The 144,179-nt window shown below is 43.0% G+C and overlaps 1 long non-coding RNA gene across 1 annotated transcript; it reads left to right on the top strand.

The window, feature by feature from the left end:
- The first annotated feature begins 112,921 nt into the window (after window positions 1-112,921).
- Window positions 112,922-115,244, top strand: LOC114593698 (uncharacterized). Its single transcript, XR_013392375.1, has 3 exons — window positions 112,922-112,944; window positions 113,281-114,060; window positions 115,187-115,244. It is a non-coding gene; the product is annotated as an uncharacterized LOC114593698 (long non-coding RNA).
- The last annotated feature ends 28,935 nt before the right edge of the window (window positions 115,245-144,179 follow it).

The following is a 144,179-nucleotide window of genomic DNA, read 5'->3' as shown; positions in this document are numbered from 1 at the left end:
GGGAGTGAAAGGCGGGATATCAAATTCAAACTCTTCTTCTTCTTCTTCTTCTTCTGGCTAGTTTAAAGAAACATTCTTTAGTGTTGCGTTATATTCTAGGAGTGCCAAGGAAATTTTTAAATAAGAAAATCCAGGCTGGGAAATCCATAGTCGAAGAGAAAATATCCAATATTCTTAAGAAATAATGATCTAATTTTGGATACATTTTTTTCCAGGATATGCCAACAAAGCTACTGAAAGAAATCTATAGTTCTGTGGGGCTAAAATGTCCCTTAATGGCCAAGGGTACAAACAAGACTGGAGCAACATACACTGAATGAGAAACTTTTAAAATATGTATTCCCTAACCCATTTTAAATGCAGACCATCTTTTAAAAATTAAATCTTAATTTCTATTTATATATATTCTAAAATAAATGCAATTGTAGCAAGTATAAATATGTAAGGGTGACCTGAAATCATGGAAGTATAGTTTATAGTGAGGCAAGGCTCAAGTTCACATATTTTCCTGGTTATACCTGGAGAATGTCAGCAGCTCACTGTAGCTTATCTTTAAAGGCAAATTCATGCAAATAATAAAAAGTAAAAGTGAGATTAAGACGCAGTGATTTCTCCCTCAAGAAAACATTTAGGATTACAGGCCAGCATGCCGTTATCATCCATGAGACTGGAAACAAAACCCTGATATAAACACAGTATCCAAACCACAGAACATGACTTGTTTAAAAAATTAATGTCTGTGAAGTAAGGCAGGAAACGAGATTTATCCTTCTGGGAATTTTTTGGCATGGATATAGAACTAGGCATGCTCAGAACCTGTCATATCCTTCATCTCTCACGGTGCTCTGAAGTAAATCAAATTTTACTCAAGTTAAGGCTAGGGGAGCACATTCACCATCTGAAATGTGTAGAAATCCTTCTGTTTGACATGGCATTAAACAGAAGAAGGCAAATTATACTGTGTTGCCTTAAGGATTATTGTTGCACATTTTGTGCCTCCTGCCCCTGACAGTTTGTTCCTCCCCGCGAAATGAGCTGGGCACAAGCCATTGCAAGAAATGTAAATGGTAGTTTATAGTAACTTAATACTCAACATTACACTTGGAGCAAGGTGCAAAGCCTTTCAAGCGCTTTCAGTTGAAGTGGCAACTGAGGCGCAAGGCCGGCTGTTTCTGTTGTATATCCATCGATGAGTTTCATAGAAGCTCGCGCATGTCTAAGCCTGGAAGGGAAAGGGAGGCTGTGGGTTTGTGGTAGAGAGATTGCTTGCTCTCTCTTCAAAAGGTAGAATTGGGGTTTCCTCTTAGGATTGCCACCTGTCCTGTATAATACCGAATTGTCCCATATTTCAATGTAAAATTCCACATCCTGTATTGATACAGTTTTGTCCTGTATTTCAGGTCTTCTTTCTCTCTCTTTCTCTCTCTCTGCCAAGTTAGGGATCCTCTCCAAATGCATGTGTTTGAAAGGGTGTATGAAAGGTCATGTATTTAAGGTCTGGGTAGCAAAGCACAGACTGATTTTTTAAAAACATGAGAGACAGAGAGAGGGGGGAGGGAGAGAGAGAGAAATGTCAGAGGGGTCTTCCTGTTAGGCTGCAATAGACTGATATTTCAGGGCATTGCATAAGGTCTTATAGCAGTTTTGCTCAAAACCTGGTTGCATATTTGCCATTAGATTCCCCCCCCCCCGGTAGATTTCATATAAATGTAATTGTATGAAAATTATCATAATCTTCATTATAACTAAAATAACTATCAGAGTCCAAACATATTATGAAAGTATACTTCAATAGTGTCATTTTTACTTTTCCGGGGCCAATTATAGTATCAAAAACATCATCATTACTTTTACATTTAATTTATTAATCACTTTCTAAACCACTGCCTCAATGTGATTTCCACATAAAATAATTGAAAACAGTAACCCCCGCCCCACAAAAAGAACATTTTTTAAAAAAAACAAGACCAAAACCCTAAGACATGAAGACTCATGATAAAGGTAAAGGTAAAGGTACTCCTGCCCGTACGGGCCAGTCTTGCCAGACTCTAGGGTTGTGCGCTCATCTCACTCTATAGGCTGGGAGCCAGCGCTGTCCGCAGACACTTCCAGGTCACGTGGCCAGCGTGACAAGCTGCATCTGGCGAGCCAGCGCAGCACATGGAACGCCGTTTACCTTCCCGCTGGTAAGCGGTCCCTATTTATCTACTTGCACCCGGGGGTGCTTTCGAACTGCTAGGTTGGCAGGCGCTGGGACCGAACGACAGGAGCACACCCCGCCGCGGGGATTCGAACTGCCGACCATGCGATCGGCAAGTCCTAGGCGCTGAGGTTTTACCCACAGCGCCACCCATGATAAAGACCTATTAATTCAGCTGCGGAAGCCTGTTGAAACAAAAACTGTCTTCAGCTGTTTCTGGAAAGGGCAGATAGTGGGTACCTGTCATGTCTTGACAGGAAAGCTACTCCACAGAATGGGGGCAGCCACACTAAAAGCCCTGGAGTGGGCTTCTGAGATCTTTGGGAACTTGCAGGAGAGCCTCTCTAGCAGACTGCGTGTATAACGGATAGGTGGTCTCTCAAATAATCTGGTCTTGACCTGCATAGGAACTTCTGTATTAATACCAACACCTTGAAGTTGGTGCAGTAGCAAATTAGCAGCCAGTACCCTGCTCCTGCCAACCTAGCAGTTCAAAAGCACGTCAAAGTACAAGTAGATAAATAGGTACCACTCTGGCAGGAAGGTAAATGGCGTTTCTGTGCGGTGCTCCGGTTCGCCAGAAGCGGCTTAGTCATGCTGGCCACATGACCCAGAAGCTGTACGCTGGCTCCCTCGACAAATAAAGTGAGATGAGTGCTGCAACCCCAGAGTCATCCGCGACTGGACCTAATGGTCAGGGGTCCCTTTACCTTTACCCTCTGAATACCAATTGCTGGGAATCACAAATAGGAAAAGCCATGTTTTTCTGCTTGTGTGCTTCCCACAGACATCTGATTTGCCATCATGAGAACAGGATGCTGGACTAGACAATTGATTAAAAAAGCTCGACTCCTGGGCTCGAGGAGTCCTGGGTTTTACTTTTTGAAATATGGCAACCCTACACTAGGTAGAACTTTGGCCTGAACTAGCAAGGCCCCTCTTTTGATATTGTGTATTCTTAAGCCTGTCACCTTGCCAACAAAGGTCTGTATAGTTAAAGCTATGGTTTTCCCAGTAGCGATGTATGAAAGTGAGAGCAGGACCATAAAGAAGGCTGATCGCCGAAGAACTGATGCTTTTGAATTATGGTGCTGGAGGTGACTCTTGAGAGTCCCATGGACTGCAAGAAGATCAAACCTCTCCAGCCCTGAGTGCTCACTGGAAGGACAGATCGTGAAGCTGAGGCTCCAATACTTTGGCCACCTCATGAGAAGAGAAGACTCCCTGGAAAAGACCCTGGTGTTGGGAAAGATGGAGGGCACAAGGAGAAAGGGATGACAGAGGATGAGATGGTTGGACAGTGTTCTCAAAGCTACTAGCATGAGTTTGACCAAACTGCGGGAGGCAGTGGAAGACAGGAGTGCCTGGCGTGCTCTGGTCCATGGGGTCACAAAGAGTCGGACACGACTAAACGACTAAACAACAACAACATTCTTAAGCCAAGGTCTCATAATGATGTAAATTTGTCCTGTCACCAGTGTTGAAGTAAGACTGCTCACCTTTTACGGTGGGCAGCGTTGCGGCCAGGGAGGCGGGGCCATGGGTATTTTAAAGCGCGGCACGGCCAGGGTCTTCCCTCTCTCACCTTTGTCTAAGGGAGGGGAGGATAGCAGGATTGAATTCTAACTGTTGGCACTGTAAACAAGTCAAGGGATGGTTTTCCCATACGTACTGGGAATGCCCAGAGGTAAAGGAATTCTGGAAAAAAAATCCTAAAGGTTATTAATGAAATATTTAAAGTGAAGCTTTCAATATATTTTGATTTCATGACAATCAGTATACTTGGAAACATGGCTATAGAGAAAGGTGACCAGTTTACCTTCAAAGCTATGACATTAGCGGGAAAGGCAACGATAGCTTTAGGGTGGAAAGATAGAGAAAAATGGACAGTAGAGGCATGGAATAGTTATTTGTTTGAACTTATTCAGTCGGACATTGTCACAGTCATGTCACAGGAAACAATGTGGAAGGTCAAGTCCACCATGATAAAGAACAGATGGAACCCCTATCTTCAGTGGATAAAAACTACTAGAAAAAAAGACATTCGGTGGAAACTAAAGACGCTATGCCCGTGGCTGAGGATAATTGTTTGAACCCTTCCAATGGGAATGGGGGGGGGGGGAGGGAAAGGAAAAAATTGTATGGGAAATTTAAAAATTGGAAGGAGATAATATATGTATGTAAAAATCCCAAACTCGAATAATTTTTGTGTGTGTTGTGGCTTGTTTTAGCCCATAATTCCAAATACTCGTGTCAGTGTGTTTATTTATCAATGGGGAACAGCAGGGCATGGGCCTTGGCACACAAGGTTCGACTGCCTTCCCAATCAGCTTCCATACAAGGAATGAGCAGTGTCATTGGCCTTTGCTTCAGGCGGCAAAATGACTTGGGTGGCTACATCTGCCACACTCACATTCAGCCCCAAAAGCATAGGGGAGATTTTATTGGGCAGGCAATAAGTGTGTCATCTGAGCAGCTCTGAATGAAAAGCATGGACAGGAGAGGCTTGTTTTAGATCAGGTATAGGCAAACTCGGCCCTCCAGATGTTTTGGGATGACAACTCCCATAATCTCTAGCTAACAGGACCAGTGGTCAGGGATGATGGGAATTGTAGTCCCAAAACATCTGGAGGGCTGAGTTCGCCTCTGCCTGTTTTAGATGCTATGAGGTATGTGAAAAAACAAGCATATGCGAAGGAGCTGTAGAGACAAATTGCCCTACCCTACCTTTGGGTGGGATCCTCATCAATAATAAACAATTTACTTGATTTAAAAAAACAAAACAAAAAACCTGCAGCGTGATTTGTACATAATCAAGAAAGTGCCCCAAGAAAGATATTTGTGGTGATGTTGGAGCTACTAAAAAATAAAAAAAAAATGAAAGCTTGTGAAAAACCCCATATTTAATAACACTGCTAATAAAAGCACAGATAAATTTGAATAATTTTTCAAAATGACAGCTGTTTTGCTAATGAATCAGTGAAATATTTTTCATTGAGTCAAACAATATTGTAGAAATTGTGGTGTATGGAAAGGATATCCCTTGCTGTGCAGCGTAACATAATATGTGCTCCATGGAGCAGGAAACCTTAATGATATATGCAGTTTTGTTATTAAAAGTGAGTTATATATTTTGCTGTACAGTGGAAAATTGTGACCCAGTATAACATATCTTCACATTGTTTATAACTTGAGGAAAACCAACATTCAGGGTTCCCAGTTCACACAGTAGGAATTACATTTATGTTGGCCAAAAGTAATTTATATAACTGGAAGGAACAATAAAACATGAACTTTATAGCATTTTTTTAAAATGTAAAAATAATACAGAGCTTGTAAAATTGAAGAGATTATTATTGTAAAAGGAAGGACAGTAACTTCAATTTGAAGCTCGTTTTACAGACATGATAAAAAAAAACTTTAAAAGTGAATCTTTACCTTCCAGCCTCTCCCCCAACCTCCATGTTTGCCTTTTAATGTGGAAAACCTTGGTAATAAACCTTTACATCAGGAACAAGAAGCAAGGCTCTCACCACAGGTGAACCTTGTTTTATATTAGCCCATTTACTTCAATCCAGCAAATAATGAATTTACCTCAGAATGTTGAAACTGGTCAGATTACTTCCTTCCTTAAGAATGCTTGACTCTCATAAAATAAAATAAAAACCTACCCCCTTCCGATAATAGTAACATGAAGAAAGTTATGGAGATTAGTAAACGAGAAATACAGTGAATGGTAGCTTTGATCTCAAAAGTATTAAACTGACCTGAGGCAGCTATAAAACACATTTTAAGAATCCTGGGCACCGGAGTTTGTTAAGGGTTGCTGGGAATTTTAGTTGTGTGAGGGCTGAGGGGTAAACTACATTACTCACAATTCTTTGAGGAAAATAATGTACTTCAAATGTGCTTGAAAGGTATAGGTGTGTACGCAGCCTAGGATAACTATTCCTGTTATTGTTCTTGCGTGCTTAAAGCAAATACATCTAGGAAGAGAGTAGCTATGTCAGTTCACTTGTCTGCAGACAGCCTGCATCTGAGCATCTGAGTAGAAGTAATTATGGATGAGCCCCTCCAAAATCAGGAAATAATTGGGCTTAGTTCGAAGTCAATTGGAATTTGGCTACTGGCCACTTACATGCCTCCAGAAATGTGGAAATGCATCACCGAAAAATAGGGCACAGATTTGCACATGTTAACATATATATGTGCAGATTTCTGCTATGAAGGGAGGATACAGTACAACATTTCCCCCACCTTGTTCTTCTTCTGTAATGTCTGCTTCTGAATGAGGAGATGATGATGATGATATGTTTATTTATATCCTGCTTTCCCCCCTTACCAGGACTCAAGCTGGCTTACAGATAAAATAAGAACTACATGGGCAGGGGGGAGAGAGAAACAACGGTTAAAATACAATTAACCAGTAATAGAATTAAAAGTAAGTAATCATCTAAAAAAAGAACAAATGAAAACATACAGACAATCACAAATCAACAGGGCAGCATCCCTTTCATTAAAAACTGCCACTTCCCAAAAGCCTGTTGGAATGAGAAGGTCTTCATCTGCTGGTAGAAGGACAACAAGGAGGGAGCCTGTCAAACTTCTCTAGGGAGGGAGTTCCAATTCCTGGGAGCAACCACCGAGAAGGCCCTCTCCTGCATCCCCTCACAGTATGTCTGTGAGGGTGGTGGGACCAAGAGAAGTGCCTTCCCTGAAGATCCCAGAACCTGGGTGGGCTCATAGGAGGGAATATGGTCTTTTGGATAGCTTGCACCTAAACCATACAGTGGTACCTTGGATTACAGATGCTTCAGGTTACAGACTCCGCTAACCCAGAAGTAGTACCTCGGGTTAAGAACTTTGCGTCAGGATGAGAACAGAAATTGTGTGGCAGTGGCATGGCAGCAGTGGGAGGCCCCATTAGCTAGAAGAAAAGAAGAAGAAGAAGAGTTTGGATTTGATATCCCGCTTTATCACTACCCAAAGGAGTCTCAAAGCGTCTAACATTCTCCTTTCCCTTCCTCCCCCACAACAAACACTCTGTGAGGTGAGTGAGGCTGAGAGACTTCAAAGAAGTGTGACTAGCCCAAGGTCACCCAGCAGCTGCATGGGAAAGAGCGGGGACGCGAACCTGGTTCCCCAGATTACGAGTTTACCACTCTTAACCACTACACCACACTGGCTCTCAGTGCTACCTCAGGTTAAGAACAGTTTCAGGTTAAGAACAGACCTCCAGAACAAATTAAGTTCTTAACCCGAGGTACCACTGTATATGATTCTGAATAGTCTTCCAGAGATAAATATTCCCGCTTCCTATGGAATGCTGAAACTGTACGTCCTCTCAGTGGTCCTTGCAAGACCCTCATTATGTAGTCCAATATTATCGCTAACCTTCAAACCCCACACCCCCACAATTGTTCGTGGGAAGTTGGAGAAATCATGGTTGTCGCTGAAGTGCGATTTCAGGCTCCATGTGCTGTCAGTTATCTTCCTCCTTTCAGGCAGCGTTCGCTTTTCTTGACAGAGTCCCCCTAACACATTCACAAAGTCATGATCAGAGCCAGAGCTGGTCAACAGAAGGAGTTCACAACAGGGCAATCTCTTGCTCTCTCTCTCTTGCTTTGCTCGCCAGCAGAGTGGATGCTGTTCCCGGTTCCCAGGAGGGAAATGGTTCACAGAGGAATCCCATGGCTTTGGCGACATCCATGGAGGGTTTGTTCTTTTATCTTAAATACTTTTCTCTGGCTCTGCTGGGTCCCCCCCCCTTTCCCCTGACAGCCAGAGTGTTATGGAAAGTACAGTAAACATGCAAGAATGCATAGTTATGCTTTCCATATGAACTTAATAAAAACACTGAGATCTCTTATTGAAATCCTGCGATAGCCTTCAAACACTGTATATAAAACAGAGGTTGGACGGGGAGGGCCAGAGCGCAAAATAATACTTACCCAGGAGTGTTGGGAGAAGACAAGACACCATCGTGGCTCTGCCCCCTTAAGTGCAGTGTGAATTTTGTGCAAACGCAGCACAAGCGTTCACACTTATCTTTATCTATACATCTTGTCCCCCCACCCTGCACCCTCACATCTTAAATTATGCAGGAAATGCTCTGTCAAGCAATCAGGCTGCAATCCTACACATATTTTAGGCATCTGTGTAACATTATACACATGAGTTAATGTGAGTAAAGATTATGCAGAGGCACAGCCACAGTGCAAGACTTGGACAGAGCGCAGAGAGGAGGGGAGGGGAGAACGATTTTCCGCCATGCAATGTTTGGAACCTGACAACGGTGCGGTTGTGTGGATATGGCATGCATAACAAGTTGGGCACTGTGCCATCTGAATTTCCTTAGCATGAACACTGAAACATGGGGGGAACAGCTTTTATTGTGATGCAAAGATCTGGAAGGCAAAGCAGGGGAGGGAGCAAAAAAGATTTATTTCCTGGTATAGAGGATGGAACAGGAGGGTGAACCCTCCAACCCGACAGTGAGGGATGCCTGACCTTGTTGCTAAACTACAATGTCCATAATCTTTAACCATGGACCATTCTGGCTGGGGCTAATGGAAGTCTAGGTAGGTAATACTAAGTGAACACACACACACACACACACACACACACACACACACACATCTTCATTTCAGGGTTTATGCTAGACTATAAAGAAAAAGGGTTTTCTGGCCTATCCTTTATTTTTCAGCAGTCACGCTCAGCAGCAGCCAGCCAGCTTCTTAGTCTTCTCAAGGGAACCATTTTTTTAAAAAAATTAAAAAATGTCTCCTACCTTGTGGAATTCCCTTCTGAAAGGTATATGGCGTGCTCCATCAATCCAGGAATGCTGGGACTCATTTACAGGAAGCCTGTTGGGAAGAGGCTCAATGGCTGGTTCTCATTGGTTGGGAGAAGTGACTGGTATCAGTCAAAGGTGTGTGGAATGTATAGTTCTTTATCTCCTTGACATCCACAGGGCAGGTGCCACTACCGAGAAGGCCCTCTGCCTGGTTGCAGTGAGGAAACCACCAGAACGCCCTTGGAGCTGGACCTCAGTGTCTGGGCTGAAGGATGGGGGTGGAGACACTCCTTCAGGTATACTGGGCCAAGGCTGTTTAAGGCTTTAAGGTCAGCACCAACACTTTGAATTGGGCACGGAAACATACTGGGAGCCAATGTAGGTATTTCAGGACTGGTGTTATATGGTCTCAGTGGCCACTCCCAGTCCCCAGTCTAGCTGCCACATTCTGGATTAGTTGTAGTTTCCATGCCACCTTCAAAGGTAGCCCCACGTAGAGCTCATTGCAGTAGTCCAAGCGGGAGATAACCCGGGCATGCACCACTCTGGTGGGACAGTAGATGTAAGAGAATCTAAGGAGGGGTTGTTGGCTGTCTGTAGCTGAGTAAAGCCTCTAAGCTATTCCGCGCCAAATTCTAATTTCTATCGCTATGAGAGCACAGGATAAACATGGGTGGCATGAAGACTGATCCAAAATAATCTCCCAAGGGTTCAGTAGCAGAACACAAGCTTTGAAGGCAGAACTTTAGCTAGCACCTCCAGTGATAGGATTAGGTAGCAGCCAACATGAAAGGCCTTTGCCCGAGACTGTGGAAAGCCGCAGCCAGAGTAGACTATCCCAGTTTCCCAGGCTAGCTCATAAAACTGAAGTGATGATTGGCCTGACCAGTTCCCACATACTTTTACAATCCGCTGCACACCTTTGTTCGTGGAGGAAGGCAGCGTACATGATTTTCCCATATATGCTTCCATATTCCCATCTTGCTCAAGTAGCCAAGTATCTGGTATAGATCACCAGAACAATGTGATGCAGTGAATTCATGTGAAAAATATTCGCACATATTGAGAACATTTGGAGTGATTTGGCGAAGGAGGAGTAAGACCAGTTTGCAGAATTTTATTACCCTAACTACTTCCTGGCCGTCATTATGAACAACAGAGTCAACAGAGTTTGGGCTGCACAGCACACCAGCAGCCATGAAAAAGGCTGGCTTTCAAAGAGTTAGCAAATATCTAAATCAATTAGTCATTTTTTTTTTACGAAGCAATTACAAGGTAAAGGAATTTATGTGAAAATAAATGTGGTTAAAATGAGAGCAGCGTTAGACATTTACTAGAGTGGATGATACGATAAGAGCTATTGCACCATCCTGGATTAGTCCCTAGCTTATCTTTATTGCTATATTTTTGCAACATGCTCTAAGCAGTAGACTGATCTCATAAATATTCTTTGCATTTCATGTTGCTGCAGAACATTCTCACACTACCATACAATGTTTGTTTTGTGTGTGCGGTTTTTTTAAAAAAAGAAACTCAATATCGGGCATTCCCAAGGCCCGAGTTGACTCTTGTCTATGAGGCTTTAGAGTACAGTCTTTATCTATGCTACTGACTTGAAGAGCCGGCTGCATCTTAGGCTTTTCTTAATCAACAGTAGTGAATGGCGGTGCTCCCCTGACCTCCAGTTGCCTGCCCCGCTGTTGTATGTCAGGAGGGAGGGGGACGAGACAGTGGAGCGAGATATGCTGGTCTTGCCTAGCCCCTCCCTGTCTCCATCCCAGTATACAGTGGTGCAGGTGACCAGATATCAGGTGAATGCTACTGCCCCAGCCCATCATCCATTTCTCTTTCTCATACATCTCTTGATTTTGGGAGCTGTCCCCATATCTGCCAAGTCCTCCAGTGTTTGTGGGAGCCCCATCTCAAGGTCCCATTGGCAGCAGTGCCTGCTTTAAAGCCCTATGCGGTCTAGGACCCACGTACCTACGGGACCGCCTCTCCTGGTATGCCCCGTGGAGGACCTTAAGGTCCACAAATGACAACATTTTGGAGGTCCCAGGTCGCAAGGTGGTTAGATTGGTCTCAACTAGGGCCAGGGCCTTTTCAGTACTGGCCCCCACTTGGTGGAACGCTCTGTCACTAGAGACTAGGGCCCTGCGGGACTTGACATCTTTCCGCAGGGCCTGCAAGACAGAGTTGTTCCGCCTGGCCTTTGGTCTGGACTCCGTCTGACCCTTATGTTTCCCTCCCCTTATGGTTTTGATCTATGGGCTATTATTAAAATGAGGCTGCATTTTAAATTATATTTTTAACCTGTATTTTAAATTGTTTTTTCCTCCTCCCCTAATATGTTTTTATTGTAATTTTACTGGTGTCAGCCGCCCTGAGCCTGGCTCTGGCCAGGGAGGGTGGTGTATAAATAAAATTATTTGTTATTATTATTAATGGAGTAATCTGCCCCACATCAGCATCTAATACTATAGCCATCATGGCACACTGCCTCAATTGACAACATATACATCTTAAATCTTGATTCTGAAACTTTTTGCATTAGTGCTTAGTACGGCACATGCCTATCAGCATCAATGCCAGTTGAACCCCAGCTCAGCACTGCAATGACTTTTTTTTGGGTGGTGGTGTCCTAGGGAGTGAAGTGCAACTGTAGTGCAAAGATGTAGTTTTGCATGATTCAAATGTCTGCCCACATTCCTTTCATTTTCTTCTAGGAAAAAAAGTTTTTACAATTGTTCTTCTTTATTTATGTTCCATGCGAGCCTTTCCTCTATAATCTTTAGCTGTAACGGTGGCGGTGGCAGTGGTGGGAGTCCTGTTCAGAAGTGATCAGCATGAAGTGCTCTCCTTTGAAACATGATGTTTTGCTTTGAGTGGCTCTGCTGGACCTTGCACAGCTTGCAAACACTGCCCGCTGTCTCCAAGACTCCAGTTTCAACATTGTCTTCAAGAGGACCGTGTGGAATCTAACGGGCAAATGTATGATATTAAGAAAAGGGAATGTGCTGTTTAAAGAACACACACACACACATACACACAGAGCGTAAAGGCAAGGACTAATTTAATGATGGTGCTTAACTCTTTCCAGGAGAACATTCTTCACGTTCTATTATAGATGGCCACATTAGCTCCTGTGAATTTTATGGCACATCCAGTGGCAGAGATCCCGGTTACTGTTCAAGGAATCACACATTATAAGTGCCGTAGTTATGGGATTGTGCCTATGGAAATGTAACACATTTCAAGAAGACCAGTAGGACTGACCTAGAAGAAGTTTGGATGTTAAATGTTCAGAGCAGCATATGGGTGTCTGCTGGCTTCTTTCTTCACACGTCCTGCTAGAACTGTAATCCTCGTGTGTGACAGGACTAAGGAACATTCTTTATTGCTGTGATGGCCTGGGAATCCGATTCAGAGGATGAACCGGAGGAATCCCAGCCTGCACAGGAGTCCCCGCCTCCAGGGCCGGCTGAACTGGGGCAGGGCCTTGATTCGGAGGTGCCTGCACCTGTGCCGGATCCTCAGGAGCAGGCACCAGGTGAATCCATTCTGGCTCCAGAAGTAGTTGAGGACTCAGTGCCTACAGGTGAGTCTCCCCCTGGGCCCAGTAACCCTTCAGCCTCTCCTGAACTTCAGAGGCTCAGGGCAGAGAGGCGAAGGGAACTTGTTTCTCCTAGGAGGAGTGCCTTAAGGCCAGGAGAGGCGGGTCTCCTGGGGGCCGGGACCGCCCCTGGCCTCAGGGAAGATAAAGGCCAGTCAGCCCGGTCCCAGGTTGCGGGAGCAACGTCGTCGTTGAGTACCTGCTCCTGTCCGGACCCAGACCTGAGCCTCCAGTGTTCCTGTCCCCGCTCGGCTTCCTGCTTCGGACCTCGCCCCGCTCCTTGCGAACTGTTTCCAGGCTAGTGACCCAGGACTGGACTTCGACTACGTCAATGGTAACCTTCCCCCCGGGACCAGCACAATTGCCTTTCAGGGCTATGTTGTTGTTGTTGTTGTTGTTGTTGTTGTTGTTGTTGTTGTTGTTGTTGTTACCCTGCCCTTCTGGCTGGATTGCCCCAGCCACTCTGAGCGGCCTCCAACCAGTGCTATTTTTCTAGAAAAAGAGGTTCCAGAGCTCACCATTAATACCTCCATAGTTCTCTTAGAAAGCAATGGCGACCACCTGAGAGGTGAATTGGGTTCCGACAAGTTTCCGCTGAAAAAAAGCCCTGCCTTCAACAAATATAAAAACATAATGAAACATCAAACTTTAAAAACTTCCTGATACAGGGATTCAGGAGTCTTCTAAAAGTTGTGTAGTTCTTTATCTCACTGGCATCTGATGGGAGGACACCACTGTCAAAAGGCCCTCTGCCACCATCTACCGTATTTTTTGCTCTATATGACTCACTTTTCCCTCCTAAAAAGTAAGGGGAAATGTGTGTGCATCTTATGGAGCGAATGCAGGCTGCGCAGCTATCCCAGAAGCCAGAACAGCAAGAGGGATTGCTGCTTTCGCTGCGCAGCGATCCCTCTTGTTGTTCTGGCTTCTGAGATTCAGAATATTTTTTTTCTTGCTTTCCTCCTCCAAAAACTAGGTGCGTCTTATGGTCTGGTGCGTCTTATAGAGCGAAAAATACGGGTACCTTAGAAATGGGCACCAGGGGTTTGTTCCTGAAGTTACAAAAAAAAAAAAAATCTTTTTGGAGGAGGGTATGAGACTCGATGGCACTCGTGAAAGACTTTTGTTGCATTCAGTTGGAGAGACATGCTAGAACATGTCTTCTTCATTCCTGGAGGCATGGATTCTACAGAGCTGGAGCAATCCACCCCATGGGCCCTGACTCAGCATGAAAATGAGATTAGGGATCTAAAGAATTGAATCCAAAGAATTCAGTGTCTGGTCCATACACCAAAGGGATTCATGTTTCTCAAACAGTAGGGCAATATCACATGGCAAACCTCTTCTGAAATGGAGGGGGATTTTCAAAGCCGTTTGGGATACCTAATATGAGTCTGCCATTTTAAAAGAAAATGTCAAAACTTCCACTGGGACCATCAACACAAATGTACGGAACAACCTTACATTTACAGAGCAAAATATCCTCTTGAATTATATACCCAGCACATGAAACCTTACAAGGCAGAAGACTGATATACTGATGAATTGGAAAAATAAAAATGCATCTCTCTTCTACGATTGGATTGAAGATTTATACAAACTCGCAACATATGAACAACTTGCATATAAACGAAGACTTGCCATGGACAAATTCAATGATATTTGGAACCCATTCTTACAAATACTGTAACAGGTTAAGATCTGGTGAAGTACAATAACAACCTTGTAAAGTATACAGTTTTGGGTTTCCCCCATCACCCCTCATTTTCCCTTCAACACAGGTTCTCTTTCTCTTTTTCTTTATCTCTCTTTTATTTACATCTCACCATGTCTAGTGCACATATAATTATGTACTTTTTGAACTTTCAATAAAGATGCTAAAACAAACAAACAAACTTCCACTGGGAATGCACAAATCTTTGGGTACATCCCCAAAAAGCTCTTTGGTTACCACTCCATAATGTATCTGTTGACTGATTATAAACTAAATCCTGAATGACAGAAAGCTTGCACTGTGTAATGTGTTTCATTTTTTAGTGTGTGTGTGTGTGTGTGTGTGTGTGTGTGTGTGTGTATATATATATATATATACACACTAAAATTTAAACAGAAATACAAACACATTTCACTATAGCAGGTAAGCAAAGGGTGCACATTTTGGCAAACTCTGACTTAAGATTCATTTAAGCTGATGTGCATCCCTTGTCTATTTTCTTTTCTTTTCCATTGCCTCTTGGTTTCTTTTGAAAACAGTCGCCCTTGGGTTCCTTTGATTAGAGTGATCACTTAAGCAACGCCAAAACAGAGGACCCAACAGGACACCAATTTACATACCATTTGCTCCTTTTCTTACCAATTCATCTGTAGAGATGCATGTTTAGAATTAATAAAGGTGATTTAAACAGAGCATCTGGAGTGGAGACGATGGTGGTTGGGTCACATGTGCGCCTCCTCAGTCCAGGTACTCACTGTTGATAGGCATCATCTAAGGGTCTTGCTTTTCCTTTTTAGGGTTCTTTAGTCTTAAACCTGGAACCAGACAGGCCGGAGGAATGTAGTCTGTAAAATTGGACCCTGTGCCACAATGACTTACCTTGCAGGATTGGAGCAAGGACAAAACTAGATAATGCATGCAAAGCACTGTGAAGTCTTGAAAGTTTATTATTAAAAAATAATAAACAAAAGCCTTCATAAACTGCTTAATATTTCAAAAATAGCTAAGCAGTGTACAGACTGAAAAACAAACAAAAACTCATTAAAACAAAACATGGCCTAAAATGAATAAAACAGCAATATAGAAACACATAAAACCATATAAATGCAAATAAAACAGAAAATCTGAGTATTCAAATGTGCCTAAGGAAAAAGGTAAGTTTTCACAAGAATTTCCAGAGGAACTGATGATTGCTGCTTTAGGCGTGGCAGAGGGAAGGCACAGTATGGGGGCACAGAAACAAAACGCCTTTTTTAGGTTGCCACTCTATGATAGTCTGTAGGCTGCAGTGTCATGAGTAGAATTCCCCCAAATGATCTTACAGGTCTGCAGGGGCAGACAGACTTTCAGCTAAGGTAGTGCCAAGTTGTTCAGGGCTTTAGATGCAAACCAGAATTTGAACATGGCCTGGTAGCTGATGGGCTGCCATTGCAGTTCTCTCAGCACAAGTGTAGAATGTGTTCCAGTCAGCAACCTGGCTGAAGCATTCTGCATGATCTGTAGCCTCCAGAACAATCCCAAGGTAAAGAACATTGCAGTAATCCAACTGTGAGATTACCAACGCATGAATATTGGCTAAACTATCGATGGCAAGGCAAAGGCGTGGTTGACATGCCAACCAGTAGAAATACCATACAAAAGGGCAGTGGTGGAGCTTCATGCTCCGGTACTGGGGGGCGGAGAGCAGGCAGGGGTGGGGCTGGTGCGTGTCCCGGTGGTGTGGTGTGGCGCACCACCTGTGGGGCTGTGGTGCCCAGTGTGGGCAGGGGGGCAGCCACGATGGCACCCCACTGGGATCGCACTGCTGGGGGTGGTGTGCTCTCCCCGCACCCCTCTTCCTGCACCAGCACAAAAGGGAAGTGAAAATGGGTTTCTACAAAGCGAGACACAATGATAACAGCAGTAGAATTTATTGAGCTAACAGAACTGAACAGCAGGGGCAAAGTGACTGCTTATATGTATTTCTGAAGGCCTGGGCTCCTCCCAACGTGATTGGCTGTCTAAACCCCCAAGCTGTGGATCATAACTCAGAGTTTATGAGCCATTGCCAGTAGCTCCAGACCTATGTGATTGGATATCATGTATCAAATCAGAACACAGGGTTAAGAATCCTTAGTCCAGACTCAAGCTCAGGCAAATACAGACAACTGAATACATAACAAAAAGTATTATTATTAGATAAAGGTAAAGGGACCCCTGACCATCAGGTCCAGTCGTGGCCGACTCTGGGGTTGCGGCGCTCATCTCGCTTTATTGGCCGAGGGAGCCGGCGTACAGCTTCCGGGTGATGTGGTCAGCATGACTAAGCCGCTTCTGGCAAACCAGAGCAGCGCATGGGAACACCGTTTACCTTCCCGCCGTAAGCAATAACAAAACCAATAAAGGAAGAAGGAAAAATCAGAATGTAACAAAAATAATTTATTATAGAATGGAAAGATAGAAAGGAAAAAAGGTAGAAAGTAATATAAAGAAATTGAATTGCTGTTGAGGGAAGTAGAGGGTGGTTGGTGGGTTTTATAATTAAGTGTATAATTAAGTAGCTGTGGTAATTTAGATATCATATTTTATATGAGGGAATCATTGGGAATTTTGGTTATTATGTATATATGTTAAGCCCCCACACTCCTCTTCCTCCACCAGTGCAGAAAAGTCCTGTGAGGGTTCTTTCTTGTACTTTGCCACAATACTTCACCAAAGTCTATTAGAACCCAAATACCTCAGTCCTAAGCACATCTGATTTTCAATCAGAAGTGGACACTTCCTCCTCAATTCAGGTGCGAATCTAAAAGGAGGATTGCCATGAAGAAAGGCAGACATAAGCAAGGCTCTTCACTCCTCGTCTGCTGAGCTCATGATCCATTTTTAAGTCTATTCAGCTCTACTAAACTTTTATCCGATGAAGTCAGTGGCTCACAGTATGCATTAAACATGCAGCTCCTCTTCAAAGCTGTGGTCATTTGGCATGTTAACCTGATCACTGCAGGACAGCCTTATTCCGACATCAAAGAAAGAATAATTTCAGAGGATCCCTCTGCTCTCCCACATAAATAATAATGGCCTAAGCATGCACTTTTACATTCAGAAGAGAATGGGGAAAACAGGGCTCTCTGAAAGCTTATATAACCCACATAACACAGCTGGTTTCTCATATTTTAAAGGGGATGCGAGCACATCCTGTTACGCACATCGATAATTCATTTGCGACTACTTGCAGCCGAAGGGCCTGTCTAGATAACAGCGAGCTGCGCTCTTGCTTGGGTGCTTTAGTGCACACCTGGGAGCATGGGAAGTACTTTAAGAAAAGGCTAAAGTTACCTTTCCCTTGATGCTTGCCTTGTCTCACAGCAAGGAGCCAGCTTGGTGCACCCTGGCCATGCAATATTCCAAGTTATCCCCATGGGTTGATGTGGAACCAGTCTAGTTTGAAGCCTTGGAAACATAGAAAGGTGCCTTATACTGAGACAGATCATTGGTCCATATACAGTGGTACCTCGGGTCACATAGGCTTCAGGTTACACACTCCACTAACCCAGAAATAGTGTTTCAGGTTAAGAACTTTGCTTCAGGATAAGAACAGAAATCGGGCTCCGGCGGAGCGGCAGCAGCAGGAGGCCCCGTTAGCTAAAGTGGTGCTTCAGGTTAAGAACAGTTTCAGCTTAAGAACGGACCTCCGGAACAAATTAAGTACTTAACCTGAGGTACCACTGTACCTCAGTTTTGCCTACAATGACTGACATCATTTCTCCAAAGCAGTGGCGTATGGGGGGCAGGCAGGGGCGGTTGCCCCAAACACAAAATTGTTAGGGGCACAAAATCTCAACAGCCGGTGCTGCCCAGTACACTTCCATTGCTGAGTTCCATTGAAAACAGCTTCTCCATGTGAACCAGGAAGTGACATCTCCAGACAACAGAATGTCTCTTCTTTTCTTATCTCTGCTGCTGCAAGCTTCTGGGTGATGCAGACGCCATTGGGCAATGGAATGCACATGCGTAGTCCTTCTGTTTCCCTCCCTCTGTGCAGCCCCAGGAGCTGGCAACCCACGCTAGGCCACTGCTCTAGAGTTTCAGGTTTATTGCCAGCCTGCCTGGAGAAGCCAGGCTTTCTGCTGATCAAAGTGTGTGTTTTATCACAGACCCTTGGCCCATCTCACAATCCATTTTGTGCACGACACTTGAAGCACCAAAACAGTATAACTGGGGCAGAACTGACCCTGGCATTTTGGCTACTGCAGGTGAAAAGGATAACAACTCCTGCCAGCCTCTTCCTCCTTCTCTCACAACAGAACGATGTCATTCCAAGCTTCCTGGAAATTGTTATGATTCACGCAATCTGAGCATGTGAAGTAATGGGTAGCTTGCAAACAAATCAGAAGCTGCAATTGCCTGTTAGCCCATGTGTCTCCCTCCAATCTTGGTATTTTGAGCTCAATGCATATAACTTGCAAATAAAATCAATTCTGGTACAAGCTGGCAGTTGTTATGTTGATTGCTTAAAATCCACACACTCCCAAAACAGGAAGATTGAATGAATATGACTTTTACGGATTCCTCTGACTTCAGGCACCACCACCCCACAGCTTTGGAGGGTGCGCCAGTCCTCCAAAACAAAGCGGGAGTTGGCATGGCAGCATCTTCTAAGCAGAACTCGACTCAAGAGATGTTCCTGGCCATGGGAGGGAAGTTTGGATTCAACCCAGAATAGGTAATTTCAGACTCAAGAAACTTAACTTTGCTACCATGATACAATGTAACTAATGAAACAATACAAAGGGGCTAACTATGGAACATTCTTGGGATGTATATACTGGACCTATATTTAGTTTCAGACTTAACTGGAATCAATTCTCCTGTAATATCTTAAGGCTTATTATTTATTGCATTAAATGCCCAAGTGGCTAGAACTGAAAACAAAGGCAGCATATCAAACTACGAGTAAGTACAATTTTGCTGCCAGATTCAATGACCTTACACCAACTCACAACTTAGATCATAAAATTTTATTTTATCCTGTGTTTTGGCCACAAACACTCTTCATTAGCATGGGCTTCAAAAAAATAATAATGTGGCTGTAAAATACTGGAAAGGAACATGAAATCTGAGTCCCAACACAAAGTAAACATCATATATATTATATATATATATATATATGAGAGAGAGAGTTATATAGCCCATGAATGCCAGTGTTTTTGATTACTGAATCTTATGTAATGCATTGTCAATTAATTCAACATCCACACAAGAGTTGGCACAGAACGAAGCAGAAAGAGATTTGGATCTTATATGGAATATCAATAAGAAACCGAGGGTAAACTCAGCAATTTGCAGCTTCAAGCACATTTCCATATGTACATCTCTCAGAATACAAATGAGCAGGCTTATTTTTAGCCATGAACCTTTTCTCTTTCTAATTGAGGGGCCATGGCATCAACACAGAGATTTCAACCATCATCCATCAGTACAGTTAATCTATCCTTAATATATATTTGTCAGGAACCCTGATGGAATGATGTATGGGCATGAGAAATATAAAGGTATGGCTGCTGAAACATTCAATATGAGCGTGAGCCAAAAGTTTGCATTCTACTTTGGAGGGTTTGAGGTGACAGCAAACTCTCTCAGGAGTGATTCAGATAACCCATTTCCTGCGATCATAATCTGCCATGAGGAAGAAGATCACCTAGTCACACAGGTAGCTGTGTGGAGCCATTCCTGATGTTTAGAATTGGAGTATAATTTTGTTAAAACAGTTGTCCTCTACTATTTCTGTTGCCCCAATAGATAAACTATTGGCATGCATTTGCACATGTGTGCCTTTGGGTTCGTTTTATAATTAAGTCCATATTCCATTGGTTGAAATCGGTGCTTTCAGCCTTGCCATTGTAAGTGGTAGGTGGGCTTGGAGTTTATATTTTCTTCATTTTTTTATTGTGTGTTTATTAGCATTTGCAAAACTCCCACTTAGTATGCACCAAGAATACAAGGGCATAGAAAAGATTTGGTTTGTCACAAAAAGCTTCTATTAATATAAGTGACAATAGGAAGAAGTTGGCACACCTATTTAAAAGGAGAAAGTGAGAGAAGGGGTCAGTGCTCTGAAGCCAACACAATTCTGATACAAAATTAATAAGGATTGTTGCTGCATCACGTCCAAAACTAATATACCAACCTATAACTTCTATTAGGACGCGGGTGGTGCTGTGGGTTAAACCTCAGCGCCTAGGACTTGCCAATCGCATGGTCGGCGGTTCGAATCCCCGTGGCGGGGTGCGCTCCCGTCACTCGGTCCCAGCGCCTGCCAACCTAGCAGTTCGAAAGCACCCTCAGGTGCAAGTAGATAAATAGGGACCGCTTACCAGCGGGAAGGTAAATGGTGTTCCGTGTGCTGCGCTGGCTCGCCAGATGCAGCTTGTCACGCTGGCCACGTGACCCGGAAGTGTCTGCGGACAGTGCTGGCTCCCGGCCTATAGAGTGAGATGGGCGCACAACCCTAGAGTCTGTCAAGACTGGCCTGTACGGGCAGGGGTACCTTTACCTTTATAACTTCTATTGTAAAAGTGTCAAATGCCAATAAACTGGAATCACTTCTCCTCATACTTGTGTAAGGCTGGGTAAAGGGGTCATTTCTTTACACTCAACTATTCTTCTTGGAAAGTCTTTCTCTTTGGTGATGACTAGTAGCCGAGTAAGATTGTCTTCCATGAATACACTTTTAACGGTGCATCCGTAGGTGACTATGGAGACAAATTCTGGATCCACTTGTCCTTCCACAGTGGGGATATAGGTGTCCGGGCTGGAGTTGATCGTGGTAAGGATTTGCCAAACGTGCCTCTTTCTTAGCTTTCATCCTGAGTTCGTGTTTCTTCAAAGTCCACGACACCTTTGGTAAAGGCTATTGACCCGGAAAAACTGTCTGCGGACAAATGCTGGCTCCCTCAGCCAATAAAGCGAGATGAGCGCCGCAACCCCAGAGTCGCCCGTGACTGGACCTAATAGTCAGGGGTCCCTTTACCTTTATTCTCCCATTGGAATGCTCACTGGCCAGTGTTAAAATGTTTCTGCATTTTAAAACATACTGGATTTTAAAAGATTTGACTTGAGAGCATCTTTAAACCTCTTTTGTTGTCCACCGGCATTACGCTTTCCATTCTTGAGCTGGGAATAGAGTAGTTGCTTTGGAAGACGATAATCAGGCATCAGAACAACATGACCAGTCCAACGAAGTTGATGTTGAAGAATCATTGCACTGACATTAGTTCACCTGTCTTCCTAAGGGATATGTATAACATTTTGGAGACACCACTGATGGAATCTTTCGAGGAGTTGGAGGTGGCGTTTATAAGTGGTCCATGTTTCACAAGCATACAGTAAAGTTTGTAGTATAATAACTTTGTAAACAAGCATTTTGCTTTCCCTATATGCAATGTCCTAGGAGTGAATCTCATTAAACTCAATGGACTTACCTGTGAGTAGACATAGGAGTACACTATTAAAGGATTTTCAGTAGTTTATTGGTGTGATGTGTGGAACATGTGACATTTCCGTTGAAATTAACTGCACTTTTTAGACGTTCAGGTTTGAATGTATATTGTGTCTCACGTATTTCTGTGTCAAAATGTCTCTCCATAAAGGCTGCCGTTGATTCTAATATTAGGTTATCCAGATGCGTTTAAAGGCATCGAGATTAAAATTAAGCCATGCTGTATTTCAGCTCCACTACTCACACATGTAGGGTTCATCTGAGTTGATCAACATGTGGTTTGATCCATAGGTCTTTAGAGATGCCAGTTCTACTTTCCACATTGTGCTGGATGGCTCCAGAGCAACCTTCCAGAGGACAATGGAGACTGCAGGGGGGATTCAGAATCAGCAAAATTGCCTCCCCTGTCTGCCTCCAACAGGAGCGTCCTGTGAGTAGAAGTTTGCTCATAGGAACTTCAAATCTATGCTGCATTTCAAAAACTCCCATTTTCAGATTCAATCTGGAGATTCGGACTAAACAAAGAGCGCCATCAGTTTTGTTTTGGTTTAATGTTTTAACGGCAAATTGTTGGTTTATTTAGATTGTATACAGCTTGGAGATTTTAGAAATATGAAGCAGTTATATGATTTTCTTTTGTGTTTTTAAAAGGAGCACATTTTAAAGTTGTCCCTGCACACCCTTGGTGTATCTGTTTACAATCTGGCTCCCTTAATCTAGCCTGAAGTGGCAGGTCCACCTACAAATGTAACAAATTTCTGTGAAAAGTAAAGGAAGTTGTAACTATTTTTAGATCATCCATTATACTGAACAGGGAAAGAAAAGAGCTTTGCTTTTAACAGATCTACTTTGGTCTTGAATAAAGAGTTAAATTGGAAAGACGCGGAATGATTCTGAAACAGAAAGGGCTGCTTCCCAGAGTACAGATGGTAGTCAAATCTTGTGGAGAGTGAATGGCCTTGGTAAATGCAGCCCTCGCAGACTAGATTTTTAAATTTAATTTTTTAAAAGAGGAAATTCCCTTATTGTATTGCATGGCTCACCAGCAAATCCACATTTTTGAGAAAAGACTTTTCTAGGAACAGATGACCCATGAAAATGAGAAGTACATAGAGAAAAAGAAAGAATTTGGAATCTAAATATCCATTCCCACACCTTTGTGTGGTCAGTCAAGAGAGAAGGAAAATAATTGAGCAATACATTAAGAGAGTCTGCTTTTTCTGCGAAGAAGAAGCTACCTCTTTGTAACATAGCCTTTGAGTGACCCATAAGATCTCAGCTTGCGGTGTCTTTAATAAATAGAATGATAGTGAATTCTAGTGAAAGCTATGACATATAATTGCTGGCTGAGAGGCACTACACTGTGCAGATTCAGCTGAACCTCTCATCGTATTGCTGTACTTGGCAAGCATTCCCAACTGAAGCCTCTTGAAGTGTGTTTTGCTGGCTCTGCACCATAGCTATAGCATGTTCCAGGTTAGGATACTGAAGTCCTAGTGTACGCTGACCACTCTCTTCTCTGTTTAAAGAAACAGAGCAGAACAGAACAGTGGTTACGTTCTATAGATAGCAAAACAGCTTTCATAATTCCAGTTATGCTGGTATAGTTTCTTCCATTGCTAGTAGCAGAGGTTATTACTGAAGATGCAAGTCTCAGAACCATGCTGCATGCTATGGTACCTGGAAAAACGCACACACGTGCCGCTCTGTTGTTTCCACACATTTCTGAAACTTATAGCTCTGTTTGCTTTATGTTTCTCTATGTTTCTCTAGGCCCATGGGTTTTGCAAGAAATGAAGCTGTCCAAAATGTTGACTGAGGTGTTTGCTTTTCCTTTATTAAAGCACAGCAGTTTCACTTAAGTTTTTTTTTAATCACATTGTTCTGCTTTAACAAAAGACGAAAACATAACCCAGAGCTCTTCAGAACTACACAAGCAGCTAGACACTCTCACATTGGAAGGCTTATCAGGGGCCTGTAATGCTTCTTGGAGGACACAAACAAGCCCTGGAAAGGTGCAAAAATGCAAAGTAAAAAGAAGAAGAAGGAACAAGCAAACACACAGACCATTTAGATATCTTCTAAACATGTTAAGGTAGGAAAGAGCAAGAGACAGCTCCTGCTTCCGCCTTTGAAAATCTGAAATATGATGGATGTTGAGGTTTTAAAGGTAAAGGGACCCCTGACCGTTAAGTCCAGTCCCGGATGACTCTGAGGTTGCAGTGCTCATCTTGCTTTACTGGCTGAGGGAGCCGACGTTTGTCCGCAGACAGTTTTTCTGGGTCATGTGGCCAGCATGACTAAGCCGCTTCTGGCGAAACCAGAGCAGTGCACGGAAAGACGGTTTACCTTCCCGCCAGAGCGGTACCTATTTATCTACTTGCACTTTGATGTGCTTTTGAACTGCTAGGTTGGCAGGAGCAGGGACCGAGCAATGGGACCACCGACCTTCTGATTGGCAAGCCCTAGGCTATGTGGCTTAGACCACAGCAGCACCCACACTGGTCTAATAATAATAATAACTTGGTCTAATAATGGAACTGCCCCATCCAGATTATTGGGAAAGGGGATCCCTTTTATTTCCCTCGCAAAAAGCCCCTAGACCTATTTGTCTGCAATTTATTGCCATCTGGAGGTCCTCCTGTGCTGGTAAATTCCATCCATTTTGGCCAAGGGGGGGGGAAGCTATAGCCATTGTTGGTTTCCCCATTATAGTGAGGGGTGAAATTTGTTTAACCCAGAGTGGCTCAGAGCCAGGAGCACAGATCAAAGTAGAGGAAGGGACATGTTTGCCAGCCTGCCATGCTGTTGAGTTAAAGACAAGGAAGGCTGAGACTGACTAAATATAAAGGGACCTGGCAGGAATTTTGTACAATATTTTGGACCCCGCTAAAGTCTGGAAACCTGGGTGGTTGCCCAGTTTGCCCATCCCTAAAGCCACCACTGCTCCGTGATAATATTAAAATACTTACAGAACAAGATTCCATGTGAGCCAGTGTGGTGTAGTGGTTCAGAGCGGTGGACTCGTAATCTGGTGAACTGGGTTCGATTCCCCGCTCCTCCACATGCAGCTGCTGGGTGACCTTGGGGCTAGTCACACTTCTCTGAAGTCTCTCAGCCTCACTCACCTCACAGAGTGTTTGTTGTGGGAGAGGAAGGGAAAGGAGATTGTTAGCTGCTTTGAGACACCTTAGGGTAGTGATAAAGCGGGGTATCAAATCCAAACTCTTCTTCTTCTTCCTCCTCCTCCTAGATACAGGTTATTTCCAAGTCCTGTACAGTGGTGCCTCGCAAGACGAAATTAATTCATTCCGCGAGTTTTTTCGTCTTGCGATTTTTTCATCTTGCGAAGCACGGTTTCGGAAAAGTTTTGGAAAAGCTTCAAAAATCACCAAAGTCTTCAAAAACCTCAAAAAAGGCTACCACACCGCGTGCTATGAGTTGTTCCTCAAAGTCAAGTCGCAACTGTATTAACGGTTTTAAGAAAAAGTAAACAAACTTGCAAGACGTTTTCGTCTTGCGAAGCAAGCCCATAGGGAAATTCGTCTTGCGAAGCAACTCAAAAAACCAAAAACCCTTTCGTCTTGCGAGTTTTTCGTCTTGCGAGGCATTCGTCTTGCGAGGTACCACTGTACATGTTAATTGGAATTATAGGTCGTCACACATATGGGGCACATTTGGGTTGTAACTTGGAACCAAGTGGAAAGCCATTGTACAGCAGTTGTAAACACAACAACAACATGTTACATGATTATAAGACACGGCTATTGTACCCACGTTCTGTTTATTGGCTTCCCAGAGCCAACTGGTTGGCCGCTGTAGGAATAGAACATTGGTGCAAATAGACTATCATTTTGTCTGATCCAGCAGCATGTTTATTGCGTTCTTAACTATCACGACTACAGGAACATTGCCAATAACTCACAGTGCTTACTGTGTGTGGCCCAGTCTGATTTTTTATTTTTATTTTTGTATTAAAAAAATCTTTACAAGTGAGCAGTAATGGCTGGCTCTAATACTGATATCAAATGAGTATTCCAGATCCTAGGCTTCACGTTTATTTCTCAATAAACAAAAAGCAAATGAAAACTGTGTATGTTCAGTGCATTTTTCTCAAATTTCAAGAATCAGTTCATAAAGATCATGGCCAACATCCCCCAATCTGTGTGGTTGGCTATGAATGAACTTTATTGGGAAACAGGAAGGTGTATAGGCTCAGCAGTGGGCGCAGTTAGAAATATCAAGTGAGACCTTTTTTTGCTTATAAAGCTTAATAACACAAACAGAAGAGACCTTTCCAACAAAGTAGACATTTTAAATGGGCCTCTCTGCTTGCTTATTTATCGATCACCACAGCACTTGTATAACTGTGTCTCAAAGGGTTTTTACATTTCCTTTGAAGAATCACGTTGGGGATGCTTTTAGACCCATCCTTTCTGCATCTATGGCCCAAACCAGCTTTCACCAACCAAGGCTTGGGTGTCAGCCACAACTTCTCCTGGACCAAAGATAGCTTGCCCATTGCAATCCATGCCCAATTAGACTACTGCAATACATTGCCTGTGGGGCTGGCTCTGAAAACATCTGAGAAGCTTCAGTTAGTTCAAAACATTGCTGCAAAACTGTTGACTAGGATTAACCAAACACATTACTGGTTCTTAAACAACATCACTGGTTTTTGGGCTAGTTATGAGTACGCTACAAAGCACTAGTGTTCATTATTTTTATTAAAGATTTTCTTGGTTTACAAAAATACATGCATGGGGTGTTTCTTCAACATTTATATTCTATAGGACTTGGCAACTGGACACCTTACAGACCATGTACCTGCCCATCAGTTAAGGTCACCTTCTGAGGTCCTTCTTTGCATTCTACATTCCCTGCCCTGGTTTCGGCCACCCCTTCTCTCTCACTCTCTCGTTTTATACTGCCCCTTTATCCTCATTTCCCCCTTCTTTCCAACCACATGAAATTAAGCCAAAGCCTGCATGAAAATTAGTCTGAGAGCTTTGTGGACTTCTACGACTAGAGCTTGCCCATGAACCAAACAGATGATTTCTTACTGAAGTCTGGACCTATTTGGCTTCCTCTCAGGAGTTTTGGTTATCCTTCTGAAGTGGCTAGTGCATTTGGACATGGTTATTCATGGGCAGCGTGTGTGATTTTGGGATGCAGAAAAGGTCTGTCTGAGGTCAGATTTCCCAACTTAGAGCAACTGTAAAAGGAGCTAAATAAAATAAAGCTAGTGAAAGCATTACAAGCTGTAACATTGTAAAGGGCCGTGTGCAGTCTCCGGGATATTTTTTTATGGTTGGGATTAAATAACAAAGTTCTCCTGAAAATATTCTCAGCATTTTATCTTAACAGAAATATTTACAGCGTAAAGCACAAAAAAACTGTCCATGGGCTTGCAACACAAAGCCAAGTCAATCTGGGGAAGTTCAGCGTTTATAGCAAAATATACATTTTTTATGTTTTTTTTTAAAAAAAGAAAGAGACTGTCAGCAACTCTGACATGCTTTTGTAATGTGGAGCAACAAGCTAACAAAGTTTCTGTTATTGCAGTGTGCATTTGCAGGCATTTGTTTTCAGTTACATAGAATCTAATCAGTGGCATAGGAATCTGGTGATAAATGCACTCTTTACACACTCGTAAGAGAGACTAGAAATAGTTCTGAAGTAAATGTTGTCTTTAAGCAGTACATTCTCTTTCTAGTTTGTAAAGTCAAGGCCAACTGAGCAATTACTGCCTCGTGGCCGTTAATTTTTTATATTTCTGAATTTAGATGCCTTTTGAAGCCAAAGCCCACACAAGAATAATGGTAGAGATACATCTGTGAAAAGGATGAGGAATGATGAGCAGGAAAACACTCGAGACCTTGCAGAAAAGACGACATGTTCCATCATTATGCTAAATGCATTCAGGACGCTTTGGGAGTTCTCATCTGTAGGCTTCCGCTGATTCCAGTAACCTGAAATGGGCTTCAAATTTCTGTGGGAAAGATTGGGATTAGGACTGGAATTGAGTTAGAACCTGGTTGATTGTTGTTGTTTAGTCATTTAGTTGTGTCTGACTCTTCGTGACCCCATGGACCAAAGCACGCCAGGCACTCCTGTCTTCCACTGCCTCCCGCAGTTTGGGCAGACTCATGCTGGTAGCTTCGAGAACACTGTCCAGCCGTCTCGTCCTCTGTCATCCCCTCCTCCTTGTGCCCTCCATCTTTCCCAACATCAGGGTCTTTTCCAGGGAGTCTTCTCTTCTCATGAGGTGGCCAAAGTATTGGAGTCTCAGCTTCACAATCTGTCCTTCCAGTGAGCACTCAGGGCTGATTTCCTTAAGAATGGATAGGTTTGATCTTCTTGCAGTCCATGGGACTCTCAAGAGTCTCCTCCAGCACCATAATTCAAAAGCATCAATTCTTCAGTGATCAGCCTTCTTTATGGTCCAGCTCTCACTTTCATACATCACTGCTGGGAAAACCATAGCTTTAACTATACGGACCTTTGTTGGCAAGGTGATGTCTCTGCTTTTTAAGATGCTGTCTAGGTTTGTCATTGCTTTTCTCCCAAGAAGCAGGCGTGTTTTAATTTCGTGGCTGCTGTCACCATCTGCAGTGATCATGGAGCCCAAGAAAGTAAAATCTCTCACTGCCTCCATTTCTTCCCCTTCTATTTGCCAGGAGGTGATGGGACCAGTGGCCATGATCTTCATTTTTTTGATGCTGAGCTTCAAACCATATTTTGTGCTCTCCTCTTTCACCCTCATTAAAAGGTTCTTTAATTCCTCCTCACTTTCTGCCATCAAGGTTGTGGTGGTGGTTTGACTGGCACATTCCATTGTCTCTTGAGACAGACAGATGCCATCAACCAACCAAATGCCCAACATTTCTTTATAAAGGGGTCATTTACCCCCCCCCCTTTTTTGCCCTCTCCTTTAAAGGTTTCTCTCTCCCTGTTCTGACCCAGGATATATACCCTCTTTCTCATTAGAGCCACAGCAGCTAACACAGGTGAGGCACCTCAAAGAAATGTTGGGCATTTGGTTGGCTGTCTGTTGGTTGTCTGTCTCAAGAAACAATGAAATGTGCCAGTCAAACTACTGCATTAGTGGCCCCAAAGTGACCTTCCAGGGGTGCAAGCCTGGGCAGTGTGTATGGAGGTCCTGGGCTGCCCAGATGATAATTTGGATGGCAAAAAAGAAAGGTAAATCAGGTGAATTGGTTGGTCAAGTATTCTATTTTTTATTTTTTAAAAAATAATATTTATTACTTTTACAACAATTTAAACACTACAGTAAAAAAAAACAAAAAAAACAGTACAATACAAAAACACTACATAACACTAAAACATTAAACTAACAAGACAAAACAGAAACAATTTAAAAGCACATTAAAAAAAGAAAAAAAGAAAAAAAATCAATATCTTATCTTTCTTTCACATATTTCAACGACCTCCTCACACCTCCCTTTTTGTATTCCACTTCTATTAATTATTTCAGCAATTCCTTGATTGGTCAAGTATTTTAAAGCAATGGGATGCTACCAACTAAGTTTGACTCGGAAATAGTCCCATTGAAATTAATGGGTCTGAATTAGTCATGCCAATTAATTTTCATTTCTGCTCCGAGTATGACTAACTGGCAACAGCCCATTGACTTCTTCTTCGTCTTACCCTTTCCTTACTGTCACTCTCACCATAGTTTCACCATGTTAATCTGAAACTTTTTTTTTAAAAAAAAAGCTCCACAAAGCATGTCATATTAAAGATAGTTTTTATTGTGAAACATGCATTTAAATATGCACTTTCTTTAAATTATGAACATATTTTATCCCCCAAACACACAACTTAAAATGCATTTTTGTTCATGGTGTGTGTGTGGGGGGGGGTATGGACTACAAAATTCAGAGACATTTAAAAAAAATCAAAACAATCAAGTCAGTTCACATCTGAGTCTGTGGAAATTGGATTCATTAAACTCTTGCCAGAGATGTTGAGCGGGGCAATGGTAATCTGGCCTCTACTTTCCTCATTTGCAAAAATTACTTCAATCTGAGATTTACTCTTCAACAGCAGCATCTACAACCCTCAGGTGATGTGAGTTAAAGGATAGTTTTCTCTGGATAAGCGATTGTGTCAACAAGTCCTAAATGACCACAGTTGGGACATAAATTCTATGGCTGCGAATTCTGCGAGATTGCATGGTGAAGGCAGTAACTGTCGTACGTACCAGATGCGTTTTGGCTTTCTGAGCTTATGCTTCCCAACAGCTCCCATTCTCCCCCAAGTAGATTCTGTTTCATTTCCATGGAGAGGAGAGGGAGTTATCACCTATGTTGGGCTAAAATAATAACTTTGGTTGACCTTGTCTCTCCCATTTAAAGTTTTAAGTGCTGCAGCTGCATACTTTCTGATCCATCAACCTCCAGGCTACACAGATTCGTTTTTGTTATATCCTGTCGTCATCGCCAGAACTGTAGCCAGAAGCGTTCCAGTTAGGAGAAAGGGGGCCCATAAACAGGATTGGACCTCTTGGGTATTGGCAGAAATGACAAGAGTTATGTAGCCTATTTCATGTCAAAGAAAATAAAATGTGGCTTAGCGTGGGAAGGTGGGATTGGAAGTGGGGGTGCAGAGAATAAACAGAACTGCCAGTGGGCTCTCTCTGCTTGGCTAATGGCCCAGTTATCCTTCAACCTTTTGCTCTTCAGAGGAGCCTTGTTTCTCCGTGACTTTTTTTTTTTTTTTTTTTTGGTCTCCAGTCACTTCTTTCTTTCTTTGAAACATTCCTTATATGTCAGAATTTTAAAATAGCAAACTAGACAGTGGTCCAGATAACCACAAAACAAAACAGCGTTATGCATAGGAAGATAGAACCAACACTTTGGATAAAGATTTAGGAGTCGGAACGAGCACAGATCTGCAGTTTACTTTGAATCACAGTGCTGTTGTGGGTTGGGTCTACCAAAACATTGTTTCCAAAATCTAAGGCGAGGTACTACGGTTCTGCTCAGTACTTGTTAAGCCTACGATCTAGCTTCGTGGCAAGCTGCACCAGGGGCTCAGTTCTCCTGCATGGAGGACCAAGGGCCGCAGCAGGAACGTAGTCCTAAGAAGAGGTAGGGATTCTGTGCTGGGTTCAGCAGACAAGGACTAAAGAGCCAGAGGAAATGATGCATTCAAAGAAGAGCTGGAGGTCAAGTGATAAAGGTGAGAGGAGAGGCAAGGCAAGGCAGCCTGTGCTAGTATACCATCTCATGAGTTACTTTGAGTAATATGGAACCAGTCAGGTCCCTCTTGGTTTCTCGAGTCACATGACCTTGGCTGGACTGAAGAGCTGAAGTTGCAGCTCAGTGGCGTTTCAGGAGAGCAGAGGTTGGGCTACTGTGATAATTTCTCAGCCAAACATATTTCCTGGTGCAGAGACAGATTTAGGACAGCACAACTAGTTTTCCTGCACTAGGCGCCAAACCTAGAGTAGTGCCATAGGGTGCCACAACTATGATGCATGACATGTGCGGAACAGAAAGGTGAGATGTGGGGGCACCAATTGTCCTTGCACAGCGTACCACAGAACTTTGAAAGGCCAAAGTCTGCAGCACTTCATTTTGGACAAAAGAAGGATTCAGAAGAGAGCTTGAAACACTGAGAAAATGTCAAGAATGAAAGCCTGTGATGACCATCTGAAAGACCGTGGTACAGGGAAAGATAGGTTAGTTTATCTGAATAATTTTCATGTATTTAAAAGCATCTCAGAGAGAAGTGGGGGCGATCGTTCTCATTATCACTGAGGACTAGGATAAGAAGGAGAGGGCTTTGATTACAGAGATGCCAACTTAGATGAAACATTAGGAACAAATTTCTAACTGTGATTACAAATCACAAGTGGAACAAAATTGCCCTGGGATGGTCATTTCCCCTAGGATTTCAAGAGAAGTTTTGATCAATAATGCTTCACATTGAGGGATTCCATTTAAAATTGCAGATTAATGTGGAAATGGGACAGAAAAGGCTTATGGGTGAACATATGAAAAACTTAATAAATGATACATAGGGAAGGTAGGAGTAGCCAGTAGCCATCTTTCACTTATGACCTGAATTGAAGTCTGAAGACGAAACTGTTGCGATGACTTGAAATTTTCCTTTCGAGTCATGGCAAAGAGAAAGCTAAGCTATTTTTTTAATGCAACAAACATGAATGTTCTTAATTAATAGGGAACAGAGCATGAAGGGCAGTGCTTGTGAAGCTGAGGAAACCTTCTGTATCTTATATCTTTTTGTAATCCACTTTGAGGTTGTTTTTTAAAATATATTTTTATTTAAGATTTCTTAGTTTACAAAAATACATGCATTTGTTTCTTTTTTCAAGTTTTGTTTTCTACAGATCAGTTTCATTTGTTGTGAGACATTGGTGTTGCATGCAGTATTAGGTGAGAGGGGGAATGGTGAGTGGGGTTGGGTCGGGTGGTTATGCTTCTATTCTTCTGCTTAGTGTATGTGTGGGGTTGTGTGTAAGCATCACTTGTATGGGTTCTCTTACTATATGCTTGTTGTATTTCCTTGGTGGTGAGAGAGGTTGCTGGTGGTCTAGGGTGTGGTTGGTTGACTTTGGTTGGTGTAGTGAGATTTGTTTTTGTGTGTGAGTGGGGTGGGTGTCTGTATGTTTGTGATGGCCTGGGATTCGGACTCGGAGGCTGAACCTGAGGAATGCCAGCCTGCACAGGAGTCCCCACCTCCAGAACCAACTGAGCTGGGGCTGGGGCCTGAGCCTGAAGGGTCCTCACCTGTGCTGGATCCTCAGGTGCAGGCACCAGCTGAGTCTGCTCTGGCTCCTGAGATGATGGAGGACCCATTGCCTGCAGGTGCTCCACTCTCAGCCCCATCAGGGGAAGCTGAGGTTGCCTCTGGGTCCGGTAATCCTCCAGCTTCTCCTGAGCTGCAGAGGCTCAGGGCAGAGAGGCAGAGGGAACTACGTTCCGCAGGAGGAGTGATCGCCTCCAGGCCAGGAGAGGCGAGTCACCTGTGGACCGGGGCTGCCCTATGCCTCGGGGCAGATAAAAGCCAGCCAGCCCAGTCCCAGGTTGCGAGAGCAACATTGTTGGTAGCCTGTTCCTGCCTGCACCCTGTCCTGCTCTTCTGCCAGAGTTCCTGACCTCACCCGACTCCCTGCCTTGGACCCCGCTTCAGCTTTGATGGACAGCATCCATACCACACCCTCGACCTCGGACTGGACTCGGACCTTGCCGCACGGTTAGCCCTCGGGACCAGCACAGTGTTTTTGGATCAGGTTAGCCAGATTGATTTGTATGCTGTTGGCGTATTTTTGTTGTTGTCTTGTTGGGCTATGTATGTGATGAAGGGGGACCATACAGGGGTGAAGGCATCTTCTTCTATTTGTCCCCATGTCAGTTTCAGTTTATTGGTTAGTTTTTCTAATAAGGCTGTTTCCCATACCGGTCCATGCTTACTCCTGACAGGTCTCTCCAGTGTCTGGCTATGATGTTTCTGGCTGCTGAGAGTAGGTGGGCTATGAGCTCTTTATATTGTGGGTGGGCATTATTATCTTGGAAGATGTTTAGTAGGGCCTGTTGTTGTTGTTGGCAATCTAGCAATGTAGACATTTTATGAAATAAATAAATAAGTGCCTGTTTTTTCTCCATCAACTTCTCAGACTAGCATTAACTTGATTAAACCACCTTCTCTGACCCAGCTTTTGCCAAGCCGTTGCCCTCCAGCTCTTTTGGACTACAATTCCCATCAGCCGTAGACAGAACAGCCAGCTTTCTGGGCCTGATGGGTATTGTAGTCCCAAGCAACCGTGGGCACTAGGTTGGTGAAGACTGCTCTGACCTTTTTTCTTTAAATAAAATATGAAAACAAGCCATTGGTTGTCAACAGCAAAGACAATTGCTCTCCCCTCCTCACGGAAAACGAAAAAAGATACTTTCAGGGATGTTTTCCTTATTTTTCAAACAGACAAAAGTTATTTGGCAGATGTTCACATTTAAAGAGAGCTGTGAGACTTGCAGCAGTACCAAAGATGGCTACTGCCTACTCCCCCCTTCCCTGCACTGCTCTTCCCATGGCAGCTGCCTCACTTGTCCCTGGCCAAGCTTCAGCTGCTTGCAGATTTTAATTAGAACCACATTTGATTCCCTGAGTGAACCCAGCTCCATTGAAAACTATATTATGAATCTTTTCAGGCTCCTCATGCCCAGTAAAAATATTATGAGATAGCACTTCGTGGCCTTTCCAACTACCAAAAAAACCTCCCCCCCCCCCAATCTGCTTTGAAAATTTAAACAAAGAAATCTAATATGGTATTTCAGGAAGGAGGGGGAAAAATTAAATGCATAGTTTGGTGGCATGTGCTTCTATTGCTGAGGTGGTGGGAAGAAGGGTCAGGATTGAACCCATAGTGTTATGTGGAATGGGGTCCAACCCTTTCTACGCAATGATGATTGTTATCTCAAGCTTTCACAGACTGTTAGTTGTTCAGTCTGGAATGGGTAGTCCCTCTGTAGTTTAAAGACTGATGGTTGAATTTGTGGTTTGGCTCTGCTCTTTGACTTTGCTATTCATTGAGAGTGGTGTGTTTTTTACTGTACCCCACCAACAATTCCATCTCCCATCACACACACACACACACACACACACACACACACACACAACCTGACTAATCTGCCAATTCTGGTTTCTATCTCTCATTTCCCCATTCTCAAGCTTTCTGTACATTTCTGCAGCAATTTGTATTTTTAAAAACATCCTCATGAAAATTTGTCAGCATTTTAGTGCAAATATCCCAAACGCATTTTAATATGCAGCTTTCATCAATTTACTCTTTTTTTTTTAACAATACATGCTTTCCCCTCAGAAATGCATTTATGCTCACACAGGTTGGAGCACTGCACCACAAATTTCAAAGGGTAGCTGTGTTTTAGTTTGCATATTGGTTCAGTGTGTGCGAATTCAGAAAATTTCTCATTAAAATACAATGTTGACTTTCTTCTCCATATCTTCCCCAAGCCAGCAAGTTCAGGGGTGATGGGAGATATACTCCAACAACAGGCTGGGGAATGATGTTCTAGATACCGTATTTTTCGCCCTATAGGACACACTTTTCCCCCTCCAAAAATGAAGGGGAAATGTGTGTGCGTCCTAAGGGGCGAATGTAAGGTTTCGCTGAAGCCTGGAAAGTGAGAGGGGTCGGTGCACACCAACCCCTCTCACTCTCCAGGCTTCAGGAAGCTCTGCGCAACCCTCGGGAGACCGGCATGACTTCGCGCCGGGCTCCCGAGGGCTGCGCAGAGCTGCCTGCAGTCCCAGGCTTCACGCAGCTCTGCGCAGCCCTAGGGAGCCCAGCGCGAAGTCGAGCCCACCACAACAGTACCTATTTATCTACTTGCACTGGCATGCTTTCGAACTGCTAGGTGGGCAGGAGCAGGGACCAAGCAATGGGAGCTCACCCCGTTGCGGGGATTCAAACCGCTGACCTTCTGATTGGCAAGTCCTAGGCTCTGCAGTTTAACCCACAGCACCACCCGCACCCATGGTTAGGGGTACCTTTGCCTTTACCTTTTATGAATGTAAGTAGCTCTGAATTACTCAGTAAGAAAAGTAACTAATTAAAACAACAATAATAATTCAATCTAGTAGTCACACAGCCCCTTTCTCATGTTTAGACACAAACTTGAGGTGTTTTAACTGAGGTTGGTCATGTCTGATATTTGGCACTCTTCTGATGTAGCTACCTTAAGGTAATGTTTTGTTAGCTTGACCCTATTTATCGCCAAGCGTAAGCGTTCTTAACGTTTCAGCTGATGAACTACCATAAAATTAATTTCTGAACAGGGGAAAAGGAGCGAGCTAAGGACAGAAAAATCCCAGCCTTTCTATGCTCTACTCCCGAAGGTCCGCAGCTCATCCAACAGTGTACTGTCAGCAGCTTTTACTAGCCTATATCATTTTTATAGATCGTGAATGGTAGATGCCTAAAACGTTGACCTCTACCAGGCCCCTGTAAATCTGACTTGCTGCAATCTAGCATAGCTTCTCTGGTTCCCCCTACTTACCCTCCACCCCAACTGCCTTTCCCCATCATCGCTTGACTCACTCCCTTGTAGTCGCTACGTTCCTGGCAACTGGAGCTTAAATGGAGACCAGTAGTATGGAACTTAGTCAAAAACCTTCTGAAAACCCAAATAAATTATGTCTACTTCTTATCAGCTTTGTCTGTAACCTCCTGAAGCATCTAGTTAGCCAAGACCTTCCCTTTCTAAATCATTCTCATTATCTCGTGTTGGTTTAGCACTGTGTATTTACTTGCATAAAAATGTCCTTTTACTGTAGTTCATACTAAATACCAAACTGATGGAGCTACAGTTCCTCAAGAATGCCCTTTTCAACTCTGAGCATAACGGCACTAGATGACTCATGGATTTCAGTCTTGTATCTTCGCAGGACCGCACAATTTTTTCCATAGATACACCAGCTGCCTTCATACACTCAAACTGATCTTTTTCTTTTTCCTCACTTACTTACACTGGTTTCTTACATTTGCATTCTCAGTAGGGGGGTATAGGTAAAGGCTAACCACAAGTAACAGCTTGGAATTATTTCAGCTAAGTCTCTCTAAACAGGTAGAATTTTAAAAAATGAGGGCCAGGTGAGGGATCATGCTGGCATAGCAATACCATTGCTATTGCTGGGCTAAGGTTGTGGGGGGGATGACACTAGGCAGGGCTACGGGGGAAGAATCTTGATTCCCATCAGGACTTGATTCCTATCCCCTGCAATGTATAACATTTTTTGGTTTTAAATTCAGGTAGGTAGCCGTGTTGGTCTGACGCAGTCGAAATATATATCTTTTTTTAAAAAAATTCCAGTAGCACCTTAGAGACCACTAAGTTTGTTCTTGGTATAAGCTTTCGTGAAGAAGTATGCATGCACACGGAAGCTTATGCCAAGAACAAACTTAGTTGGTCTCTAAGGTGCTACTAGACTATTATATATATGTTGTTGCTTAGTCGTTTAGTCGTGTCCGACTCTTCGTGACCCCATGGACCAGAGCACGCCAGGCACTCCTGTCTTCCACTGCCTCCCGCAGTTTGGTCAAACTCATGCTGGTAGCTTCGAGAACATGCTAGTAGCTTTGAAAATTCCATGGACAAAGACAACAGGCATATATATATATATATATATATATATATATATATATATATATTTGTTGGATTGATTATAAAAAATGTATAGGTCACTCCTCATATAAAATACAAGGGTGGTGTACAACAGAGATAACATCAAGAGACAATGGAGTGTGCCATGGCGGGGGGGGGGGGGGGCGGGGAGGCAAACCACTGTCTTGGCAGTACCAAAGTGACTCTCTGTCGTCTCTAGCAGAGCTCTTTTCCCAAATCTGATACAGTGGTACCTCGGGTTACAAACACTTCGGGTTGCAAACTCTGCTAACCCAGAAGTAGTACCTCAGGTTGAGAACTTTGTCCCAGAGTGAGACGGGAATCGTGCAGCAGCGGTGCAGCGGCAGCAGGAGGTCCCATTAGCGAAAGCACACCTCAGGTTAAGAACGGTTTCGGGTTAAGAACAGACCTCCAGAATGATTTAAGTTCATAACCTGAGGTACCACTGCACTTGAAACCTTTTAACTGGCAAGGCCAGGGATGCCCAGACAGAAGTTAGCATCGTCTGAATGCCGCTCAGTAGTTCTGAGCTACAGAATAGCTGGCACTGTTCTTACTGGCTCAGGTACTGGGAGCCTTAAAAAACATCCTTTTTTGCTTTTGGTCAACTCTGTCTCCGTTGTAACTGGTGTCTGGGACTCGGAAGAAGAGCAGGGAAACACTTGTCATTTCCACATGATTTACCTAGCTGTTTGACCAATGGTTCTCCCTCGCTGAACATGCAAATTTTGACTTTGAGATAAAAATCCATCTTACTTGTACACTGTGAGTGTACACAGCATGCATATGCGTACTATACCAGTGTGTTCACAGTGGTTACACGCAATAGGAGCTGTGATTGACTGTAGCATCCTGGTGTGCAGACAGCATGCAGTGAAATAGATACAGGTATGTGTTTCAAATGCGCTGGTGAAATAGGATGCGAAATGGACTCTTAAACCTGTGCCACTATCTTAACAAGAGAGAATTAGTGCAGTGCATTTGCAGCAGCTTTCCTGGTAGTTAATGAATGTCTGTGGTTTTCAGTATTAAATGATCAGATCTTAGACACAGGTTAAATTATAGCATTAGATCCCAGTTTATTTTGTTTTAAGGCAAGCAAGACAAAAGTGGAGAAGGGGAAAAAATGGACTGAGCTTAGGAGTCCCATATGGCCAATTGCTATAACTTTTTGGCCTGTTTGTGTGTATCTGAGAGCGAGTGAGAGAGAGACAGAGAAAGAGAGAGTATGTGTAATAACTTTGCACTGATCTATGGATTTCATTCTTCGGGGAAATATGAGTCAGAGATGCATATTTTGGAGACACTCTTAAAAATATTATCTCTCAAGTGTTGTGTGAAGCTTTACAGCCTTCTTCCTGCAAATCTTCCATGTCGCCCTCAAAATGGAGTCCAAACTATTCGCATAGAAACTTCTGATGGCATATGTCAATTAAAAGGCAGCCTGTTTCTAATTTTAATCTCTCTCTCCCCCCTCTCCAAAGTGCAACTTTTAAAAAGTGCATAAACAGGAGTTGAACTAGTAGCAGTCTAAAGTTGTCATCATTGACAGTTATGATTTATCTTAACTCTCCCTAGCCATTTGGCTAAAGTTTTAAGTAAACACTTTCAGTCTTCCTCATGTTCTCTTTACTGCCACCTCCCACTAATAAGAGATGTTGCCAAGAAAAGCAGCCAGACAGTTCATTTACCTCCCAAACTTGCCTGAAAGTAGCCTGCCTGGTTTAGACAAGGGTCAAAACTACTACTGCACATTTTCAACAGATGGAACAATGCTTCGAAAAGTGTATTTACATTTTTTTAAATAAAAAAAAGGTAATTTGCTTTCAGGATGTGTGTTTAACAAATGGTTAGGGTAGAATGAAATATTATGGCCGAGACAGAAAACACACACAATTTGAGTGAGGCATTTACGGTGATCGATGCTGCTGTAGTCTTTAGCATCCCTCTAACCCGCTGATTCTGAAACTGTGTACTGCTGGGGTACTCAGGAATGCTGCCTAAGGAGAAGAAATGTGCCTTGAAAAATCAAGCAACCATCTTGGCTCCGACCACCACTCCAAGCCCATTAAAGTACTCAAGCCCCATAGGGTATAGTAAACCCCCCTTTCTCTGCCAATAAGTGTGTACTGTGTTTTAGTGTTTGTTCCTGCTCTGATGTACAGTATTCGTTTCACTGTGAAGTTTCTACGATCAATGGCACCACCCTAAGAAAGCAAGCAGATCCCTCGATGCAACTCCAAATCCCAGAAATATCACAATTATTTCATAGAAGCATAGAATTGTAGAGTTGGAAGGGACACTGAGGGTCATCTAAGTCCCCTGAAATGCAGGAATCTCAGTTAAAGCATTCATGACAGATGGCCATCCAACCTCTGCTTGAAAACCTCAAAGGAAGAAGAAGCCACCATCCTCTGAAGAAGTCCTTTCCACTATCAAAGAGCTCTTACTGTCAGAAAGTTCTTCCTGCTGTTTAGTCGGGATCTCCTTTCTTGAATCCATTGGTTCGAGTCCGGCCCTCCAGAGCAGGAGAAAGCAAGTTTGCTCCATCTTCCATGTGACAGCTCTTTAGATATTTGAAGATGGCTATCATATCTCCTCTTTTCCAGGCTAAACATACCCAGCACCTTCAGCCATTCCTCATAAAGCTTGGTTTCCAGAACTTTGATCATCTTGACCGCCCTCTTCTACACATGTTCCAGCTTGTCAACATCCTTCTTAAATTGTGGCACCCAGAACACACTGTTTCAGATGTGGTCTGACCAAGGTGGAATAGAGTGGTACTCTTACTTCCATTGATGTGAACATTGTACTGTGTTGATGCAGCCTAGAATAGATTAGGGGTTGTTGTTGTTGTTGTTTTGCTGCTGCTGCATCATACTGTTGACTGACATGGAGCTTGTGGTCTACCAAAACCCTTTGATCCTTTCCACATGTACAACTGTCAAGCCAGGTGTCCCTCACCTTATATTTGTGCATCTGGTTCTTCCTGCCTAAGGGAGGAACTTTACACTTATCCCTATTGAAATTAATTCTGTTAGTTTGGGCCCAGTTCTCCAGTCTGTTTTGATTGGTTTTAGTTCGGGCCAGTTCAATTTATTATTTATATCCTGTCTTTCCATCAGGACACTCAAAACAGCTGAGAAAGAAAATAATACAATAACAGTTCTTTCCATAAGTAAATAATGTTTTCCTTTTGTATTGACTTTAGAGGAGTTCTGTGAAGGTGGAACAAAGCCTTCATCTGCCTGAATCCCAACCATGTTTACTCGGAGGTATCCCATTAAATCAGGCTTCATCAACCTTGGCCCTCCAGATGTTTTGAGACTACAATTCCCATCATCCCTGACCACTGGTCTTGCTAGCTAGGGAACATGGGAGTTGTAGACCAAAAACATCTGGAGGGCCAAGGTTGAGGAAGCCTGCATTAAATCCCAGATAAGCCTTTGCACCAAGATTTTTCAATAATGGTACATACTATTGGCGGAGCTAACTGATGTACTGAATTTACTTTCTTTGCAGTGCAAGCCTAGATATGTTTACCCAGAAGACAGTAAAATTGAGTAGAATGGACCTTGCTCCCATGTAAATCAGTATAGCATAGCGGCCTAGGGCTTCACTCCTTTTTTATAAATTTATTTATTTGTAAAACTTTAATCTGAAAACCAATCACATATCCAACATACTTCATAAAACCAAGATTCCAAAGAATCTCCTGGACTTCCCTCCTCCCCTTTGTGGGTCCTTTTGTTAATCATTCCACCTGCATCTTTTATTATAATCCAAGTCTTTTACATCTCCATTGTGTCCAAAATTCACCATTAAACTACAAGTGTTGTTCCAATCCAACTAACGATCTTAGCTGTCTACAATGGTTTTTAAGATAAATTATAAATTTCACCCACTCCTTATTAAAATTTTGGTCTTCCTGATTTCTAATTCTTCCAGTCATTTTAGCCATTTCGGCATAATCCATCAACATAATCTGCCATTCTTCTCTGGTAGGGACTTCATCTTCTTTCCATCTCTGGGCCAATAACATCCACGCAGCCATGGCCGTGTACATAAATAGTCTTTACTGCTCCATTGGGATTTTGGTACCTAGAATTCCTAAAAGAAAGGCTTCAAGTTTTAAAGAAAAAGTTATTTAAACATTTTCCCCCCAACTCATTTATGTGAGTTGAAAATATATATATGAAGCTTCACTCCTAAGCACACTTGCCTGGTGTGTATTATACTGATCATCAGGGATTGGCTCACTTGACTTATTTATTTAGAAGATTTATAGACTGCTTAATCATGAAACTCTCCAAGCAGTGTGCGTGCACAGAAAGCCAGCATCTACAGGATTGCACTGAACAATTGTGATTCTCAGACAAGTTAAGCCAGAACACTTTGACAGAAGGAAACTTAAAAGTTGTAGTCTTAGGTGCTTATACTTCTACGGAATCACCTATAGGATCAAACTTTAAGTCACATTTATTTAAGCTCTGCTCCAAACCAATTTCACCTTTCTAACATTTCAAAGAGCTTAAATTTGCAGAAACTGACTCCCCCCCTCCCCGCCTCTTCTCTGTAATTAATTACACCGCTCACTGTTCAAGAAGATGGTATCAAGAGACTCCACTGCTTTTCAGCAGTTTGTGTTGTGCACAGGCACAACATTAATTTTCTCTGGGTAAAAATGCTATTATTTTAATCCCTCCCTGGCACAGAGTGCTGAAATAAACAAATACGAAGCCATTAATAACCAAGGGTGATGTCATGGAGCTGGCTGCCCCAGGAGGATTTTAATGCAATGTGGGATACAGGCGGCCTCCTTTTGGTTTCTTCTGTTGACTCTACTCCTGGCCCCACTCATAGGACATGTTTGGCAGCTGCTTCATACACATGCGAGCGCTGGAATGAAAAAAATCAGCAGTTGGAAAATGAGTTGGCATGTACTCTTGGCTGAATCTCATATACCTGCTTCTGGGCCAGCTCAGAACAACCTGTGGGACTGTTTCCTAGCCAGGCTGCTGGTGGGCTACTTTGCTTTATTTTGCTTTAACGTACCCATTATATTATGAAGGAATTTGCCTCTCAAAGGATGGGATCTGAAGGAAAGCAAAAAGCTTGCAAAGACACTGTGCATCGTTCATGAAACCACATATGTGCCCCATAGGTATGAATGGACCTTTGGCCCTACAAATGTTGCGGGAACACAGCTCCCATCATCCCTGACCATTGGCTATGCTACTGGGATGGTGGAAACTGGTCCAACAACATCTAGAAGGCCACAGGTTAGCCATTCCAGCTGTAGCCATTGACATCCCTAATACAACCACTTTTGATGGGTAAGGATGCTTTGGAGAAAGTAAGGTGGTACCTCAGGTTAAGAACTTAGTTTGTTCTGGAAGTCCGTTCTTAACCTGAAATTGTTCTTAACCTGAGGTACCACTTTAGCTAATGGGGCCTCCTCCTGCTGCCGCACCGCCGCTGCACGATTTCTGTTCTCATCCTGAAGCAAAGTTCTTAACCCAAGGTACAATTTCTGGGTTAGCGGAGTCTGTAACCTGAAGCGTCTGTAACCTGAAGAATCTGTAACCTGAGGTACCACTGTATACTGCAGCTCAGAGTTTAGTGGTTTGTTATTTCACACATCTCCAATGCTTGGCTCTAACACTGAAAATGAGATTTTTTTAAATAAAAAGAAAATCATCGATATCTACAGCACAAACATTCAGACATATCCAAATTATGGTGAGAGGGAACAAGAGCCTTGTCCACACAGAATAAATAGTGCTGGTTGGTATCTCATACATACTTCCCTGGGTACAAAAGTCCATAGTTCTCCATAACTGGTGTTCATAATAGGGCTGTGGACAAACCCTAGATTCTGAACCAACTGGGTCAATCCAAGGTTTGTCCAGAGTGGGTTGGGGCAACCCCAGATTGCCCTGGATTGGGTCCACTTGGAGCAATCCAGAGTGGTCCAAATGGGGAGGCAGCCAGGCAGGGAGGAGAGGCGGTTGGAAGGAGGCAACGCATCCCCTTTTCCCTCCCTTCTCCTCACCACCAGCAGCATGGTTAACTAGGGTTTGACACCTTGTTGTGCCAGAAGCGGTTTAGTCATGCTGGCCACATGACCCGGAAAGCTGTCTGCGGACAAATGCCGGCTCCCTCAGCCTGAAAAGTGAGATGAGTGCCACACCCCATAGTCGCCTTTGACTAGATTTAACCATCCAGGGGTCTTTTACTTTTACCTTGTACCTTAATGAGGGTGCAATACTTGAGAACATCCTTAACTGAAGGCTGACATGCCCAGCCATCCTGCTGCACCCATGGTTTGGGGCGGGGGGAGGGAATCATTAAAAATAAATCCTTTGTGGATCTTAAAACATTGTTTAAAGATAAAGTTAGATTGGCGGTGAAGGAATGCAAAAGATCAGGCAGTCTCATAGCTAAATAAGCTTATGTAAGATTCGGTGCCATTTGCAATCTTCCACCACATTCATTATCAAGTCTCTCCCTCTAAGAAGCATGGAAGTTTCCAGATGCAGTGTGTCCCCAGAACAAAATGTGCAACCCAGAAAATGGCAGGCATCCAGCCTCCAGACGGAGCGCGTGCCACACGCTATGCTCCAAAGAAACCCATTGAAGTTTCACTCAAAGGGGGACCACAGAGGAGCGTGCAGAATCTGTGGCACTCAGGAGTCGTGTGTGCGTTTCTTGAACATGAGCAGCATTCTTTTCGACGAAGCCAATCCCCACACAGCATTCACGATTACTTCATTCTTAACAGCTTTAAATGACAGAATTTCAATGGGGAGCTAATTAGTCCCAGAGCTGCTTCTACTGACTTCGTAATCCTTTGGTTCTCTTGACAGAGACTTATGTTCAGATTGGAGACAGCACCATTGAGGCATTTTTGCTTGAGATTTCTGAGTAGCAGAAGGCTGTTCTAGGTATGTCAGGAACAGCAAGTCAGTAGCCAGATGGAATACACTTAACAATAGGAGACTTCCCTTTCTCTCTCTTTCGTAATCCTAAGCTAGTAGACAATGTTCTTGGTTATCTCCTGCTTGGACTACTGCGGCCGCTGAGACCACATAACACCAGTCTTGAAAGACCTACATTGGCTCCCAGTACGTTTCCGAGCACAATTCAAAGTGTTGGTGTTGGCCTTTAAAGCCCTAAACGTCCTCGGTCCAGTATACCTGAAGGAGCGTCTCCACCCCCATCATTCTGTCCAGATGCTGAGGTCCAGCTCCAAGGGCCTTCTGGCAGTTCCCTCATTGCGAGAAGCAAAGCTACAGGGAACCAGGCAGAGGGCCTTCTCGGTAGTGGCGCCTGCCCTGTGGAACGCCCTCCAATCAGATTTCAAAGAGATAAACAACTACCTGACATTCAGAAGACATCTTAAGGGAAAACTTCAGGGAAGTTTTTAATGTGTGACATCTTAGTGTATTTTTGGTCTTTGTGGAAGCCGCCCAGAGTGGCTGGGGATACCCAGCCAGATGGGCGGGGTACAAATAAATTATTTATTTATTTATTTATTTATTTATTTATTTATTATTATTACAGTAGCGAGCATGGAGGACACTAGGTATAGAATGTAATTTAGAAAATTTAGAAAAGGAGAAGTATCAGGCACGCTGTCTAAGGGCTAAGCCCACCAAAATGGAGCTACCTGTGGTTATTTCTTGAGAAGAAAATGAATGACTCTGAAGCATGTCACATGCCCTGTTGTTTCATTATTATTTATGCCCCAAAGCTCAACACTTGCCCTCAAATCTTAGGGCTGAGCATGGGTTCAAATTCAGGGTTTATCTGTATTTATCTTTTGCCCTGCCTTTTCTAGGCAGGGCTTTTCCACGGGCTGCCGTTTGCTCTGATTCAGTTGTAAACAACTGAACAACGCTCAGACACAGACCAGGAAATCACAGCACCATGCCCATAAATGCTCAGCAAATATAAGTGTGGATAAGCACTAGGAGCTGGTTGAACATGATGGGAATTAGGAAACTGGGGGTGAGGGGAATCCCAGAATTGTGCAAGAGTTTGCATCATGCGATGACCGCTCAAGCTCCATAGCAGTTCTCATGCTATTGCTTTTGCTGCCCGAACCACAGCATAGATGGAAGAATTGCCTTTGGATTTGGTTTTCTGGGCATAACAGTTGTGGGTGAGCACATCTGACCACTTTGGTTTCTCTCCGTTTCTCGTTTTTCCAGGCTTCAGTTTGGTTCTCCATGTCTCCACATCAGTTTGCTTCTTCTTCTTTCTTTTTTTTAAAAAAAGTTCTCATGAAAATTCATTGACATTTTAGTGCAATTTTCTCCCAGCATGCACGTTTTTGAATGCAACCTTGCCCAGCGTCAGGGGCACTGACTTTCCCCCCACGTGATGGGGATCCTGTCCCCTGCTCAAAAATATTGGGGGAGCTGAAGCCCCATGCGTCCCCTATGCCCGTTGCTGCTGTCTGACATGCACATTTTGCAAAGCAATTTCTCCCTGATGTAATACAGTTTTGTATATTATTTCCAGGATTACATACATATATCTGCACACACTGCCACAGTATGTGCAATTTTATATCTGTGTTACTTGGCTTGACAGTTAAGTCCAATCACTAATGACTCTGGGGTTGCGGAGCTCATCTCACTTTACTGGCCAAGGGAGCTGGCATTTGTCTGCAGACAGTTTTTCCGGGTCATGTGGCCAGCATGACTAAGCCACTTCTGGTGAAACCAGAGCAGTGCACAGAAACACCGTTTACCTTCCCGCCGAAGCCGTACCTATTTATCTACTTGCACTTGACGTGCTTTCGAACTGCTAGGTTGGCAGGAGCAGGGACTGAGCAACGGGAGCTCATACCGTCGTGGGGATTCGAACCGCCAACCTTCCGAGTAGCAAGCCCACGGCTCAGTGGTTTAGACCACAGCACCACCCGCGTCCCTCACTTTTCCTTAGGACATCCCTATTTTCATCAGAGAAATGTTGGGGGGTATGGAGTTATGTGACCCCCCCCCCCCAAGCCAAGGAGATAGGTAGCTCTACAATCTTTAGAACACATATGAAGGCAACTCTGGATATGGAAGTTTTTTAGTGTTTAATGTTTAGTTATGTTTTTATATATGTTGGAAGCTGCACAGAATGGCTGGGGCAACCCAGTCAGATGAGCGGGGTATAAATGAAATATAATAATAATAATAATAATAATAATAATAATAATAATAATAATAATAATACAGTGGTGCCCCACAAGACGAATGCCTTGCAAGACGGAAATCTCGCAAGACAAAAGAGTTTTCTGATTTTTGAGTCGTTCCGCAAGATGAATTTCCCTATGGGCTTGCTTCGCAAGACTTGCGAGTTCTTGGGAGTTTGTTTCCTTTTTCTTAATAGCTGCTAAGCCGCTAATAGCCGTGCTTCGCAAGACGAAAAAACTGCAAGACGAAGAGACTCGCAGAACGGATTAATTTCGTCTTGCGAGGCACCACTGTAATAATACGACTCCCTATTTCCAACAGAGAAATGTTGGAGAGTATGCTCTCTGGATTTAGGCCAATGTCTTTTTTCTTTCTTTACAAATCTGCGACAATTCTAAAACAGCACATTAGAATATGAGATGGGCTTCAAAGCAGAGCGGGGGAAAGAGATATTGCCTTGTGGTTAAGTTGCAGTATTTGAATGTTAGCTTTGCAAGAGAGTTATATGCCAATAGGGAAGTCGTATAACTTTGCAATGTATTTGTTTCCCTTCCTATTAAGGGGATGACGAAGGTGATGTTAAACTAGCTCACAGGACAGTTAACACAGAGATAACGTTTGCCAACATGCTCCAAATACTGTTCTTGAAAGAAAAGAAAGCACTGACAGATGTGGGTGAAAGAAGCCTGACAATTTCATACCTAGCATGCTGGCTACTCGAGAAAATATTTGAGCGGTGATGTTTTACAGGGGCCTGGAATTTTTGTTTGTTTGTTTTGTTGAAGAGAATAAAATTTTTACAGCACTTTTCTGTTTTCAGAAACAACAGTCTCCTCATATTTCCCAGGCTCCAGTATTGACCAGGATGTGACTTACCCAGTCATACCACATTTCACAACGTGGACACAGGAGCCCAAAAGATGTCAGTGCTTCGATAAAAAAGGGGACTAAAAGGTCCTGGACTTTGCTGTTGTCTCAGTTTCCCGTATGGATGATTTATGGCCCCTTATGATATAGCAAATCCCTTTCAACATTTACACCATTTTAGAATGCCCATAAATCATATAACTCACCATCAAATGCAGAACCGAGACATTTCATCATTGTTTTCTTGTTTTATTGGTGTGGGTTTTTTTAAAAAAAATCTTATTATTATTATTATGGTTTAGGAGCTTGGAGTCTATAGAAGGTTGGTCAAGCTCCAAACTAAAATGAAACCCAAATTCTCCAGTGATTCTCCTAATTAAAACCAGTAATCAACTTCCTTCTCTAACATGCAAACAGAAATTAGGCATAATAATGCTTCACTTTAAAAAAATCCTATAAAAACCTTGGGTGGTATGCAACATTAGTCCTACTCAGAGTAGACCCACTGACATTAATGGACATGATTTACTTAGGTTCATTAATTCCAAAGGGCCTACTCTCAGTAGGACTTAGTTGCATTCAATCCTGTATTATTTATAGTGTTTTCAAAAATTAAATTTCAAGTATGAACAACATAAATCTACCTCATTATTTATAGATGGTTTGTGTTTTGCACATTTATTTTGTACCAGTCAGTTCAGCAGATGAACAGATTTTTCATTTCAGGAAATAAAACAGCAGGGTTTGTAAGGTCAGCTTCTCTGACCAAATAAAAATACCTGCAGGAGCTTAAATTGCACCCATTCTCCTCTCATCCACCCCTCCCTGAGATTTTCTGGTTAAGTTCACATTTGCTCTAATTATAACTCTATTTGCTCTTACATAACAGTATTTCATAATGTTAATTGCAAATAGTTTTGAAGGATATTTAAGGGCTTAAAAAATAATAATCAGAGAATCCTGTGAGACATTAACACAGTCTCCGATGAAGTCACAGTTTACCTGGTTGTCATCCAGTAAAGGATGGAAAAGCAAACAGCTTAAAACTGCATTTCAGACAAGTCCAACTTAAAATTACAGAACATTGATCTAGTGAAATAACATGCCTGGATAATACACAGAAGCTCCTTATCTAGATTTTTTTTTTTTTAAAGGAGAGGCTATATTAAACAGGGTAAAGGTAAAGGGACCCCAGACCATTAGGTCCAGTCGTGACCAACTCTGGGGTTGCAGTGCTCATCTCGCTTTATTGGCCGAGGGAGCCAGCGTACAGCTTCCGGGTCATGTGGCCAGCATGACTAAGCCGCTTCTGGCGAACCAGAGCAGCGCATGGAAATGCTGTTTACCTTCCCGCTGGAGCGGTACCTATTTATCTACTTGCAGTTTGACATGCTTTCGAACTGCTAGGTTGGGAGGAGCAAGGACTGAGCAACGGGAGCTCAACCCGTCGCGGGGATTCGAACTGCCGACCTTCTGATAGGCAAGTCCTAGGCTCTGTGGTTTAACCCACAGCGCCACCCGCGTCCCCATTAAACAGGGTAGTAAAGCACAATACTGTAACTTTTGCTCGGTGATTTCTCCTATATTATTGGATTCATTTATTCATTTCTACGATATACATCCTACTTTCAAACACAAAAATGTCTCCAAAGCAGCGTACTCTGAAAAATTTAGAGGTCCAGTGTTGTAAATGGGAAATATATTGTTTATTGATATTGCAGGGGGTTGGGTTAAATATAGTTTGGCTAAATAAACTTTTTTTTCTGCCTCTTCTGTCTCTCCTTTATGGCTTATAATAGTTTCTGGTTGTTTTAATATTTACAAGTGATATTTTGTTGATGGTTTCAGTATGAAACAACAACAACAACATTCAAGTTATAAAACAACTCCAAGATTAGTGCTAATGCAAGGCGTTTCACCTGGATTTTGAAAGTTGCCCCCCCGAAATATCAGCCTGATCCCAGTCTTCTTCCTTTCCACACTTCAGACTGGACTGGGAGACCTTAGATTGCCTCTTATATTTGTATCACCACATACCTTCCAAGTGTTCTGATGTTCCGGTATACAGTCCCAGTATTACTGAAGCCACCCCAGTTTCTGATTTGATCCCGGAATGTCCCTTTTTTCCTTTTTCCACCCCCCATGTCTCGGAGAACAATAAAAACTGGTGTGGGTGGATGTATTTGCAAAAACGGAGCCCTGTTTATACTGAAAATAAAATACCTGCACCAAACGAAGGAAATGGTGAAGCTGACATAGGAAGAAACCCCTCCTATAACTTTGAAGGAAAATAGAATCCATCCACCTTACATTCTTCAATTGCAGTGCATCAGCAGACAGCTACTTTTTAGGAAACGGGTGCAGTGCTTATCCCTTTATTGCACACTGTCTACTCAAAAGTAAGTCCTGCTGTATTCAATGGAGCTTACTCCCAGGTAACTGGGTAAAGATGGCTGCTTTACACTGCAATCCTAAGCAATTATCGTCAAAACTATGTCCCAATGAGTTCAACAGGATTGATTCTCTGGTGTGTTCCCGATTGTTTTCACAGTTTCCAGTATTATCATTACAGTAGTACCTCGGTTTTTGAAAATGATCTGTTCTGGAAGACGGTTCAAGTTCTGGAACGTTCAAAAACCGAAGCAGTTACTTCCATGTTTTTGGTGTTTGGGAACTGAAACATTCGACTTCCGAGACGTTAAAAAACCAAGGTACCACTGTATTATTATTATTATTATTATTATTATTATTATTATTATTATTATTATTATTTCCCACTCTGACAGTGACTCAAGGCAGCTTACAGCTAAAAAAAATTATTTACAACAATCCTGTGAAGTAGGTATGGCTGAGAGATTGTGATTGGCTTAAGGTGACAGTTGTATATGCGCATCGGACATAGATGTGTCTGGGAGATCAAACACGGAGAAGCTACCTTAGATTGCGAGAAATGCTGAAGGGTATGCCTTCATTTCTAAATCCTCCCTTTTGCTGATATGTGTAGTCGATTCACACAGCTACTGGAGACTTTGGAGGGAAGACATCAGCTGCGGCAGTTAGTAGAAATTATCATTAAAAACTAACGAGGAAGCGTGGGTGGTCCTCTATTCTGAGGAGGTAGATAGAGTGCTGTCACCACAGAGCTCATGAAGGGTCAGTAGTTGGCCTTTGTCCAGTACCTATAAAAATGAGAAAGAAAATGGCAGGCAGCCATTTTGGTATCATTTGATATTCCTATTGGTTTCATTAATCAGCTTAAGAGAGAAGCTACTCTCCTCGTGTCCCAGCCATGTAGGAATTTGATTTTCAAATTGCACAAACTTAAGTAGCTGTCAAATAGGTTTCACCTTGGTAGACCACATATATATTCTCAGTAGGATCCGTGGTAAACGCAGCGAGGACTTCTGAAATCCGAGATGTTTTCAGAGGGCTGCTGATTGCCATGAAGAGTGGAAAATCCAGGCAAGCTCTTTCCAGAAAACTGTTCCTAATTGACAAACCTGCGCAAGTACTTAAATGCTGGTGAAGAAAATTACATTTGCACATTTGGTTGTAAAATATTTATGTTTTATTATTAGGGCATTCCTGTTTTGCAGTCTATGTCACTGAGTGAGGCTAACAGGCAAAAGATTTAATTCCACACTTGTGCCTCTTTAGCCAAAGTACCTCAGAAGGCTACAGAAGCAGAAGGTGGTGGTTGTCCCAGTGAAATCAATGGAGCTTAAGCGTACATTTCTCCAATAAAAATAGGGACGTCCTTTACAGTGGTACCTCGGGTTAAGTACTTAATTCGTTCCGGAGGTCCGTTCTTAACCTGAAACTGTTCTTAACCTGAAGCACCACTTTAGCTAATGGGGCCTCCTGCTGCTGCCGCGCCGCTGGAGCACAATTTCTGTTCTCATCCTGAAGCAAAGTTCTTAACCTGAAGCACTATTTCTGGGTTGGCGGAGTCTGTAACCTGAAGCGTATGTAACCTGAGGTACTATTATTATTATTATTATTATTATTATTATTATTATTATTATATTATTATTATTATTATTATTATTATTATTATTATTATTATTATGGTGGTGGTGGTGATGATGACGATGATGATTATATACCCCGTTTATCTGGCTAGGTTACCCCAGCCGCTCTGTGTGGCTTCCAGCATATATAAAAACATAAAACATTAAACATTAAAAAAATTCCTATACATGGCTGCCTTCAGATGGCTCGGGGGTCAGATAAGTCCATCCCCTCCCCGATTTCTCCAATGGACTAAGGCAAAGTGGGACATTATGGATCAAATCAGAAACCAGGATGGCTTCTGTAAATCCAGGACTGTCCCTGGAAACTGGGAACACTTAGGGTGTCTGCTTAAGTGAGTAATTACTAACTTTCCACAATAATTCTGATGGGCTCCATATCGAGACTAATTCAGGTTGCAATCCTAAACAAACTACATGCCTAGGATTGGTGGTTAGCCTGGGATTCGATCTAGCGTCTCTTCTTTCTACACACATAATGGAAGAATGATAGAAATCCTCTCCCCTCCTAGATTTTGTTGGCTGATGTGAACTTTTGTAATTCTGTGATAGATTCGGCCCTCCCAATTGAAAGCCGATAGTCTAAAATGTAGAGAGCCCCAATTGGCACATATTAAACTGCAGTCATTTTAGCCCCGTTCTCCCTTTTCAACATCAGAACAAGCAGTAGGCTATTAGCAGGATAAATATTATTAAACCAAATAACATGTTAATAGCAGGGTGTGGGGAACTGAGTAGCATGGCAAGGAAATTCAGCTTACAGAGGGATAAAGAGCTTTGATACTATCCAGCCATAGCTAAGCGTTTTAAATCCTATTGAATTCAATGGGAGGCTTAAGTAGGCCTTTAAATCTTTCCTTTGAAATCCATCTTAAAAGTCCTTAACTTTGGCTGGGATATTCCCAAAGTGGAGTTCCTTTAAAATGGTCTGTTTTCATTATATGTAAAGGTGAAATGAAACTCTACAGCTATGTGTTGTATACATATCACACATGGTCCAAAAGCAGGCAGGCAGAGGGCCTTCTGGGGAGCGGCACCCTCTCTGTGGAACACCCTCCCATCAGATGTCAAGGAGATAAAGAATTACACAACTTTTAGAAAACATCTGAAGGCAGCCATGTTTAGGGGAGTTGTTAATGTTTGACATTTTAATTTTTTTTATATTTTGCAGGAAGCCGCCGAGAGTAGCTGGGGAAACCTAGCCAGGTGAGTGGGCTATAAACAATTAAACAACAAAAACAACAACAATTAATTATTAATTATTATTAATTATTACTCCTTTATTTATTTATCATCATGATGATCTGCATTGCCCAACACGCCACCAACATTTTCCATCATTTTTATTGTTTATACCTGAAGGAGCATCTCTATCCCTATCGTTCAGCCCGGACACTGGGGTCCAGCTCTGAGGGCCTTTTGGCGGTCCCCTCCCTGCGAGAAGTGAGGTTACAGGGAACCAGGCAAAGGGTCTTCTCGGTAGTGGCGCACGCCCTGTGGAACGCCCTCCCATCAGATGTCAAGGAAATAAGCAACTGACTTTTAGAAGACATCTGACGGCAACTCTGTTTAGGGAAGTTTTTAATGTTTGATGTTTTATTGTGTTTTTAATACAGTGGTACCCCGCAAGTCGAACGCCTCGGAAGACGAAAAACTCGCTAGACGAAGGAGTTTTTCGTTTTCTTAGCCGCTTCGCAAGACGCATTTCCCTATGGGCTTGCTTCGCAAAACGAAACTTGCCCCGCAAGCTCCGGGGATAGCGGGGAAGCGCAGCGTGTCTTCCCCGCTGTCCCCGGACCCCTTTTGAACCAAGGGGTGGCAACGGGGAGAAGCGATTCTCCCCGCTGCCCCTTCCCTTGCTTTAAAACAGGTCCAGGGACAGAGGGGAAGGCGCACGGTGCTTCCCCTCTGTCCCCGGACGGTCTCCATAGGAACGCATTGATTGATTTTCAATGCATTCCTATGGGAAACCGTGCTTCGCAAGACGAAAAACTCGCAAGAAGAAAAAACTTGCGGAACGAATTAATTTAGTCTTGCGAGGCACCACTGTACTCTGTTGGGAGCCGCCCAGGGTGGCCAGGGAAACCCAGCCAGATGGGCAGAGTAATAATAATAATAATAATAATAATAATAATAATAATAATCTCATTTTTTCACATGGGAATACACAATTATCGAGTTTTACCTCTAGCTGTTGTTAGCCATATTCACCATTAAATGAGGACTGAGGAGTCTGAATTGCAACTGAAGGGACTGACGGGATGTGTGTTGAGTTGTTCATTTAGCAGAAGACGCAGCTCTTTGATTGGTGGAATTGGAACAGGTGCCACATAATACCTCTTCCACGTTGGTAAGAAGCCATCTTTAAGTGTGGCACCATCTGTACTTTGGAATTCCCTGCCTATTGATATCAAGCAGTACTCTTTTCAAGAATGCTCTTGTTTAGACAAGCCTACCCTGATACTTAGAAAGCTGAGGCGAATTTTAATCTGTTTGAGTATTTTACCTCCTTGTATGTTTCGAAGTTTTGTTTGATCCCCCCCTTTATTTTATTGTTTTACCATTTTTGAACCGCTTTGACAGGGTTTCTTTTTTAGAAAAGCAACAATCAAGCAGTGTTCAAATTTTACAAAGCAAATGAATGGGGTACTAAAAAAATTAATAACATTATGTAAGAAGGTGATATTTTAAAAATTAACAGCTCTCTCCTATGCGTGTTTAGTCAGAATCAGATGCGACGGAGATGATTTTCCATCCTAGCAGTCCTGTTTTTCTAGAAAAAGAGGTGCCAGAACTCACCATGAACGCCTTCCTCGTTTTCTTAGAACGGCAATGGCGCCCGCCGTGAGCTGCCTTAACTGAGTTCCGGCAAGTTCCAGCTGGAGAAAAAAAGCTCCGGTATGTTTAGGCTTGCATCCGTTTCAGCTTTGGTTTGCCTGATGTTTGGCCAGCCTGCCTACAGCAGGAACCTACACAGGTACAAGTTGCAATTCCTTTCGCACAGCACAGAAAGCAAACACACTGTTTCGAACATCTGTAATTTAGGGAGCTTGGACCAGGATCTGAGGTTTGGTAGCTTGGGCACGTCTCCAGCGAGAACTTTCTGTAACTGTGACCTGAATTGGAAAGAAAGCAGAGCTGAGTGCTGGGCCTTACAGCTGGGGATGTCTTCTTTCAAGCTGCCTCAAGGTTTCTGGTTACACCCTCGGTGATTTATTTATTTTTTAGTAAAAATAGCTATGGGTAACTGAAATCGCCTCTACAAGTGCAAAGATTTTTTTTATTTTTTTGGCCAAATGCAAATGCAAACCTTTCCCTGGTTATCTTATTAACAACAGTCAGAAGGAGGGGGGAAATAAGGAGCTCCTTTTCCATGCCAATGCCATGAGGACAATTTTCCACCTTACTGCCTAACTGGCAATATAGGAGCTCTGGCCTGCTTTTTTCAGAGCTTTGGATAGAATTATCCTGTCCAAATGGCATTAGCGCTTTGTTAACACTCACTTATGCCGCAATGCATATTCAACAAGGCTTCTCGCAACGGTTCTGTAATAACCTGATTGCACCAAAGCGAGTGGATGACTTGTGGCCCAACAGATGTTGCTGGTTTGCAAATTCCAGCATCCTTGACCATTGGCCAGGCTGACTGAGGCTGAGGGGAGCTGGCGTCTAACAACATGATAACAGCAAAAAGATGATCAAGGGTCTGGAAACCAAGCCTTATGAAGAACAGTTGAAGGAGCTGGACATGTTAGACTGGATAAGAGGAGACTGAATCTGTTAGAGTAATCAAACGAAACTTTAACACATGGTGTGATAAAAGTCAGGACAAGTTATTTGTTGTTTACTGTTATAACAATCTTTTCCCCCAAAATGTATCTGCTGTACCATGAAAATAAATAAAAACAATATTTAAAAAAAGAGAAGGAGAGACTGAGAGGAGATATGCTAGCCATCTTCAAATATTTCAAGGACTGTCACATGGAAGAGGGAGCAAACTTTTTTCTCCTGCTCTAGAGGGTAGGGCTCGAACCAGTGGCTTCAAGAAAGGAGATTCCAACTAAATATCAGGAAGAACTTTGCATGTTCAGACCCAGAACCCCCCCCCCCAAATAAATTCACTCTTGACTCTAATTTTAGGTTTGGTTTTTGGCAGAATTTTGGCCACAACTTTATTGATTACAGAAAGTGACTGGTTGCATAGGCTCTGGTTCGACTAGCTCCCTGCCATGAAGGTAGCGCTGACCCAGGGCACCAGCATAGGTCAGCCAAGGGTGAACACCTGGATAAGCGGAGAGCCAGGAACAGGCTATCTCTGCCACCCAAATGTCCCCCTGGACTCAGGCACAGGCACAACCTCCCCTCAGGGGTTGACCAAACCATCGAGTCCCTGAATTCCTTTAATGGAATACTCTTCACATAGGGATGGCGAGAGTGTTCTCCCATCCCTATCACCTGAACCGGAGCCTATCCGCAACCTTACAAGTTGTGACGATTTGCTATATGGCAGGCAAAACCCAAATGGCAACAGCCAATCAGCCAAGTGGGGGAAATTCCTGCCATGCCCCTGTCCCAATGACAGACGACACACAACGGCATAGCAAGATCAAGTGCAAAGCCCTAAAAGTAGGGAGAGGTGGGCAGATGTTCCAAATGCACACGCCAAAAGAGGAAGCTCTGGGTCACATGCATGAGCATAAATAGGTCCCTCGAACCGTTTAGACTGCGTCCCATTGGCCAGATTGCCTCCAGCTTTGAGGGACCTACCAATCAGGTGTTGTGGCTTACCAGTTGAACCCACCCACAACACAGGGTGTCGATTGTCCAGGTCTCACCACAATACGTGCCCTCTTTAAGTGAGGACTTGATTTCTGACAGTAAGAGCTGTTTGACAGTAGGACGGACTCCCTCGAGAGATGGTGGGCTCTCCTTCCTTGGAGGTTCTTAAGCAGAGGTTGGATGGCCATCTGTCATGGATGCTTAAGCTGAAATTCCTGAATCGCAGGGGTTGAACTAGATGACTCTGTAGACCCCTTCCAACTCTACAATTCTATGATTCTATGATTCTAATATCTACAAAGCTGCAGGTCCCCCACTCTCGGTATACATAGTCCAGTGGTCCATAAACAGTGACATGGAATTGTAATCTGATATAAAGTCACACCCATTTACTGCGGGACCTTTTCCTCCCTCCTTTAATGTTGGGATTCAATGTTACTTTTGAAAAAAGTTGTATGTCCTCCAACGAATGGATTTCCAACCATGAATAGGTAAGTGTGAAATCTGGCACCTCCTGAGGTATACATTCCCACTTACACATTCACTGAAGATTTACAGCCATTAATGGGAGATGAAGTCATCAGCCAAGGAATTTTATTCCCTACCTTGTTTTCCCAAAGAGGGGTTTATATTGTTTACCAACTGCTTGGCTGTAAGATAATGCGCAAGGAAAAAGTCAGAAGAAGTCTTCTAATGCAGGGCCACGATTCCAAAATGGTTAAAATGATGAGAAACCTAAGAGCATCAGCATCTTGTTACAATCCAAAATACGGTCCGCACATTATTAGCAAAGTTGGAGGTGGGTTTGTGTGTGTCAGTTTGACCATAACTAAAATATTGCAAAAGCAAGAATTAGCTCAGTGAACATGAACTGACACAGCTTGAAAAGCTTAGTTTTTCTTTCTGGTGTGCCCAGATGATCCAAAAGGGGTTCTGGGTGTAAATTACCATTGCTGGCTTGGGTCCTGAGTTGTCCTGCAAACTGAAAGTGTGATGGCCTGGGAATCCGATTCAGAGGATGAACCGGAGGAATCCCAGCCTACACAGGAGTCCCCGCCTCCAGGGCCGGCTGAACTGGGGCAGGGCCTTGATTCTGAGGCGCATGCACCTGTGCCGGATCCTCAGGAGTAGGCACCAGGTGAATCCATTCTGGCTCCAGAGGTAGTTGAGGACTCAGTGCCTACAGGTGAGTCTCCCCCTGGGCCCAGTAACCCTTCAGCCTCTCCTGAACTGCAGAGGCTCAGGGCAGAGAGGCGAAGGGAACTGGTTTCTCCCAGGAGGAGTGCTCGCCTTAAGGCCAGGAGAGGCGGGTCTCCTGGGGGCCGGGGCCGCCCCTGGCCTCAGAGAAGATAAAGGCCAGTCAGCCACGTCCCAGGTTGCAGGAGCAACGTTGTTGTTGAGTACCTGCTCCTGTCCGGACCCAGACCTGACCCTCCAGTGTTCCTGTCCCTGCTCGGCTTCCTTCTTCGGACCTCGCCCCGCTCCTTGTGAACTGTTTCCAGGATAGTGACCCAGGACTGGACTTCGACTACATCAACGGTAACCTACCCCCCGGGACCAGCACAGAAAGGTTTGGGTTGTTCATGGAAGGGTGGCTGATTCGACAGAAGCTCCAAATGTTCTCTCTTGCTGCAGCCCCCTGTGCTACCACCCACCTGTTCTCGGAAGTCTCTCATTGTTCCAGAGAAGATTTTGCAGGGATGGACACGTGTGTTAAGTGTGTGTGTGTGTGTGTGTGTAGAGAAAGAGAGACAAAGAGAGAAACTGGCAAAAAAATCAACAACTTATAATGAGCAACAATTAGCAGGGGCAGGATCAAACTATTTTTAACACCAGCACACTATTCCTATTTGGCTAAAGATATGCTTCAAAATGTTAATGCATCAGCTACTCTGGAACTGTATAAATAAATGTATTTCCCATAACGCCAGCAAGCTACCGTATTTTTCGCTCCATAAGATGCACCTGACCATAAGACGCACCTAGTTTTTAGAGGGGGAATGCAAGGGGGAAAAAATTATTTAAAGGGAGCGCTGAGCAGAGCCTGTGTGCAACCCAGGATCTGCTCAGCGCTCCCTTTCACGAACCGCGTGGAGCATGGCTTTTCCCCGAGGAGCATGTGCCTTTCTCCCTCCTCGGGGAAAAGCCCCAAGAGCCTCACACATGCTCCACGCAGCTCTTTAAAGGGAGCGCTGAGCAGAGCCTCCCGCCTGCATTCACTCCATAGGACGCACACACATTTCCCCTTACTTTTTAGGAGGGGAAAAGTGCGTCTTATGGAGCGAAAAATACGGTTAATTAGGACTTTATTCAGCTCAGAGTATGTAACAAGCATGGAAGCCTCAGCTTCAAAGATCTAGAGAGCTCAGGGGAATGAGGGGCAGCTAAAGAGGCTTCTTCAGAGAAGGGGTTAATGCTCTACATTCATTGAAGGTGGATATTTCATGTAACAAGGGTGCTACTCTTTTTTTTTTACTTCCTGCCAGTGCTTTTTTTTCCTAAAAAAATTATAAATGTTTAGAGGTACTCTCATTTTCCTACTCATATTGAAATAGTGCCCCTCAATGAGGCCAAACTTAGATTCACAAAATGTTTAGGGGTATGCATACCCCCAGAAAAAAGCACTGCTTCCTGTCCAATCTGCATTGATGCAATTCCATATAGGGAGAGGCACCATACCATTTGAGGACTTAGATACACGAGAGCGCCAAATGATGCATAGCTGCTTCCTCCTTACTGACATGCTTTTCTGGTGGACATCTGTGCATCTCACCTCTGGTAACAGGCTTGTCATGTTCTTGCAATGCTTGTTCATGCAAGTTCCAGAAACAGGAAGCGCAAGACCGCTCTGTCACTCTTCCTGTTTTCATGCAACAGTCAGAGTTGCACTAAGGCTGTAATGTTGTGAAGTGCTTAAGAAAAAGATAAATCCTTGGTGCTATCAATCTGGTGCCTGTGTTTGGTCACACATCTTCACAGGGCAGGAGATTCCATTGCCTTTGTGAGGGTGTCTACTTCTGCATTTCACTACAGTGGTACCTTGGTTCTCAGACTTAATCTGTTCCAGGAGTCCATTAGACTCCGGAAACCGTTCAAAAACCAAGGTGTAGCTTCTGATTGGCTGCAGGAGCTTCCTGCACTCAATCAGAAGCCATGGAAGGTGTGTTGGACGTTTGGTTTCCGAAAAATGTCCACAAACCAGAACACTTACTTCTGGGTTTGCGGCGTTCGGGAGCCGATTTGTTTGACAACTAATCCGTTCGGGAACCAAGGTACCACTGTATTAGTTTTGATACCTTAGCTTGTATGCCTGAAGCAAATGACATACTTAAATGAAGGTTACAAATGGAGACCAAGCAGCATACAGTGGTACCTCGGTTCAAGAACTTAATTCGTTCTGGAGGTCCGTTCTTAACCTGAAACTGTTCTTAACCTGAAGCACCACTTTAGCTAATGGGGTCTCCTGCTGCTGCTGTGCCGCCGGAGCACGATTTCTGTTCTCACCCTGAAGCAAAGTTCTTAACCCGAGGTACTATTTCTGGGTTAGTGAAGTTTATAAACTGAATAGTCTGTTACCTGAACTGTCTGTAACCTGAGGTACCACTGTATTATTGAAATATACAGGTGCCTTCATCTAATGACATGCACAGTAGCATAATAATACAAGTCTATTGCTGAACTGGGGAGCTTCTGGATCATAGTTCATGCTCTTAATCACTGTGCTTTAGGTTATCTTGGGCTGTACTTTACAGAAGACGATCTTCTGTTTGAAGAGCTTTCCAGTCCAAGTCTGGTTTAAAATACCCTAAAAAGGGAGAGGAGGGGCCTTCTGTTTGCTGACATATCACTTGGTCACAAGTCTTCTCTGCTATAGAATTACAGTGGTACCTCAGGTTAAGTACTTAATTCGTTCCGGAGGTCCGTACTTAACCTGAAACTGTTATTAACCTGAAGCACCACTTTAGCTAATGGGGCCTCCCGCTGCTGCCACACCGCCGGAGCATGGTTTCTGTTCTCATCCTGAAGCAAAATTCTTAACCCGAGGTAATATTTCTGGGTTAGTGGAGTCTGTAACCTGAAGAATATGTAACCTGAAGCGTATGTAACCCAAGGTACCACTGTATAGGGTTGTAGAGTTGGAAGGGCCTGTGCGGGTCATCTAGTCCAGGGGTCTGCAACCTTTAAGACAAAAAGAGCCACTTGGACCCGTTTCCGAAGAAAAAACAACAACTGGGAGCCGCAAAACCACTGCGACATTTAAAACAAATATATCTCCGGAGCCGCGATCTGACAGCGGGCGGGAAGGTGACGTCGGGACGGTGCGTGACTAACGCACGCACCGCCCCCATGCGACGTCACAGCCAGTACAGCGCCCGCCACAGTGGGGAGTGTCGGGGCGCACAATGCGCCTCCTCCCCTCGCTAGTATCCGCCCCGGAGCCGTGGCAAAGATGTAAAAGAGCCACATGCGGCTCCGGAGCCACGGGTTGCAGACCCCTGATCTAGTCCAACCCCTTGCAGGAATCATTCACCCAATGCAGGGTTCAAACCCAGAACCCAGAGACTGAGTCTCATGCTCTACTGACTGAGCTATCCATTTTGAGACATTTTATTTCTATTTCAGTAATGATAAATAATAAATAAGTTTTAATGCAAATCTGTGTGTTCTTTTGCCCTCTGTTTTTGAAGATGCACTTTTTTGACAATGTCTTAGTGGACCCAAGCTCTCTCTGAGTCCCAGGGACGTGAGGGAACTAGAAGCTGAATGAAGTGCCCCTTTTACATAGCCCTTTGAGAATCCATTGTGCTGCAAAGGCTTCAGTATGCCCAGACAGGCATTATGTGGGTGGTCAGAGGCCCAGTTTTGCTTGTGCAACCTTAGTACTGTTTGTGAGACAGCTATGCGCGATCGGAGTGTGGGATACCAAAGAGGAATGCAGAATAGATCTTAATCTTTTCCGAGCTTCCAGAGAGATTTGTAAAGAGGGACATTTACAATCATTTTTATGGACTCTGAAATATCCCAGCAAAGACGGAAAGCAATAAAAACTTCACCGCTCCTTCTCCTCATATCTTACCAGCACAGGCTCATTCATCGATAACTTTAGATACGCCACATTCCCGCTGCTGTTAATGCGCGCCAGCAAATACTGGGCTGCAGTTGGAGACGATTATGAGAAATGGATGAGAAAGAGGGGCTGAGCGGGGTCAGAAGGCAAAAGCCGGGAAGTAGAGCATGTGCCAAGTTAAGAGGAGAGAGAGAGAGAGATTGGCGATGTTGTGAAATGGCCCTGTAATGTCATTTCCCATGTGTTCTTCCTGCCCCTCCAGGGAGCTACTGCATTGAGATAGCTACATGTTATAAAGAGGGAAATGTTCCATGTAGGAAACTCCCCTGCCAGGAGCTGTGCCTTTTTCAGATAGCAACTTCTTCGTTGTTGTTGTTAGAGGAAGAAGAGTGTGATTATTTATTTACTCATTAATAAACAAAATAAACCAAAGATAAAGATCATAAATAAACGCTGTTACAGCTGGTTGAAAGCAGCATACATTTAGACATTATCATTGAACTTGCTTTTTCCAAAACATTCCATTTTTAAAAATATACCGGTATATCTATAAACCTGCTAGGCAGATGCTTTTGTGATAAGTCAGCTTAATTATATAATTTAATATAGATGGGAATATACTCCCTCCTCAGTTTTTAGTTATTATAATCTTAGCAGCAGTTATAAGGTTAAACACAATTTCTTGACCATTTTCCAGCATATACTCTTTGATAAAGTGAATCCCCTCTGTCCTCCATCCCAGCCCTAAAGAGGAATGTTGGGACATTTGGCAGTTCATAAAGGATGAAAGCTGGAGATAAACTTTTTTTTTTTTTTTGGTCCACCTGATCTAGTTCTCTTCACACTTGGCAGAAGAGCTTGCCTTTCAGCAAGGAAACTTGCTTATTGGCCACTGAACCCAAGAATGTGAACCTGGCTGAATGGAATTACAATGCTCACAGAAAGAACCGCAAAATGTTGCACACTGCCAGGAAAAGAACTATCCAGGATTTGCTATCAAGTTATTGGGCAGCTGATTGGAAAAGCCACCAAGCATTTCTCTTTGTTATCATTGTACGTTCCAGCCTTCCTTGATGCAATGTTCTGCTTTTATTATATAGTTTAATGTTTCTATTGCCAAAAACCAGGTGTGTGTATGTTTGTGTGTGTGTATGATATAGCAGTACTTCGGGTTACAGACGCTTCAGGTTACAGACTCCGCTAACCCAGAAATAGTACCTCAGGTTAATAATTTTGCTTCAGGATGAGAACAGAAATTGTGCTCCAGCGGCGTGGCGGCAGCAGGAGGCCCCATTAGCTAAAGTGGTGCTTCAGGTTAAGAACAGTTTCAGGTTACGAACAGACCTCCGGAACGAATTAAGTACTTAACCCGAGGTACCACTGTATATACTGTATATATTTTTTATAAATAAATATAAACATCCTGCCCAAGACCTGGAAAGCCACTGAGAGTCAGACAAAACTGTGCAAAGATGAGGCAACTTCCTATCAATATATAAAATATAATAATAACAACAATAATAACAATAGCAATAATAATAATTTATTACTTGCCAGGCCGTCCCAGCAACTGTAGGCAGTTTCCAACAGAATATTAAAAACACAATAGAACATCAGACATTAAAAACTGCCCTAAACAGGGCTGCGTTCAGATGTTACCTAAAAGTCAGATAGTTGTTTACCTGAAAACACTGAAATATATCTACCCATTGATTACAAATTGTACTTGATCCAGTAATGAAGAATGAGATGATTATCGGATTCCCTTTTTGCTGAAGACGCAAAAGATTGCATAGCTTTGGGCTCCTCCTTGCTTCATCCTTTACAAATGCATTTACAATTTCTCTAGAAATTGATATCTGGACATTTAACTGATTCTGAAAACTAGGTGACCATTGGTGCTCATGATCCAAACAGATAGCTCAGTTGGTGAGAGTGTGGTGCTGATAGTGCCAAGGTTGCCGGTTTGATTTCCATAAGGGACAGCTGCCTATTCCTACATTGCACGGGTTGGACTCGATTTTCCTCACGGTTTCTTCCAACTCTTGTGATTCTATGTTTTCACACACTATAAGATAGTGTGGAATCTGATTGAAAGAGGTTTACATTGACTTTGAGCCAATTGAATAATCCTTGCTGCTGCCTGTTTCAAACTCCTTGTTGCCTTATTTTTTTTTTTTAAAGGAAGACATTAAAATGCACTGCTATCAGCAACAAAGATATCAAGGGTTCTGTGACATATGTTAATCCCTTGATCACAAATGGGGCAAAGTTGACTGACCTTATTGGGTTCAAAGGATGTCCTTCTACCTCAGAACATGAGCAGCCCATAAATCTTGCAAAGCTGGATAAATCCCAGGGCTAAGGAATACTCGATTATGTGGTAAAATATGAATACGACAGTGTTAACCTTTTCCCTCTTTCTACTTTCTCCAATATAAGATACCCATTAAAATGTCTCATTTGAGATGCTGCTACTGAAAACTGTCCAATCTCCTCCATCGACGAGCCACTTCCAAGCATCCTCTTAACAAGGCTGGAAACTTGTACCTGCTGCTACGGAACCTGCTCGGAAGGGAACATTTGCAAAAGTAATTGCAAAGAAGAAGAGAAAAGAAAAGCTCCATCAGATTTGTGTGCTGAATTTGATTTTGCACCAAGGAGAGTATCCATTTCACAAGCTGGGGCTATTTTCGTTGAAGGCAAAGAACATTCTAAATTAAAGGGAAAGGCTGAAACCCTTGAACACAATATCCCTGACATGTGGGAATCTTTGAAAATCAAACCATGACTGCATATTGGAAAAACTGCTAAATGATGAAGACTTTCAAGGGGCAATTTCCCCCCCCCTTTCCTCCTGCCCCAGATGCAGATTTTTCAGTATTCACATCCAGATGTTTGAAGCCTACATGAAATATTGTTCATGCAGGCTTTAGAATCTTTTTAAAACCAAGTTATATTCTAACTGGCTTTGCTGCTGGACTTGCAACAGAATAAGTGGCAGAGTGGTAGAGTTACAGATGTATTCATTATGAATCTTACAATTCCGATTTTTAGGACTTCTTTAAATGTGTAAACCCCAGACCCATGTGGAAGTGTTCATGTGTCCAGCTTTCCAGACTAAACTAGAAAACTTGGTAATGGAACCCCCAAACACTAAAAAGACAGCATTGTGTGTAGCTAGGAAGGAAAGGGGACGCGGGCGGCGCTGTGGGTTAAACCACAGAGCCTAGGACTTGCTGATCAGAAGGTTGGCGGTTTGAATCCCCGTGACGGGGTGAGCTCCCGTTGCTCAGTCCCTGCTCCTGCCAACCTAGCAGTTCGAAAGCACATCAAAATGCAAGTAGATAAATAGGTACTGCTCTGGCGGGAAGGTAAACGGCGTTTCTGTGCGTTGCTCTGGTTCACCAGAAGCGGCTTAGTCATGCTGGCCACATGACCCGGAAGCTGTACGCCGGCTCCCTCGGCCAATAAAGCAAGATGAGTGTCACAACCCCAGAGTCGGCCATGACTGGACCTAATGGTCAGGGTTCCCTTTGCCCTTTAAGAAGGAAAGAGGACTATACATTTTTAGCGTTTTTTATTTCTAAGATTATTTCTCCATTTTGATGACCTCAAAATATAGATTTAAAAAACCAATCTTTTGAATAATGATTCTAGAGACAAGACGCATTTACAGGGGAGTCTACTCAATAATGTTCTCCTGGATTCAGTACCTGGCTTTAGCAGAATTCATTGGCAATACTAATCTCAGATGTGAGGCACCCAGACAAAGAAAAAAAGTGTACAGGGAGTATTCAGTGGAGGTGGAGAACATGGGGTCAAATTCAATCTACAATCCTAAGCATGATTAGTGGGAACTTATTTCTGGTAAACTTGCTCGTAGTTAAGCTGTAAGTGTATTAATGGAAAAGGAACACACAGCATTAAACTACTACTGAATTAGATGAATAACAGATCTGTTGCTTCAATTTGTATGTGATAAATCTAACCTTTCAATGAAAGTTTTTACAGCTTTCAGGGTGGGGGACACTGTTTTATGCAATATATGAACATTTTGGACTTGTGACTATTTTCAATTATTATAAATATTTGAAACAGTTTCACTGATAATTTTAATATTTCTTGTAAACTGCTTAGAGGCTTCATTACAATCAAGCAGCATATAACTTTTGTAAAATAAATAAAATGAAATAAACCGTATACTATTTGAAGTGACTCTCATATCTCCACTTTGCAAAAGAATCATAGAATTGTAGAATGGAAGGGACCCTGAGAGTCATCTAGTCCAGTGTTTCCCAACCTTGGGCCTCCAGCTGTTTTTGAACTACAATTCCCATCATCCCTGACCACTGGTCTTGCTAGCTAGGGATGATGGGAGTTGTAGTCCAAAAACAGCTGGAGGCCCAAGGTTGGGAAACACTGATCTAGTCTAACCCCTTACAATGCAGGAATCCTTTGCCCAACATGCGGCTCAAACCCACAACCCTGATGAATTAATAATAATTGTGATCTTTTAAGTCTGAAGGGAGGGAGAGAATTTATAGATTTATACTTTTGCCTGGAATTTCTGTGCATTGTGTGTTGGCCTATAAAAACTCTAAGCCCCCTTCCTGCGAAAGAAAGAAAAAACAAGATAAGAAAAAGCAAACAATGAAGAATAAGGCAAGATTTTAAGAAGAGAAAGAAGAGGATTTGTGCTTTTGTTGCAAACGATTTGACTTTTCAGTGTATTTGACAGGTACCTGTCATGTGCTGGAATATTGCTTTTTATTTGGCTACAACTTCATCCTCCAAAAAGAGAAGCAGATGCCCTTGTCTAACCACTCTAAGTACTCACTTTGGAACTGAGTAATGTTACATGGTATTCTGCGGGGACCATTTGTTCCAGAAGGAAAGAAGCAATAATATCGCCCTGTTTCCTGCTTTTCATTAACATCATCAGTAGAAGAATTACTGGCCTTGGCCCATAATAATCTTTACAAGGCCAGTGATAAAATCTGGAGATGGGGAGAGACACCAGTTGCAGTCTTGCTTTTTGTCAGGCAGTATGTGCTGTACTTTAACATTCTCACAAAGATTGTGCAAGGCACAAAACTGGATTATAAAGCCTGTTCTTCCTAGCTCCAGGTCCAACTCCACTCTGCATTAATTGGCTACCTGTAATCATCTTTGGACTTGCACTGGCAATACGGATGGGTCCATTCTGACTATTGTGTTCAATCTCCTTTCTGTGTTCCGAAAAGTTGCGGACAGAGAAATGAACTCTGGCTGATCTTCCTTTGGATAAATAGCTTTATAGACTGTAAGGTCTTTGGGGGATGAGTATGTTTTTGCTTGCTAAAGAAACAATGAATTACTTTAGTAGCCTATTTCGGGATGACCATAGTTCAATGGTAGAGTCAGCTCTTGAATTATGAGGGGCTCCTAAGATCCACCTTTGACTATCCCAGTTTCAGCCAGATAATGACCTTGTTGTTGTTGTTTAGTCGTTTAGTCGTGTCCGACTCTTCATGACCCCATGGACCAGAGCACGCCAGGCACTCCTGTCTTCCACTGCCTCCCGCAGTTTGGTCAAACTCATGCTGGTAGCTTCGTGAACACTATCCAACCATCTCGTCCTCTGTCGTCCCCTTCTCCTTGTGCCCTCCATCTTTCCCAACATCAGGGTCTTTTCCAGGGAGTCTTCTCATGAGGTGGCTAAAGTATTGGAGCCTCAGCTTCAGGATCTGTCCTTCCAGTGAGCACTCAGGGCTGATTTCCTTAAGAATGGATGCGTTTGATCTTCTTGCAGTCCATGGGACTCTCAAGAGTCTCCTCCAGCACCGTAATTCAAATGCATCAATTCTTACCATTACCGCAACTGAGCGTCCTTTCGGCTTTGGCCCAGCCGCTTCATCAGCTCTGAATCTACTTGTACTTGTCCTCCACTCTTCCTCAGTAGCATGTTGGACCTGAGGGGCTCATCTTCCAGCGTCATAACTTTTATATGCTTGTTGTCTTTGTACATGGAGTTTTCTTGGCAGGGATACTGGAGTGGCTTGCCGGTTCCTCCTCCAGGTGGATCACGTTAGGTCAAAACTCTCCACTATGACCTGTCTATCTTGGGTGTCCTGCTCAGCATAGTTCATAGCTTCTCTGAGATATTCAAGCCCCTTCGCCATGGCAAGGCAGTGATCCATGAAGGGGAATAATGACCTTGTAGTTGCCTAAAACACAGAGGGCCATTGCTTAAGGTAAGGGGGCAATCACAACTGCCCCAGTATTTTAAGTACTGGGTAAGGCATGTGGTTTGCAAGCAGAAGGTCCCAGGTTCAGTTTCTTGTATCTTCAGTTGAAAGGCAGGCAGGAGGTCTGGAAATGAGCTGTGCCAGAGACCTTGGGCAGCCACTTCTAGTTCTAATATAATTTAATAATGGATCACAAAAATGAAAAGAAAAATCTAATATGAAGATATAGGAGATCAGAGAAACGATGCTACATGTGGAGGGGAGCTACAGAAGCATCATATACAAACTGTAATATTACTACTTGCAATGACAAACCTAGATAGCATCTTAAAAAGCAGAGACATCACCTTGCCAACAAAGGTCCGTATAGTTAAAGCCATGGTTTTCCCAGTAGTGATGTATGGAAGTGAGAGCTGGACCATAAAGAAGGCTGATCGCCGAAGAATTGATGCTTTTGAATTATGGTGCTGGAGGAGACTCTTGAGAGTCCCATGGACTGCAAGAAGATCAAACCTCTCCATTCTGAAGGAAATCAGCCCTGAGTGCTCACTGGAAGGACAGATCCTGAAGCTGAGGCTACAATACTTTGGCCACCTCATGAGAAGAGAAGACTCCCTGGAAAAGACCCTGATGTTGGGAAAGATGGAGGGCACAAGGAGAAGGGGACGACAGAGGACGAGATGGTTGGATAGTGTTCACGAAGCTACCAGCATAGTTTGACCAAACTGCGGGAGGCAATGGAAGACAGGAGTGCCTGGCGTGCTCTGGTCCATGGGGTCACGAAGAGTCGGACACGACTAAATGACTAAACAACAACAACAAAATATTACTACTTAGTAATGGTAAAAAACCAATAAATGGTTCTGTGATGCTGTTGAAGGCTGAAAAGGAATGGGTAGCAGAAGCCTGATTCTAATTAAACAGTTAGCAAAAACTTCTTAACTGTATGGCAGTTATTGGGAGAAGAAATGCTTAGAAAACCTTGGTACCATCTTCAATTATGATGCCTTTTTGGTGTTCTTGAATGATCCAGTCAGATGAGGGGAGCCTATGATGTCAGTCTTTCCTACGGAATAAGCACGCACACACACGGCCCCCTGGCATATATTGACTTGCTGGGAATGAGCTAATTGATGGCCTTTTCCACAAGGGTGGGTCATTTTAAAATTCTCCCAGCCATGTGAGAGCCACTCAAGGGTATAGTGGTGCTGTCAGGACAGGATTTGGGGGAATAAGTCCAGTGCCCTCCTTAGCAGAGCAAACAAAAGGGCCCACAAACTTACCACATTTTGAAGTGAAGTAATCTAAAGATTATCCTTGCAAGACTTTAAAGTCCAGACAGCACCACTGCATAAATATCACCTGATAATCAGCACTATATAAATATACAAGCGTACAGAATTATTCCTGGTGAAGGCAAATATTGGACTAGATTGTCTCCAGAATTCTGGATTTTTATAAGAGCACATCAAATCCAGCTGAAACTCTGAAAAAACTTCTTCCCAATAATTGTCTAAAGTGATGCTCTGTCTCACTTGACACAAATGTTTGACAAGATGTATGAAACCTTGTTTGAACAGGCAGAAGGCAATTCTTGGACTAAAGAGGACAAAGAGAGTACTCCGATAGCTAGAGTCTGACATTTAGGTACTGTAATATGAACAATGGAAGCTTCCTTGGACTGAGCCAGGTTATAAGTCCATCGAGCCTGTTGGATGCATTTGGGCAGCACAGCTAAGGATTTAACCTGAGACTTTGCGAAGTCAAGCCAGTCTACCACTGAGCTGGTTAGTAGCAAATGATTCTTTGCTTTATCAAATAAAGAAAATGATAGATAGAATAATACCAGGGCTTTTTTTCAGCTGGAGCTCACCAGAGCCCAGCCCCAGCAGCTCTCAGATGGGTACCATTGTCATTCCAAGAGAACAAGGGAGAAGTTCATGGTGAGTTCTGGCACCTCTTTTTCTGAAAAAATAGAACTGAATAATATCATACGACAATCAGTTTATGAATCAACCCTGGCAAGAATCAGGCCACACCTAATTGATCTAAAAGAGTCAGGGTACTGTCCTCCAGTCCATTCATGATCTTGGGCCAGTAGAACTCTTCGATGCCAGCAATGTCCCTTTTCTTTTTGGGTTGAACTACAATATGACTATTATTGCAAGTTTCTTAGGAGAAACAATGAGGTTTGGGGAGAAGGCAGACTTTAGGAGGTATTTATCGCTGGAGGCAACTGAGCCTTTTCCTTTTTAAAAAAACAGGCTAAGCATACACTTGCATTGTTCTGTGTGTAAAAAATAAAAAGTTACACAACACCGGGTTATAGTAACATTGCTGGGAGCAGCATAGAGAGCTATTGTGTCAGAACAGATGCTGTTGAATAGCATAGTTGAGATTTACAGAAAAAGCTTTGAATGAGGAGCATTGCATCAACATGTCTGCAGGACAGTGCCGCACCCGCCTCGATTGCTTTTTAATGAGAAAGGATATTGAATTTCCAGCGTGGACTGTTCTGATCAAGCCGCCGAATGCTAAAATCTAAACAGCACCATTGTGGGACAGAAAGCAACTTACTGCTTCCCATTTCTTGAAGCCAGCTAACAATAAAATGAAAATAGTTTTCATTCATCCGGCTGACTGAGGTCCTGGAATGTGGTACAGTTGCCCTAGGGATAGCTGGAGAATAACATTTCCAGGATAAGGAGACCTTGTCGTGAAGTTATGTGGTATGTATTTTGACAGCAGAATCAGGAAGATGTTTGAAGACACCACTGGTAAATTCTTAAAACAATAAATAAAGGCGTGTGTGAAAGTGTGTTTTCACACTGGCCAAGCATTGGGTTAAACTGCATACTAGAATGAACAAGTTTGATAATGTGCAACAGGAAAAATGAGACTGACTCTTCGACTTGTAGGGGAGAGGGCATGTTGTGACCTTGTAAAGGTAAAGGTACCCCTGCCCGTACGGGCCAGTCTTGACAGACTCTAGGGTTGTGCGCCCATCTCACTTAAGAGGCTGGGAGCCAGCGCTGTCTGCAGACACTTCCGGGTCACGTGGCCAGTGTGACAAGCTGCATCTGGCGAGCCAGCGCAGCACACGGAACGGCGTTTACCTTCCCGCTGGTAAGCGGTCCCTATTTATCTACTTGCACCCGGGGGTGCTTTCGAACTGCTAGGTTGGCAGGAGCTGGGACCGAACGACGGGAGCGCACCCCGCCGCGGGGATTCGAACCGCCGACCATGTGATCGGCAAGTCCCAGGCGCTGAGGTTTTACCCACAGCGCCACCCGCGTCCCTAGGTTGTGACCTTGAATCGTGTACTATTTAGACCAGGTCACATTAGGTAATATGATTATATGTAAATGCTCACAACTACAAGTTTTCTTGTAGTTCTGTCTAAGATGGGGAGAAATCCATCTTGATGTGTATTTCAACGTTTATGACCCTTCTCACATCAGACCCACTTTCTGAGGGCCTGCTATTCACACACCTAATACAATGTGTCTGTTGGCATCTGACTCCCATATAGAAAGCATTTTCAGTTGAATGCCCTCCCCAGAGAGATTCTCCTGGCACCATCACTACATTTCTTTAAGTGCCAGGCAAAAGCATTCCTCTTTACCAAGGCCTATAGTTATTAAATAATCTATGGCCTTTTAAAGGACTGTTATTATGATGATTATTTTACTATTAGGCTGTGTGTCGTTATGTATTTTATTATGTTTTTATCATTGATGTTCTGTAATGTGTTTTTATAATGTTGTGCACTGCCCTGGGATTTTTTGATAAAGGTCGGTATATAAATTGAATTATTATTCTTGTTGTTGTTGTTGTTGTTGTTGTTGTTGTTGTTACTATTATTATTATTTCCCCACAACAGATACACACTGCAAGGCATTTAGGCCAAGCTGACACACTTAACAAGGAAGCAGTCCTTTTCTTGTCCTCTTCATAAGACACATAGTGTGACATGAGAGGTGGTAGAGCCACGTGACTTGATTCATTGGACCCACCACTCTTCCAAAAGAAAAGTCACTCCAGTTGGAATTGGGTACAAATGAAACTCCTATGTGATATTGCTTTCACGACAGACAGAAAGAGGTTGGTCGTGCCTGCTCAGCCGTGATGTCAAATTCCTGACCCTGGAAATGTATGAATTCATGTCTCGTGCCAAACCATTTCTTGCTAGATCCATATACCTCAGGCTATGCTCTATCTTTGTCACCAAACTCTGAGTATAAATTGCACACTGTATTAATTGATATTGTTTTTAACATTAGTGACCATGTGATGATTTTAGCTTATGAATTTTATTGTTTAATGTTTTTATTTGTACATTGGGGTACTTTTATAGCTTTGTATAGAGTACGTAATGTTTTAATAATATAAATGTTTTAAGTCTTTTTTTACCAATTCAGTATATTTTCTTTTAATTGTCAAATAATTCTGTGTACATTGCGGCAGCCTTTGGCTATGTGCAATAAAACTGACTGAGATTATGGCATATACAGAAGACTAGTAAAGAAAGCAATTGGACACTTGCTCAGCTTAGAGCAGTTTAGAGCCAGTGTGGTGTAGTGGTTCAAGCACAGTAATCCCACGTCCATTGAACCAGGTTTTGGTACTTTTGGCAGTGTGGGCAGGTGCAAAGTCCTGCTGGAAAATGAAATCACCATCCCCATAAAGCTCGTCTTTGGAAGGAAGCATGAAGTGCTCCAAAATCTCTTGGTAGACGGCTGCATTGACCCTGGACTTAATGAAGCACAGTGGACCAACACCAGCTGATGACATGGCTCCCCAAATCAACACAGACTGTGGAAACTTCACATTGGACTTCAAGCATCTGGCATTGTGTGCCTCCCCATTCTTGCTCCAGACTCTGGGTCCTTGGTTTCCAAATGATATGCAAAAGCTGTTCTCATCAGAAAAGAGATTTGGGGAGCCATGTCATGGGATTACTGTGCTTGATTAGCCAGCAAACCCGCCTGACCTGAACCCCATAGAGAATCTATGGGGCATTGCCAAGAGAAAGATGAGAGACATGAGACCGAGCAATACAGAAGGGGCTGAAGGCTGCTATTGAAGCTTCCTGGTCTTCCATAACACCTCAGCAGTGCTACGGGCTGATAGCATCCATGCCACGCTGCATTGAGGCAGTAATTGATGCAAAAGGGGCCCAAACCAAGTACTGAGTACATGTGCATGCTTCTACTTCTCAGAGGTCCAATATTGCTCTATTTGCAGTCCTTGTTTTGCTGATTTCATTTAATATTCTAATTTTGTGAGATTGTTAATTTGGGGTTTTCATCAGCTGTACACCATAAACATCACAATTATAACAAATAAAGGCTTGACATATCTCGCTTTGCATGTCATGAGTCTATCTCATATATTAGTTTCACCTTTTAAGTTGAATTACTGAAATAAATGAACTTTTCTACAATATTCTAATTTTTTGAGTTTCACCTGTACAATTGAACTCCGGTAGAGTTCTCTCCAGTGACTGGGAACAAATGTACACAGACATGAGCTTCCTGATGTTCAGCTGAGCTTGAGGATAGAGCTTGTAGGTGTGAACCTATGTACCAGAGGTGCTGCTCGATACTTAAAGGACTCAGGGCACAGCACAAATCTGCATGACGGTATTAATCTGGGCAAATTAATGGAAGGCGGTGAGGGTATCGCCAGCGCTGCACTTTGCAGTGTGCCCAGCTGCCCTGTATACAAAATAAAAACTTTTTTTAAAAAAGAGCTTTGCAATGTGATGAGGGCCAGAGACTCAGCACCAACGGACCCAGGATTTGGGCCTCCCGGACCACCCCTAGCAATGTCCCTGCTGCTTTCTGACTGCTACTACCGCAAGCATTCATAGAATAGACCACAAAGGGAAACAGATGCCCAGGGAAGAGAAAGAACAGGAATTCTTAAAGCATGGGAGGCATTGTTATTCTTGAGAAGACATCTTTCCGCAGTTGGCATGCCATTGTGAGATGAACAGTGTTACTAGTTGATAAAGGTAAAGGTAAAGGGGCCCCTGACCAATAGGTCCAGTTGTGACCAACTCTGGGGTTGCAGCGCTCATCTCGCTTTATTGGCCGATGGAGCTGGCGTACAGCTTCTGGGTCATGTGGCCAGCATGACTAAGCCGCTTCTGGCAAACCAGAGCAGCGCACAGAAATGCCATTTACCTTCCCGCTGGAGTGGTACCTATTTATCTACTTGCACTTCATACTTTCGAACTGCTAGGTTGGCAGGAGCAGGGACTGAGCAATGGGAGCTCACCCCATCACGAGGATTCGAACTGCTGACCTTCTGATCGGCAAGTCTTAGGCTCTGTGGTTTAACCCACAGTGCCACCCGTGTCCCTACTGGTTGATAGCACACCTCTAAAAGTTATACCTTGAACAAAGTATTTGTTAGGCATCATGGCCTCAGTCCAAGAGAGGAGCAATGCTTAAGCCCACAGAATCAATTGGCTTAAACAGGCTTCACTCAGTGTTGGATTATAGCCCACGTGCATATCTTAAGAATATACTACTTTCTATCTCCTAAAGCTATAAAAGAAGACACTTCCAAGTTAGCAGCTAGCTGACGACGACGACAGCGGAAACATTTGCAGACTCATACAGCCACCTCAGATAAACAGTGGGGGGTTTTTTCTATCGAAAGAAAGTCTAGAGTTCCATTCAGCAGCTGTCAACGTCTCCATTCTCAAATCCATGTTATGAAGATTGCTATCTAGGAATAAACTTCCTCTAAGGTGAACCAAGAAGACCGGGAGCTATGCATACAATGGCAAGATTGTCCCAGGTTGCTGGGGACACTAATCCTGAAATATTGTCAAGCGGATCAGCTAGTCTTCAAATTGTACCTAACACAATTAGACATTGTTAAAAAAGCTGGCTTGAGGCATGCAATGGGGAGAGTATAAATATGTGGGGTTTTTTTTAAGGTAGCCTGTAAGCTAAACTGTGAAGTGATTTTGCACCTTATTATTGCAGGGATCGGGAGATAATCGCACTGGTGTAAATGAAGGCATCCTTTGCCTCTGTGGTCTCCAGTCCTCCAGTCATTCAATTCATGAATGGAGTCTGAGGAGCAGCCTGACTTTCAACGGCTGTAGCTTACGCAACTGAATCGGCACCACAGATTTCAGAGCTATACATCATGCCTATAAAAAGGAAAGAAACTGAAAGAGGAAAATGACTGCTTTGGCCAGTATTGCAGCTGGCAATGCAGCTGTGACATTGCAGAAACTCACTTTTATCTCCAGTTTCCTTACTGAGAGGAACAATTAAATAAAACAGAAACATATGCTATTATTGATGGGAAGTGGCTCTTTGAAAATATTATTCTTTCCCCCTCCCCAAACAATGTCTCTATATGTAGCAGTTCTTCAGATTTTCAAGTCGAAAAATGGATGATAAGACATCAGATACAGCAGTGTAAGGTCCATAAAACATAATTGGCTCCGCAGAGCTTGTACTCCAGCTCTGCTCAAACTATTCATATAACAAGGACAGCCCTAGTGACTTTCAGCTTTTTGTCCCTCCGTGCCCACTGTTGTTTCCTGTTCATAAGCTAACCTCTGCTGTGTGGGACAGAAGACCATGATCACACAAGCACACAATCCAGGATCAGCAGCTACGTAGATTCCTACTGATTTTGCTGCTGTAAAGAATGTTCTGGATCTTTTAATGAGCATCTAAAATTAGATTTTGTAACAGGATCCTGAGAACCCCTTCTCGCTTGATCTCAGTGATGTGGGAGCCACTGCAACCCTAACCCAAAAGAAGTACTTCTTCACAAATGTGGAATTTGTGGGAACGTTCAGGGATGCAGGAGAGGATATATTGTTTAATGAGATCCTTCCTAACTTGTGTTAGCAAGTTCTATATCTTAGCAGAGTAGCATTCCCCTTTAAACGCACAGCGGTTTGCTTGCTGCAGGCTCGTCTGAGCCTCTCAATATAAGATGCCTGATAAGATCCCTTCTACTCCCTCATAAAAAGAATAGACACGACAGTCTTATTAAAGCCAATATAAAAGTGGTTTATTCACAATCATTCAGTTCACAGTTGGATCCCTGAAGGCAGACTTAGGTTAGAAAACTATATACACATGTGGAACTATCCCATAAGGGAGTTAGTTCCTAAGTCACTGAGAACAGGCAGTCACTTCTCCTCACACACAGGTAAGCAAAATGGAGAAGACAGCAAAGGAAGAAGCTGTGCTCCCTTGCCCAGGTTAGGCCTCACACAGACGAGCCTCTAGTCACACGCAGAGGAAGTTTGTCACAGCTCAGGAGGAAACAGGAAGTTTTCTCCCAACTGCATACAAAGTATCCCCTAGCATGTTCATTCTAGGAATGTAGTACAGTGGTACCTCGGGTTAAGAACTTAATTCGTTCCGGAGGTCCGTTCTTAACCTGAAACTGTTCTTAACATGAGACACCACTTTAGCTAATGGGGCCTCCTGCTGCTGCTGTGCCGCCGTTGTGCGATTTCTGTTCTCATCCTGAAGCAAAGTTCTTAACCCGAGGTGTTATTTCTGGGTTAGCGGAGTCTGTTACGTGAAGCGTATGTAACCTGAAGTGTCTGTAACCTGAAGGTACCTCTGTAACCCGAGGTACCTCTGTACTTGACTGCTACATGTTTCACATCCCACAGAATTTGCTCCTACATGATGTATTGATGGCCAGCAGCTTTGATGGCTTTAAAAGAGGATTGGAGAAATTAATGGAGGATTCTTCTTATGAAGGGAAAGCTGTACCCTGGCAAAGTGGGAGCATAGTAGGCAACAGTGGGTTCCCATTAACACACAGGAAGTCCCATGGTCATTTCCTGCATGAGGTCATAATGCCACAGTCTAGCCACTGTGGCGTAAGCTGCCACTGATTAGATGCTGTGCTGGAAAAAAAAACATACTAAGGATCATGATATCAGATGAAAGATATATTCCATCGCACTTACCAGTGCGCAAAATAGATCGTGGGATTTGCTTCAGGGGCTCAATGTTTGCTTTGCTGCACGAATGATTCGGTAATGCTGAACGCTGAATATTCATTCATAGGTCCAGATGTGTTGAACTCCTGATTTTATTGCCACATTTTTCGTTGCTGGCGCTCCATATGAGAGTGTGACTTGGACAAAGAACGAGTCTCTTGGCAGAGTTGTGCTGTTCACATGACATGCCTCGGAAAATAATTTATCTGAAAGAAATGTCAAGGGCGCACATTATTTCTGTCACAACTCTCTTGCCACGGCCTCGCTTATTTTAGCGCAAACGAGAAGCTACCTGGAAACACGCATTTCTCGTTGCCAATGTAAAGGTTCAAGGGCAAAGTTATAGATTCTGTAAGATCAAATGGACTGGGAAGAAGCACCAAAGGGTTTTTGTTCTTGTCAGCCTATAACTTAGCGTGGCCCTTCCCCATGTGCTTCATATTATTCAAAGGAAAGCTGGATCCATTTACTTCAATAAAGAAGATAAACATGGATAAATGTAAGAAAAACAATGTTAGTGACTTCTTCTGAACATTCAGAGTTTGGGGATGAACAAAGAGGAACTCTCCCCGTGCTCTACTCCCCCACGTAAAAACTTAAAAACAAGTGCAGTTGAAGGCCATGACGCATCTTACCTTTTAGACAATGTGTTTCATGGGGCTTATAGGCGCATGTATTACAAAGAAATAGGAGTCGCATCAAGGGAGAACCAAACTGGGACTGTGGTTCATGAGGAACCTCCCCCATTTTCCTGTCCCAAATATCAGACCTGCTCTTCCTGTATGCCATTGTCGTGATCAGGGCCAGATTTAGGTTTGATGAGGCCCTAAGCTACTGAAGGTAATGGGGCCCTTTATAAGTCCAACTGTCCTTTGTCAGCAACAAATTGTTGCTGTTTTTTTTGTGTTGAATATACGTTGTATGGTAATTTATGGACCTAATAGGTATCTAAAGCCATTTGCACATAACAAAATATGTATTTTATCAAAGTAATTGTTGAACTGAAATACAATTAAGAAGTACATTAATAGTGAAATACAATTAATAGTGAAATACAATTAATAGTGAAATAATTATTAAACTCTAACTTAAAATTTTGTAAATGTACATCCAGTTTTTTTCCCTTTACATTTTTTTTTTTTTTTTTGGCCAAGAGAGCGGGGCCCTAAGCTTATAGCTTCTTTAGCTTCTTTAGCTTATATATAAATCTGGCACAGGTCACGATCAGGATCCCATAACCATCACCAAATGTGGCTTCTGTTTCTTAAAAAACAAAACACTGTCCAGAATCGATGAGCAGGTTGCAAACATATAATCTACTACCAGTAATAGCAGCCTTTCTATACACAATGCATAAGGACTGAGCTAAGGGGAAACAACCTATTTAGATTGCAAATGCTGGACTATTTCTTTTGAACAAAAGTAGTAAAAAAAGCCACACACACAAAATTATTTGTATATAGTAAACTTTCACATCAGAGAGAAAGAGTAGTGATTATCTCAGATGTGACAGATTACTAAAGGCAGAGAACTTTTTACTTGTGATGACTAAAGTTTCGGCTAGACACTGGCAAGGAGAGAGAAAGAGCCCAGCAGTGTTTAGTTTAGTTTATTATTTCTATCCTGCTGTTCTATTTAAAATAACAAGCAAAGCAGATGACAAAAAGAGATGCAATATGATAATACAAAACATTTTTTTTTAAAAAATAGCACATCTAATTAAAATAGATTAAAGTAAGATAGTAGTAGCTGAAACATTGTCAACATCACAAACACCTAAAAGAAAATAAAAGAATGAAAAGCTCTAAAAAGCTCTAAAACGGAGCGCTAAGGGTCTGCAAGCCCTGTGGCGCGAAAGCCCCTCTTAGGAAGGGAAAGGCAAGGATGGGGAGGATTAAATTAAAACTAAAATAAGGGAAAGGAGGAGGATGAACGGAATTTTAAAAAGAAGGGATAAAGGAAAGACCAGGGTGATCCGTCGAAGGTAAATCCCTCTCTCTCGGCTCGCAGAGGACACGCTGTTGGTGTTCCGAATACATGCGCCGAAAGAGGAAGCTCTGGGTCACATGCATGGGCATAAATAGGTCCCTCGAACCATTTGGCCTGCGTCCCATTGGCCAGATTGCACCCAGCTACGAAGGATCTACCAACTGGGTGTTGTGGCTGACCAATCGTACCCACCCACAACACAGGGAGTCGGTTGTGCAGGTCTCACCGCAATACGTGCCCTCTTTAAGGGAGCACCCGATTTCCTGACTCTCAGGCAGAAGCATGTTCTTTGTACTTTTGTCCATTTATTTGTGTGTCAAGGTCCCCAAGCCACCCCCCAATAACTCACACATCAATTTTGGTTTGGGTTTTTGGCACGATTTTGGCCACAACTTTATCTAAATACATCCAAGTGAGTGGTTGCTTAGGCATTGGTTCCGACTATCTGTCCTTGCCCAGGGGACAGAACTGACTTCCGGATTCCAGTGAAAGCCAGCGCGGGAAACAACTTTTGGGGAGAAAATGAAGCTGGGCCTCAGTCCCTCACTTCTCACCCTCATGCTCCTGGTGGCTTGCATGGCCCAAGTCCGATGCCAGGGACAAGGACGAAAAGAATGGCAAGCCCCTGGATTCCTTTAACGGAATTCCCTTTCCGCACCACCATTGGAGGGGTAGGCACTTACCCCTCCACCAACCAATTTGAACCAATGCCTAACCGCAAACCTTACAAGTTGTGATGATTTGCTACGCAGTAGGCAAAACCAAATGGCACCAGCCAATCAGCCAAATGGACAAATTCCTACCAGGCCCCTGCCTCAAAGCAGACGACCCCATGACAGGCATAGCAAGGTCAAGCGAACAACCCCCCCAATACACAGAGGGTGGGTGGGTGATCCGGTGCAAGCAGCCAAGAGAACGCTCAAAGTTGGGCGACCAGTATTTAAAACCTCTGACCCCTCCTTCAAAATTGGCAACAAGCAGTTCTCCCTAGCGACCCGATTAACCAATTCACTGCCTGGGTCCCTCCACAAATCCGCCCAGCAACAATGGGGTGGCTTGTATCCCCCACCGCAACACGTGCTCTCTGCTAGGGAGAACACGTTTTTTTCCTGATTTGAACTATAAAATGGTGATTTTCTTGAGTCAAAATGAGAGTACCCCTAAACATAGTTTTTTTAAAGAAAAAAAGCACTGGACAGGATCTTAGCGCAAGTCAATACTTGCACAGGTCCATAGGGTCAAGGGCAAGAAACAGCATTTTGAGATTCAGTTCTTGGTTCTGTTTGTAATGTAATGGCATATAAATTTCGTGAAAGAAACAAAGATATACAGCAGTATATCTTAAAGCTTGGAAGGAGCAGTCTAAACTACTCATCTTTTTCCCCTAACTGTATCATTTTTGAGGTGTCTACCATGGATGTAGAATATATTGCCTCTGGGCCTTCCCCAAACTGTAGGGAGCTTTTCCCCACTTCTGAACTATATACAGTAGGCATTAACTTTAATGGACCAAATCACAAGTCTACGTTCAAGAAGACTGAAGCTTTGGTGTGTGAGTTTATCACATTCTGTTTAGCATACAAGGAACGCTTAAGAAGAGTGTTTTTAGACAGTCATTTTAAACCCTTCATCCAGATATGCTTCCAGAAACTGTCCCTATCCAAATGTCACTCTCATTTTCAGAGTTCTAAATTAACTGGGATTGTTTCCATTGCTAAAAATGGTGCATTAGTAATTCTCCTCAGCTTCCTTTTATCCCCCCCCCCATTTTTTTACAAGCACTCTACATGCAAAGCTCTTTTACATTTTTCATGTCTTTTCTACACTGCCAGTGATTATATACACATAGGTAAAGGTAAAGGTACCCCTGCCCGTACGGGCCAGTCTTGCCAGACTCTAGGGTTGTGCGCTCATCTCACTCTATAGGCCAGGAGCCAGCGCTGTCCGCAGACACTTCCGGGTCACGTGGCCAGCGTGACAAGCTGCATCTGGCGAGCCAGCGCAGCACACGGAACGCTGTTTACCTTCCCGCTAGTAAGCGGTCCCTATTTATCTACTTGCACCTGGGGGTGCTTTCGAACTGCTAGGTTGGCAGGCGCTGGGACCGAGCGACAGGAGCGCACCCCGCCACGGGGATTCGAACTGCCGACCTTTCGATCGGCAAGTCCTAGGCGCTGAGGCTTTAACCCACAGCGCCACCCGCGTCCCCCTTATATACACATAGACACGAACAAACAAACAAACAAACAAACAAACAAAAAAGCACATCGGAATGAATGTGCAGATAGAACTCAGTTATCTGCTGGCTCTCACACTTTTATCAATATATATTTTAAAATGTGTACTTTGAGAGAAAATGTATAAATGCCCAGTATACCTGAAGGAGTGTCTCCACCCGCATCATTCAGCCCGGACACTGAGGTCAAGCTCCAATGGCCTTCTGGCGATACCCTCCTTGCAAGAAGTGAGGTTATAGGGAACCAGGCAGAGGGCCTTATCGGTAGTGGCACCTGCCCTGTGGATGTCAAGGAGATAAAGAACTATACAACTTTTAGAAGACATCTGAAGGCAGCCCTGTTTAGGGAAGTTTTTAATATTCGATGTTTTATTGTGTTTTTAATATTCTGTTTGGAGCCGCCCAGAGTGGCTGGGGAAACCCAGCTAGATGGGTGGGGTATAAATAATAAATTACTATTATTATAAAAATGTATTCTGAGTTAAAAACACGTGCTAAGATACATAGCCAAATGCACTGCTTCTGTGTGGGTGTGGGAGCCCTATGGTGAAATACGAGCAAAAATATCCTTCTTCCTGATACTGGGGCCTTATGTGAAGCTTCCCAAAAAAGCTCAAAATTCTATCCAGTGACTTTTGATTCCCCAGCCCCTTGTTTAAATGTGTCCTGTAGAAAACCACCTCTTCTCCCCAGTTGTTCACCCATCTTGGACGGTAGCAGGCCAGAAGCTGAATGTAAATACGAATGGATTTGCTTGGGTTCTGTAACACAAGCTCTTTTATCATGGGTGTAACAGACATTCTTTCTCTTTCTATTACTGTTCCCATGTCACTTTGCCGTGATAGGCCAACAAAAACACCTCCTTACAAAAGATGAACTATACCATTGCTGTCTCCTTGCCTACTCTACCGTTTTATTTCAGTTGATAAATTTGCGCTTAGCGCTTAAGTTGTTCAGCATGGCTTACTAATTTGGCAATATTTATTTTGGCAGGGAATGCACAGGGCAGCTGCTCTAAATGTCCAGCAGAGTTCTTTGTTGTGTTTTGTATTTTGGGGGAGAGATGGGGGATAGTGGTTTTTTCCCCCCTCCCCTTCATAACAAGAGTTAGGATATGAAAAGGGGGGGAAAGCTACAGTGTCATGGACAGGACTGAGCTTCCTGTTTATGAGTCACCATAAATACGAAAGGTGTTACATGACATTTCTCAGCTGAGGGAGTCAGCCCAAGTCTGTGTCAGTTGAATATCCCAATGCATATTCCCCCCGACCAGGGTGGTCTTACGCTGACTTACTGACCTTCCACAATGGTGTGTGGGATTGCTTGAAAGGAACAGTAGTTAGAAGGAAACGCTAGGCTATTTTAACAAGCCTGTTTAATGGCCGCATCCATACAGCATCACTGTATAAAATTTATCATTTAATCGTGGAGTTAAAAGAGGCATCAATTATCCAGGACATAAACAGATTTATTCCTAACTCCCTAGATTTTATTGTCTTCTCTCTTTTTTGCCTGTAGTATGGTTACACACCGACCCAATTATTTGCCCTTCTAGGTACATTTCAGACCTGATAAGATGGGTGCCATTTGAAGAAAGAAAAGAGGATGTTTGGTTTATTATGTGGAAAGACAACAGAGCTCTGTCAACTTGCAAATCATGCGCTCTCATGCAGATTTCTTCTGCATTTTAAAATTTTAGTATTATTATTATTTATAATGCACCTAAAAATAAATTTGCTCCTCTGCACAAAAATGTAAAAAGAAAATGAAAAACCCTACAGAGGCCCTGCCCTCATGCTTTCATTCTAATGGGCACAACACAAAAAGGAAAAATGGGCATGGAAGAAAGAAGAAAACCGTCTATTCTCATTGTCATATATTTGCATCATCTCAATTACAACCTTATGCTGAGAAGACAAGCTATTCCAGAAATAGGGTAGAAGCAGGGAAAGAGAAAGTCTTTGATAGGCTGACATGCAATAGCTGATGGGATTCATTAATACTGAAGTGGCACAATTTGTGCAGGCCTGAGACCACTCTGAGTTAGTATAGCCTAGTGGTTCAGATACTGGATTTGTGCAACAGGCAGCTCGCGGTCAAATCTAGCTTCTGCTATGAGCTCATGAGTTATCCTTAGGCAAGCCACTCTCTGTTAATTGCAGGAGAATAATATCAGTATACCTTACAAGGTTGTTGGAAGGGTGACTGAGATTCAGGTAATACATGGGAAATGCTTTGCACAAATTGCAGTACTATATAAATGTTAACTGTTATCGGTGCTGTTCTGCACCTCCCGATTATTTCAAAGGGGCTTTCATAGGAGAACGTCCTAGTAATATACAGAAACATTGCTATGAGGTCCCGTGTTAATACATACAACAAAGAGTCTTGCAGCACCTTAAAGGTAAAGGCAAAGGGACCCCTGACCATTAGGTCCAGTCGTGGCTGACTCTGGGGTTGCGGCGCTCATCTTGCTTTATTGGCGGAGGGAGCCGGCGTACAGCTTCCAGGTCATGTGGCCAGAATGACTAAGCCGCTTTTGGCGAACCAGAGCAGTGCACGGAAACGCCATTTACCTTCCCACTGGAGCGGTACCTATTTATTTACTTGCACTTTGAGGTGCTTTCGAACTGCTAGGTTGGCAGGAGCAGGGACTGAGCAACGGGAGCTTACCCCGTCGTGGGGATTCGAACCACCGACCTTCTGATAGGCAAGTCTTAGGCTCTGTGGTTTAACCCACAACGCCACCAGCGTCCCTACCTGCCAATAAATATATAACAGCATAAGCTTTTGTGAAAGCCCACAAGACTACTTTATCAGGTGTCAGCAGGTGAGTTACCTGGGCAGTTAAGTTTCTGGGGCCAAAGCTTATGTGGTGACTTTAAAAATGCTGGGAGGTTGGGAACCACCGCTTTAATTTCCCATGATGCTCCAGAGCTATGCTACATCAGAGGCATTGTGGGACATTGAAATGGCAGTTCCCGGTTGCCACCACTGAGATAGCAGTGGGGCCATCAGAATAAACTTTGCCAAGGGCCACCTCAGAGATGGTCCAGATGTACATGAAAATGCAGGTGGATATTTTGGCGTAAATGTTTAGGACCAGAGAGTTTTAAAACTTCCACTGAAAACATATTCACCCTGGCTCAGAAGTTCTGGACGTTACATGTGAATTGGTCCAATGTGACATTAACTTCTGTGGAAACAGGGTGGTGCGCCATGTACTCTACCTGCACAGTGAAGATACACAGGTGGAACATTCTCTGATATGGAGAGGGGGGAAGTAGCAGCCTTTGTAACGCTGAAGCCTGTGTGTGTGTGTGTGTGTGTGTGTGTGTGTGTGTGTGTACATTGGAGGCATGTTGGGCTATGCGTCCCCTCCAGCCTGGCTTCAAGCGTTGTTCTTCCCCTCCTGTGACTTACTGTAAACAGTATCAGCATAATCTTGCCCCTGCCAAATGGCTCGCTTTGCCAAACTTTGCTTCCATCAAGACAAAACAGCTCAAGCCCCAGTCAAAGTTTGAAAGCGGACCATTATTTGACTTCTATGCATTTGTTTTTCCCCACCCCCAGATTCTTGGTCCACATTCGGAGTCTTGGTAAATGGAGTTCAGCATGGTTTCAAATGATTTTAGGCACTTGAAATTCAGATATCCCATTGCAGGGGGACAGGGGGGAGCACAGACGGTCAACCTCTTATTTATTTTATTATTTATTTTATCATTTATTAAATTTATATACCGCCCTTCATCAAAAGAGATGTCTACCTTCAATACTCTCTTAGTCTAGGAAAAAGTCCACATTAAAAAAAACACTAAATGAAAACTAATAGTAATTTGGGACGTAACAAGTTCTCTTCTCCCCTGTTGACTTTGCACTAGCACTTTGCGGCTGTTTTCTGTCCTTCCTCACTGCTCCCTCTCAAGTCTCTTTCTCTGTATGCTTCCTTCAAATTTCTCCTTGCATCTCTACCTAGCCTTGTCCTAGCTACGCATTTGCGCTTCAAGACCCCGCAAGCCACCCCCAGGAGAATAAAGACACAAGGACACAGAATTTAGGTTAATGTTAATGGGCAAAATTTAGGCCTCTGCCCTCACTTTTTGACTCGTTTGTTGCTGCTAAGTTTCATTTCCTCTGTTCTTTAGCCCTCTTCTTCAGAGGTCCACACTGTCTGTTAAGTCAAAGTTCAATGAGCATGCTCGCTCTGCCTTGTCCCCAGGCTTGTAACCCTCCATGAGTTGAATAGTAACTGTTTGCAGCGGAAAGCTTCCTGTAGTTGTAGAGGCTCCTTATGCGCTTATGCAAATGTGCAGAAAGCCTCCACAAGTATAAGAAGCCCTCCACTTCCAGAAGTTGCTCTCCAATTCGTAGAAGGCCATTGGAGCAGCGAAGGGGAACGGTGCTAGCTGGTCACATTACCCGTTTCCTTAACATTCGATATGAATAAATAAAAAGGACCTCCGTTGCAAAGGACTTGAAATTTAACAATACAGTGGTACCTCGGGTTACATACACTTCAGGTTACATACACTTCAGGTTACAGACTTTGCTAACCCAGAAATAGTGCTTCAGGTTAAGAACTTTGCTTCAGGGTGAGAACAGAAATTGTGCTCCGGAGGTGTGGCAGCAGCAGGAGGCCTCATTAGCTAAAGCGGTGCTTCAGGTTAAGAACAGTTTCAGGTTAAGAAGGGACCTCCGGAACGAATTAAGTACTTAACCCGAGGTACCACTGTAAATGTTGCATTGGTTACCATACTGTGCATTTTTGTTCTTTCTAATCCCTGTAAGCCACTCCAGAGCATGTTGGCTATAATGATACATTATGTCATCTGTTGCATGCAAGAGGAATAATAGAATCATGGAACTGTAGAGTTCGAAAGGAACCCCAAGTGCCATCTGCAATGCAGGAATCTCAGCTAAAGGATCCAGGACAGATGGCCATCCAACCTCTGCTTAGGAACCTCCAAGGAAGGAGAGCCCACAACCTCCCGAATCAAACAGCTCTTGCTGTTAGAAAGTTTTTCCTGATGCTTAGTCCGAATCTCCTTTCTTGGAGCTTGGAGCCATTGGCTCCAGTCCTACTTTCCAGAGCAAGGCAAAATGAGCTTGCTCCATCTTTCTATGTGACAACCCTTGAGATATTTGAAGGTGCTTATCATCTCTCCTGTCAGTTTCCTCATTACCTGTCTAAACATACCCAAGTCCCCCAACTCATAAGGCTTGATTTCCAGACTCTTGATCGTCTTGGTCACCCACCTCTGCTCACATTCCAGCTTGTCAATATCATTCTTAACTCGCGGTGCCCAGAACTGGACTCAGTACTCCAGGCATGGTCTGACCAATACAGAATAGAGTGTTGCTATTACAGTGGTACCTCAGGTTTCAGACACTTCAGGTTACAGACGCTTCAGGTTACAGACTCCGCTAACCCAGAAATAGTACCTCGGGTTAAGAACTTTGCTTCAGGATGAGAACAGAAATCGTGCAGTAGTGGCACAGCAGCAGTGGGAGGCCCCATTAGCTAAAGTGGTGCTTCAGGTTAAGAACAGTTTCAGGTTAAGTACGGACCTCCGGAAGGAATTAAGTCCTTAACCTGAGGCACCACTGTACTCACATTGCTAGTGTTAAGCATACCCAGCTCCTTTAACCACTCCTCATAAGGCTCATAAGGCTTGGCTTCTAGACCCTTGATCATCTTAGTTGCCCTCCTCTGCACGTGTTCCAGCTTGAAATAACTAAAATAAAATAAAGCAAAATACAGGAGGGAAGAAGCCTGCTATTTCCCCAAATCTATCCCTAGCTTAATGCAGTGGGGATAATTACTTTTGGGGTTCTATGGCCTCTAGTCTTGTTGTGTTGGCAGGAAGCACTTATTATTATGGCTAGCATAAACCTCTTGCCTTTTGGGGGCCTGACAACTAAAACATTATAAGATTAAGTCCCAGCATGCCGCATCGATATGAACCATAAAAGGCACACTGTTCTATCTTTTGTTTGTATTCTTCATTTTATTATCATTCTCTCTGCTAAGGTCAGCAGCGCCGGTCTCACGGAGACCATTAGGATGCTTTTGCTTATTTAATTCACTAACTGCCGAAGTGCACACTGCTTTTCGTGGCGCTGGTACAACTCGGAGCAGCGGAAGGTTGGGTTTCATGTACTTGAACTCCAGCGACACAAATATTTCAGTGGTGAATCAATACTGGGGGGGGGGGGGAGGCGGCTGGTAAGGTAGAGAGTGTTTATAGAAGATGTTTCATCACTACTAGTAAAACATGTCTTATTGTTAGTTCAGGAGGTGCTGGTATTCAGCTCTTTGAAGGAGACTTCTGACAGGCCAACAGCTTAAAGCCTACTGGTAGATGTATTTTCGTAAAAAATACAGGAGGTTAGGCTGATGTTCCTTCGCAAAAGGGTCACGGGCCAACTTAACAGATTTCCCCCCTCTCTCACTACAAACATAAGAAGAATTTTTCTAACAGATGCAGTTGAATGAAAACAATTATTAATTGTAATGGTACTCCAGATCACACGCCTGCCAACATTTCTCTGATGAAAATAGGGACAACCTATTTAATAATAATAATAATAATAACAATAATAATAATAATAATAATAATAATAATAATAATAATAATAATAATAATAATATCATTTTTACCCATCTGATTGAGTTGCCCTAGCCCCTCTGGGCAGTTTCCAACATATATAAAAACATAACAAAACCTTAAACGTTAAAGAAACACTTCCCTATACAGTGGCACTGCGGGTTACATATGCTTCAGGTTACAGACACTTCAGGTTACAGACTCCGCTAACCCAGAAATAGTACCTCAGGTTAAGAACTTTGCTTCAGGATGAGAACAGAAATCGTGCGGTGGTGGCACGGCGGCAGCGGGAGGCCCCATTAGCTAAAGTGGTGCTTCAGGTTAAGAACAGTTTCAGGTTAAGAATGGACCTCCGGAACGAATTAAGTTTTTAACCCGAGGTACCACTGTACAGAACTGCCATAAGATACCTTCCAATGGTCATGTAGTTACTTATCTTGTTGGCTCAGTGGTTGCGTAACTCCATAGCCCCCAACATTTCTCCGATGGAAACTGGGATGTCCTACCATACTCTCTAACATTTCTTAGATGAAAATAAGGACGCCTTCAGGAAAAGCGGGACATTCCAGGATCAAATCAGAAACCAAGACGACTTCTGTAAATCCGGGACTGTCCCTGGAAAATAGGGACAATTGGAGGATCTGCATCAAAAGACCACAAAACAAGAAGCTCTCTCCACAAGTGGATCATCCACTCTGCATTGAAAAACTGAGCAGTCATTAAAAATAAAAGTTAAGAGCTCATCTTTAAACAAACAAAATGCATGTGTTTTCAAGGCAGTACGGTTGCCTCGGTGCAGCTCATTGCTGGATGTGGAGTATCTTCAAACCTGGAGTATTTTCAAACCTCTGCTATGATGCAGGCTGGAATATGTCCGCTAAGTTTTGTTTTTTTTAATGATATTTATTGAGAATTTAAAATTCAACCTCCTCACACCTCCCTTTTTTGTATTCTAATTATTAATTATCTCGACAAATCCTTTCCATCTTTCACTATATTCTGTCCTTTAGTTGTCTTAATTTATTTTAACCTTATCTTACCATAAAAAGCCCTAAAACTTAAAACTTATTTGTACATAACTCCTTATAGCATTTCTACTAAAGCCAAATAGTTTCATTCCAACATTTTTCTAACACTCATTAATTTTACAATATTTCTCTAAATGAATTTTTAAACTTTCTTCCAATCTTCATCCACCGTCTCTTCTTCCTGGTCTCGGGTTCTGTCAGTCCTTTCTATCTATTCCATCTAGTCCATTAACCTGGTGATCTTCTGTCCGAGGCTCTTAACTCTTTTCCATGTCCCTTCTGCAGATCTTCTTCATATTTATACCTGCACTTTACTTTGTCTTCTGCTGATCTTGTTCTTAATTTCCTTCCTTTGTCACTGAGGAGTAGATCTCGGGGAGACTCCAACCTAACAATGTCTTTATCCCTTCTCGACAGGTCAGCCCATTCTCCATGGTCAGCACTGAAATCCAAAAGATATTTCAAAGCATGCTTCAATGTCCCTCCAAAATTAAAGGCCCCCACAACTCCAGTCTCCCCCTGGCCCAAAACCAGATCCCAGAAGCCAGAACATCCCTGCATAGGGGGATCTATCCAACTTCCCATCTCCAAACCAAACAGGACTCCATCTCTCCAAATCTGGCTCACTCCGCTAATTGAAGTTGCAGCCTTTCATAGTTATGTGTGAAACTCATCTTCAGAATTTTGATTTTGATTAAAAACTGCTCTTGTTGTGCATTTCCTTCCATTTCTCAAACAGGGCTTTCAGATTTCTGCTGCTTTCTGATTCAAAATATATGTTGCTAGCACAGGCTTGGCACCCTGTCAGGTCACCCATTTAATATAAATGTAAACTCTAGATTATTGTGTAGAGAGTAGAAATGGCTTGTAGCCTGGTCCCATGCTTGCTACTTTGCTCAGAAGAAAGTCCCAGTATACTCAGGTGAGACTTAAAGCTAAACTATATGTGACTGTAATTGTGACTGTAATTGTGACTGATATGCACAGTGCTTTTTTCTGGGGGTATACAGGGGCACACATACCCCTAAAGATTTTGTGAATCTAAGTTTGGTCTCATTGAGGGGCAGTATTTCAATAAGAGTCAGAAAATGAGAGTACCCCTAAACATTTTTTTTAGAAAAAAAGCACTGGATATGCATGTTTTCACTGTCGGCTACCCGTCCGTTTCTCCCATACCTAGAAAACACGGATCTTAGCAGTTTTCTGCTTGTCTTATGCTTTCCCAGGGAAAACCTGCTCTTTACCACTGAATCCACAGAAAACCCATTTGCCATTTCCTCAGATTCAGTGGTAAGAAGCAGGTTTCTCCAGAGGGAAAGCGAGGGACAAGCAGGTTGGTGTTGAGGTTAAAATGAGATAATTCACTGTCCTTGGAGAAAAGTAAGGGTGGATCCACACACAGGGGGGAAATGCTACAAACAAGTCAGAAATGAAATATTTATAACAAAAGGGGGAAAGAACTCTATGGAAAATCGCAAAGAAATTTCTTGCTCTCCAGCACCATCTGGTGTTGCATGTTTATAACGCATTCAAAATACTGTGGTTTTTTACTAACGTAGCTGAGTGGGAGAGAAGAGGGAAAGCTTCATGTGTATGAATGGACCGTTTTCATATTCACTACAACGGTCTCTCCAACCATACCATTCAACAATACTCTTTAGTCAAACTGTACTGGAGAGGATAGTGTCAGCAAGAATGAATAAGGAAGCTGGTGTGGGGCAGAAATAGTTTCCTTCTTTGGGAAGACATCCAGGCAGAGTGATTAAGAACTGAATGCAAACAATCAAACTATTTTTGGCCCTACAGTAACATCCCTGGAGCTATGGAGAAATGGAAGTCCTCAGAACTCACTTGTGGTTAAGCTATACAGCAATATTTCTGGCAGAGGGACCAGAAGAAGAGTTCACATTTTTTAGAAGAAGAAGAAGAAGAAGAAGAAGAAGAAGAAGAAGAAGAAGAAGAAGAAGAAGAAGAAGAAGGGGTGTGGGCCATCAAGAGTCCTTTGCCAAGAAATGCAAACAAAAAGGAAATATTTTAAAAAATAAAATAAACAAAGCTACTGAGTAAAACATACACAAGGAGGAAAAGGAACAAAAGGACGTTTGAGTTCTGGATGTTTTAACATTTTGTGGTAGCACATGCAATAGTGTGCCTGGGTATTGCAGCTGTGTAAGCCGAGTAACATCCACACTTGCTCTGAGATCCACATAGCATCAAGGAAGCCCACCTAGTATGCCCAGCTACGTGGGTCACTGTTGACTTTGCTAAAAATAACAAGCCCTATACACAAGGAAGGCCCCAACAATTGAGAAAACCAGTCAGGAAGAAGCAGCAAGCAACTGTTTGCAAAAGCTGCTTTATAAATGGAAAATGCCATTCCTTTTTCGAGAGGATATGTTGCTCTGCCTTTCTCCGTTGATGATAGCAGAAGGACAATCTTCTTCTGTTTGGCTCCACAGTCCAGCCTCAATGGCTCTTAAAGGTAAAGTTAAAGGGACCCCTGACCATTAGGTCCAGTTGTGGCCGACTCTGGGGTTGCGGCGCTCATCTTGCTTTATTGGCCAAGGGAGCCGGCGTACAGCTTCCGGGTCATGTGGCCAGCATGACTAAGCCGCTTCTGGCGAACCAGAGCAGCTCACGGAAATGCCATTTACCTTCCCGCCTGAGTGGTAACTATTTATCTACTTGCACTTTGATGTGCTTTCGAACTGCTAGGTTGGCAGGAGCAGGGACTGAACAATGGGAGAGGAAGAAGAAGAGTTTGGATTTGATATCCCGCTTTATCACAACCCGAAGGAGTCTCAAAGCGGCTAACATTCTCCTTTCCCTTCTTCCCTTACAACAAACACTCTGTGAGGTGAGTGGGGCTGAGAGACTTCAGAGAAATGTGACTGGCCCAAGGTCACCCAGCAGCTGCATGTGGAGGAGCGGAGACGCGAACCCGGGTCACCAGATTATGAGTCTACAGCTCTTAACCACTACACCACACTGGAGCTCACCCCGTCGCAGGGATTTGAACCGCCGACCTTCTGATCGGCAAGTCCTAGGCTCTGTGGTTTAACCCACAGCGCCACCCGCGTCCCAGTGACTATTAGAAAGCAGAGCAGCATCTTTGAAATGCAGCTGGTTGGGAAGTCCCAGGAATGGCAGACAAAACAATAACAGGAACAGCTACAGAGCTCTCTAGCATATCCTCCCTATATTGGCTTTCTAGCAGAGCCTCTGGGTAAGCCATTTCGGTTGCCTTGGTGTTGGATCTTCATCTTAAGTTGTTGGCAGTGAGCAACATTTGCTTTGATGGGACTGGTGGGCTAAAGTCTACACAGACATTTGTACATTCTGGGGGCTTTTGCACCTAGAAAGTACCATGTAAAACAGAGGTGGGAGAACTTTTTCAGCTGGAACTCATGGGAACTCAGTTCCGGCATGTTTCAAGTGGGCAACATTGCCATTATAAGAGAACAAAGGTGAGTTCCGGCAATTCTATTTTCTAGAAAAATCGCACTGGGCTGGGCATGTTCAGTTCTCATTGGCTTGTTTTGTTTCTCTTTCTTTCCTTCTCTCTCTCTCTCTCTCTCTCTCTCTCTCCCCCCCCCCCCCCGTGTATGTGTGTGTGTGTGTGTGTGTGTGTGTGTGTGTGTGGAAGTGGGGTGATGTTCTCTTGAGGTTTCTTTTTTTTTATGGCAATCTTCTGCAAACCTTGGTACTTCCCTGGGAATGTTGATTCTTCCCCTCTTGCAAACTTGTTTTGGCTCCATTTCTCTTGACACTCACCAGCAGAGTTGAGAACTATCTTATGATAGTTTACGTACTTAAAAATCTTATGATAGTTTATGTTCTTAAAAATAGTGAATAGGGGAATCTGAGCCTCCCAGCTGGAAAAACCTCACCAAGTATGAATACGAGGTGAGTCTAGACCTGAGGTTGTGCTTGTACTACCTCATATTAGGCTTTGCTCACAACCACTACTGCTGACTGCTAGCCCTCCCTGTTGCCCTTTTGTTTTGTTCCAAATTTTCTTTGTAATGCAGTAGAGTACTGATGGTAGTAGCAGTAGCATCAGCAGCCAGCAAATCATATATCTCCCTCTCTCTCTTCCTTCCATTTCTGCTCTTTTCCTCTCTCTTTGAGACACAATGAATTCTGTAACAGCAACATTCCAGGTACAAGTTGCTCTTAGAAATGTAATTCACCTGAATTTGGCCAAGAAACACCACATATTTGAATTCTGAATCACAGAGTTTTAAAAATCTGATTGTAAATATAGTGGAACCTTGGTTTTCGAACGTAATCCATTCCGGAAGACCGTTTCACTTCTGAAATGTTTGAAAACCAAAAATCAAAGGGCTCTCGCCAATTTCAATGTGTGTGGGGGGGGAGAGAGAAATGCGCCTTGGAAGCCATTTGAGTTCTGAAAAACATTCAAAAACAGAAGCATTCACTTCCGGGTTTTTGCCGTTCGGTTTCTGAAACGTTTGACAGTCGAGACATTCAAAAACTGAGGTTCCACTGTGTATGCCAAATGGAAGTTATTTTCATACATTCATTTTAAATCAAGGCAGAGTAAGCTTAGCTGAAACTATAGCATGTTTTTGGTATGCTGAGGACTTTTTGGTACGTTACGGCATGTGAGTGCTTCCCATGTCTGCTTTTTGCTATAAGTGGTGTGGTGTCATCCCCAAAAGGAAAGAGGGAAATAAAGAAAAATGTGTACATCTCACAGGGGAGATGGGCTAATTCCCTTTTCAGACTAGACAACATGTGTCAAAAAAGCTAAGGCCTGAGTCATGTGCATGTCTCCGTGCCTCGTAGAAACTATTAAAATTTCAAAATTAACAAAAAGCAATTTCATGTTAGCAATTTGTACTTTTATCGGTTACTTTCTGTCATAAACATTGAAGTATGTCTCTGTTTAAATTCTGGAATGAAAAGTAATATAGGATCAAGACAATTCATATTTCTCTTAGGGGAACTATGTCTGCAGCTGGGGCCAGGAACACTCGTGTACTTGAATAGCTGGCAAGTGCCACGGCTGGATTAATTGGTATGCTAACTATGCTACGAAGCAAGGCTCTAGATAAACGGGGGTCTCCGCTGCAGTTTAGTTATATGGGAGTTTTCTAAGGAAACTATTCGCTTTCACTCCTCGGTGATTAATATTATCTTCACGATTTATTTATTTATTACATTTTTGTCTCGGCCTTCCTCCAGAGAGCTCTGAGCAGTGTACATAGCTGTCTTCCTTTCCTCATTTTCTTCTCAAAGCAATGCTGTCAGTCATTGTCCCTAAGTCACCCAGCAGTGAGCTTTAGGGCTGAGCGGGAATCTGAATTGAGGACTCCCTAGTCTAAGTCAGACACTCTAACAGTGGGTGTGATGTGAGGAAGAAGAGAAAGAAGAGGAGAAACAGATGAGAGGGAGAAAGAAGGGGGAGGAGAGAGAGAGAGGAAACTATGAGGAGAAAGATAAGGAATGGTGGAAATGAATCACAGAACTGTAGAGTTGGAAAGGACCCTGGGGATCATCTAGTCCAACTCCCTGCAAGGCAGGAATATGCAGCTGTCCTATGTGGGAATCGAACCTGCAACCTGGGCATTATCAGCACCAAGCTCTAACCAACTGAGCTATGGCTGCCACCTTTGGCTTTAGTCCCACCCACCTCTGCTATAGGGACGCGGGTGGCACTGTGGGTTAAACCCCAGCGCCTAGGACTTGCCGATCGCATGGTCGGTGGCTTGAATTCCCGCGGCGGGGTGAGCTCCCGTCGTTCGGTCCCAGCGCCTGCCAACCTAGCAGTTCGAAAGCACCCCCGGGTGCAAGTAGATAAATAGGGACCGCTTACTAGCAGGAAGGTAAATGGCGTTCCGTGTGCTGCGCTGGCTCGCCAGAGCAGCGATGTCACGCTGGCCATGTGACCCGGAAGTGTCTGCGGACAGCGCTGGCTCCCGGCCTATAGAGTGAGATGAGCGCACAACCCTAGAGTCTGGCATGACTGGCCCGAATGGGCAGGGGTACCTTTACCTTTTCCTCTGCTATATGCCTCCAATAAATTGTCCCCTGCAGAATGTGGCCATTGATATAATCCCCTACTGGTCCTACACAAACCACTGTACAACATTCTCTCTCTCTCTCTCAAAGAAAAAACCATTCCCCTCTCAGAGCAAGAGCTTGTTGAGTCCTAGAACACCGAAGATTGAACCCAATGGTTCCTTCCATTTGAAGAAGGGGGTCTGATCCAGCAGAGGCCTCGACTAATGAAATGGAGGAGGTGATTTTCATACATTCTCAGCCACCACCGTGGCATCCGCTCCATCGCAATGAAAATCAGAATGGGAGGGTGGATGAAATCGCCTTCAAAAGCCCACAAACGATGGATGCTACTGGACGCAACCTTAAGCCTGCAATTCTATGCACACTTACTTGACATTAGGGATGGATCCGTTAATGCCAAGGTGTCATGGGCAACTTACACCCGCCCCGAGCAACTCCTCAACACCTTCGACATGCGCTGGGAGAGGAAGATTTTGGGCACCGTATGGCAGGGCAGTCTCAAACAAAGAAGTGCTCTTCCAAGTCCATGTTTGCACTCCTGTCTCAGCGATGTCTATGCTGGGTTGGTCAAGTATTTATTTTTATGTTTAAAACTATTCATCCAGGGGGACTTAACTCTGAATTAGACCTCAATTGTTTATTTGATTATCTGTATCTTTGCTGTTGCTTTGTAATAAGGTAAAGGTACCCCTGCCCGTACGGGCCAGTCTTGACAGACTCTAGGGTTGTGCGCTCATCTCACTCTAGAGGCCGGGAGCCAGCGCTGTCTGCAGACACTTCCGGGTCACGGGGCCAGCGTGACAAGCTGCATCTGGCGAGCCAGCGCAGCACACGGAAACGCCGTTTACCTTCCCGCTGGTAAGCGGTTCCTATTTATCTACTTGCACCCGGGGATGCTTTCGAACTGCTAGGTTGGCAGGCGCTGGGACCGAACGACAGGAGCGCACCCCGCCGCGGGGATTCGAATCGCTGACCATACGATCGGCAAGTCCTAGGCGCTGACGTTTTACCCACAGCGCCACCCGCGTCCCTTTGTACTGTGTCTTTAAACTCAGTCTCCTTGTTATTAGTATCACCTGGGGTTGGCTATATATATTTTTCAAAAAAATGTTGTTAGTAACAGTGACTACATAATCGCATGAGCACTGTTCCAGAGTATTTTTCATTCTCATATATATAATATCGATTGAAAAAAGGATTGGGTATGTAACTTTTTTATATTACAGTTTATAATTTTTACACTATTTGAAGTTGTTTTATGCATGTGCAGGTCATCGTTTGAATATTTTATTTTCAGTCAATGAAGAAATTACATATCTTTCTACTCATGAGCGTTGAACTAATTGGCTGGTGAAGAATTCAACGAAACAGTAGTTGTTATCCAGAAACACTGTTCAGCAGAGTTCAGAGTTGGACATCAGAATCGGACATTTGCTGATTATACAAAGCTTCACAGCTTTTCTCCACTGGGTAAAGTCTGGCACTGTGATTCATTTAAGGACTTTCAGAGACTTTCAGAGACTTCAGTTTGTTAGTTTTGATGTTATGAATTAGTCCATAAAAATTTCCACATTGTAATTGTTTCTGGCCATTGTGTTGCTTTTGATATTGCAGGCTTGGTCAAGTACACAGAATGGAGGGTGGCAGGATCCCCAGGGTTGTGATCTATGGGGAGCTGGATTCAGGCACCAGGCCTATTGGCAGACCAACGCTGTATTACAAGTTGGCGGTTAGGTATTGGTTTAGGGGAATGTGGGGAGGGGAGGTGCGGCCATCACCTGCCCCTCCAACGAATAGGGTATTCCGTTAAAGGAATCCGGGGGTCTGGATCTCGTCCGAAGCCCGGAGAGGAGTTAGGGCCATGCCAGGACCCCCGGGAACCCCAGGGGTGAGCACCAGTCTATATACATTGATGGAGCTCCCCCTGCTGGTTGTTTACCCTTCCAGGCTTCCTGCAGGGTGGGGCAGGTGCCAGATATAGTTTGATACCAATGGCTAAACCATTACCAGTCACATTTGTGTATTTTAATAAAGTTGTGGCCAAAATTTGCCCATTAACATTTAAACTAAATTCTGTCTCCACTGTGTCTCTATTTCCATGGGGGATGGGTTTGGGGGCTCGAAGCACAAAGATCCCTGCAAGTGTGACAGGAAGGCTGACGGAAATAATCCCACTGTGTGGGAATCCATTGCAGGTGGCCACAGCGCCTGGTGATAATCAATGCGGTTGTGTATCTGCAGCAGTGACCAGAGGAGGAATGACAACAGGGAGGAGCCGAGAAAGAAGAAACGCCATGACACAACTGCATCAGCGCAACCAGGGCTCCTTCATCTGCCCCAGCTGCAACAAAACATGTCTCTCCCGTATTGGTGTTTACAGTCACAGCAGGTGCCCTAACTCTCTGACAGTCAGGGGCATAACTAGCTGCTCCGGCACCCGGAGTGGCGGGGGCAGGTCGATCCAGCCACAGGGGCGTCGTGGGGATCCGCACATGGGGATGCCGCAGCAATCCATTTCCGGCAGTGTGGAGCCCCAAGCCACCGCTTCACTCCCAAGAGTGGCTCGGGCGCGTGGCTCAGGCGCGCTGCAGGCCAGGCCCCGTGGGAAGTGCCACTCCCTGGAGTGTCTCATTTTGTCACACACACCCCAAGAATGACACCCACCCCTTACTACACCCCTGCCAACAGTTCGACTTCACTCCCGAAGGCACATGCCTCCATAGTTTCCCAAGACAAACGATTGCCAGCCAACCATTCTGTAGTTTTGACTAATGTATAGTTTTGCAAGCAATTTTCCCTAATACCTCGGGTTGCAGACGCTTCAGGTTGCGCGTTTTCCATTTGCTCACTGCGCCAAACCCAGAAGTACCGGAACGGGCTACTTCCAGGTTTTGGCACTCGCACATGCGCAGAAGAACTAAATCACGCTTTGCGCATGCACAGAAGTGCTAAATCACACTTTGCACATGTGCAGAAGTGCCGAATCGTGACCCGCGCATGCACAGACGCAGCACTGCGGATTGTGAATGTGCCTCCCACATGGATCACGTTCGCAACCCAAGCGTCCACTGTATAATACATTTTGCATGCTATTTTCCCTAATATATTCATTTTCATGCACACTTTCCCCGAACATATGCATTTTTTGGAAACATTGTTTCAAGAACTCCACTGCAAATTCAGACAAGTGCGGATTTTGGTCTGCGTATTGGTCTGTGTATTGTTTTGGAATTGTGAATCTGGTAGATGCGCCTTTAGCTGCTAATTTGATTGATTTTCTGGGACTAGGCACAGCTGAACTCGGTGGGTCTTACTTTTATTTAACAAAATTTATATACTGCTTGATTGTAATGAAACCTCCAATTGGCTAAACATCAATAGGATTGCACAGTCCATCAATATGCCGAGTGTGATATCTATACTCTCATCTAGGAAATGCTGATACAGTCGTACCTTGGAAGCTGAACGCCTTGGCACTCGTACGTTTTGGCTCCCGAATGCCACAAACCCAGAAGTGAGTGTTTCAGTTTGCAAATGTTCTTTGGAAGCCGAACGTCCAACACAGCTTCTGCAGCTACCAATTGCATACAGGAAGCTCCTGCAGCCAATTGGAAGCCGCGCCTTGCTTGTCGAACATTTTGGAAGTCGAACGGACTTCCCGAACGGATTCCGTTCAGCTTCCAAGGTAAGACTGTACATCAGTTGAGCAGCAGCTGGCATTAGATAGATACATCTTTTAACAAGTTAAATAAAAGATTTGAATATTGGATGAATTCTACTTTCTGGACCACAAAAAGCAAACGAGCCTTTTAGCTTTCTGGCCACTTACAACTAATTATGAAGTAATTACTCTTGCAAGCATGAATGGATTGCAAAACCATCATTCCTCTAAGTAAATTTAAACAGCACCCTTGATCTATATCAGGAAGAGTCCCCCCTCCTTCTTTAAGTAATAACACATTGCAGGGAAGCTTTCCCCTTCCATCTGTTCAAATGGAAACATGTGGTATTAGAGTTCTAATACCATGCCCTTGGTACAGATATACCTTAGAGACTTCTCTTGGAAAACTTCGTAGTTAGAGAACAATTTGCGGGCAGTTAATTCACTCCCTTGTTGAGGACTGCATTCCCTCGAGTTAAATGTGCTATTCTGATGGTAACGGTAAATTAAATGAACCAACATGTGATCACATTTACATAATATGGTTCTTATTTTCACAGCAAACGCATGATCATCTGGCAGACAGTAATCGCAGAATGGAAGAGAATCCTGCATACTTCCTGTCGGTGTTCTGTGTAGGCTTAGTGCAGAGAAACTAGATGCCCCGGGATCATTTCGGTGAGGGTCCTATTCTTCCCCAATTCATAAACCCAAGATCAAGTCACAGAACCAAGATGAAACATCAGCTGCTGCAGGATGCAGCCATCAGATTGCTTGTGGGACCCAAGTCAGAGCATATCACTGTACCGGTTGCTAGTATGTTTCTGGCCCCAATTTAAAGTGCTAGAGATTGCTTTTGAAGCCCTAAAGGGTTTGGAAACAGGTTATCTTAAGGATCACTTGTGCCTGTATGAATCTGCTGAGGCCTTGAGATCAGTTGCAGGGATTAGCAGGCACAAGAGACAGGGGCTTTTCTGTGGTGGCCCAGTCACTGTTGAACTTCCTCCTGTAGAATGTGTATCTGGCTGTGGCTCCCCCTCTGGTTGTGTTCAAATGAGCTTTAAAAGCTGCTTTTTAATTGAACGGAACAGAAATATTTTGAATTAAAGATGTAACATGGCTCAGACCAGCTACTTCATTTAAAAACCAAGTTGTCATTGATGGCCGCCCAACTTAGAGTGCTTTGCAATAATTCAAACTCAAAGTTATCAAAGTGTGGAGTACTGTGGCCAGGCTGTCTCTGCCCAGAAAGTAGCAAACCAGTCATAGCTTGGAAAAGAAGCCAGTGTAGGCACATTTTTCCAATGGAAATAGGGATGTCCTCTTCTTCTTCTTCTTCTTCTTCTTCTTCTTCCTCCTCCTCTTCTTCTTCTTCTTCTTCTTCTTCTTCTGCTGCTGCTGCTGCTGCTGCTGCTGCGTTGTTGTAATACTATGTAATACTATTTACACTCCACCCATCTGACTGGGTTGCCCCAGCCACTCTGGGAGGCTTCCAACATATATAAAAACACAATAAAACAATAAACATTTCAGAATTTCCCTATAGAGGGCTGTCTTCAGATGGCTCGAGGATCAGATAACTCCATAACCTCCAACATGAGGAAAACATGAGGAAAACAAGGACATCCTATGGAAAAGTGGGACATTCCAGGATCAAATCAGAAACCGGAACGGCTTCTGTAAATCTGCGACTGTCCCTAGAAAATAGAGACACTTGAAGGGTCTGCATCAGAAAACACAAAACAATAAGCTCTCCCCAAGTGTATATTTACCATTAATGGTCCACTCTGCATTGAAAAACTGAGCAATCATTTTTTTTAAAAAAATTAAGAGCTCATCTTTAAACAAACAAAATGTGTGTGTTTACAAGGCAGTACAGTTGCCTCAGCGCAGCTCATTGCTGGATGTTAGTATGCACAGTGGAGTATCTTCAAACTGATGCAGTCTGGAATATTTTTGCTAATTGAACTTGCAGCCTTTTAAAGTTACGTGTGGAACTCATCTTCAGAATTTTGATTTTGATTAAGAACTGCTCTTGTTGTGCGCTTCCTTCCATTCCTGTAGTAGACCTCTAACAGGACTTTCAGATTTCTGCTGCTTTCTAATTCAAAATATGTGTTGCTAGCACAGGCTTGGCACCAATGAGACCTCAGTAACTCTTTACCCTTACATTCTCTGGCAAGCTTGACTCTAAATCCCTGTGGATCATCATATTGTAAAAAGAACATAATATACATTGAAACTATTTTTACAACTGTCATCTTAACATCCGCTATTTTTCTGCGCTGATAGAACTCCATAACATTTTCAGACTGGCGAGTGGGGAGAAATGAAAATACAATATGTAAATATTCCTGCATTTCAAGAAGGAAGGGAGAGTCCTGGGCACATTCAAATTATCCTTTCAATGGAAATATTTTTCAGAAATATAAATGACACATGAACATAAGTGAAAACAGGCCAAAGGATTATTTCATGAACTTAGCTCTCGGGGCTAGGAACAATTCCTGAAAATACTTATAATACCAAACCTTTGCGAAGAATCTAAACAGAAAGGTGCTTACAATAGATATTTCCTCTGTTTCTTTTTAATCGATGGCTTGCGTGTGTGTTAGATGAAGCACTGTTTTAATTCCAAAAGCCCAATTGTTATATATATATATATAAAACAACTGGGCTTTGGGTATTAAAATAGTACTCATTTAACATTCTTGAAGAGAATAGTCAAGCAAATAGAGAAGTTGGAAAAGCCACATGTTTCATGAAATCAAATTGGAAAGTTAGTTTGCAGTTTCATTCCCAGGATATAGGCTCCCTTTTTCTGCTTTATGAATAGCCCATGTTCATATGGGACAAAAACTTCCGCCATCTACCACGTCACTCTCTAGAGTTGTTCCACACAAGTTACGTGCATCTGTCATGTGCTGAATTGAGCTTTTTGATCCACCATCACCAAGTAACACCTAGAACAGTTTGTGAGAAACTAGTAATAAAATAAAGGTATAAAATAAAATAAAGGAGAGCCAGTGTGGTGTAGTGGTTAAGAGCGGTAGTCTTGTAATCTGGGGAACCGGGTTTGAGTCTCCACTCCTCCACATGCAGCTGCTGGGTGACCTTGGGCCAGTCACACTTCTTTGAAGTCTCTCAGCCCCACTCACCTCACAGAGTATTTGTTCTGGGGGGGGGGGAGGGAAAGGAGAATGTTAGCCGCTTTGAGACTCCTTAAAGGGAGTGAAAGGCGGGATATCAAATCCAAACTCTTCTTCTTCTTATGTGCTTACAGGTAAACAGATACCAGTGTGCATGCCCATAAGGACCTCAGGGAAGGCCAGCCCACCCATGAAGTGGCGTGAAGTAGCTGCCTTGGGCAGCAGAAGCCCCCAAGGCACCACCCTCATGGATGCCTCCTGCCAGTCCCCCATCTCTGCCATAGAAGTGGTGCCAGGATAGGTGCTGATTTCCTGCTGGCTTCCTGCAAGATCTTGTGGGATCTCATCAAAGTTTTGCAAGACAGCTTGCATTCTGCCCCAGCCTGTGTGAGGAAACAAAGCAACAAGGAGCCTTTCATGTGAACAACTCCAAATCCTTACCTAGTTTGGAGTGAAGCATCACTAATTTTTATTTTTGGACTGCTCTTTTGTGCAAGCGTGGTAGATCACAAAAGGTGTATGTGCACATATAGACAAATAATCATGGATCTCAGCTTTCCTGTCCTGGAGCAGCACACACATATGTACGTCTGCTGTTTTGTGCAAATCTGGTAGATTTGTGGTGCACCCAAAGCTGAACTGCAGTTGGGTCTTGACAATGTTTTGGTGTCTACTGAAATCTGCAAATTGAGGTATGAAACCTTCCCCACCCCCACCCCCCCAGAAGCTACTATGCAAGTAGGTAACACTCAGCAACAATGGCTTGACTGCACAGTTTGTGCACCAGGAAAATACAAAATCTAGGTCTGTCTATTGAAGCTCCATTCTTGCCTCTTCCATGGACTTTCCTAGATATTCATGCTGGAGCTAGCATTTACAGTAGAATCAACACACTTCTTTTTACACCAAGAAAAGAAAGAGCATTTTTATGTGACTAGAAAATACAAACCTACTGGAATTCTAGGCATTGTAAAGCGTAGGACTGATAACTATCTAACACATACTTGCTGGATCTGCTAAAGTTCCTTTTGAGCTTCACAGCAACTTTTATAACTGCAGTCATTTCCTCTTATTTATTGCCATTCTGTAATTCCTCATGTAATTGCTTTTGTGGTAATAACTTTGTCCCTTCTTTCCTGGATATTAACACTTGGGTAAGGTATTTAAAGAATGTCACAACTAAGAAAAATGGGTTAGAACTTTCCCATATAATTGCAAACCATATCTATACAGGGTTGGGATACAGGCCAACTCTGGCCTGCTTCAAACCTCAGCGATACGTAAAGTCCTACAGAGATGCTCAGCCATGGGCCTTTCCACATTGTTGTTGTTGTTGCTGTTGTTACCCCACCCATCTGACTGGGTTTTCCCAGCTACTCTCCTTTGTGCAGGATTTTGGAGGAGCATAGGGTGCTTACAATCGTTTTTGTGAGTGACTGACATCCATTTTGTGTCCATTTGCTATTGGTTGTTCTGCATAACCTCCACAGGAAGTGTTTCCATCTCAGAGGTGGGGAATATCTGTCCTGTGGGCTAATCCTGCAATGACAAACCTAGACAGCATCTTAAAAAGTAGAGACATTACCTTGCCAACAAAGGTCCGTATAGTAAAAGCTATGGTTTTCCCAGTAGTGGTGTATGGAAGTGAAAACTGGACCATAAAGAAGGCTGATTGCCAAAGAATTGATGCTTTTGAATTATGGTGCTGGAGGAGACTCTTGAGAGTCCCATGGACTGCAAGAAGATCAAACCAATCCATTCTTAAGGAAATCAGCCCTGAGTGCTCACTGGAAGGACAGATCCTGAAGCTGAGGCTCCAATACTTTGGCTACCTCATGAGAAGAGAAGACTCCCTGGAAAAGACCCTGGTGTTGGGAAAGATGGAGGGCACAAGGAGAAGGGGACGACAGAGGACGAGATATTTGGATAGTGTTCGTGAAGCTACCAGCATGAGTTTGGCCAAACTGCGGGAGGCAGTGGAAGACAGGAGTGCCTGGCGTGCTCTGGTCCATGGGGTCACGAAGAGTCGGACACGACTAAACGACTAAACAACAACAACAACAAAAGGCTAATCCTGGCCTGCCAGGAGGTCCAAGTTGGCACACAAGGCCGTTTTCCACAAAACCAGGCCCACCCACCCATCAGCTGACACCACTCATGACATCAGCTGATGGGTGTTGTGGTGAAGTTAAATCCTTCATTAGCTGCACACCGTTGTTCCCAGCAGTGAACAAAAGTACACAGCCAAACTAAACAGGATTTCACCCTTGCTCCTGAGTTAGGAAGGGGGTTGCATTACGACTCCCTGCTGAAACAGAGATTTCCCCACAATATTTTTGCAGAGGTTCCCATGCAAAGCTGCATGGGATCCCCTCCTACAACAATGGGGAAAAGCCTTTTTGCAGATGATTCTGAGGCATGCCTCTCCCTGATTAATATATGAAAAGTTTATATATATACCATATGACCTTTAAAGCCCTAAACGGCCTTGGTCCTGTATACCTGAAGGAGCGTCTCCACCCCATCACTCAGCCCAGACACTGAGGTCCAGCTCCGAGGGCTTTCTGGCAGTTCCCTCACTGCGAGAAGAGAGGTTACAGGGAACCAAGCAGAGGGCCTTCTTGGTAGTGGTGTCCACCCTGTGGAATGCCCTCCCACCAGATGTCAAGGAAATAAACAACTATGTTACTTTTAGGAGACATATGAAGGCAACCCTTTTTAGAGAAGTTTTTAACGTTTAATGCTGTATCATGTTTTTAATATTCAGCTGGGAGCCACCCAGAGTGGCTGGGGAAACCCAGCCAGATGGGCGGGGTATAAATAATAAATAAATAAATTATTATTATTATTACAGAGGTGCCAAATTTTCCCCAAGAAATCCAAAATGAAATGTCCTTTTCTTTCTGGATTGCAGGTAGACAATAACTTGATCCCTACCAGTTGTTACTTTCTTGTTTATTTTAGCATTACTGCTCTTCTGGTCACCTATATATACTGAATATCTTACATACACTAACATTTTTTGTTTGTTTGAATATTTCTAAGCCAAATCCCAATTTGTTGTTTTCTGCCTGTAGTTTTTTTTAATATTTTATATATATATATATATATATATATGCAGGTTTTGGTGTCCTCGGGTGTCTTCCCGTGTAAAAGTTGGGGTGTCTAGGCGACGTTTCGACGAGGTCTCACTCGTCATCTTCAGGCTGGTGCTTTCGGCTTCTTGTTACTGGAACAGAGCAGGATCTCAGTGTTTGAGTTCCTATAAATACTGTTGAGGAGGTGTGGTGTATAGCCTCCAATGTTCTGGGCAGAGAGGAAGTTCCCAGGCTAGTGTGCCTTTTCTTCTTTTGTTCCTTAATTGCTTGAGGGATATCTTGAGTGATTTCTTGAGTGATATCCTGAGTACCACTTAGGTGGGTCATTAGGTGTGGATTAGTTGCTAAAGCCTTTGTGTCTTGACCTCTTGAACTTTGTGAAGAGTTTTTCTGAGAAGATGGCTGTACTGCACTTAGTTGTGCTCTGGCTTGGCTTCGTGTATAGGGGCGAGCTGTGGTTTTGTGGCCTGTGCCAGCCAGATCTGTGTAGGGATTGCAGGGGGGTGCAGCATCCGGAGGTGCCACCATGGTTTGGCTACTGGATGGTGTCTGTAATTTATCTGTGGGGAGGGTCTGGGTTTGGGTCTGGTGTGGTTGATTGGTGATGGCGTTCTGTGTGCCTCTGGATTTGGTGTCTGTTTTTGTGGGGAGGGCTAATTTCCAGATGTCTGGCAAGCGGGATGTGTCGTCACGCTTGTTCATGTTGTGAGGGTGTTTCTCTATCTCTGGCTGGCACAGGCCACAAAACCACAGCTCGCCCCTATACACGAAGCCAAGCCAGAGCACAACTAAGTGCAGTACAGCCATCTTCTCAGAAAAACTCTTCACAAAGTTCAAGAGGTCAAGACACAAAGGCTTTAGCAACTAATCCACACCTAATGACCCACCTAAGTGGTACTCAGGATATCACTCAAGAAATCACTCAAGATATCCCTCAAGCAATTAAGGAACAAAAGAAGAAAAGGCACACTAGCCTGGGAACTTCCTCTCTGCCCAGAACATTGGAGGCTATACACCACACCTCCTCAACAGTATTTATAGGAACTCAAACACTGAGATCCTGCTCTGTTCCAGTAACAAGAAGCCGAAAGCACCAGCCTGAAGATGACGAGTGAGACCTCGTCGAAACGTCGCCTAGACACCCCAACTTTTACACGGGAAGACACCCGAGGACACCAAAACCTGCATTCCTGTACCCGTGAAAATCTACGAAAGCATATATATATATATATATATATATATATATATATATAAATAATTTTTCCATTTTTTCCATTTACAATATTTTAACAACAAAACTTAAATCTAAGCAAATTCAACCTGCCTTTCCTTTGCCTCCCCTCCCCTCCCCCTCTGCAGTTCCTTATTTTATATAGTAATCTTACTGCATAAGCAATTCAAACCTATTTACAAGTTTAACCTTTTTACTCCCTTTAAGTTATTTCTTACTGCTCGTGTTCATGTGAATCCTGCTAATGTTTTTAATCATTTACATTTGCTTTCATATATTCTTCCAATAAGTTTCACCATCTCTGCGTACTCCATCTGTTTTAATTGCCAATCATCTTTCGTTGGAACTGCTTCTTCTTTGCATCTTTGGACACATGCCATTTGGTCAGCCGTGGTGGCATCCATAAATAACTTTTTTCTGATCTTTAGGTAGTTCTTCTGCAATTATACCTAAAAGAAAAGCTTATTTTCAACATTTTTTAAATTCATTATATATCATTTCCCAGAACGCTTTTGCTATCTTACACTTCCACCACATATAAAAAAGGGTGCCTTCCTTCTCTTATTTTCTGTCTGTGGTTTTAAGTTCTCTGGTATTCTGATTCAAAGCCTGCTGAAGTCAATATGAATCTTAGATCACATCCCAGCTTTCCGAATTATTCTGTTGGTGCCGATGTCCCCTTCCTGCTTAGATTTGTATGGGTAACTCATTAACATGCTACTTCGTCCTTACACGCTGCTTCGACTTTCCAGATTAGAAAGGAAAGTGTTAAGCAAAATTAACCCCACTGTCTTCTTCTATTTCTCCACCAGAGTCTTCCCCGCTCTGTCTCGCAACTAGTCATTTCTGTGCCCAAGACTCCTAAGAGAGAGAGAGAGTGGGAAGGTGAACTGTTCACACTTTTAAAGAATCTGGGGTACTATGAGCTAGAAGAATGAAACATGAGCTAGCTCTCAAATGTCAAGTTTGTACTGCTCAGGGCCTACACACCCTGCTCCTGCTGTTCTCCAGTCAACCAGCCAGCTCAGAAGTTACATAAAAACCTCATGGCTGCTTCTGTCCAATAAGTATCAGGCTCTCTCCAAAGCCATGTGTCTTTGATGTTTCTCCTGCCCGCCCACACTGCTGGCAATGTATAATAGCTGGATGTGATTGGCTGTGTTAAGTTACACAGGCTGAGAGCCAATGAGAAAATGCAATAGCAGTGCCACTCTTCCCAGCCAGCTGCCATCCCTAACACTTTGAGCATGCAAATGACTGACTTTTTAATCTGCCACTCTGAAAACATGTAACTATGCTAGACAGAAGATGAATCACTGGACAGTTCTATTTTATTTGAATGACTTTCAATATATTGCATTCTTTTTGATGCTCACTTTCACCATTGTCCAAGCTGAGCCGGTGCTGGTAGCCTATGAGAGAGAGAGACAGAGACAGAGACAGAGACAGAGACAGAGACAGAGACAGAGAGAGAGAGGATACTTATAGCCTGCCATTTATCCCAAAGGATCACAGGGTAGTGTACAAAAGGTATAATACATAAATACAGTGTTGTTGTTATCCATCCATCCTTCATAGGGCACAAAACTTTAAAATACAACATTCAAAGTGGTTTAAAACAAACTACAAAAAGATGATGGACTATATAGAACTTCCAGAACTGACCAGGAGACTCCGAGACCAGAGAGAAGAGATGGTGGAAGAAGACTGGAAGAAGTTGAAGGGAATATTTGAAAAAATATGTTAATATTTAAACCTTAGAATAGCTTTGGAAGTGGATATAGGCTGTAGGGTTAGAAGCAGAAGATAGGGAATTTTAAAATAGTATTATTTGTAAGTGATAAAATGTGAAGTTATTTTAAGTGTGATAAAAAAAGATGGCTAGAAATTATGATATATGTAAACTGCTAAAGATGAAGTAAAATGGAAATCAGATAGGTGGAACTTGGGGAAGCCCACTTCACAATGTTTAGAAAAATAAGGATATGACAAGAATTTGTTTGTATTGTTTCTCTTTTCTGTTTGTGTTTTTTATTTGTGTTTTAAAATGAATAAAAAAATTTGGAAAAAGAAAAAAAACCTACAAAAACAAAAGGCAAGTGGTCCCTAAAACCAAGAGTGGTCCCTCTTCAACATTTGCCAAAAACTTTATAGTGAAGATACCAGATGACCTGTACAGGCTACCACAGAGAATGCCCTCTCCCTTGCTGCTGTCACCACCCAAGCTTCTGAGGACAGTGGAACTACCAAGAGATACTGGCGGAGGAAGGGGGCAGGGGGAGTGCACCACCCCCTGCACCATCGGGGAGGGGGGGTACCATCACGGCCGCCCCCCAGACACGCGCCACACCCCCCCGAACCACAGCAGGCACCACATCCCCGCGGAAGGCGTGCCACGCCCCGGGGATGCACGTCACACCCCCTGGGATGCGCGCCAGTCATGCCCCTGCCTGATCTCCGCTCCCGCCACTGCCAAGAAGTCTCCCTCTGCTGATCTTAACACCAGAGATGGTTTGTATAGAAGGAATAGGTCTTTCAGATATTTTGGACCAAAGTCACTGAAGGCTTTAATATGAGCATCCTGAATCGGGCCCCAAAAAAGAACTGGCAAGCTATGCAGCTATTTTAAAACAAGGGGTTATACAAGTTCTAAATGGAACTCCAGTCTGCAATCTGGCCACTGCATTTTGGACCAGTTGTTGTTTCTGAGTTATCTTTCAGGGCGGCCTTAAACGTATTACAATGCAAAAGATATTACAACATTACAATCATCCAGTGTGGAAGTTATCAGCGCATGGAGTACATTGGCGAAGTCATTTCTGGGCCATAGTTGGAGAACCACCCAGAACTGGAAAAAGGCAATTCTGGTTACTGAGGTCACCTGAACCTCCCCAGGGACAGTGCTGGATCCAGGATCACCCACAAGTTATGAACCCGCTCTTTCTAGGAGGGTGCATTCCCATGTGTTTGGCATCAAGCACATTTTCATTAGACAGAGTGAGATGGCTGAATTATGGTGGTGGAGAACAGTGGTGAAATGATGGAGAAAAGAACTGTGTATCACACACAACATGCCCTGGGTCTTCTCAGCTAAGCTAGACTGATGCCCTTAGTAGGCCTGTCCTTTCCCTAGAGTTGAAGTAAGTCCTGTTTGCCTTCTGCTGACAGAAATGTGTGTGCACATATGCAATGTTAACCTTTGACCTGAGCAGCAAAATGTCTTGGGCTAGCCCTGAAGCCATGGCACCATGATTATAGTTGTTTATACTTATTTATAACCACAATACGATGCTTTTATCCAAGCAGGTTTAAATCAATTGATTGTTTTCCTCCACTGCTGTTAGTCACATGAAAAAGGTGTGGAATATAACCTGTAATAGCTTCGAGTTCCCAAAGCCATAAAAAAGGCTGCCAAGCAAACAACTGAGGTATAGGGAAGCCTAGAGAAACCATCCTCTTTTCATTTGAGCCAACACAATAGCATTGCTATAGCATCACACTATTGGCTTGACATTACCAATCAGCCATTGGGGTGGCGGCCAGCAAGGACCTTGGATTCAGTCCTCAAATCTCCCCAAAGAGGTGTTTAGAGCAGTCAAAACCTAACAGTATTTACCATCTGTTAAGGAAAGCCTATCTGGACTTCTTCCAGTGAGATCCGCATTGCTCATCGCAGCCTTGGCTTCTGGAGTTCTTTACCTCATATCACACCTGCTCTGTGGACATAGGTTGCCCTCGCTAGACAAGCAGACATATCTCATTGCAACTGCACACTTAACTGATGAGAAGTTTTGGCAATGTTGTGATTTAAATTGATCTACAGCAACATTAAATGTAACATTGGGGACATGTAGGCCTGTTGTCTCAAATAACTTGTGAATAACATTTCCTGCAAATCAGTGGGATTACTTCAGAAAACATGGTCTGAGAAGTCTGGCTTCCCTTTATGCTCCAGGTATTTTTTTAAAAATCACTTCCAAGAAGCCCCAACTAACCTGATTAGAATGAGCTCATTCATATTATGTAATGTTGATATGATCATGACAACGCAGAGAAAACTATGTCCATATTGATATATCTCAGCCAGAATAATTAGGTTGCTATCCAGTCCATAATTCTCTGTTAGAGGGAGAAAAAACCCATAGTCATAATCATTCTTAAAGCTGATATGCTCCTAAAGTGAAACACTTTGCCAAATGTTAAATTAATTCAATTTGGGAATTTTTAAATGCTCTGGAATTCATAACAATTATTTTACAAACTTTCAGCAAGAACAATAGAATGCTTCATACTGTGCAAAGATATATATTTTAGGTAATAACTATAGTAATATTTGCTTGTAATAATGAATCCCAATTTTAGGATTTGCAAGATTTACAGCTATAACAGAGAGAGAGAGAGAGAGAGAGAGAGAGAGAGAGAGAGAGAGAGAGAGAGAGAGAGAGAGAGATTTGTGCGTTCAGTATGCTGGTAGGATTTGATTTACATATATGTCTTAAAGATTCAAGCCTGCTTTGAATCAAATGACAGTTTGATGTCAAACATGAAAGCAAATGGGTTGACATAGCCAGTAGAATCACAAGTGGCAATGAGCTGTGCCTTACAGGGAAAATCTTTGAAGAGGACTGCATTAGAAGGGAGACCAACCATTTTTTAATCCAAGAAATAGATTTCCCTGAAGCATATGATGAGACATGCATAGCACTAAGTAAGCTGTTCTTCCCATTCATCCTACTGCCCCATATCTTAAAGGCAGATATATCATCATCAACCTTTTATTCGACCGTCAGTCAGAAAAAAGTACATTTGTCAATACACAGTTAAAACATCCAGGAAGATTTTAGAACTTAGCCAACACTAAAATGGGCTAAACAGATAGCCCCATATCAATACAGTCAATTATAGTCTTGCGACGCTTAAAAGCTAAAAAAAGAAATTTGGCCACCAAGGAAGGTATAGCTCTAGTGACGTTATTCAGCAAGGGTAAAACCTGGTTTTCTCCGGGTAGGAAGCTAAATTGACATAGGAGTGGGTCTATAAAATTTTGTCTAAGCTCTGCATAAGAAGGGTAAAGGCAGATATAAAAAAATCGGGTTTCAAAATTCTCAACCATTGCTGAGAGGTGAACCAGGTTAACAGGAGAAATACTGCATGTGAGCAAAGTATGGTTTTCACAGAACAAAGGGAGCAAATTTCTTCTAGGGAACCTTGGGTTGATAAGGAGCTTTCTTGGGTTTCTTCACCACCCTTTGTCCCCAACATTGGGCAGCCACCAGAGAAGATGACACACAATCTAAGGTGTATTCTCAGTTCACCTAGGCCACAGTGAAGCAACTGAAGAACTGGTTCCCATGGCAACTTATCATAACATGCGCCTCATAAAGGATGTACCAGGCCAGACCCAGCCAACTGGTTTGACCAACTTTACTGTGCACCCTATAATAAACACCAGAATCCTTTGCAATATATAGGTGATTTTGTGACAGACATTAACCTGTTCTTCAGTAGACAAACTAGAATGGAAAAAATTGCCTGAAGATAGAAAGACTGGAAGCCATTACCTCAAGATACAAAGGTGATAATGTATTACTCTACTTTTACTTTCTTGCAGCACACTTCAATAATAATAATAATAATAATAATAATAATAATAATAATAATAATAATGATTTATTATTTATTATTTATACCCCACCCATCCAGCTGGGTTTCCCCAGCCACTCTGGGCAGCTCCCAACAGAGGACTAAAACAGAATAAAACATTGAATATTAAAAACTTCCCTAAACAGGGCTGCCTTCAGATGTCTTCTAAAAGTCAGATAGTTGTTTGTTTCCTTGACATCTGATGGGAGGGCGTTCCACAGGGCAGGCACCACTACCAAGAAGCCCTTCTGCCTGGTTCCCTGTAATCTCACTTCTCACAGTGAGAGAACCCCCAGAAGGCCCTCAGCACTGGACCTCAGTGTCCGGGCTGAACAATGGGCATGGAGATGCTCCTTTTGCCTTATTATTGGGCTCCTTGTTCTTCTCTCATGAAGAATTCAGCTATTCATTTTGGAGGTGTATACATGCCCTTTCATTGACAGCTAAATACTGCTTTAAAATTAAATGGGGGGGGGAGTGTATTCAAGAATGACACATTACTCAGCTATTTTTGTAAAGAGTTACTCTGAATCCAGAAACCATTTAATTTGAGCACTAAAGCATGATTCTACTGGCGTGTTGGATCCTCCTTCAACAACTAAATTGGATTTAGTTCTGAACTATTCCTAAGGAAGCCGCTGGAGTTGAGACACTGCCAGTGGTAAACATCAGCAGGAAACTAGTGATAAAATTCTGGTGCAAATGCTTGACTCCTTGACGCTTTGAGAGAAAAAGGGTGCCTGATCTTTGGCTGCTTTCAAAGAGAACTAAAGCAGTCATTAACGATCTAGTGTAATCATTAGTGACAGTGCTGTGTCCTACATTTCTTAGATCAGTAATATGAATCTCAGCAGCTCACAACACTTGTCTCAAATTATCAGCAAGCTCTTATCCAGTTCAGATTTTAATCTGATCCAAATCAGAAGCCCCGCCTCCCGCACCCTGATACCTACTCCCCTCTAAACACCCTCTCCTTCTTTTCCACCCACATGGGGGTGGGCACACAGGGACAGTTGCCCCAGGTGCAAAATTGTCAGGGGTGCAAAATTTCAACACCAAGTGCTGACTCAATACAGCTGTGCACTGTATCTGGGCTCCATTGAAAACGGCTTCTCTGTATGAACCAGGAAGTGACTTCTCCAGACAACATATACTCCGTCTCCCTCCCTGCCATTCACATGGCCCTTGGTGTTGGCAACCCACACTACGCCACTGTGCCACATTGTTTACAAGAAACTAAGTTTTTTAGAAAACAGCACTGAGATACATTCTCAAAATTGACCAGAAACATATTGTTGCATGTCACCCCTATCTCTGAGCAGTGTGAGTTACCCAGGGTTCATGTTTCCTTCTGGGAATGAGGCACAGCAGAGACTATGGTGTCTTTGTGATATATGGTTTATTCACACACATATACATCCTGAGCCTACAATGGAGGAGTTCAAAGCCTCAACACTCAAAAAGGGTCTTGTATCTGTGAGTTGAGGGAAAGTTCCTCCTCATTTGCTGTCTCCCACAGAGCCCCTTTCTTTCTCCTTACACCTCAAAAAGTGGTGTATAAGTAGAAGTAATATGCACACAAACAATACATAAGCATAGGCTAAACTCCCTCCTCTTGAAATGGAGGAATGTAAAATGTGCTTATACGAGTATTTGGCTTGGACCATGCAGCACTGTTACATCAGCTCTGTCACTCTTGGCCCAACATAAGCAGAAAAGTCAATATGGTTATAACAGGGGCAGTAAATCTGTGACCTGCCACATATTGTTGGATTACAATGCCCTCATCATCCCTGACCATTGGCCATGCTGGCTGTGGTTGGTGTGAGCTGAACAACCTTTGGAGGACCACAGGCTCCCTAATACACAGAATTGCTGTGTATTTTTAGCATGGGGTTTTTCCATTGGCAGTAGCTCTCTCATGTGATTGGCTGACTGTGAGTCACATGAGAGAGGCATTCCATTCTGTTGTGACTGTTATTCAAGTAACTGTCATTTTTAACTGTTTTCTGTTCTTTCTCTCTCTGTTTATGAAGGAGAATAGCTGATGAGAGAGGTTCCCTGGATGCTGCAGAGGACGGTGTGTGTCAGTGTGGTCTGTCTGGGGTGAAGCAGACAGAGGAAGATCCCTAAATGTTAATAGGGATAAACCTGTGCTGTCTATAAGGAACAAAGCGAATAAGCATGAGATATGTCTTTCTTAATTATATGTTTATGAAAGTAAACTTCTTTTGAATATAAAGAGTCTGAACACTGCATATATTCAAACTTTATATATCTACACACACACACACCACACACACACACACACACACACACACACACAACACATCCTACCCCTGGGTTGTGAAAACTTTCTGTTTCAGTGTTTCCCAAAAGCAGTTCTGCTCCATTCCAATTCTTCTTTCTTTTCCAGGCTATATTTATAGGATGACTGTAAGCCATAGGAAGAGAGATTTACTGTCATCGCCAATGAACTACCTGGCAAGCCCTATTGATGTTACATATCTAAGCAAAGACCAAACTAATTGTGGAAAAACACACATCTTTATCTAGGTCATTAATACATCAAGCGAAACTCCATAAATATGGTCTCATTCGGTGGCTTGGGATCTCTGTTAGTACTCTTATGATCTCCGAAGGCCTCTTTGGATTTGACACACCAAGGCAGTATTTATGCCTCTTTGGCATATCCTTAATATTTCAATGGTGACATTGTCCTTATAGTCCTTCCAGTTCCCTCCCCGCCATAAAAGGGAAGCAGGTCCCAAAGCTAAACGAAATGTATGAGGACTACAGACATGAAGCAGACACACATCAGGTGCAGCAGGGCGCCTGCTTTGCGTCAGCTTTCTACCTACTGCCTTTCAAACAGGCAGCAAGACAATCCTTCATTTTACCTGTTTGGATGCTGAACAGACCTCCTTTCATACAGCAGACATTAACCAGTGAAGGTGTACAGGTGTTCTCCAGAAACGTTTGGACCAGGGACGTTTGGAAACTTGCTCGTTATTTGGCGATCAGAGCACAAACATGCAATTTATCCCCCTGCCTACCTATATTCCACTCCTCAGTCAGGTGCAGGCTACTTTGACATTTATGGGACGGGTCATGGTTCTGCCAAAATCCCATTCATTCCAGTGGTAGAGACTGAGATGGAGCTACAGGCTGCGACTGTGAAGAGAAAAGAGAAAAGGTAAGTGTGGAGAAGCCCTGTGTCTCCTTAGTTGAGCCCAACATTTTGAGAATCTCCACCGCTATAATTTAAACAGCGTCTATATTTCTGCATGAAATCTCCTCTGTAATGTTGAACAAGACCCAGATACCAAATTCCGTAAACATGCATTGCTGCAACATGAGAGAAGTGGACTCACTTCCAGAAATCATAGTCTCCAGATCTGGGGCCGAAAGCTAAAAATAGCTAAAACGAACAAGGATAGATTATTTCAGTGAAGGGCCGTTTAATGGATACATGTAACTTCCTAGCATTTTGTAAAGAGGTGCTTTTAATGGTAAATGAAAAAAAGCAGTAACAAATTAGAAATCGGTTAATAAAAGCATCTTTCTCCATGCAAGACATTACGATTGTATTTAAACAATTCTCATTTTTAAATGTTGTCTTTGCTGCTGCTAGTCTGAAGTCAAGTTCACCATATTGACTAAGGCTGCAATGCACACTTAGTAAGGAATAAATCCCATTGAGCGCAGTAGGACTTACTTCTGAGTAAACATGCATAGGATTGTGCTGCATATGGTATGAACTAATTGTCGTGTGTGTGTGTGTGTGTGTGTGTGTGTGTGTGTGTGTGTAGGGGGGAACAGGATTATGTATTTCAAGTTGGGCCCAACACATGGCAAATATCAAGATAGGAATGCAGTGTCTACATTAGCTAAGAATGTCGTAAATGTGGGCCAGATCCCAAACTTGCCATAATAAGACGATTCAGAGGAAAGGATTAGGACAGAGAAAACTGACTACTACATCTATTCCTGGAAATTAATTTCGTATGAAAATTTATTTAGCAAGTGATATAAATAACTGTTATTGTGCCACTCCATAGACAGCAATTATGAGCCTTCATAAATCTGTGAGAATCCAGACAGATATTGAGGGACAAGCACATCTCTTCACTTGTTCACATTAACTCATAAAACACAGCTATCTTCTTTTGGCTACTAGGCCAAAGATCCTCTTGCTCTCTGTTGTCCCAGACACTGTTCATGCACTGATCTTCAAGCTGTATATTAAACTGGCTGATGATGCACTCAACAATTTTGTGGGCATCTTGTGTTCCTGTCTCTTTTTCTGCCCTTTTTTTAAGATGTGGTGGCCATTTTTGTGTTACCTCACACAACTTGCAGCAGCCATTTGGTGACTAGCACCTACCTACAACATTTTCTCCAAATTTCAAATGTCCTCCCTGGTCCAAAGAGGATGGCAACCCCAGCTTAATCATTCGAGGTTAACGAATTTGCATGTTTTCAAAAGAATCCATGGATTAGAACATTCCCAAAGGAACAAAGCTTCCCAGGTTCTCGTTTTAAAATGTCAAAGATGATTTGTGTATCTGAAGAAGTGCGTCTGAAGAAGTGGGCATGCACACGAAAGCTTATACCCAGAACAAACTTAGTTGGTCTCTAAGGTGCTAAGGGGCAATTTTTAATTTTTATTTATTTATTTCAGCTGCGTCAGACCAACACGGCTACCTACCTGAAAGATGATTTGTGTCACAGTCTATCCTTTGTTGAATGCAAAATCCTACATATTAATAGCAAACTCATTCTCCAAGTGTGGGTAAGCAAAATGGCACCATCTATACAGAAGAGAGAAGTCTCAGCAGGGATGGAGAAACCTCAAAGTTTGCAGAAATGCCACGACTTTTTCTTTTTTTTTAAGATCCTAATGTGGGCGAGATTCCCAAGACAGCACAGTGGTGACTGAGCATGCTCAGTGGCCACAGAATGATGTATGTTGAGAGGAGATGGCAAAGTGGAACACAAGTCCTGTTTGTGGGACTCCTGTACACATCTGGTTAGCCACTGTTGAGAACATGATGTCAGAACAGTTGAGCCTGCAGGGAAGCTCTTAGGTTCAAACTGGGATTATATTCAGATGGGATTGCACATATTTAGTGCATTAAAAGATGAACGAAATAGGATATTGCCCCCATGGGATATCTTATTTGGGGTCTTTTTGCTGTCTACCATGAGCCGTTTTTGTCAGACACACCAGGGGGCTCCACAGTGGTTTGGAGAGTTTTCACTGGCAGAGTTTGGCAGAGGCAGGTAGCGGTTAGGGATGGAGAAGAAATTTGATTCACTTCACATTTAAAGGCGAACCTAACCTTATCCACACATTCCAAAACAATATGAAAACTGAAACAACCATCCTTCAAAATTCGCAAAACTCCAAATTTTGTACTGAAAGTCTTTTCTTGAGAAAGGTTCTTGCAGGTAAAGTCTACACCCGAGAAATTTTTCTGCGGGTAAACACACCAGTCTTAATGCAACTGAGTTCAACTTCGTTGTGGTGATTTTATCATCACTGAAACTGCGCTAAAAGGAGAGAGTGGCTGTGTGTATCTTTCTTGAAGCGAGAGTTCATCCATCAGGAAAGAGATCGGATTAAATCTTTACAGAATGCATTATAAATATTTTCATTAGAACAGCTTGAATATCTGACGTAGATAAAAATTAAGCACATATTTAGCCATGTACTCTTCCTTAACCTTTTACAGATCAGATGCTTCATGCTGTTTATCAGCTTTAATCAAATTATCAAGCATGTGTAAATGGAAAGGGGGGAAAAACCGGTTGGATCCTCTACTGCACATTGATCAACAATGAACCTTGTTCATTTCAAGGGCCACTTCACTGGCATCCACGTTCCATAAAACAGCAATGGCGTGAACACAGAAGACATTCATTTATATAAGGGATTAAATGCAAAGAGGTTCATAGGGTTTCTTAGGTGAAATGCTTTGGTGAGAATTATTTCTGAAGCTTGCTAGGCACAGTAAGCTGGGGTGGGGAGGTAGGACTGCTTGAAATGATTATATTGTGTGTTACATAAGAATTGGTTATATTTTGCTGCCAGGGACTGCCAGGGAAGTTAACAAAGCTTCAGTTGCATATATGAGTCCGTATTCCAAAAAAGAGGGGCAGGCATTTTTCAGCCCAAAGGGACCTAGTCCATCATTGGCAACCTTTCAGGGCCTGCATGCTGTTGGTGAGTGTGGCTGCAGTCAAAAGTGGGGCAAAGCGACAGAAGTGATTCTAAACCATACAAGACCTTGCATTCAAGCAGAAGAAGAAGAAGAAGAAGAAGAAGAAGAAGAAGAAGAAGAAGAGGAGGAGGAGGAGTTTGGATTTGATATCCCGCTTTATCACTACCCCAAGGAGTCTCAAAGTGGCTAACATTCTCCTTTCCCTTCCTCCCCCACAACAAACACTCTGTGAGGTGAGTGGGGTTGAGAGACTTTAGAGAAGCCCAAGGTCACCCAGCAGCTGCATGTGGAGGAACGGAGATGCGAACCTGGTTCCCCAGATTACGAGACCACCGCTCTTAACCACTACACCGCATAAAGGTCAGAAGTTTCTATTCAGGACGTGGAAATCTGTCAATTTCTGACTCTCCCATTTTCTCATTTTTCCAATCTTAAATTCATTTCTCCACATTTCCATATAGGTTTGAGGGTTGCTGTTTTTCAAGTTCCCATGAAAATTCATCGGCACTGTTGTGTGAATTTCTCCTAATATTCACATTTTTAAAATGCAATTCTCCCTAATTAGTGACAGCAGTTTCCCGCAATATAATGCATTTTGGGGTGTTCTTTTCACTAATATGTATATTTTAATGCACACTCTACTCTAGTATTTGCATTATTTTAAACACATTAGTTGGTTGGAGAACTACATTACAAAATTCTGGGTTCGGCCCTGGAAGTTTATGTGGTTTCTAGACCTAAGGGCAATCAATTATATAGCTTAACCTAGAACAAAATAGGCATCCATGGAAGTGACAGAAGAGTAAATAGAAAAATGATTGAAAATTATGGCAGGGCAAGAAAATAGAACTCTTAAAGAATTTGTTATACAATGACTACTTGCTCTGGGTGCTGTGTTCCCTAATTAAATATATGTTTATATTTTAAGTGTCTGTGTTCTGGCCTGGATAGATTCTAACATAAATATAGCTCACCCCATGTATCTTGTGTAGAAGTCTTTGAGTAAGAATAAAAATGGAGAATTGTACTGCTTTCTTGCTCTAAGTCAGTAGGCTGCTGCAGCAGGTATTTTGAGGGAAGTTAGGCCTCAGCAGAGTAGCTGAGGGAGTTAACTTACTGACTACCTGGGGACAGGCCCTTGTGGGAGAATCTGGGAACATCACAATGGCTATAAGGTTGTGTTGCATCAGTTCACCTCCTGAAATTATTTTGGGAAAGGGGAGGAGGTCTCTTGGAAGAGTTCCTATGCTGCTTGCTGTGTTTTTGTAGCCCATACGCACAAAGTGAAGGATATGAATTACAAGGAAGTATCTCAAAAGAGACATCACCTTGCCAACAAAGGTCCGTATAGTTAAAGCTATGGTTTTCCCAGTAGTGATGTATGGAAGTGAGAACTGGACCATTAAGAAGCTGATCGCCAAAGAATTGATGCTTTTGAATTATGGTGCTGGAGGAGACTCTTGAGAGTCCCATGGACTGCAAGAAGATCAAACCTCTCCATTCTTAAGGAAATCAGCCCTGAGTGCTCACTGGAAGGACAGATCCTGAAGCTGAGGCTCCAATACTTTGGCCACCTCATGAGAAGAGAAGACTCCCTGGAAAAGACCCTGATGTTGTGAAAGATGGAGGGCACAAGGAGAAGGGGAAGACAGAGGACGAGATGGTTGGATAGTGTTCTTGAAGCTACCTGCATGAGTTTAACCAAACTGTGGGAGGCAGTGGAAGACAGGAGTGCCTGGCATGCTCTGGTCCATGGGGTCATGAAGAGTCAGACATGACTAAACGACTAAACAACAACATCTCAAATGACCATATCAATCAGCAATGAAACCTCCATTGGAACCACAATAAATTCTTCTGACTGAGCAGACTGGATCCTGCAGCTCTGCAGGACAAGTTGCCAATCCATTGCCTCACTCAAGCAAAAATCATCGTGACCACAGCAAAACTCCCAAGAGGCAGAAAACGACATTTCCTTCCCTTGTGGCTTTAAGAGGCCATGGGCAAGGGGGAGAGGTTTTTAATTTCCAAGTACTGGATTTTTCCTGGTTCTATTTGAGAAAGAGTCCAGGCTTCAATGGCAAGCAGGAATCTTCTCAGTGCAGCAAACCTGCAAGTGAAGAAGGCTTCAAACCAGCTTGGTTTTCTACATAAATCTGCTAGTTGAGGGACCCACAATTGAAAATTGTCTGGAAACGGATCTCCCCTCTGCAGCCTTTGCCCCTTGGTGAGAAAAATCGTATTAGTCAAGCCACAGAAATAAGTCTTGAAAGCACTTTAGACAAGGGAAAGATGCTGATAAGCGATGTTGATGCAGAGGATCTGAAGGAAGCTTTCACCCGAGAAGTGACCAGGTGTTTGCTACCGGTTCAGCTAAATGGAAGCCACCATTTGGCTCTCTTTGGCAGAAACTGCTACCTTCAGAGCAGAAGGGTCTCAATTCAAGTCTTAACCGCAATAATATGGAAGGAGCACACAAAGTATATTTAACCTCCAGATGAGGGAGGAAGGCAGTAATTGGGTTTGTCTGTTCTCATGTCTGGCCACCAGCTGACAATTCAACAGCTGACCCCTCTGAACCAATCCTGACTGCAAAAAGGAAGGCCTGGGTTGAGGTCACTTTTGGGTGGGCAAAGGTGTGGGCTGGTTCCTATTTAGACTGAACTGCTTCACCCATCTCTAGTTACTCAATGTCATTACAAAGTACTCAAATAACATAACATGCCACATGCTGAGAACATAAAATGCACTCGGGACTGTAAGGTTCCAAAGTGTCCAATGTGTTTGCAACATGTAGGGGAAAGGAAACCTCAGAGTGCTTAAACCAAGTTCAGTGAATCCAAGCGCTTTTTGTTTGACAAATGTTCTGAAGAAATGCCCATTTTTGTCACTCACCTAGGCTTGCTACCTGTTCTTGATTTCAAGAAATGGCTTTTCCTTTCCCCTTAAAATAAATTCTTTTAAAAAGATTTTTTAAAAAACAGCTGCTCCAGAGGTTCATATATAACACAATGTGACTGCCATTTCCATTCTGACATATATTAGCCTGAGAAGAGCCATGCTCAGGCATTTGCCTGAACACACAGTGTGGAAAACAGAGGAAGAGGGCAGGGGTATGCACATAAGTGCACCCACAACATCCTGCAGGCACATGCACATAGAAGTCTCCCTATGATCTGAAGCCCCAACTAATCAGCATACCTGATTTCCAAACACACGCAACTGAATGTGCTTAGAAACTTGTGCCCATCAATGAAATGACAGTGGTACATTCTCTATCAAAGAACCCATTATAATTACTGGTCAGTGCCCAATATTCCACTTTTGAGTATGGTGCTTGAGCATTTAGAGGCAACTAGGGATTTATGAGCATGCCTCAATGCATTCCAATATTCTGTTGCATTTCCATCTGGTATTTTCCATTAAAATATATGCAATCAACAGATATTTCCAAACCAATTACCGTACTTTTCCTATGTGTCCCCTTTCAAAGTTAATGGCATGGCTAACGGTCCATCTCAAAGTCATATATGTCTTCAAGCATAACTATGTCTAACCAGAAGTACGTCTCATTAATTGAATGGGGCTTGCTCCCACGATACAATTCCAGCCACTCTTGCTACCTTGATTTCATAGTTCATAGCCCTCCAGTTGTCACCCTACTTTATTTCCCTCACTCAGGCATCAGGGAGGGACAGTTTAATTATAAGTCAAGTAAACTGTGGCGGGGGGAAGGAACATTAAATTTAATTTTACTTTTAAAATGAGGATTTAGGGTGCTCAAAAATGAGCAGTCAAATCCAGATGGTTCTCCCCACTTTGACAGAGAAAAGGGGTGAGGGTACTATTTTGTGCTGCCTCTGGCCTTTCTTTGTAGGTAAATCTCAAAAAGCAGTATTGGGGGGACTTGTGCTCAACCCCTTGATAGCTGTGGTCTATAGGGTCCCACAAGATTTGATGTTGTTTCCTATGCTATTCGACATTTACATAAAACCACTGGAAGAAATCATTAGGGAACAGGAATGATGACCATGGGATGGTATGCTGGTGGCACTAAGCTCCATATCTTTCTGCTATCATGTCCTACGAAGCCTGTGCGGTTTCTAAATCAGCATCTGATATTTTGGAAGAAGATAAACTGAAAGTAAATCTAGACAAACCAAAAGTGTGGAAACCTACCAGTCCAGGGATATGATGTTCTAGATGGGGCTGCACTTCCCTTAAAAGACCAGGTGCATAGTTTTTGTTTACACTTGGAACTGACCTTGCTGACAGAGGCTCAGATGTCAGCTTTGGCCATGAGTTATGTCCACAACCTGATGTACTACTCATTCATTCATTCATTCCACCCTATTCATTTCACTCCAGAGGAACCACAATACAAACGGGGTAAGGGAATGTAAGTGATTGTTTGTGGACTGAAAGCAACAGCAACAATGAATACTGATCATTTTTGCTGAGTTGATTTTCATTCCAGACGTAGATATCAGTGAACACTGGCAATTTCTGCTCCTGTTTTCATCAATTTTTCAGACATCCATAGTGATAGTAGGAATAACACAGAACTTGAAAATCAGTGGGAGATAAGGTATACATCGTGTTTGTGTCTAGGACAAATGAAAGGTGCTCACTTTTTACCCTTTCAGGATTGTGCAGGTGTATGTCTTGAGGATTAAAAGCCCAGAGTATTAATTCAAATGCACTCGGCATACTCGTACTGTAGAGTGGAATAATCTTATTATCCCCTTCCATCTTGTGATGCGGGGGGAATGTAACAGAGGTCACTGATCTGAATTCTGAGCACATAAACCTGCATGATTCTCATCTGGCAAACATTATAACTTCCCCATTTCTAACTGTAATTTTATATATCTGTTTTACGGAGTCACTTGTTTGGCGATTATAAATTATGGTATTTGGGAGAGGCCTGGTGAAGATATTCACCTTTTAGTGGCCCAGACTTTTATGTGTGTGTGAGAAAACATGTTTTATGCTTCGAATTTCTCTCTCTTTTCTTTTTTCATTGCTAACAGATGCAGCTCTACTCAGAGCCAAGCGACTGCACGTAACACATGCACAGAGAAAAAGAAAGGGAGCTGCCCTACCAACAACATAAAACTAAGTTGAGTGTGCTTTTAACTGACATGAAGAACAAGTAATGAGCTATCACAAAACAGAACTCCAGCTTCTATATTTAACAGATAATTCTGTAACCATCGTATTTTGCTTTCTTAGATTAATGCAGCTTTCTCTCTCTCTCTCTCTCTCTCTCTCTCTCTCTCTCTCTCTCGTAACATCTGGGAGAGGAAAAGATGAAAGCTGGTATGAAGAGCCGAGAAAACGACTACATGTTTGACAACTTCTTGCAGGACAGAAATGTCTGGTCTTTTGGGCATCTGAATGCAAATGATTAGCCAGTTGCCAAGAACAGTCATTCCAGTCTCAATCAGAAGGCTCCAACCCCACCCTCAGCCAGAGTTTCAAGATACGTTTTGTGTTTGGTTGGAAATGAAAGGCTCCCACATTTTTTCTGATGTTAGCATGCAAAGTGGTTGGGGTTTTTTTGGCAGGGGAGGGGGAACCAGATTAGGGAAGGTATAGAAACTGATGGAGCCTGTTACTTGCCACCTTCTCTGTTCTTCAGACACCCAACCTAGTTCCACTTCTGAAGCTGAGGAGGCCTTATGTAGATTGAATGGGAGATTGCCTGGAAACTCCTTTATATGTCACCTTGACCTCTTTGGAGGAATCACAGGATAAAAATGTAATAAATTAAAATAAATATACTCAACAAAATTAAGTACAGAACACGAAAATCTGTGTATTTCTTACATTTTTAAACTGCCTTTCAAGACAAGAACTCCCGGAGCAGTATGAAAGCCTTAAAATAGAATATTGCCCTTGATTGGGAATCGGATAGATGACATGTTCTTGATGGAGTTGCATTTCCCCTGAAGGAACAGGTGCATAGCTTGGGAATACACCTAGAGACCTCGGCCCAGTATACCTGAAGGAGCATCTCCACCCCCAACATTCAGCCCGGACACTGAGGTCCAGTGCCAAGGGCCTTCTGGCGGTTCCCTCACTGTGAGAAGCAAAACTACAGGGGACCAGGCAGAGGGCCTTTTTGGTAGTGGCACCCGCCCTGTGGAACGCCCTCCCATCAGATGTCAAAGAGATTAACAACTACCTGACATTTAGAAGACATCTGAAGGCTGCCCTGTTCAGGGAAGTTTTGAAGCCGCCCAGAGTGGCTGGGGAAGCCCAGCCAGATGGGCGGGGTACAAATAATAAATTATTATTATAATTACTATAATTATTATAATTATTATTATTATATTGCCATTGGGATTGATGAGAGCTGTAATCCAGTGACATCTGGAGATAAAAAAATTAGCTGCTATCTGATGTACAGGTTCCCTATACCTGTTGCTTTATGATGGCACCATTTTAGGGGGTGACATGGCAGTCACAGACTGAGGAAGAATTTGATTGTCTGAATTGTAGCTCTTGAAACAAGTGGACCCAAAGAGCAAAAGAGCTGTATGTAAAACATCAGCTGTTCAAACCCATAGACCTTACCACTACCGCTTCCTCCTCCCTGTGACCCTTCTCTCTCCTGTTATTGCCTCAATAGGACCTATTCACACACCACCTGTGACCAAAAGCTGGAAAACAGATATGGCACATGTTAAATAAAATACCATGCTGAACAGAAAAGTACAGAGTTATCAAAATGATGGCACCGATAACATTAAACAGTAAGGCTTACAGCAAGTCACTGTATGCCGAAATGGCAAAACTAACCGGAAAGCTCAGGAACGAAGAAGACCAAAACTTCAATAAAGGATGGGGGAAATTTATAATTGACTTGGGAGACCACTGAAAGCAGATGAAAACATTAGCAGGATTACGATAACACTTGTAATGTGGAAGATATTATGGACAAAATGGAGAAACATCCAATTTGGATGATGACATAATATGCAGTTGAACAGGTTTATGATAGGACGCATGGAGGGGAAGTGGGAAGTCTAGAGATTCGGAGAAATCTCTAAATATGGATATGCATTTTGTATTGTTATAACTCTACATTTGTAAAGTCAAATAAAAATTATTTCAAAATAACTAAATAAATAAAGCAATTCACTGTAGACCGTGTTCCAGTAAGGCATGCATGCATTCTAATGACATCAACAGATGTCCAATTGGAATCAAGACTGCAACTTAAAGGAACAGGGTATTACTATTACTATTATTATTTATCCTGGAGGGACTTTGGGGGACTTTATTAAATATTCAGGAATGCCACAAGATTGTGGTCATCTCTCCATTCTTGACTCAACTAGATGTGGAAGTCTTTTGTGGCCCACAGTGCAGTGCAGCACCGGAGCTATCCTTCAAAATGGTCAAAATAAATGAGCAGAAACCCATCCTCCATCTATAACACCCCATTGCCATGTGCCATTGTGATCTCACATTGCGGATCCCGTGCCAAAGCTCTTGGAAATTTGAACACATGCATGCTCAAGGATATCAGCTGCACAACTGTTCTGTACTTTGACTCAAAGGGATATGTGATCACTCTTTTCAAATATTGCCCTAGAAACCAATTTGTCTCTTGGCAGACACTCCGCACTTCTACAGGAAACGAAATTTAAATCCTTAGGCATAACATCTTAGTTGTGCCGGCCTGTTTTGTTTGTATTCCTTGAATAATATCTGTGCCCTCACACTTGGCTCTGCTTAAGTCCAGATATGATCTCTGCTTCCTCTTCATTATTACTTCATAGGAGTAAAACTCCAGAGTTAAACGTAGGGTTATCCATTACTTAAATGAAAAAACCTACAACTTGCCAACTCTGGGAGCCCTGTTCATTGACTTCCACACAGTGTTTACCTTGGGATTTCCACGCAACTGGCTCATAATGGCTCTGTTTGAGCAGCTCTATAGAACTGGTCTTTGTCAGTCTTGGCTTCCTCAGTCCACAACAGGTGGACCAGCCAATGGGTGTTCAGGGAATAAACAATGGAACAAGATGAGATGTTAAAAACAAAAACAGAGTAGTGGTCAAGCAATCAATCAAAAATACGATTCCCAAATAAAAGAGGGGAAGGGAATAACAGCCGAAATGGAAAGGTTTTCAACATAAATGATGCATAGCAGCGTACAGCTGGAAATGGTGAAAAGAGAAATTCCGGGCAGCTTCCATCAGATATGGAATGATACTCAGAGCCACTCTGCGCATTGCTTTTTTTTTTAATAGATACATATAAAAAGCTGCATGTGTGTGCATGACAATGAAATGCTCACACAGAGCAACAATGTTTGCAATTGCATGTATCAGCCAAAGGTGCATGTTAGGGATCTAAGATTGGCTAGAGTCCTCATGTCATATGTAAGCATGCCTGCCAGACGTGTTGTGTGACATGTTCCTGAAGAAGGAGAATTAAAATGGCAGGATATGGATGCTGTGTTTTGTGCCTGATCTCCTGGGATGAATACTTGAAGGATGAATGCCATGACTGTTGAAGTATTAGTCAGTTAAACCTAATGAAAGAAAACTGAAAGCTGTTCTACCACCGAGCTATCCTCTTGGTACCTGAAGGGAACAGCCCAGCTAAACTGAGCCGGTTTTTGATTCACATGAATTTTAAGGAGAGAGCTTAAAATCAAGTTTCAGTTTCTTCTGTTCTAGTTGACGGGACTTTGAGGTGTTTGGTTGAATCATGCCCAGAGTCATATACAGTGGTACCTCGGGTTACATATGCTTCAGGTTACATACGCTTCAGGTTACAGACTCTGCTAACCCAGAAATATTACCTCGGGTTAAGAACTTTGCTTCAGGATGAGAACAGAAATTGTGTGGCGGCAGCAGGAGGCCCCATTAGCTAAAGTGGTGCTTCAGGTTAAGAACAGTTTCAGGTTAAGAACGGACCTCCAGAACAAATTACATACTTAACCTGAGGTACCACTGTACATTCGACTCCAATGCAGTTTAAAGCTGGGTTCTCTTTTCTCCTCTCTTTATGTGGGTGGGCCGTACTATTTCATTCCATCTAAAATCCATGATGCTAGGCCCCTCGTCTGCTGGTAGCAGCAATATGAACATTATAGTGATTTATAATACCTGCCTCCTTGGGGACGGGTGCATTACACTGGGCACTAAAAGGGGCCAGTTGTGCAGGTGGAAGTCTTGTTCAAACAAATCTGAAGTGAAGTTGGGATATAAGGGAGGTCAGCAGCTCAACACAAGCCCAGAGGACTGAGTAGGAATGGCTAAAACGTTGTATAATAATATACAAAATCTTATCAGAGACTCTTCAGAGAGAAACTCCTCTTCCTCCCCCCTAAAACAAATCAATGTCTAAAAACAGTTTAATTGTGTTTTCTAAATATTTATGCAAGGGGTCTCTTGGTTCTGGATTCTCCAAAGGCCATCTTGCTGCCTGCAAAATCCAACTGATGGGAGGCAAAATAATGTCCATGCTTAACTGAATATAATTTTTGTCCATCAGATTGATATGAATGTTTTCTTGTACTTTAAAACAGCTCCTCCAAAGCAGTTCCGAGATCATGTTTGATTTTTAAGAGCTGCATCCAAAAACCCTAGCTGCTCATTCGAACGGCTCTCAATCCCATGGGGCTCTGAAACAGCCTGGCACCCTCATAAAAACAAGCATTTCGTGTGAGATTTCTGGCTCTTGTCTCCTAGGATCCAAGCCAGAAACATCACTTTGTGAAGTTATGGCTCCAGCCCTGGATACAGATTGGAAGCATAAAAGTCCAAAAACACTTACTCTAAACATTTCAGGGCCTCAGAGAAGCCCAGTCCCTATTTGAAGTAAAGGAAGTTTGGGTGTTCCATTACTTTTCCTCTATATATTTCGAACCGTGTCTCACCCCTGAATTAAATATGAAAATATGCCTACATTCTGGGTGTGTGGGTGTGGGTGATATTGTTATAGCATCTTGTTTAGATGGCACTTTAAATCCTGATCCTACCAACACACATAGTCATAGAATGCAACATGGCATAAGGAAGCATCACCATAATGCTGCTCTTTGTGAGGTGTGGTGACAGTCTGTCCTGCAATGCTGAATGAAGTTCAGGCTATGAACTGCTTCAGCCCTGTCCATTTGCCAGCAGCAGCTCTGACCCTCCAAGAGAATGCAGCCTCAGCAATAGAGCTTACTTCTTCGAAGACACATATAGGACTGCACTGAGAGTGCCTTCACACCATCCCTTTACTTGCTTTGGTTTTCCTTTCCTATTTTGTTATGTGGATTTTGACAAAAGCCCTGCTAACTTTCACAGCTCGGCCACAAACCAAGCTTCCAACTCTTCTGGCTTATGCAACCAACAGTGAAACATAAATCTTTAAACAATTGCTGAAGTGTTGGGGTTACCGTGACCCCACATCAGTTAAACTAATTACTTGTTAGAAGACATATCACCACTGCTGTTGCTGCTACTAAGTATTTATCTGGGAAAGCATGGAGTTTTTGGGGGGGGAGGGGTCCATACACTGCAGTGCAAAAACAATGATAATTACCTCTTGTAACGGACTTGTCTTTTCTAATGTGTATTATTAGGGTGGCCCATTTTTCATGGAGCAGATTCAAAACATGTTGTTATGGGACTGTTTTAGTGGGGGAAGGCAGATTCTCACCTACTCATCTGTAACAAAGGAACAACTTCAGACTGTCAAATGAAACACCAGTGAAATAAACATGAGAAGAGGCATGGCGCGCATTGGTCAGGCAGGGCATTATATGACCCATGAGAGCAGCAAAATAACCAGACTGTACAATGGTGATGGGATTTGTTGTTGTTGCTTAGTCGTTTAGTCGTGTCCGACTCTTCGTGACCCCATGGACCAGAGCACGCCAGACACTTCTGTCTTCCACTGCCTCCTGCAGTTTGGTCAAACTCATGCTGGTAGCTTCGAGAACACTGTCCAACCATCTCGTCCTCTGTCGTCCCCTTCTCCTTGTGCCCTCCATCTTTCGCAACATCAGGGTCTTTTCCAGGGAGTCTTCTCTTCTCATGAGGTGGCCAAAGTGTTGGAGCCTCAGCTTCACGATCTGTCCTTCCAGTGAGCACTCAGGGCTGATTTCCTTCAGAATGGAGAGGTTTGATCTTCTTGCAGTCCATGGGACTCTCAAGAGTCTCCTCCAGCACCATAATTCAAAAGCATCAATTCTTCGGCGATCAGCCTTCCTTATGGTCCAGCTTTCAGGTGATGGGATAAATCAGGCCAAATCTTTATTGACAGCAGCAGGCAGGGCAAGCGTTGGCATGTCATTGGGTCCCAGGATCAGGACCTCATTCCACTATCCCATGTTGATCCACTGGGTTTGGACCACTCCAAACCTGTTCCTTGGGAGTCAGCCAGTATTGAACCTTGCCATGGTACAAGCCAAGCAAGCAAGGCTTCTCTGGGGGATCAGGATGCAGATTCCAAGCAGGCAGATACCGAACCCATAGTTGGGTTGGGTTTGCTGTGGTCAATCCTCCCCTTAGGACCTCCCTATACTATGTTGATCCTGCCCAAGGCCATTTCCACCCTAATACACACAAGGAAAGCCATAATATCACTGAGGGAAAGGCGGGGGGGAAACCCAGCCAAGTGCCAGTCAGGTTGAGAGAGAAAAAAATCCTTTCTGGCCCTGTCAACCAGTGACCCAAAATTGCTCAGTGAAGGGTCTAACCCGAGGGTGGGTGGGCGGGAAGCTCTCAAAGCAAAATGGCTGAAACTCCGGGAAAGCAGCCTTATATAGGCTCTCCCCTCCACTCTGCAGAAGGGCTCATGGAACAGCTTTACATGAGTCCATTGCACAGAGAGGATACAGAGTAAAAACCTTGCCCAGTATTCTGCTGCAATCTATGGGCCACAGCACTACCGGGCAAAGGCATCCTGTGCTTCTTGGGCACGGAACGGGGCATACAGCATGTAAGCATCACATAGTGTACCTGAAGTGTCTCACTAAGGTCTCATGATATGAAAGTGAAATGTGTGCGTGTATATTCAAGTGTGTACATCTTCTACACTTTACATGCTTGCAGTGGTAAACACTGGTGTGCAAACATAGAAGAAAAACATTTGCTATGTAAGCTATGAAGCTCTCCTAAGCCTCACTGCTTGGAAGCAGTGCTTTTTTTCTATTAAAAAAATGTTTAGGAGTATTCTCATTTTCCTACTTATATTGAAATACTGCCCCTCAATGAGGCCAAAGTTAGATTCACAAAATGTTTGGGGGGTATGCGTACCCCTGCGTACCCTCAGAAAAAAGCACTCCTTGGGACTAACTTCTAAGCAGAGCTGTGCCAAAAATAATGAAAAAAATATTTGTTGAATAGATGGGGGAGTAAAATAAAACTTTCCTGAAAAATCATTGGCGGCAGAGTGAGACGTTTTTTGGAATGAGATTGCCACTTAACTTTATGAAATGGTCAAAGCTTTTACTTTTTTCTTTCTTGTAAATAAATAAATATATACACACACACATATGGAAAATGACAAGCATAAAAAACAAAAGCCCACCTATTCTCACTGCAATACAGATATTAAAGAACCTTTCTTTAAAGCCCCACACCACCCACAGTGCCACAGGCTTCTCACCACAAGTTCCCATCAGCCACACCTCATTTAATGCTTTGGGAGCGGCAGCATCTCACATCATATCATGTTGCTCCCAAGGCATCCCAGGAACTGAGGCCCTCCCCTCAGTTCCCTGAGCTTCTTGGTGAGCGCAATAAAGTTAGTGGCAACCCACTTTCAAAAGGTTTACAGACATTTCCAGTTCCCTCTTCCCTCCCAAAGAAAGAAAGAAAGAAAGAAGAAAATGAGCCCTTGTTTTCACAGGGGAAGAGCATTTCCAGGAAACTGAGACTGGAGAGGTTTGACCCAGCCTTACTTTCAAGCTACTGTGTTTAAGATTCCAGCCTCAGCTTTCCCGCCATTTTCCCTCAGTCAAGCTTATGTGGATGTCTATGCAAAAATATGGAAAGTGTTAAAATATTTATGTCCTCAGATTTTGGTGAATGGGATTACTTCATAACTAAGAAATGAGTGTGGGATTTGTGATTTGTCCCAGAGTTTTCCTGTTTAGGTCCTGAGGCATTGTTTTAATGCTGGACACATGTAAGCACTGGCAGGGAGCAGCTAGCATGCCTTGTTTGACATCTGTCAACCTCATTTAATAATTATTAATTTTGTTATTTCAATTTCTTTTTATTGCCGCAGGGTTCGGAAGGTGATATTTATGCCCTCTGGTGGCTATCTGTGCAACAGAAGGTTCGCTGGAAATGCCGAGCCCTGAAAAAGTAGGTCAGAAGTCTTGACTTGCTTTCCTCACACATCTGAAGCCTTTCATGTTGTGGGGTGGAAGTTCGTCTGCTAAAATGCCCCTACCCTGGCATAGTGAGTTGGGGTTGCTGCTGTTTGAAAAGGCCAAAACTCAACCTCAACCGAATTTTACAATAACAAACGGGATTAAAGAAATGAAGTGATTTAAATACGAACGAAGTGCCATGAAGTACGGAACCCCGGGACCGTTTATGAGGTGCTAGATTGAAACCAAATTGTCGGTTAAAGAAAATGCACAAAGTGTTCAGTCACAAGTCAGGGTGATGCTGTTTGTATCAGCCACAGAGCTGTATTCTCATAACGTAATGCCCTGAGATGCACTCAGAGTTAACGGGAAGCCTGTTCTCATGACCATCTCAACATGGGGTGGTCCCCAAATAGAAGAGGCATAGCTATCAAGTGTCCCTTATTTGAAGGGACAGTCCCTTATTCCAGCGCCATGTCCCGCTGCTATCCCTTATTGATGGATGTCCCTTAAATGTCCCTTAAATGATGTCCCATAAATTTCAAAGGAAGCAGCTCCTCTCCCTCCCTCCCTGCCGGCCAGGGAGGAGGGAGGCTCCAACTGTGTTGCTTGGCTGTGTTGCTCACCCAATAAGAAGTCTAAGAACGACTGGGGGGTGGAGCTTGCATGCCTTGTGTGTGGCTAGTTAATGCAAGCTGAGGGGGGTTTTGAATGCTGGACGCCATTTTGTTGCACATGCTGCTGCAAACTTTGCAGTGCAAAGCCAGGCTGGGGAGCCATCTTAAGTTGAGGCTGCATAGGCCTTGTGGTGCATGTGATTCAGATTCTATTCAGTTGAACCTCTGGTTACAAAGTTGGTTGGACAGTGTTCTCGAAGCTACCAGCATGAATTTGACCAGACTGCAGGAGGACAGGAAGACTGGAGTGCCTGGAACAGGTGAGGCTGCAGGTCCCTTATTTTGGCTGCTGGTCCCTTATTTTCAAGGCTGCTGGCCCCTTATTTTCAAATCTGTAAGTTGACAGCTATGAGAAGAGGACGCCTTCACCCCGGTATGGCTCGCCTTCATCACATACACATACTTTATCACATACACATACACACACAGTATGGCTCCCCTTTATCACATATTATGAGGGGAGAGACTCCATTAGGCAAGCCCTCCTTCCACCTGCCTTGCTCTACCCTCTGCTTCTCAATGTGTATTGTATTGTTTTATGTACTGTGGCTTGCCGTTGTTTTATTGATTATAGTTTAGATATTATTGTAACTGTTGAGTGGATTTGTGTTTCACTTTTATATGTTATTATTATTTTATACTATTCTAATTGATTGTTGAATGTTACTATTTTGATGTAGGCTGCCTATTTTAAAGTTATGTTTTATTATCACATTTTTGTATTGCATTAGATTGTTATAAGATGTACATTTTTTGTTTCTTCAGCTTGTAAACCACCTTGAGTATTGTAAGATAGAAAGGCGGTATACAAATCAAAAATGATGAAAAAAATGATGATATGCAGCCCAACAAGACAATGACAAAAATCCAACAACAACAATACAAATCAATATGGCTAACCTGATCCAAAACACCCACCCACCCCACTCACATATGAAAACAAAGATCATCATAGCCAATCACAGACAAACAACCACACCCTAGGCCAACCCCAACCTCTCTCACCACCAAAGAAACACAAGTGAATAGCTTGTGAGAACCTGCACAAGTGACGCTGACACAAAACTCTACATATATTAAGTAAAATAGAAACATCGCCACCCCACCCCACCCCACCCGCACTCACCTCCCCCCCTCCACATCTTTCCCCCTTTTCTTCCTAATGTCTCAGCAAATGAAACTATCTGTAAAAAATGTTACTTGAAAAAGAGAGAGAAAGAGACATTGCACATACTTTTGTAAACTAAGAAAATCTTTAATAATAATAATAATAAAAATGGGGTGGTCCCAAGAAAATGTCCAACCCACACCCACATTCCAGACGATATCAGACCCATGCACATATCAGAGCCACTAGGCTCGCAATGGCCCTACACTACGTAACCCAGGTCACACTAAACGGTATGTACTGTGACTTGTATGCCATTTCATTTATGAATTGCTTCCTAGGGGGCATTCCAGTGATTTACACTACGAGAAAAACAATTAGACTTGTATTCAACTAAGTGTTAACATAGACCCACTGAAACTAATGAGCCCAATTAAGTTCAGTCATTAATTTCAATAGGTCTCCTTTGCTTAAACCTCCGTGGAATACCACCCACATGAAATAAGTACATGTATTAAAACAATTAAACAAAACCAATTACATTTAACCCTTTTTATAATTAAAAAAACCACACACAACCATATATAAAACCAGTTTCAAATCCAGTACAGTACGGACATCAACCATAGCCAACTCCACTTGGAAGGCTTGTTGAAGAAGGAGGAGGAGGAGGAGGAGGAGGAGAAGAAGAAGAAGAAGAAGAAGAAGAAGAAGAAGAAGAAGAAGAAGAAGAAGAATTTATATCCCGCCCTCCCCAGCCAAAGACGGGCTCAGAGCGGCTAACAACAGTAAAAATAACACAGTTTACATAAAATCACAATCAATTAATTGAAATACATTCTAAAATCAATTCATTCTAAAATCAATTCAAAGTCAAATTAATGGCAACCATTGGGCTAGAGTTCTATGAGGATTACAGAAGAGCAAACTCTTCAACAAGTGCCTAAAAGGCAACAGAGATGGGGCTTGACTGATATAAAATGGAATGGAGTTCTAAAGGGTTGATGCATCATGACACTGAGGGCCCAGTTCCAACATTGTACAGAATGGACCTGCTGATAAGATGATATCTGCAGGGTACTCTCTCCCGCAGCACACAGTGGTTGATTGAGTACATAGGGGATAAGATGATGTTTCAGGTATCCTGGTTCCAAGCTGTGCCAGGCTACAAAGGGCTGTATACACTGGTACCAGCTTGAACTTAGCCGGACAGCTAATTGGCAGCCAGTAGAATTCTTCCTGAGATATTCTGTCCCAATGAATTGTCAAACGGCTACATTTTGCACTACTTGGTCAGCTTCAAGGGCATGGGTAGGCAACCTAAGGCCCGGGGGCCGAATCCAGCCCAATCGCCTTCTAAATCCGGCCCATGGATGGTCCGGGAATCAGCATGTTTTTACATGAGTAGAATGTGTCCTTTTATTTAAAATGGATCTCTGGGTTATTTGTGGGGCATAGGAATTTGTTCTTTAAAATAATAATAATAATAGTCCGGCCCCCCACAAGGTTTGAGGCACAGTGGACCTGCCCCTTGCTGAAAAAGTTACTGACCCCTGTTCAAGGGCAACCCCACACAGAGCGTATTTCAGTAACCCAATGAACAACCATGATCGGGCTATCCGAGGACAGAAACAGCTGCAGCTGTCTTAGCAGTAAAAACTTGGAAAAGGCATTCTTAGCTACTGAACTCACCTGGGCCTTAAACTTCAGAGATGGATGTGGGAACTGTTGGAAAACAAGCCCCCTCGGGAGAGGCTGCCCCCCCCTTGGCGGTTCCCGGAGCTTGTTTACCGGTGATCTGCCTGAAGCTGGCATCCCCACAGCTCTAGGATAGATCTTGATAGGCGACATCTCCCAGAGTGGAAAATGCACACCCCCTCCCTCCTTGCATCCCAGCAAGGGAAAAGGAGATAGTCAGAAAGCTATTTACATCCTTTTGATTCTGACTTTACAGCACTACAGAAAACATGTCCGATCAGTTCAGACTTCTTCTAGCAAATAAGTCAAACTTCCTTTACATACGCAACAGGAAGGTTTCATATTACACTCAGGACAAAGACTTTTGAAGCCTGTGAACTTCCGGGAAGTTTCTTTCCCACAGCTAGTCACATCATGTGATGTAAACAAGCTACCGGTTTGCAGCTGCGTTGCTCTCATATTCTGACAGGAACACCCTACAACTACAAACATGCTCCTCCAGGGAGTGTATGCTTAAGTTGCATATTAGTTGCACATACTTAAGCGGCCAAGCTTAAGTAAGTGCAACTAATGTCAGGATTAGGGTTCTGACACCTCCAGGACTTTCCTGTATGCAGGCCTGGTCACTCAGACCCTGGGGCATGTAAAGAGTTCAGATGAGTAACTCAGCAGAGTGTTGGCCGCAAATGAATCACACAAACAGTTCACTCCATCAACTAATATGCTTTACTGAAGCATTTCAATAAGCATAGTCGTTACAAGTCCTCAGCCAGATCCCTGGCTGGGTGCATAGCTTCAAAAAACAGTCACAGAGAGATGCCAGTGAACTGCATAGCTTGAAAACAAAAGACTGAAAAACTGACTGACTGACTCTTACACCTGCAAGGAGGGCTCAGACAGCCTGGAACCTTCCAGTCAACAATGAATACTAATGAGAAAAGACTTATGAGTCACTAAGGTAAAGGTAAAGGACTGCTGGATGGTTAAGTCCAGTCAAAGGCAACTATGGGGTTGTGGAGCTCAGCTTGCTTTCAGGCCAAGAGAGCCAGCATTTGTCCACAGACAGCTTTCCGGGTCATGTGGCCAGCATGACTAAACCGCTTCTGGCGCAACAGGACACCGTGACAGAAGCCAGAGCACACAGAAACGCTGTTTACCTTCCCACCACAGAGGTACCTATTTGTCTACTTGCACTGGTATACAGTACTTTCGAACTGCTAGGTTGGCAGAAGCTGGGACAGAGCAACGGGAGCTCACCCCATTGTGCAGATTCGAACTGCCAATCTTCTGATCAGCAAGCCCAAGAGGCTCAGTGGTTTAGACCACAGCGCCACCCACGTCACTAAGTCACTACAGGCTGCTGAGTCACTAAAGTACATTTTGCATCTAGGAAACACTCTAGGCCATGACAACAAAAACAACCGCCTATCCGTTCCCTGTATGCTCCACCATTCTCACCCTTTCTCTGGATCAGATTTCAGACTGTTAGCTCCTTGGGACAAGGACTTGCCATTTTGCACTCTGTAAAATTCCATGCACTCTGATGGTGTAACAATAACAACAGATACAACCTGGCACTCTTAAGGAGAGGAAACTAAAGAGCAAATTTATTACAATAGTTAACAGAGCAACCCTATGCATGACTATTCTGAAGTAAGACTATTCTGAAGTATCCAGAAAAGTGTTGCCGAGGCAGGCGCATTAAGTGACCCATGAGAGCAGCAAAATAACCAGATTGTACAACAGTGGTGGGATAAAATCAGGCCAAATCTTTATTGACAGCAGCAGGCAGGACAAGGGCATTGGGTCCCCAGATTAGGACATCATTCCACAAGCCCCATGTTTATGGAACGGATGCGCTGGGTTTTGACCGCTCCAAACTTGTTCCTTTGGAGTCAGCCAGTGTTGAACCTTGCATGGTGCTAGCCAAGCAAGTTCACACTCGGAGACCAGAGTACAGATTCTGAGCAGGCAGATACTGAACCCACGCTTGTGTTCGCCGTGGTCAATCCTCCCCTCAGGGACCCCCTATACTATGTTGATCCTGCCCAAGGCCATTTCCACCCTCATACACACAATGTTCTTCCTCCTAACAAAGGATAGCCATAGTTTCGCTGAGGGAAAGGCGCGGGGTGGGGGGAACCCAACCAAGTGCCAATCAGATTGAGAGAGAAAAATCCTTTCTGGCCCTGTCAACCAGCGACCCAAAATTGCTCAGTGAAAGGTCTAACCCGAGGGTGGCTGCGCAGGAAGCTCTCAAAACAAAATGGCTGTGAGCTCCAGGGGAAGCAGCCTTATATGGACTTTTCCTTCCCCTTTGTGAGGGCTCATGGGACAGCTTTTTCCCATGAACCCACCGCACAAACAAGATACTGGGGAAAACCTTGTATGGTATTTTGCTGCAATCCATGGACCACAGCACTACTGGGCAAAGGCGCCCCCTGCTTATTGGGCACGGAACGGGGCTTATAGGGTTGCAACCAAAATGAAATGAAGTAACCTGGTGCAGATCAGTCCTTCATCTACAACTGGAGACGCCAATATTTAAATTGGCTCTTAAAGTAAAAAAAGGAGAGTTGATAAATAGTCCTTAATTTTTCAAGCATGTTTCCCACCCCCTTAAAACACACACATATATTTTAATTTTTCATTTGTGACATTTAGTTTAATAGAATCTGACAGTTTCTTCAGGCATAGAATCAAGGATATCTTTCTGGATGCAACATCGACATTACAACTGTTCTTCAGTGTAGTTATATAAACACTCTTCCTCATTGTTTTTGGCTGTTATAGCTGTTCAGCGTTGAATTCATAAAATGAAAATTGCTGGTGGACTAGCAATCTAGACAAACAAAAGCAAGATTATAATAACTATTTACTTTCTTGTGTTTCTTTCGGTGGGAATCATCATCATACAATTATTTAATAACTGTGTTCTCTCACTCACACACGCATTCCCCAAGAGCGGTACTAGCATTTGAATACAATGCAAATCCTTTCCACCCACCCCACAAGCACATATATTTGAAACAAACAATTAAGTTTTATACATACTCACCAGAAAGGCTTTGAGTTTGAAGCAAGAGGATAGTTTTATATGGAGGATGTAGGTTATATTGTCCTGAAAAAGTTTGCATGGGTGATTATATTAAATAACACAATTGGATTGGGAAACCCAGATTGACAGATTCACTCATCCCTACCCTGAGATATAGTGGTTAAGAGCGGTGGACTCGTAATCTGGTGAACCGGGTTCGATTCCCCGCTCCTCCACATGCAGCTGCTGGGTGACCTTGGGCTAGTCATACTTCTCTGAAGTCTCTCAGCCCCACTCACCTCACAGAGTGTTTGTTGTGGGGGAGGAAGGGAAAGGAGGTTGTCAGCCGTTTTGAGACTCCTTAGGGTAGTGATAAAGTGGGATATCAAATCCAAACTCTTCTTCCTCCTCCTCCTCCTCCTCCTCCTCCTCCTCCTCCTCCTCCTCCTCTTCTTTTTCTTCTGTAAGGAGTTAGGATGGCAGCCTTACTCAACTTACCCTACCTTCTGAAGTCATTGCAATATAGGTTTCCTCACCCCTATTACCATAGGAGCCAATGCCTAGGGGCCAAGGTCCCTTCAGACCCCAATAAAATATTTGAGGGATCTGGGGCCCCTAAGCTGATGGGCATTGCCATTCAAATGGTGTGTGTATGCAATGTATTGCGATCAATTATGTGAGGTGGGGCTTACATGTCCCCCATCAATATTTCATTCAAGTTGGCACCCTTGCCTATTACATATCATTGACTCCCACAGGCAGAACAGGAAATTAAAGGCTGCTTTGATGTCAGGATACACTGGACTAGATTTTATGGCAAGGAAGATGGAAGGAGATGCAGCACAGAGCAACCACCAAACTCCAAACTGAACACTTCATGAATGTGTTCAGCCCATGTTCTAAGCTCCTAGTCCTTCCTGGGCTTTTAAAACTTACTTTCCTGCTGTACAGCAATTTATAGTAAGAATCCAATTGAGGCAAAAGTGGCTAGGAGACATTCCACTGTTACATCAAAATATAGCTTCCCTTTAGTTGTTTAAGCTGTACCCCTAAAAGTGCTTAGCTGGAAGGAAACTGATTTCCAAGTAACAATGTTGGCAACTTGCATGTATGAAAAGTATATATCTTAAGGTAAAGCACACACATAGATCTATGCATTAATACAACCAGGTGCGTTGCAACTGTGATTGTGATATGTATCATTGATCAGAACTAAATATAAGAATCTTTCGGGAGTTACCCTTAGCTCAGCGGTGCTCTTCCCTTTCACTCACGGTGCTTTTTTTTATTATTACAAACATCTGCGAGGAAATTTAAAAAGCAGGTTTTAAAATTTCCAAGGGACAGCTTTGGCTCAAAGAACTCTCCCTCACTCATGTTATTTAACCAAACTTAAGTCTAATCAAGTATTTAGTTCCAAAAACATTGCAGCAAGTCACCTTTAAAGATCTGATCGACTGTCAAACTTGCCAATTTTTTAAAAAGAGCATAAAATGATAGCTATTGTTAGATCAGACAGATGAAAAAGTAGCTTCTTTGTGGAGGCCTCGTGCTCTTTTTCTAAGAACTTTGGCTTTTCTTTTGTAACTTTTATCAGACTGTTTAATTCCTGCTGCTGTAATAACAGCAAATGAACCTTATTACAATATGCTCTTTGCTTACCTCTGTTCCCTACATAGGCTATTTGCATTAATCCCATGAAACTTGCATTATGGCATAACGCACAAAAGCAAAATAACGGAGGAATCACTGTCGGAAAGTTCCTTATAAACTTTACAACTTGGTATTTTATTGTGAAATAAACCTCAGGGCTTGTGGGGAGAAGAAAATGATGGTTCATGCTCATACAGATGACTGCAAAAAATTATCCACCATCTCTTGCTTACCAGTGTGTGTGTGTGTGTGTGTGTGTGTGTGTGTGTTAGTGAAATGCAAAGCATTCTCTTTTACGGGGAAGTATATACTTTTTCCAGATGTGGCTTCATAATTCTCCAAAGGCTATCATTGTTATCATAAGATTTATGCAGGGTAATTTATTAATCACATTTTTTAGACTTTAAAAATCTCTTTAGTAAGATGAAAGCAAACGTTAGAACAAGTCATTTTAACCAAAGGTAGAGGGCATAGTGCTATCAAATTACCTTTCTATTTGTTTCAGATTATTTTAGCGGCTTCATTTGGTTTATGGCCTCCCAATGTCAGCATCCACTTCGTACTAATGGCATATATGGTCAATCTCAAAACATTTCAAAAACCAGCAAAGAAGCCCTTCTCTCTCACCCTTCTCCACCCCCAAATGCTAATTAACTGAACTTTGCTATGCATTTGTTATAGTTCATTTAGGGATATGTAAGCCACTTAAAGTTCGTTTTATAAGATTTGAAGGAGACAAAGCTTATAAAAATTGTGGTTCAGTGATTTAACCCAGCTTCCTTAATGAAAGGTTATAAGTTGATCATGTGTGTAAAATCCAGTAAGGAAGGAATTCTGGCTTAAAATACATATTGCCCAGTTGAGTTTATATAGCTGGAGCATTTTAATAAATCTCCATTGAGCATTTAAAGTCATAGCTTTCCGTTGGATTCTGAAGCACAAAGGGACCAATCCATAGCACAGGGAAAGTAAATGGAAAACCATTTTCTTGAGCAAAATAGACGTTTAATCCTTCCCTAGGTTCCCACTAATTTATTCACCTACAAGTTTTCCATATTGTTGAAGCCCCACTATTGTTAATAGGAATGTTGGGGCTGCATCATTGACAAATAATTAGCTAAGAGACTGATCATCGAGTCCCAGGTTCAGATCTCATCTCTGCCATGACCATCTGCTGTGGCCACAATCTCGCCACAATCTCACAGCTACAGCCCCCCCAGAAACATATGGGAGCAATAATAATAACAATACTGACATCCACTACAGTTGTAAGGATTGCTGACAAAATTGAACATGGACGCTCTCTGTGTGAATTGTGGTTTATTTAATGCTACCTGGTGGTATACTTTCTGAGAGAACTACCTTTGCAGAGATTCTCAACTGTCTGAATGACACAGTGTTGGAATGAAGCTACAGTAAATTATGTTAGAGACAAAATACACCTATCATCATAATAGCAATGGATCCCCTCATTGCACAGGTTCACAATCTTAAATTGTGGAATGACACTTGATCAAAAATCCTAAACAGAATGCTAGGTGTAGACTAGACTGGAGCTTCAATCTTCAGGTGTGCAATGACTACAGTGAGTAGCCCTTGGAAAGATAGTAACTCAACCTGCTTTTTAAGAAGAAGAAGAAGAAGAAGAAGAAGAAGAAGAAGAAGAAGAAGAAGAAGAAGAAGAAGAAGAAGAAGAAGTAGTAATAATAATAATGTTATTATTATGCCGCCCATCTGACTGGGTTGCTCTAGCTATTCTGGATGGCTCTCAGCAGAACACTAAAAATACAATAAAATATCAAACACTAAAAACTTCCCTGAAGTTTCTGATGTCTTCTCAAAGTCAGATAGTTGTTTATTTCCTTGACATCTGATGGGAGGGCGTTCCACGGGGCGCGCACCACCACCGAGGAGGCCCCTCTGCCTGGTTCCCTGTAACCACCCTTCTCACATGGAGGGAGCCACCAGAAGGCCCTCGGAGCTAGACCTCAGGTACCGGGCTGAACAATGGGGGTGGAGACGCCCCTTCAGGTATACTGGGCTGAGGCCACTTAGAGCTTTAAAGGTCAGCACCAACGCTTTGAATTGTGCTCGGAAACATACTGGAGATAGTATACAGTATGCTCCCATTAAGATAGTCAGAGGAAAGAGAGGGCAGGAATCTCACACCATTTAATAGTTCCTTGTTCTGTACAAGAGACCTGGGCTCTTTTTCACCTGGCCACCCTAGTTCCTAGGCCGCTTCTCCTGCAGGTGCTCACCCGTCCTAGTCCATCAAGGGCATTTAGTATTTACTAGTTTATGGAGAGAGAGAGCACAGATTTACAACTAACATTTGTAGGTGTTCAGAGTACTCAGTGCAGTCTGCTCAAAAGTAAGCCTGCTGAGTTCAACAGTACTTACTCCCAGGTACGGATAGTAGGAGTTGTCCATTTCAGTTCTCACAGTTTCTCATTTTTGTAATCTTCAATTCAATTCTCCACATTTCTACAGCAATTTGTGATTTTTTTTAAAAAAAGAAATCCTCGTGAAAATTCATCAGTATGTTAGTGTGAATTTCAGAACATTTTAATGCAGTTTTTACTGAAATACACATTTCAGCAAGCAATTTCCAAGCTATAATTAAATTTTGCATGTTATTGCCCTTAACAGAGACATTTTTAAAACACCATTTGGTTGGAGGGTTACATTGCAAAATTCAGGTGTGTGGATGTCAAATAGTGGTTGTCTTTTGGTTCTCATATTGCTTTAGAAAGTTCAGTTTTAATAGATTGGAATTCCCCAATCCCCATCCCTAGGGTGGATTTGTCAATTATGGTTCTTTGAGTTCCTCATTTTTCCAAATTTGAATTCAGTTCTCTACATTTCTTCAGCAAGCTGCAATTTTCTTTTTTAAAAATGCTCATGAAAATTCATCAGGATTATAATGTGAATTTCTCCCAGTAAACACATTTATATGCTGTTTTGACAAGCATACACATTTTTGCGAGCAAATTTCATATTATAATGCCTCTCTGTGTTATTTTTACTAAGAATTTCATTTTAATGCATACTTTTATCTAATTAGGCATTGGTTTGTTGGAGAACTATATCGTAAAATTCAGATAAGTGTGAATTTCTAAGGGTGCCTGTATTTCGGTTCTCATATTGTTTCGGAAATTGGAAATTGGATAGATTTGGCTTTTAATGGGAACTGAATCAATTCTCCACCATCTCTATTCCCAGGTAACTGTGTGGCCTTACATACATTATTGTCAGACCCACAAAGCAGGTTATTAACCCCATACTGCAGAAGAGAGGGAGGGCTGGAGGGAATGGTGGTCACTTACATAAGATTACAGTGAATTCATGACAGGAATTACCTGTACTGGAGACCCTCCTTGTTTACAGCTCAAGTCAGCTAGCCAGGACAGTCCTCTAGCTCTCACAGTGTAAAGTGTGTGTGTGTGTGTGTGTGTGTGTGTGTGTGTGTGTGTGTGTGTGTGATTCTATGTTTTGCTATTTTGATCAACCTTGTTCGGAGGGGGTTAAAGCACGAAAGCTGGGAATGAATTGTTTTCTACCAAAATTATAAACAAATGGCAAATCAATTTAGGTCAATTTCCACAAAGCTGGTAATAAGGATTGAGTGAATGCGGCTTTAATTTGACTGCAATATTGTAAGCATTGACTAGCTGCTCCGACCAGAAAGCTAGCCTGTCTTTGAAGCAGGGGTTAAAAGATGTCACCTGATCTGCCTTAGCCTATTGCTGTGAGGAGACTTCATGGGCTCATGTGGCTCATCTCCTCATTTGGTCAAGCTTTGTTGTGATACACAGGCTAAATTACACCAATCCAAGGCCCAATTTGTAGTTTACTTTCCTTTGATCTTCATTTCAGCCCAGGGTTTCAGAAACATGAATCTCCAGCTGCTTTTGGACTACAACTCCCATCATCCCTAGCTAGCAGGACCAGTGGTTAGGGATGGTGTGAACTGTAGTCCAAAAACAGTGGGAGACCCAAGTTTGGGACACCCTGTTTCAGCCCATCTTCTGGGTTGTGTGAGCAGAGTTTTGCACATGACACGAAACAATGCACCATGTGGTATAACAACAGCCCAAGGGAGAACACGGGCATCTTTCCTTTGGAGAGAAATGCACATTCCATTTGTGTTTAGAAATCATATCCATTCTAAGCAAGATGCACGCATTCTCCCTTCACACTTTCCATCAGAAGACGTTACTGCTTCCTCCTGCAGTTTTCACAACTTGTAATGTTTGAAGCAGATGTGGATCAGTTGTAATAAATAACGTAGAGGTTAAAACTGGTCTGCATATTATGATCACCACATGGGTGAGGTCTGAAGCCTCTTCTGTATACAGATTGATTTGCAGAATGGCAAATATATTTCACCCCCATCACGTATAATTTCCACCTCAATTGCACAATTCAGACTTGCTAAAAACACCTCTAAATACAACTGATCATAGTTCTTCTTAACTGTATACGAAATGTGCAAAAATGAGGGGGTGATATCCAACACGTGTCACAGGCAGAGTACAGCCATGAATATCAATGGTCTTACATTACTTATATCCATTTATTTTTATAGGTTTACTCTGAGTATGGCTGATATTGGAAACCACCCATTTAATTTCTCCATAGGGTAGATATACTTGGTCTGTTCAACTCTACAAATTAACAATACTATGAACTTTTCACAGGACCATTCCAGTGTTATGAGATATGTTAAAAAAAAGAAAGACTTTAAATAAACATTTCCATCTTCTTAACAAAACTGTAAAATATGACCCGATTACTTACTAGAAAAGCTATTCACAGACACACACAAAATCAAACAAATGAATTATTGTAGCTTGCTTTAACATTATTTTGGAACTTTCCCATATCCAAGAGAACAATTCACCATTTTCGTTAGTATAAGCAAGATTAAATAGGCATTCTTGCAAGATCCCGCTGGAAACCGATCAAATGAAGATGCAGCTGGCCCTAAATTTGAGATGTGTAGGAGAAGGACACCTGAAAGTAGACAAGTTGAAGTACTTAGAAATTCATTGATATATAACTGATAAAAACCAGCTAAAACACTGTTGTATAGCTAGAAGGCCTATAAAACATTATTTCTGCTGGCTTTAACTAGAGCACAATTTCCTGGGCCTGCCCTTTCCTCAAAAAGGCTTATCAATAAAAATAGAAAAGAACACTAGGATGAATCTTAGTCCTAGGCATCATCTTCCTTCTGCAGTAGCCAAGAATTATCCTCATATTCTTGGCCTTTTCGCACTGGAAATGGGCTGAATTATGTTGTTGATTCTGGGTGGAGTGTGCTTGAAGAGAACTTTTTAGCAGAATTGTGGGAAGGAGAAACTTCAAAAGGCACAGTGGTGAAAAGGGTAAGCTTCAGGTCCTGCAAAGAAGGAAGGGTGTAAGGTTGAGGCAAATATTCTCATATACTGATATATACAGACATGTGCCTTTTTTCATCCTTACTGTCACTTCCTGACTGCTGCTTCCATACCATTTCTCCCCTGCTGTTTCCTTCTCTTCCTTGGATTGCTGATCCCATTAATGAGTCA

Source organism: Podarcis muralis, chromosome 3 (assembly GCF_964188315.1).
Source record: "Podarcis muralis chromosome 3, rPodMur119.hap1.1, whole genome shotgun sequence".
In the NCBI taxonomy this organism is placed as follows: domain Eukaryota; kingdom Metazoa; phylum Chordata; class Lepidosauria; order Squamata; family Lacertidae; genus Podarcis; species Podarcis muralis.
This window is presented reverse-complemented; position numbering and strand designations above follow the sequence as displayed.